Here is a 144,179-nt window from a genome sequence, read left to right as displayed (position 1 = left end):
GTCTCCATGTCCTGGTATTCTTCTGTCTCCTTCATCTCCCGCTGGTCTGTGGCTAGGCAAACATCTCTTAAGGGCACCCATATTGGAACAGTTGCAAGGGGGGGGGTGGGGCTTGTCAGAAGCAGAGCAGGTGGTTGCCATTGAGAGTTTATTGGTCCCTTCACCTAGCCAATGGGGAAGTGTTCCTTGGCAAAAATGCCCAATGTTTGTAAGCAGGGCTCAGCCCTTTTTCACATCAAAGGTGAGAAAGTTAACATGGAACAGACATCCACCGAGGCTAGGTGTGGATCTCTTTTGAATTCTGGGGGAGTGACCCCAGCAAGTTCTCCCTTCAAGGAGAAATTTGCTCCTTCTACGATTGCTTGGCATTGAAGATTATAGAGTATCCCAAAGGAGCGACTGATGGTGCTGAACTGCTGAGAAGAGTAAGCAGGTCCATTTTCAGTCTTGACTGCCCAAGGCACTCCCATTACCATCACTATTGATTTCATCGCCTTAATAGCAGGAAAGGCCTTTTCACTGCCATGACCACCACATAAAGGAAAGCTGAGCAAGTATCTACCACAACATGTATATAGCAAAGATTATCAAAGCCTGGGTAATGAATGGGTGACATCCATTTGCCAGATTGCATTGGGGAGTAGACCTCTAGGGTTAAGATCTGCCAATCGGCCCCAATGGTGCAAGAGGTGTGCTCACTGCAAGATGTTTACATTGCAACATAGGCAATTCAAGCCAGAACTTGTGTAAATTCTGAGGAAAAAAGGTAAAACTACTGGGTGTAACACTCTGGCTTGTTCTAGTAATTCCAGGTCTTCAGCCATAATCAGGGCATCAGTTCTCTCATTTCCTTCTGCTAATATGCCAGGCAATTTAGAATGATCTTATGTGTGAGATGAACCAAGGACATGCCCTATTTTTCATGGCCTTTTGGGTAGATTGCATGCAGACAGGTATAGGGCTGTTTCGATGTGTAATATAGGAGGACGACACGGACACCATGTACTGCATATTGGCTATCTGAGAAACTATTAACTGGCTCCTCTTGGCAACTCTCAAAAATTGTCAGGAGTCCAAATAATTCACAAAGCAAGTCCCAGCTCCTGGCATGGTGGTTCACACCTTTAATCTAGAACATACGTTCTGCTACAGATTTACATAGGACATTGGAAGAAGGAAGAGTCTCTTCTTTTCGCCTACCTGCCTGCCTTGTGGGACTGAGCCACTGCTAGATCCTTGGACTTTCATTCACAGCTGCTGCTGATCATTGTTGGGTAGTTGGACTACAGACTGCAAATCATCAATCAATTCTCTTACTCTATAGAGACCACCCATAAGCTCTGTGACTCTAGAGAACCCTGACTAAGACAGCAACAATTGAGAGGACACCCTTTCGAGCAGGCCTAAAGTATGCATGCATAATATCATATATGTAATGGACTACAAGGACAACACTGGGGACTCCCTGTATGGATTCAGCCACATGTAGATGACAAAATGTTGGGTTCTTTTTCATGTCCTGAGGAAGGACAGTCCATTGATATATTTCAACTGATTTATTCATATTAGGCTCCCATACTGTGAAGGCAAAATGGCATCTATCCCGGGTTGCCAAAGGGATCTGGAAAAGGCATTCCTTGGTATCTAGGATCATCACATGGTACTTGTGTAGGATAGCATAGTCCTACTTGAGTCCCCATTTTTCCCATATGTTCATTAATGGTTCTCAGATCCTATAGAAGATTATATTTCCCTGACTTCTTTTTAATGACAAAAAATGAGAGTATTATGTTTGCTAGTCGAGGGTTGTAAAATGACCCAAACCTAATTGTTCCAAGACCAGTTCCTTGAGAGCAGAAAGCTAAGGTTCTAAAATGGGCCACTGGTCCACCCAGATATTGGCTTGAGACAGCCAGGCCAATTGTATAGGCTAAGGTACCTTGATGTCATTGGCACTGAATTAGCAATGGCCACTAGAACTGGGGGTGATCCCCGACTTTGTGACTTGGGCAATCTAGTTGGTCATGTTGTATAATGCCATCAAAAAAGGCCTGATTGTCCATAGTAAAGATGGTACCCATGTCTTCCAGAATGTCTTATCCCCAAAGGTTGTGGGGAACATCAGCCACAACAGGTGTAAAAGATCCCCCAATGCCGTCTACACCCTACCAATGGACAGGTCAGGTAGTCATTTCTGTGGCCTGTTGGCCTCCAACTCCTGTAAAGGCGGGACCAGAGTGGAATCTCCAATGGGGGAACCTCAATGATTCATCTTTTGTTATTATAGTGACATCTGCTCCTGTTTCAACCAACCCTTTAACGGTATACCATCTAAATGTACATACAGTCATCATCGGGGAGTGAGGAAACACAGACAAGGTCCAAAAGGCCAAGCAGGGGTCCCTCTTACTGGCAGGGCTGAGGGGTGCCCCTTTTGGAGTTTAAATTGTCTTCCTGCTTTTGAGAATGACAGTCCTTAGCCCAGTGGAAACCTTTGTTATGCTGAGGACATCTGGTCTTGGGCCTAGCTGAGTGACAACCCTGTCTGAGGTGATCAGGCTCACCATAACCCCAACAGGTGCAATCAGGGAGCCCTTTAGGTTAAGGGTGCATCCTCTGTACATGCTCCATGACCAAGGTATCAATGGAGGCAGTCAGGGCTGCAGTGGGGCCCACACCAGGGTCCAAATCATGAGTGGCAACAACACATTAATGAACATTATCATTCCTACGGCTGCCACAGCACTGTGAGTGGGGGCGTTAAGACCTCTCATGCAAGCTGCTTGATGAGCATGTGTCTGGTTGGGCCAGCATTAACTCACCTTTCCACTATCTCAGTCAAACAGGACAGGAAGTCTGTAAAGGACTCCGCAGATTACTGAACACGATTGCAAAAGGAAACAGAAGGGTCCCTAGGGGTACAGGCCTTAAAGGCCTTAAAGACAAGATCAGCAACCTTGTTAAAGTAAGCATGCAATCCAATAGTGGCCTGAGTGACAGGGTTAATGTATGCCCCATGGCCAGTTAGCATATCAAAGGTAATGTTAAGGTTATATTCCAAATTAATCCTAGCCTGATTCTCAGCCAAGTCAAGATATGCAGGTCTCCAGTTATGAAACTCAGCAGGGTTGAACACCACCTTAAGGAAATTATACCAATCATTATAAGTCTGGAGGTGCATGGCCCATTGCTTCAGTACTTATTGAAAATAAGGGGAATCTGGGCCAGAATCGTTGTTACCTTTTCTGATTAGTGCCAAATCCGCCAGAGGAGTGGGAATCTAGGGCTTAGTCGCCATATCAGGGCAAAGATTGACAGGGAAAGCCTCATGACATACCTGAGGAGAATGAGGCCCCTGGGAGAGAGGCAGTCCAGCATGAGGAACAAGCATCTAAGGAGCAGAGCGATCACCACAGGTATGAATTCTGGAAGGCAAAGTCCCCCTAAATCAGGCCGGGGTAAGCTGGGGGTATCTCTGATAGGGCAGGAGTGGCTGGAGGACTGGAGCAGAGGCAACCTTATCCTCATTGCTAAAATCAACCTGTTTGCCCAGAGAAATTGGGAGGGGGTCAGTAATGGGAAAGCTAATATTAGCCTAATCCTGGCAGTGTTTGTCATGGGCAGCCACCACTTCCTCTGGAAAGGAATTCTAAATACTAGAGCTGGAGATGTAGTTCAGTGGTAAAGAGCACTGACTGTTATTTCAGGGGTACTGAGTTCAAATCTCAGCAACCACATGGTGTCTCACAACCATCTATAATGAGATCTGATGCCCTCTTCTGGTGTGTCTGAAGATAGCTATAGTGTCTTATATATAATAAATAAATCTTTAAAAAAAATTCTTAAGATTGGCAATGGCTACAAGGAAGATGGGGACAAAGAACAAGGGAGAGGTAATCCCAGACTGTGCCTCATACTTGCAGGAGAGAAAGAGAACATGGATCCAGAGGTCAGGCTTCCACATGCTCTCCAGTGACATCCAGGGGGCCAAAATAGCAACCTCCTCCAAAAATTGGTCCAGGTCATGAGTTTTAACCTTAAGACCATGACTAACCAAAAGGGTTTTCAAAACCCTAATCTTAGTGGTGGAGGAGAGGGAACCCATAACAATGAGAATAAAGGAATGATAAATATGACAGAGGGGGTGACAACAGTCATGTCCTAAGCAGGGGACTCCCTGCTCAAAGGTGCTATGACTACACAGTGTCCCTGTAATAGAAAAGTGTTTGGGAGCCAATCCCTGGTACCACCACCTGGGAGACCAACCCCTATATCAGGTACTGGGATGAATCCAAACCAAAAGTGAAAACAAGCAGTCAAAGACAATGAAGACAGAAAAGATGTCCACACTCACACCTTTGCACAGAGACCAAAAATGAAAGTACGACAGTCACCAGGGTTAAAAAAAAAAAAAAAAAAAAAAAAAAAAAAAGACAAGACAAGACAGAAATGAAGGCTCTCCTTCACCAGACCCACAACATAAAACACGAAGGGGCCAACTTACCATAGAAACAACCAAAGGGGACACAACAGCAGCACTGAGAGGTGGTTGCACAGGAAGACCCTGGTGTATTGGAGATGCCATATCATGGGATAATCACCAAGAACAGCAGCAGCAGTGGATTGGATCAACCTGAACTTAGAGTGCTACAGGGGCAGGACTGGAGAAGAGATGCTAGCCCTATGGAGGAGCCCAGAAGATCATGTGTGGGCCCCAGGCATTGAAGCAAGAAGCTGTAATACTGAAGTTGCCTTGGAGACCCCAAGATGTTCTAGATGCCACAGCCCTGGGCTATCTGCTCAGGAAAGCTGCTAACAGGGAGTAGAACCAGCCCAAGGGAAAGAAGTTTGTTATAGTCAACAAAGATGAAAAAGGAGTTGGAGACCTGAAGATTGTTTTGACCTCAGCCATGGAGATGAAGAGTTTGGAGTTTGCCCAGCCAGTTTCCAGTCTTGCTTTGGGGATTACAGTTAAGCAATTGGATGAATCTCAGAAGAGACTCTAAATTTTGAACTTTTAACATCGTTGAGACTGCTATAGACTATGGGGACCTTAAAGTTGGACTAAGTGTATTTATGCTATGTTTAGGTATGGCCCCCATAGACTCATATGTTTGAACAAGCCTAAGAGGGCCAGGGAGTGGAATGTAATGGCTTATATATGCTTGGGCCAGGAAGTGGCACTACTAGAAGTGTGGTCTTTTTAGAATAGGTATGTCACTGTGAGTGTGGGCTTTAATACCCTTGTCCTAGCTGCCTGAAAGTCAGCTATAAATACTAGAGCACCAATAGGAGTGGTTGGTCATTGGTGGTCATTCAGAGGAGTTGGTTGTAATTTGTTAGTAGTTGTGCTAAAAAAGAAGAAACAAAAGAAAGAAATTAGATTCAGGGATCTCTATCAAGTTGGACCCAAACTTGTACCGCTATCCCTGCCTCAACCCCTTCAATCACTGACATGTACTATAACATCTCTCCTTGAGATAGAACACTGAAAGGATAACATAAACCCCAAATGTCTCCAACTTAAGGACCAGGCCTCATTTCAAAAGGCACCAGCTCCAGGAAGAGACAATAAAATCCAAAAGGTCATAAAACCCCCTCCCAAAGAATAGCCTGAAGATAACCACAAGAACAGAAAAAGATCTTATCTCAGGATGGACCAGCTGCAGTAGGCGGCCCTAACTCATCCTGTGGTTAAACATTCATGACATAGGAATGCAGACCACTGACCACCTGGCACAAGCCAATCAGAAGCCAACTCTACCTACCAACGAAACTTTAGATTACCTAATCCTTCTAGAAAATTCCCTTTAAGAAGTCCTGCATACTTTTGTCTAGTGTCACCATTTCAAAGCATGGTTGACCCCCAAATGGTGGTTTTTTCTGCAGAATAAATGCCCTTTGTCTTTTCATACTATCTGAGTATGGGGGTCTTCCTTCAGCAGTTTTTGGACCCTTACTAACATCTCATGTGCAAAAATCCTGCCTTGAACTTGTTGAGCTAATAGGCTGACATTTTGTATAAATGCCCTGACCTTGTGATTTGATGTAGCTTTATAAGACTGAGATGTTACAAAGCACACAGCAGTGTAGGAAAAATATTGTCTACTTCTACTTGCAGTAAGAGAAATTTGAAATATGTTACATATGAAAAATCTTTGGTGAACCCAAACCAAGCATTGGATATTTCCAATACCAGCAGTCTGGGTAGGGGTGAGGTACTAAACTTGAAGGATCTCAAATTTCAGATTAGTGTGAAATGCATATCAAGACCCTGTCTCAAACTTACCAAATGCTAGAGATGCAGCTCAGTGGAGCAGTGCTTATATAAGCATATACAAGGACCTGAGTTTGATTCTCTAGCAGTAAATAAGAAGACAAAAAAGAGAAGTGTGATTGCGTTTTGGGATCCAGTTGTGGTTCTGTTGTAAGACCCTGTAGTGGCCTTACCTCAGGAGCACAACCTACAGAGCACAGACTGACAAAGTGGCCGTTGGAATAGCATGAGGGTATAAGGTTTGTAATCCAGGTACGTGGGGTTGCTCATCCACACAGGGAGAGGCAACAACAAACCCAAAAAGCACACAACTTTTATTGGTTACAGAGGGCAGACTTCAGCAACAGGGTTAGCTGGCCTATTCTCATTGGTGGTACACAGGACAAAGGATCTGGTCAGGTATTGGCTGGCCTGCTCAAGGAGCTGTTCTTGGCTCAATTAGTCACTTTCCTCATCCAGCCCTACACCTGGCCTTGGAGAATCACTGGGAAAGGGCTAAGTTGGCACATCCCTTAGAGGGGGGGTGGTGAATTAGGTAGTTGGGCAGGGTCAGGAAGATATGTGGTTGTTCTTGGAATTTACCACAGGGAGGGCTAGGGGGGGTCTTTCCAAGAACAGTTGTTATTGTTTTGTCTTAATTAGCTTAGTCAGAATCTTGATCACCAAAACTTATTTCATATCACTGGACATCCTGACCACTAGATGTATTTCTCAAAACCTTGTTTTTACAACTTTGTTTCTCATATCTATGAAACTTTGAAACTTTATTCCTTCAGTTCCATGTCCTTCTTCCCTCTCAGGGTCTCCAGACTCTACTGCACATCAAACTGGAAGGATGAAGCAGAGTCCAGAATGATCAAGTTCTGCAGGATCCTGGTCCTGCAGGGAGAGAGTACCAGGGGAAGGGGGATTTGGGGAGAATACCTTCCAAAAGGATCTTAGTGTTTTGAGGATCATAATGTTTACAACCCTTTTAGACAAAGGCCTTCTCCAACCTTCTTCAATGAAACAGCCCTACAAGATGATCTTAGCTTGTGCATGTTTTTATTGGGGAGGGCTTTTATGAATACACTTTATTCAGGGTGAATCCAGTATATATGGGCCTTGGAGAGTGGAGAGGAGTTTCCAGGGTAAATAAGTCATGGTCTAGAGTTTTAAAGTTTTGTGAATGCCTCATTTGCATAGAGAGGCATTTCAGGAATCTCAGATGCTTCCTGGACAAGTTCTTATCAGGAGAAAGGAAGCTGAACTTGTAATCTGACCAAGGCTACGTGACATTCTGCAGATAGAGAGTATAGGGGTTGTGTGAGACCTCCTCAGCCTATACAGGATAAGCAGACCTTGAATATTCACCAGGCAGGATAAGCAGACCTTGAACATTAGATACAGTAGGTTTTATTGGCCTGAACAGAAACATCTGCCTTGGCTGCAGCTTCAAGCTTTAATGTGCAAGCTTCGATTAATGAGCTGTGAAGAAATAGAAACTTATCAGATTGGCTACTGGGCTGTTGCTACCCTGAATTATTGTTTTGTGGATGGGTTTTGTGGTTTTTCCCTTTATATACACTGTGCTGAATATTGAAGTTTGAGCCTTGATCAGAGCACTGTCTTGGCTCCATGTTAGCTGTACCAGGAAGCCTAGCTCGATCCCTGTCACTGTCCCCTGAGTCCTTTTATACTCTCTCCAAACATCACAAGTCCTCCACGGGTCTGGAATTTGAGATCCCCTTGCTCTGATTTCTGAGTGTTGGGATTAATGGTAAGTACCACTGTGGCCAGCCTGCACCACCATTCCATTTTTGTATGTGTAATAGAACTTGAACCTAGGGCCTTGTGCACACTAAGCAAGTACTGTACCAACTGATGTACATCTCCAGCCTAGTGAATGAATTTTGTACAGCTTTGAGGAGGTCAACAGATACTTTCAGGATGGGAGTTATTAAGGAGGGACAAAAAGGAGGGAGTTATCAAATTATTTTAGGAGAGACAGGAAGGAAAGTTTGGGTTGGGTCAGAAAAGAGTCAGAACTTGCCCAATTGGGCCTCTAACTTCCTTAATAGGCAAAGTACTGTTATTTTGTTTTGTTTTGTTTTAAGCTTGTGGTTTTATCTTTCCTGAATACAAGGGTCTGATTAGAACTGTTGCTAAAAGACGTCCTGTTTTGGAAATTAATGTTTTCCATTTTTCAGAGCTGAGGGAAATAAAAGAAGAAATTGTGTTCATAAGAGAAGAAATTGTGTTCTTAAAAGAAGAATGGGAGTAATTTGAGTAAAAAGTATAAGCATCCAACATGAACAAAAAAACGAAAAAGATAACCAGAAATATTCATTTTTGCTTTATTTTGTTTTGTTTTGATTTCAAATGACTACTTCTATCTATCCCTGACTGGCTAGCCTCCCAATACACCCCTGCAATTCTACTCCTCTATAATCCTGCTGCCTCTGAGAACAGGGAGTTTGAACGTCTTTTTTATGTAGACCACTTAAGATTGGTTAGTTATAAAATGTCTTCCAGAGTGATGCTAGATATTCTAACTACACTATAATGAATCACTTGTACATGCTAAATGATGCACGGATGCCATTACAGTTGACAATAGTCATAATGGCAACTGGAAAGGAGCGAAAAGAAGGGGTATTTGAATTCCCATAAAATACCTTCTTATTCCCCTAGTCTCCACGAAAAAAATAAGATCCATGCACACTCTTTCCATTTATCAGCCACTTGTTTCATCACTTTTATTATATATCTATAATCTTTCAGGCTATAGGGGGTTAAGAAGCTGATTCAAGAGACCATTTCTCTCTTCTATTATTGGACAAAAATAAACTCTCCTTTACTACACAATTAGTACTCAGTTTTGTTACTTTTTCTACCAGTCAGAGAAAGTAAAGGACCCGGTTTGAGGTCAAAACATGACATAAAGTCCTAGAGAGCAGGACTTTATATATTGTTCAAATTCTGAACTCTAAAGGCTCCTGTAGTGATTTCTACACAATAAATATTTGGTGAACTTTGGATCAATGAGTAAAGAGTGAGACATCCTCATGAGCTGAAAACTACCTTCTGACCCTCTGGGTTTTTTGAGTCCAAGGTCTCGGCTAGGAATCAAGCTTTGGGGAGTAGACTCATGCAGAATACACTGTCAAAGTATTCCACAGTCCAGAATGCAATGTATTAAAGAATTATTTTAATTTTGTATTTGTATTAATTACCCTTCTATCCCTATGATAAAAGATAAAACAATATGACCAAGGCATAACATTAGGAGCAAGAGGTAGAGTACTCACATCTTTTCTTTCTTTCTTTCTTCCTTTCTTTCTTTCTTTCTTTCTTTCTTTCTTTCTTCATTCCTTTTTCTTCTTCTTTCCTTTTTCTTATTTCTATTAGAGTCAGGGTTTCATTATATTACCCTAACTAATCTAGAACTGACTATGTAGTGCAGGCTGGGCTCATACTCATAGAGATCCACCTGCCTCTGCCTCTGCCTCTGCCTCCTGAGTGCTGGGATTAAAGATGTATATAACCAGGTCCAATATGGCTCACATCTTGAACAATTCAAATGGCCAGTGGTAGTATTCTTTCTTGAAACTCCTCTTACATGAGGATATAGGTGAGCACACCAGTTATGCCATGCTATAGACAGAACCCAGGGCTTTGTACATAGTAGTCAAACATTCCACCATAAGCTACATTGTCACCTACAGAGGTCAGTTTCTCCTTCCACCATATGGTTCCTGAGGATGAAATTCAGATCATCCAGCTTGATGACATTTTAACCATCCTTTTCAACTATGTAAACAGTTCATTTCAGTTCATTTGCAGTCTGTGGTTCATACAAAAATAGGTATCAGATTGGTATGCTGATTCAGATCTAGACATTAAAAAGAAATAGGTTAGAAGATGTAGTTCGGTTAACAAAAAGTATATCAAAGATATTTTTCCCAAATTGTACCTCTAGGGAAATTCTTTGGTGATCCCAGGTTAATCTCATAGAGCCACTATAAATCTAGAGTATATAGATATCCTATAATTAATTAAAAGGCAAGGCAAAAGGTAGGCAAACAGTGATCCTAGCTGGGGGTTGAGATATGTACATCTAATCCCAACACTCTGGAGACGAAGAAAGGAGGATTATGTGTTCCAGATCAAGGATTTCATAGGGAAAACTTTGACTCAAAGGGAAAACAACAATAAAAACAGATGCCCAAGATCTTCAATCTCTCTTCCTCCTGCCATGTGACTTATTCTGCCTACCTAACATGATGCTATATACCATGCTCTTATCCAGTTGAGGGAGGTTCCCCTGAGGACAGCCAGGTAGACTGCCCAGTTGTGGATATCAGGCTTTAAAACTGAACTAGCAGGTGAAGGCTCTTGCTGTCAGCTTTAATTCAATCCCTGGGTCCCACATGACAGAAGGGAGAACCAATTTCTACTAATTGTCCTCTGTTCTTCACATGTATGACAGAGTTCTCATATGCTTATGTTCCATCTACAAATAGTACAAATAAATGTAAAACAAACGAAATCTAAACTTTTTTCTTTCCCAGTTTTAAATATTTTGTTAAAGGAAAAAACATTGTAACTAAGAAAAATATTGAGTCACTTTCTCCTTGGATTTTTTTTTCTTTTTTTGTCAGATATTCTTTCAAAATAACTCTTCATTTTAGTGTGGATTCATTTAGCTATTTTTCTGAGTTGTAATGTTAGGGTTTGGTGGTGGTGGTGGTGGTGGTGGTGGTGGTGTTCTTTGGAAATAGGGTCTCATGTATTCCAAACCTCAAACTCATTATATAACCGAGGATAACATTGAATACAAGGTGATCTTATTATTAGTGCTGGGATTACAGGCCTGTGCTCTCATGGTCTAGTTTGTCTTATTACATTTTGAATTTCCTTAGGTTCTTTATTGGATCATCCATTAGTTGCAGTGGGGTACCCACGGAAGAAGAGTACCAAGCCATGGGTTTAAGTCAATACCCAATGATTATACAGGGTATTTGGGATCCCAGTGTAGCGCTGGGTCATTCTCAGGGTGAGCTTTTTTTTTTTTTAAATATTTATTTATTATATATTATAATACACTGTAGCTGTCTTCTGACTCACCAGAAGAGGGCATCAGATCCCATTACAGATGGCTGTGAGCCACCATGTGGTTGCTGGGAATTGAACTCAGGGCCTCTGGAAGAGAGACAGTGCTCTTAACCACTGAGCCACCTCTCCAGCCCTCAGGGTGAGCTTTTAAGCATGACGCAGATCCTGTACTAACACACTTCAGTTAACAAGAACAGCTGGCCAGAATCAGAACTGCAGAAGCCAAAAATTAAGGTTAGCATATTCAAAGACTTTCCTAGAACTATGGACTTTGATGGATTGGGTCTTTGTTTTCATTTTGGAAGCTGGTGCTGAATTTTATGGCCTGAATGGTACTTCCATTACTGAGTCAGTTGTGCTAAAGTCTGGAGGTCTGTTACATATAATGTTCTTAATGAAACACACACACACACACACACACACACACACACACACAGAGCTAAGATATATCACAAGACCAGCTATCCATAATCTCATAGCCAAAACGTAAGTCTTGTGATTTCCTTGAAACACTCACCCAAATCATAGCACTTAAGCTGCTTCTCTTTGGCATGACTTGGTGTCAGACACCCATGCAAGAAAAGCTGCAGTGGGCAAGTGAGTTCCCTGGAGATGGCCTACCATCCTGCTCAGCTGTGATGAGTGAGCTTTGGTGCAGCACAACCCTAGAGACTTCATGCCAGAGTTGTTTCTCACTACTGATATGCTTTCTCGTGTTTGTCGTTGCCATACTCCTCATTCACTTGGCACAGTGTGAGTGGACACCGGAAGACCCGCACTCCCTATAGCCTGGTATGATTACTCCCTGGGCCGTCCTGTTCAGCAAGCTTTTTGAAGATAAATATGAAGATAAAAATTCTTGAGATAATGCTGCCTAGATGAATTGATAATGTTTTGGAATTTCTGACTTACTTTTTAAAAGGTTAGCTTGATTTAAATAATTTGGGGAAACTAGGGTAATTTATAAAAATATAGTTAGGAAATTAGGGCAGGTGATAGAAGTTTTAAGTTTGAATTAAGAGTAATGTGTACACTTTCCTGATAGAATGGGAAAAAACTGCTTGAGGTACAGAAAGGAGTACCATGAGCATTCAAGCATTACAAGCATGTAATTGTGGAGGTGAGAAGAATAGGCTTGGGACAAGCTAATGATCAAAGTAAGGCACTCTAGGTTGGGCCTGAGTTATTGGATCTTGTGATCTATGGATGAAGTAACAGGTTTTTGTGTACACCAGGAAACAATAATGATATAATAAAGAGCAAATAGTTCTATTATGAATATAAGAATAGAAAATAGGTGATTAGCCAGCTTAGGCAAACAAAACTTCAAAAATAAAATGTAAGAAAGATTATTTGCTCCTTGGTCAAATTGTTGTCAACCAAGCACAGGGAAAAACTTGTTCCTATAGACTTGACTTGTCTAAACTTCATTAATCAATGACTAAAAGTTACTGCTTTGAGGTAACTATGAACTTTCAGGAAAAAAAGATGAGAATTGTTTAGTTAGATATAAGTTTCATTTAAGAAATATGTAATCAACATCCTGTTATAATTTTCTTTTGTGTAATGATTTTGATCTGTTTTTAAAGAATGTTTTTATGGTGATTATCGTCTCTGGAAAATGTGTAACTTGTGACTATGATGTAATTTTCTTCCTAATAGAAAAACACTTTGTCTCCAGAGGTATAAAAAAGGGGTTAAGAGAAGAAATAAATCACTGGAGCTTGTCCTTGCTTCAACCATTCTCTCTCTCTCTCTCTCTCTCTCTCTCTCTCTCTCTCTCTCTCTCTCTCTTTCTCTCTCTCTCTCTCTCTGTGTGTGTGTGTGTGTGTGTGTGTGTGTGTGTGTGTGTGTGTGTGTGTGTGTCTGCAGCCCCTGTGGGTATCTGAATACACTTGCATCAGCTGTTTTCAACACTAACCCTTCATAGGCTGCCTGCCTTATTTTACTCTGTGGTGCCAAAGCTAGTCTTTGGCATCTTGGTAATATAAACAGAACATATGCCCTTAAAACAATAGATAACAGCCAGTCATAAAAAATGCCAAGTTCTCATTCTTTATAATCTTTGTGGCAATGCTACGAAAGTTGTTCTCAAACTCAAGATTCACTTGTCCTGAGTGTTATAGGTTTTTCCTACAACCTTGAGATTATAGGAAAGTGAAATCATACCCAGCTCCAGTTTTATTTGCTTTTTATTTTGTGGTACTACGGATTGAACCCAAGGCCTTCTGAATGCTAGACAAGTTCTCTACCACTGAGCTACTCCTGCCCTGATTTCATTTTTTTAACAGTTATTTATTTCAGTTATTTATTTCAGTTATTTATTTCATGTATACGAGTGTGTTACCTTCAAGTATATCCATGAACAACATGCATACCTGGTACTAAGGAAACAGAAAGGGCTTCAGATCCTCTAGGACTGGAGTAACCAACAGCTATGAGCTACCATATGATGCTATAAAATTGAATCTAGGTCCTCTGAAAGAACAGCCAGTGCTCTTAACCACTGAGTCTTCTCTCTAGGCCCCAATTTCATCTTTGACCCAGAAAAAAATTAAGTTTTCTTCTTCAAGTTTTGACCAAGCCAGCTCAGTCAGTCAGTGAGCTCTCCAGGGAGGGAGCAAGGATTGAAAAGAAAAAGACAATTAGACAACACTATGACATGATCCCAACCAATCCTGAAGCTGAAGACGAGTTTATTTTTTTCCAGTCTCTTTTATATCATTCTAGGTACATACAAAGAATATGGTCAGTCCTCAAGGCATAAACAAAGTAGTCAAGGAACAAACAGGACAAAAATCAAAGTAATCAAATAAAGTCCTGTGGTCACTATGTCTAGGGGTTTATCAGGATGACCATGATACAAGGAATACAATACATTCCTCCACTGTATTTACCTTGAGCCCACTTCATTGTCCAAGCCCGATATCAAATTCCTAGAAGTGGCCCCAAGAGCCCTTCACAAAATTTTCTCTCTTTTTCTCCATTTCCTTCTTCTATCTTTGGGAGAAAATAAAAAGAAAACTATGCAGAGATACTTAAAGGCTATGGATATATATCTGAATATTTGTGAAGCCTACATATCTTATTAGCAATATTAAATGTAAACTATACCTGATGTTAAAATACCAACTCTCAGTTTATTCTGGAATCAAACATGAGGGGCCATGAATAGGCGACCCCAAATTCCATGTTTGAACATGGAAATAGTTTCATGAAGTTTTTATAATAACAAAAAAAGAATCTTATAAACCAATAATCTTCTGTCTTTAGTTTTTTTCTTTTGTTGTTGTTTTTGTTGTTATTGTTTTGAGACAGGGTTTCTATGTAGCCCTGACTGTCCTGGAAGGAGCTCTCTATGTAGATCAGGCTGGCCTCAAACTCAAAGATGTGCCTGCCTTTGCATCCTGAGCTCTGGGATTAAAGGTGTGCACTACAACACCTGGATGCTTTTCTTAATTTTTTAAAAATTATCTTACATCTATGATGGTTTTGCCTGTACATATGTATATATACCACTAGCATGTCTGGTGAATGCAGAAACTAAAAGAGGGCATTGGATTCCCTAGAACTGGAGTTATGGATGGTTGTGAGCTACCATGTGAGTGTTAAAAATGGAACCCTGGTTCTTTGTAAGTGCAACAAATATTTTAAACCTCACCATTCCTCTAGTTCCAAGACAATTTTCAAATACATTATTGGAAACATTAGAAAGGTGGGTTACAATCAAACAGAGAAATCTCAGCTATAGGTAGGTCCTAAATACTATCTAATAGCATTTTTTTTTTGCACTTTGTTTGGAGAAAATAGAATTTGTTGGATTAATAAATTCCAAATGATTTTTTTTGTTAGTCATAGGATATTAAGTCTGACACAGAGGAAAATGGGCAAGAAAAGGCTATTTAAGAGATTAAAATACTTCAAGATTATGGGAATACCTGCAAAAATTAAAACTGATAATGCTCCAGAGCATGTATCCTATAAGATGAAGCAATTCTTTGCGTATTACAATATAAAGCAAGTTATTGATACCACATGATCCCACAGGACAAGAACTTATAGAAAGAGCCAATTGTACCTAAAAAGAGATGCTTATTAAACAAAAGAAAGAGTAAAAGCCCCTAGAGACAGACCAAACAATGCTTTGTTAACTCTAAATTTTCTTAATGTGTGAAAACAGCAACTGAGAGACAGTGGGTTATCGAAAAACTGAGGAACTAAGCCAACCAATATTCTATAAGGATGTGTTGACATTAGAATAGAAACCTGCAATAGTTTTAAGATGGGGTCATTTCTATGTTTATATATCTATAGGGAATGAAAAAATATGGTTACCAACAAAACTTATAAAGATTAGATCTAACCAGGGAAAACCTGTTGTCAGCTAAGACATGAATGTATCCACAAAGCAAATAGCGCAGGTGATTCACTCTCACAGACTCTCAGTTACTGATTTCTTCAAAATTATGCAAATCAACTTCAAAAGGGCTTTGTGTGATTGATCACACAAAGACTGGACAATACAGAAACTGGATAACACAAAGATGAATGTGTGGTACCTGAGCACAGGTAACCAGCCACGTGGAAGAATTAAGGTTAAAATAAATGGGATGTTTTAGGTACAATCTAGTCAGAGTAGAGCCTATCTATATGACCAAGGTATTTATAAATTTTGAATCTGAGTCTTATTTCTGTAAGCATGGGGCTAGCAGGAAGAACCAGGACCTAACTTCACAAGATAAAATGTAACTAGGCTCTAGACATGCAATGTTACAATCTATAGATATCATTGAAGTTCTAATCAGTCAATTAACCTTTGCAAACAGATCCTAAATAAAGCTTTGCAGTGTCAAGTCCTTCATGGCCTTGGAAGGGATGGTGTGACATGATTTCCCACCTCAGGAGTAGAACCAGCAAGATACTTCATGAATGTTGACAGGTGCTAGGCAGGAGGCTTGTTTATATAATAATATACATAATTTACTTTATGTTTCTCCTTCAGGAAATATTCTCCTTGCCAAGGTTAATGACTCCATGATAATCAGAGACAGCACAAGTCTGGAAAGCAAAGGTGTGACTATGTCCTTAGTGAAAATGATAAACACTGCGACCTTGAGAACAGCTTTTAAGACTGTGGGAAAGAACTCTAAAATCATGAGTTCAAAAATATATTAACAGGATTTCTCAACTATGCAAAATATAAGGATGAAATATGGGGGGGAGGGTTTCATGAACCTAAAAGAACAGAGGCAGCTTCACTATGAGTCAGCTTGTCAGAAAGATAATAAGGAGATAGAGATTTGTGTCGGCGCCTGCACCAACACGGTACCGAGAATCAGGCGAAAGCCTGCAGGATGAGAGAAACACACACACACACACACACACACACACACACACACACACACACACACACACAGGTTATTGTGTCAATCCAGGAGAGGAAGAGAGGAAGAGAGAGAGAGAGAGAGAGAGAGAGAGAGAGAGAGAGAGAGAGAGGAAGAGCGGAAGAGAGAGAGTCTCCTGTAGCTTTATTCACCACTTATATACCCAAGTCTCCAGGTAGAAAATATCTGGGAAGCACAGTGGGAAACCCTGGCTCATGACTACCCGACTTCGGTGACAAAAGACTGACCAAGAGACCTGAATTAATTAGGGAGAAATCCGAGAAGATCAGCCTAAATCTCAAGGATAAAGGCTGAGGAAGCAAAAGGCAGAAGTAAATTGACCACCACCCAGGTGTGGTCCAGGTATGTCAGTTCCACATGCATCACTCGGGCTCAGCAGAGGTCATGCAGTGGAGACACCAGGTGTTTACTACTTGGTCTTTTCTTCCTGTGCCATAAATACATGGGAGAGGCCTTTGTCCAACAATCCCATGACTTTTACAAAGTGTCCAGGCCCAAATCCAATATGGCTCACTACAGATTTGGAAAGTGGTGATCACAGGGCAAGATCCCACACAGTTGGCTTATTGTTTGGGCTTACAAAGGTGGGCAGATCTCTGAATTCATTTGCCATGTTTAAAAAAAAAAAAAAAAAGTACTTGCTGTACTTTTCGAAGAATTAAGCAGCTAAGGTCATAAAATGGTGATTTATGGGATAATCAAAAGGGAACTTTGGGTGAACAATTGAATTGATACGTAAATAAGACTGGGCTTTAGTCTGTGCAAGTGGGGTTATCTGGATGAGTTGTCTGGAGAGCTCCAAAGAGAATTGTCTCTAGCAGAACACAAGGCTGTCAGCTTGTACCCCACCTCATTGACTTCAGGTAGTTTCTTGCTGCTCCCAATCTCCCCTTCCACAGGACCCCAGCCAAGCCCAGGTTGGTCCTTGGCATTGCAGACAGTTTCTTTTTAGGAATTTTCATTTATACCTTTCAGACAATTAGTACTTCAAAACTTTTAGAAAAAAACAAAAATGGATGTCGATGTTTTGACTTGTATTTCTATGTGAAGGGCTCTAGTAGGCCCATGCATTACAAACACAGGTTAAGACAAGGTTTTACCCTTTCTCTTTCCTTCTCCCTTACTGAACTATTAGATTACATCCCTAAAGCTAGCTACCAAGGTCTGTTCCCTTATTTGGCCAGTTTGTTGTTCCTGACTCATTCCTGAGGGTAATCATCAAAGTCAAAGTAACAAAACATCAAGGTCTAACAGTCAGAATTCACTATTTCACTAATTAAAATACCCAATTAGAACTTACCAATACATCCTATCTCATTATAACACAGACTCCCTTATTCCCTCCTCAACACTTGGAAAGCTATTTGTTGCTGTTTCAGATTCAGCCACTTTGTCTCTTTGCCTTGCTTAATAAAGAATCTTTTTATGTTTGGTTTGTGCTTGAAAATTGGTGTTTGGGTGTGATCTGTGCCTAATCCAGAGTCCAGCAGGGAGCACCCTGCATTGCTTGGGTCCCTTTGCTATGATTATTTAAAAGGCTGGATATCTCTTTATTGCTTTGAACATTTGAGTTTCCTCCTGTGTGAATACTTTCTTGAAATGTCTCTGGAATTAGCACTCTGAAACCAGTGAGAATGGAAGAGAAGAGGTCTATTTACCAGTGGACCTAAGCCAGGATAGCTCTGAAAGACTTTTCAGTTCTGAGTCCCCTTTGCATTCACATATTATACTTTAAAGCCACAAGGTGGGGCCAGCCAGTAAGTTGGACTTTCCAGAAGCATAAGTATATGTAAGATAGTTTGGGGGCTTTTTTGCTTTTTGAAAGCAAACCTACAAATACAGAGTTGACAGGTGTAAGCTTTTGTAGTCAGGTTGAAAAGGAAAACCTATTGTTTCAGCTACTTCTGAAAGACCCCCGGAGAGGACCTTTCCCTCAGGAGGAGTCCCAAGCGCCCAATGACCGAGCCAAGTCCACTCGGATGCAATCAGCAAGAAGGTTTATTGGAAAACACAGGTGCCTGTGGGTACACAGTCTCTTCAGAGGACTTGCGCGCCCAGCAGCTCCAGCATGGGGCTTTTATAGGGATTGGGGAAGCAGAAGCGGGCATACAGAAGCAGATGCATAGTTACGGGGATTGGTGGATTCAAACGAGGCACATAGACATGTTCACATATGATTGGCTATTTCACATGATGAGGTAATAAGATATAGCTACACACAATGGCAGGTTTGGGGCGTCCTGAATGTCAGGGGCTGGGGGCTTATCTCTTCCTGCCAGGTGGCCTGTGAGTCAGATCCGGTACCCTGGTCTGTTCTGCATTCCTTTCCTTTTATGGTCTGTTAGTTCTAGCGGCAGGGCGGGGCTGCCTGAACTTGCTTTTCACAGTGTTTAGTCCTGAGGTTGTGAATTTTGAAACATACTATTTAGCTTCATATTTTTAAACCTTAAATCTGTATAATTTTCCTTTCACTTCTCCTTTCAATCTGTCTTGAACCCCTTTCCAGGTCACTCTGTTTCAGGTGGTAAGGTAAATTCATGTTTGGCACTAAGCTATATAAGCAATGCTTTAAGTAAATTATTAAATAAATTGATAAATTAATACATTATTCAGGATTCTGTAGAAAAACAGAATGAATATACAAATTTATGTAGGACTTACTAGAGTAGCTTACAAGTTGTGGCCCAATTATTCCAACAATGGTTTCCACCAATGAAAAGTTCAAGAATCCAGTAGATTCCTTCTTCAGTCCAGCTGTCTCAGCTGGTCTTCAGTATACACCAGAATCCCAAAAAAAACAGTAACCTCTAATACCAGTCAATGAACAAGAGAGTGAGGACAAGCAAGCAAAGAGCAAGTATTCTGTTTTCTGTCTTTTATATAGGCTGCCACTAGAAGATGTGGTCCAGGTTTAAAGTGGATCATTCTCCCTTAAAAAATGCATATTTAAGGTAGGTCTTCTCACTTCAAATAATCAATCAAGAAAAATACCCCACAGTTGTACTCAGTAGTAGCTTGGGTTTTAGTTAATTGCAGATGTAGACAAGTTGACAGCCGAGAACAGATGTCACAATCAGTATCTACTAATAGGTCTTTTCTACTTTATTCTACTGCAACACCTTTGTACATTCATCTAATGCCATTTTGCTTCTGTGTATCTGGCTTTGTCAAGGAGAGAACTACCTATCACTCAGTGTTTGAAACTTAAAGGATGAATTTGGGATTTGCTCAAACTCATCAGGCACAGTATTCTGGAAGAAATCAAACTACTGTTTTGCAAAGTTTCAGGATGTATTTGTTTAGCAGCCATGTTGATTGAGGAGGTCTAAGTAGACCCACATGAGCTTTCATAATGTGGTTTGTATTTCTGAAAAGATTGTTGCTAACTGTTGACTTCAGGTACTGAGGGATATGATCAGTTTGCTTTGGGGGCTCACTCTTTCTTTCTCTCTTTCTTTCTTTCTTTCTTTCCCTTTTCTTTCTTTATTTCTCATATGACATTTTGAAACAGGATCTCATAAGTCCAGATTGGTCTTGAATTTGTAAACAACCTGGCTCAGCCTCATGAATTTTGGGATTAGAGAAGTGTACTATTACATTTGTGTTAGACCTGAACTTTTAGGCAAAATTAATTCTCTTGGGCAACATATTTCTATATTTTTATTTGGATTATTCTTTAATTTTTTTAGTATGAATTCAATGAACTGGCAATAATGTTTTCTTGTGAGATCATAATAAGGTGAAATGGCTTAATTGCAAAGAATGGTCACATAAAGATACCCTAAAAACTGAACTTGAAAAATCCCAAGGGAAGGTCACAGTCCTGAGGACCCAGGTGGCAGCTTTATTTAAATGGCTGTTTGTGAGCTTAGCAGACAAAAGTAAGTGCAATTAGAATACTTATTCCATGGGAGTTGCTACAGGTGCATAAATCCCTAAGACATCTAGAACATCCTAAGGGTAATCAAAATCAAAGCTATGGAAATTTGAGGCATGAGCTTAAGCAGGAACCGAAGCAGAAACTATGGAGGGACACTATTTAATGGAATGGACTCTCCTACATCAATTAGCAATTAAGAAAATGGCTCATAGGCAAGTCAACAGGTCAATAAAATAGAGGCAACTCTACTTGAAGTTCTCTCTTCTCCTTTGTATCAAGTTGACTCCCAAGATTACACAGGGTACAATTTAAAATGAGACAAGTGGTAAGAAACATGTGCTCGGAAGAGTGTGTTAGTCAGTGTTCTATTGCTGTGAAGACATACATAACCATGGCAAGTCTTACATAGAAAATATTTAAATGGGGCTTGCTTACAGTTTCAAAGGTTCAGTCCATTATTGTCATGGCAGGAAGCAAGGAAGATATTTTGTTAGAGTTCTAGATCCAGGTCCACAGGCAGCAGGAAAAAGAGAGAGAGACACTGAGCCTGGCACGAACTTTAAAAACCCCAACCACTCCCAGAGACACGCTTCCTAAAACTCCAACAAAGCCATACCTGCCCCTGCGGGGTTCAGAGGAGACCTGAAAGGGGGTGAAAGAATTGGGGACAGGAGGCACAAAGAAGGAGAAAAAAAAAACTATGGTCTGATCAAGCCATCAAATTTTATTTAAAAACAGAGGCTTATAAAGACAAGCAGGCAGGAAGGTCACCCAGGACTGATTCATCACTGCCACCACACTCCCTATACCCCCTAAACCGTAAATTGCAGGTAGAAGAACAGTTGGCTGGAGAGAGGATGTAAAAGTGATAAGAACAGACAACTGGCTAGGTGTCCCAGAGCCAGAGGTTGTAACTGGCTTAATTTTCCTGGAAATAGGGGCCATATAATGAGAAGAGCATTCCCAAGAAAAATTCCTGAGACACAGTGTGTGTAGGTGGACTTGGCTCCCAGTACATCCCTCACAATCCCTTGAAAATAGTGCCACTTCCTGATAAACAAGCATTCAAATATAGGAGCCTATGAGAGCCATTCTTATTCAAGCCACCATAGAAGAATGTTTCTCCTTGAGACACCATCTGTTTGTTCTTTTCTCTGAAAAATTCCAGCTAGATCTGAGAACCAAAATTCTAAAACCTGAACCGCCTTCTTTTTTGCCCCAAACAAGTCAGTTTGCAACTGAAAGAGTCCATCGGAAGACTCCCCACTCAATAAGGCCACAGAGACCAGAATCGCTGCAATCCGCAAGAGGTTTATTGTTCCAATGTACATTGGGGTTCCCCAGCACACAGGCAAGAGGAGACCCCGAGCTCACAAAGCACACACTTTTTATAAACATTTTGGTGGGGAATTCAGAGGTTGCCTGAGTTGGATGACTGCGATTGGTAACCCTGAGCAACATTTAAAATTATTGGTCAACTCAAATGGGAAGGTTTTCTCCTTCATTTGGCCCTGTCCTGCCCATCTTGTGGAATTTGTGGTATTTCCTGGCATTGTCTTTTCTCTGAGACACTTCCCTCTCTGTCCTCACCCTAGGCAGGGTGGTTCCCTGTTTAGGCCATTTCCTTATCTGTTCTTACTCCAGGCAGTCATGGGCGGAATGGAAGGTTTCAGTCTGGCTGTGAGCCCTTGGGGAACTGGCCTGCTATTCTGACAGGGTTCTAACACAACTAGAATATGGAGTTACTGCTGTCTATATCCACAAACATCCGTAAGAAGAGAAGACTATTGAATGTTTAAAGCACACCCTTTTCAGAGGGCCATTGATCTGAGAAGGCAGAGTAATAGGCAATAAGGAAAAAGCCCAAATACCTCAACTCCATCTGACTGTTTTTACATGGAGGGGAAACAAAAACATCAAATCATCCTGATTTGTTGGAAATAAGATGATAACAAACAAAAGGCACTAGTAAATATGAAGCAATTTTTAATATACCATTCTTCAAAAAGTGTAGCTAGCATGGAGAAAGGGCAAATGTGGCCAGGATTCTGATTTAACACAAGAACCTTTCTTGTTTTTAAAATTCTTTCATCAGACTAGAGAAATGGCTCAATGGATAAGAGCATCAGCTGCTCTTCTAGAGGACCTGGCTTTGATTATATGATAGCTTATAACTACTTATAACTCCGTTTACAAGGGAATTGGTACTTTCTTTGGGCTTCCCTTGGCACCAGCCATACATGTAGAACACATTAATACAAAAAAAAATAATCATATACATAATTTCAGGGGGTGGTTGTTGTTGGCTGTTGTTGTTGTTGTTGTGGCTGTTGTTGTTGTTGTCATTGTTTGAGACAGGGTTTCTCTGTGTCCTGGCTGTCCTGAAACTCACTCTGTAGACCAGGCTGGTTTTGAATTTAAATATCTGCCTGTGCTCCCGCCTCTGCTTCCCAAGTGCTGGGATTAAAGGAGTCGGCCACCACTACACAACTACATTTTTAAAAACTTTAAATCCTCATATGACAAGAAATTCCTGTTTTCTTCCCCTAGTTAGGGTCCTTATTGCTACAATAAAGCACCATGACCAAACTTAACTCAGCATTTTCATGTAGAACTTTCTAATGCTCAGAATCCTGAGACAAGCAGATACTAGTTAGGGGAATGAGAGGGGGAACTAGTACCTCCTTTAACTCCAGTAAATTCTAAACCCATCTTGTGGTGGTTTAAATGCAAATGACTCCCATAGGTTCATATATCTGAACACTTGTTCCTCAAGTAGTCGAACTGTTTTGGGAAGGATTAGAAGATATGGCCTTATTGAGGGCTACTGGATTGGACTTTAAAGTTTTAAAAGCTCAAGACAGGCTCAGTGTAAGCTTAGATTTTTCAAAACCTATTTTAATAAGGGTTTTTAAATGTCTTAATCTCTGTTTCAACTCACCACCACCAGAGGTAGTAGAAAGGAAAGGTTAAAAGGACAAAGGGAGATGTGGTCCGGTTTAGAAATAGTTTTTTTTTGGAGTGATTCCAATCTTCCTTGTCAGGATATCAGCAGTTCAGTTCACAGGAATCAGCACCAGTAGCTCAATCCACTCACAAACACCATTTTCAAATCAGCAATGGCAGTTCAATGCAGAAGAAACTTTGAGCCTATGCCAATGACCCCAAGCCCATGGAAGCTGCAAGAAGCCACCTGATTATTACAAGAGGCTCTTTGGTACGCTTCTCTCTACAAAGTCATTACAAAAGATGACCAGCAAGGAAGGCATGGCAAACCAATGCCACAGCATCGTCAGGTGTAGTGCCATATTGGATTTGGGCCTGGCCGCTTTGTAACTGCATGGCCACAGTAAAAGTCATGGGATTGTTGGACAGAGGCCTCTCCCATGTATTTACAGCACAGGAAGAAAAGACCAAGTAGTAAACACCCGATATCTCCACTGCATGACCTCTGCTGAGCCCGGCTGATGCATGTGGAACTGACACACCTGGACCACACCTGGGTGGTGGTCAATTTACTTCTGCCTTTTACTTCCTCAGCCTTTATCCTTGAGATTTAGGCTGGTCTTCTGGGATTTCTCCCTAATTAATTCAGGTCTCCTAGTCGGTCTTTTGTTACCGAAGTCATGAGCCAGGTAGTCACGAGCCAGGGTTTCCCACTGTGCTTCCCAGTTATTTTCTACCTGGAGACTTGAGTATATAAGTGGTGAATAAAGCTACAGGAGTCTCTCACTCTTCTTCCTCACTCTCCCTCTTTCTTCCGCTCTTCCTCTCTCTCTCTCTCTCTCTCTCTCTCTCTCTCTCTCTCTCTCTCTCTTCCTCTCTTCCTCTCCTGGCTTGACACGATAACCTGTGTGTGTGTGTGTGTTTCTTTCATCCCGTAGGCTTTCGCCCAATTCTCGGTACCAGGTTGGTGCTGGCGCCGACAAATGGAGGTCCCACCGAGATAGGAGAAGAAAGGGGGTACCACCTACGGGATGTCCCTGGAGCCCGGCCGGCATAGGAGAAGGGATGGATTGGATGTAAGATGGGTCAGGAAAGGCCTGGATGATTTGGGCTAGCCTGAGTAAAACTTGTCATAAAAAAGGGACAAGGTAACGGTAAAGTGTTTTTGCATATGTGTTCTGTTAGAGTTATATTTTAGTCTTTGGACCCTGGCTAGAGATAGTTTACACCCTAGACATGAGAGAGAACGGGTTGGGGAAAAACAGTCCTCCCAGACTCTCCGCGGTTGCTTTGGAGAAAGAAAAACCTTTTCAGAGCTCTCCTAGGAACAGAGGGAAAGCAGGAGACGTCCTGCCTCTCTGCTGGCTCCTATTGGAGAAATGCTTATTTCTGGTTCTGGGTTCCATAGGTAGGATATGTGGGTCCCTTCGGTGGGACACCATCTAGTTTTTCCCTCTATGTCTATTGTTTGTCCTTGGTGCACCAAGCTGTCCATGTCTATCAGTTTATGTCTGTGGTTTTTGTTTCTCGTTGTTTAAATGTTTTGTGTTTCATGTTTAAAAGAAAAGGTTAAAATTTTAAATGCTGGTTGATTCACCCATTGATGTAGTTTTAACTCCTTTCAAAAAAGGTACAAATAAATAAAAAGTTTCAATTGGCTTTTGGAGCCTACATCTGTAGCTAGAAGCCTAAATCTGCTGGGCAAGCTCCCCAGGGGGCTGGCTAAATGTTTACACTAGCCAATCTTAAAGGAGCCAGCAGCTCCTCAGCTTCTATGTTAAGGGAGCGGATGGCTGTTTCTCTTAGAAAAATCCCTGACTTATTATTTGACTTAGCAGGTGACAAGGTGCTTCTCTTAATATTACAGCTAGAAAAAGTAAAAATGGTGCTTGGTCTAAATATTAAAGAAAGGTGTAGCTACTTCAATTTTGTTTCTGATTGGTTTTAAATGTATAAATATGCTCTACATGCCTTGGTTATGGACTATTGGCTTTTAAGTTATTTGATATGGTTAAAAAGATATAATATTGGTAACAGAAAGTTGACATAAAGCTGATAATTTAGACGGAGTCATTCTAGACAACATGTGGCATGAGCCAACCTAGGGAAACAGGTCTAAATTGAGATAATATTTTTATGGAACTCTTATTCTAGAAACCAGGCTTCTAAAAGAATTTAGGGCAATGTCTCTTTGTTGAGGTATTGGAGACCGCACCATCGTGCATTCATATGTAGGAATTGGCAGTCAAACTTTGTAGCATGAAGGATAGACTCGGTGTTTTGGAGACTGGATTTTGGAGACTAGATTGTTAGAGGTTAAGTTTTGCTTTCCAAAGTTGTGGTTTGCCCTGAAGTTATCTGTATTTTAATGCTAATTCCACTGCCCCAAGGACAGCTGCCTAGTCACTACTCAGAACTCAGGTCACCTTGTGGTTGTGCTCTGGTGTTACAAGGAGAACGTAAGGATTGTGATTAAGGATTGCCAGTGTTACATTGAGTAACTCAAACTTATTTATAATTGAGAAAAAATCAAACAGGTAGAGATTGTTACAAGATTTACGAAGGATTGATGAGATTTTAGAACTTGTGAGAGCATTATACCCTGTTTGCTTACTTCAACCGCCATTCAAGATAGAGTTAGAGGATTGCTAACAGCCTTGTATTATGTAATTTTGTTGCTTCTTCATTGTAAGAAGTTAGAACTTAAATCTTTCAATGTATATGGAAATTTTTACTACAAACCTTTGCTCTCAAAATGAGCTTTAATATTTGGGGAGTAGCTGTCCAGAAAAGAATATTTGAAACTAATTTTAAGCTTCTAAGGATATGTTAATTGCCAAAGTACCTCACCTTACCAGAGGACTTAATTTTGTGATCCTCATTGGAGATAAAGCTTTTGTCATTAGTACAAAATTGTAGGCTAGGGGGCTGGGGATTTAGCTCAGTGGTAGAGCGCTTACCTAGGAAGCACAAGGCCCTGGGTTCGGTCCCCAGCTCCGAAAAAAAGAACCAAAAAAAAACATTGTAGGCTAGAGTCATGGAAGTATTTTAAAAAGAAACCTGGTGAAACATACCTTATTCCAAACAGCAATCAAATTGGTTATTACAAAATACTGATATTTGGCCTATTACATATACAAATTTCAGGCAAAATTGATAATTTTACTCCTTGCATGCTTTTGTATTTACTGTAAATTTGTGCATGCAACCCATAGAAAATGCGCTTAGTGTATTTATAGGTGGTTCATCTAATGAAAAGGCTACATGTATGATTGGATCACTTGTTTATTCTCTTGAGTTTCCCCTGCTTCAACACAGACTATTAAATTACGTGTTGTAGCCACTGTTTTTAAATGTTAAAAATCAAGCTTTCAATTCATACACTGATAGCCAATGTGTGGCTTGTGGTTTTACAATTGATTAAAAGTTTTCGTTTTTTTTATTTTTTTAGATACTACTAGCCCTCAAAATTTACAATTACTTAATGCTTTATTAGAGGCAGGTTTTCTACATGAAATCAGTGAGTGATGATTTCAGTGTGAATTGTCTGACAACTCACTGTCCTTTCAGTGCTCTGGCTCAGACAACTAAACAAAACCATAGACCCAGCTCTTTGAAAATGGTAATGGAGTTGATAACACACCCTCACAAAAAGAGGAAGACTCCATTTGCTTACTTTCAACGCCCAGCCTCACCCTGCCAACTCAGGGATTTCTAAATAAGGCTAAATCTGGACCTTGTTTACAAGATTTGACAATTCTAATTAATGCTTATGTTTAGGTAAATAAAGCTGGTGAGGGGCTGGAGAGATGGCTTAGTGGTTAAGAGCACTAAGTACTGTTCCTTTATAAGCCATTTAAGAACTCAAACTGGATTGCCTGGACCCCTTAGCAAGGGAGAACAATAATACCGGGCAGATTATAGGCCTTACATAAGAACAATTAGTCAAAAAATCTCATTCTTTATATATCCAAAACAATAATGCTAGAGACAATAATTTGGTATACAAGTCAATTTATAAATACAAGAGCTCAGTGTCCTCAATTTAATCCTCGAGGACTTACCTTAATAAATAATATCTTTACTATATCTTTATAAATAAAAAGGGGGAGTTATCCCTGTACGCTAAACAATGCTCCTTTTATTTCAATTTTAAAATTTGGATGCCAAGGTTTATGGCACCCTACAACTAGGCATACTTCTGCCTAGGTGAAATAGAAAGACCCACATATTGGCATGGTCCTGTCCAGGTATTTTATATGGGGAAGAGGGAATGTTTGTGTTTTTTCTACAGGATGCTGCAGGAGTGTGCCAGCTGCCTGAGTGTCTGGTGAGACATGCTGATCCTGGGAGCATGAAGATTCAGCTCTCATGGTTCGGGTCCCTGGAGTCATTCCTCTGCCCTGAGAGGAAGACGGAGGATTCCCCCTCATCTTTTGTCATCACAGAAATTCTGGCGTTGCTGCAGTCAGTGTGTCCTGTCCCACCGAGGCCTGCCCTCTGACCCTCTGTGCACTGCTGCTTGCCGGAAGCTGCTGTGGACTGGGGAACTCTGCCCTGGTTCTGCAGATCTCAGACATGGTTCCATTGCCTGCTGGTTGTTCCAGAGAAGAATGACCGATCCTGAACTGTCCTGGGATAGACCTTGGCATTTTCGCTGCTATTGTAGCAGCCATTACTGCTGCAGCCATTGTGTCTGCAGTGTCTGGAGTTACCCTCCCCCAATCTATTGTTAGGCAAGCACAGTGGGTGAACTTTCTGGAGTAGTTACTAACAATTGGGAATTCTAAATTTTATTATAGGAGCGGCTTGACTACGGCCCTTGGTGGTAGCAGCTGAGGAGAACCAGATGAGGTGCCCACTACTTATCGGGAGAGGCTCAACTTCCACAATCTCTTTAATGCCATCTGGCCTCTGCTCCTTCGTCCCTGGGCTCAAGTAAGAGGAATGAGAAGATGACCTGATGTAGCTATTCTCAGCGACGGGCAACTTCCTCTGACCCTTGACCAATCTAGACATGGAGCCTTGAGGGCGACAAGGTGATCCTATGACAGAGAGGCTGGGGTCTGAGAGGTCGATCCTAAGACAGAGGTAGCTACACCCCGTTTAAACGTACGGGCCGGTCAAATGCTCCTCTGCCCAGTTTCTCCCCCAATAAACACACGTATAGCCCAGAACGGTGTGTTACAGCATAAGTTCATTTCTAGCCATTGGGGTGCAGTCCTAACTGCAAGAGTGGCTCACCATGGCCGAGCTGGGCACTCTGTGAGGCATGTCTGATCTCTCTCAGACCACTACTTCCACCTAATGGTTTTTTATAAAAGAATAACGGGGGAGATGTAGTGCCATATTGGATTTGGGCCTGGCCACTTTGTAACTGCATGGCCACAGTAAAAGTCATGGGATTGTTGGACAGAGGCCTCTCCCATGTATTTACGGCACAGGAAGAAAAGACCAAGTAGTAAACACCCGATATCTCCACTGCATGACCTCTGCTGAGCCCGGCTGATGCATGTGGAACTGACACACCTGGACCACACCTGGGTGGTGGTCAATTTACTTCTGCCTTTTACTTCCTCAGCCTTTATCCTTGAGATTTAGGCTGGTCTTCTGGGATTTCTCCCTAATTAATTCAGGTCTCCTAGTTGGTCTTTTGTTACCGAAGTCACAAGCCAGGTAGTCACGAGCCAGGGTTTCCCACTGTGCTTCCCAGTTATTTTCTACCTGGAGACTTGGGTATATAAGTGAATAAAGCTACAGGAGACTCTCACTCTTCTTCCTCACTCTCACTATTCCTCTCACTCTCACTCTTCCTTCCGCTCTCCATTCTCTCTCTCTCTCTCTCTCTCTCTCTCTCTCTCTCTCTCTCTCTCTCTCTTCCTCTCTTCCTCTCCTGGCTTGACACGATAACCTGTGTGTGTGTGTCCCGTAGGCTTTCGCCCGATTCTCGGTACCAGGTCGGTGCTGGCGCCGACAGTCAGGGAAGACCAGCATCAGCAAAGCCCAAGGAAAACCAGTAAAGAGTAGCAAGGCAAATCAAGGCCACAGCATCATCTGCTGTGTGTTGGGTTATACTTAAGACCTTGCAAACATCACAAGTCCTCTCAAGAGTCCACTTCAGCAAAACATCACATGACATAACTTAGGCTCCATAGAAACCAGAAATTTCCACTTCAACCCAGTCTCTTTCTCTGCCTTCAATTTGTAGATCAAAATATAAGTACTTAGTTACTACTCAGAGGTCAAATTTCCCTCCCTGCTGCTACACTTCTTGCCATGACAATTTTTGAGAGCGATACCCTTGAAGCCCTCCATTGTTGATGTTATTATTATGGTTAGAATTAAGTATGACTGGGTTCATGGAAAATCCCCAGCCAGCTGCAGAAGACTAATACAAATCTGGTGGTCAGGATGAATGATATGATAAAGCTAAAACCAACATCCTGCTGACTAATAGATATGACAAACTTGTGACCTTTCTGACAGCCTGTCAACACCAGCCTATTCCCTGACCACACAAATATTGTGTCCTTCGCTTGCGTAAATGTTTCTTACTTCCCCCCTCCCTCTGTTACCCATGTTATGGTATAAATTCAGCCTTGGGGAAAAATAAAGTTGTCGCCTTGATCAGACTCTTGTCTTGGCGTCCTTCTTCGTGTCTCTTGTCCCCCATTCTCTTCCAGGTACCCCAGACCCGTCGTGTACAGACGATCATGGGTTCTAACCTGGAACTATAATCAAACCACCAATTATATGCTTCCTTTATAAGTTGTGTTGATCATGGTGTCCCTTCACAGCAATAGAAAAGTAACTATGCCATATCTCATATTGAAAATATTCAAAAGGAAAATGTAGATATCCTAATTGCCAATCCCCTCAAAGCCCACCAGCTGTGCTAACCATACCTAACACATATGAAACACAAGTTTTGTTCCTCAACATGCTTGGCTGACCAAGTAGTCTAGAAATAAAAAGGCACACTGTCTTTGTCAGTATTCTGTTGCTATGAAGAAACACCATGACCGCAGCAACTCATAAAAGAAAACATTTATCTTGGACTTATTTACAGTTGCAGAGGTTTAGTCCATCATCATCATCATGGCAGGGAGCATGGCATGCAGGCAGAGATGGGACTGGAGAAGCAACTGAAAGTTTTACATCTGAATCCAGAGGCAGCAGGAAGAGAGAGATTGGGTCTGTCTTGGGCTTTTGAAACTTCAATATTGTAGTTTTGTTATTGAATTTGGGTGAGGAATCCTACCTGTCAGCAGGACAAACTCTGTCTTAGAGCAACCTCCATTTTAGATTTGAACCTGACCCTAGTCTGAACTCAGTTACTGGAAGAACCACAAAAGGTTCCAGGAACCACTCAACCCCCGCTTCCTGGGCATTTACTAGAAAAACCACAAACTGTTAGAGCCCAGCCTGAGCCAATCAACTTTTTGAAAGAAAGTACCTAGTGTTCCAGATGTTATAGATAGATTATTTAAGCGAGCTGAAATCATCACTAACCAGGTTATGACATGCTTGTGTTTGAATGCCAACCAATCATGTAACTGCCAAGTTGGAACGCCTCTTACCCTGCTGTAACCACAATAAAAAGGCTGAATCTTCAGTGCTGTAGGGCTTCTGTGCTATCCACAGCATTGGAGGAGCCTGGGGGATCCAAGCTCCAGTCTGAATAAGGATTATTTGCTATTGCATGCACATTTGACTCCTGGTGGTCTTTGGGGACCCTCAGATCTGGGCATAACACTAGGGACATAATCTGTACCCCAAGAAACCAGATTTGTCCTTTTTCTTTTCTTTTTTTTCTGGAAAGGTCAATTAAAATAGCCAAATTAATAGTAAAAAAAAATCAGAAAAAAGAGACAGCATGGACACTGTCAAGAGAGACAAAGAAATCTAATAATCTTTTCCTGTCCATCTTCAGGGTCCTGAAGTAAGAATAAAGTTAAATAAAAATATGTATATCTCAGTAGTCCTTGTCAATATGTGGTCCTGCCCATCACTGACCCATCAATGTCTTGGCTCTAGTCCCTCCAGCAAGGTGGTCTGACAAGTTTTCAGCCTTATGTGAAACCTCTTTCTGTTCTATCTCCGTTCTTCAGCATTTTCCTTCTCCAAGCATGAGATTTTTGGAAAAACTGATACTACCAGTGGCACATCCCCCACATCTTACATCATAATACATATTTTTATGAAAGATTCATTTATTTATTTTATGTATGTGAGTACACTGTTGATGTCTTCAGACACACCAGAAGAGGGCATCAGATTCCATTACAGATGGTTGTGAGCCACCATGTGGTTGCTGGGAATTGAACTCAGGACCTCTGGAAGAGCAGCCAGTGATCTTAACCACTGAGCCATCTCTCCAACCCTAATTAATGCATCTTAATTAAATGTATCCCTCCTTCCCACATCCTGTAACATAAGACCTCATGTTAGTTTTTTTCTTTTTTTCAGGCAGCTATTAAGAAAGAGAGAACAGAAAGAAACTTGGTCTGACCTTAGGTGAGACGGTGTTTATTCATGGCAAGGGGACATTTTGTCATTCACATGTGCAGATTGCTAAAATGCCTACAGTGTAAGATGGGATGCTCTTATTGTGGTGGAAAGCAATCTACAAGGTATGCTGGGAAATGTAGTCCTTCAGCAGGAATCTATCAAGAGCTACATAAACACAGGCTTTCCAAAGATGGGGGAAGGAGGAACAAGATGGGGAGGCAGAGAAGACAAATAATAATAATAATAATAATAATAATAATAATAATAATAATAATGAGGAAAAGAGGATTTTTCTCTCCCTGTCTCAATTTTAATTTTTTCTTCTTTTCCTAACTCCCTTCCAGAACCTAGATCTAGAGCCTTATACTTGCCAGAAGCAAGCATTACATGATAGCGCTCTGTCTCATATTTTTGTTATATTTTGTTCTGTTGTTTGTGAAAAATATCTCACTATGTAGTTTGTTGATACAAACCCCATAGCTCTCATCTTAAAGGAAAAAAGGATAGTTTATTCTGGAGCCATTTTAAATGACCATGATCTTGGTACCCAAAATTCCATGTTCCAACACAGAAGTAAAGGACCCTAGAGGCTTTGGCCAGACTTACACCCATCTCCCTCGGGCCAAGACTTGGCCAAGTCCCAGCTTCCTGTCTCAAGTCAAGGCTAGGCCAAGTACCATTTTCTACCCACAGTTCTCAGAAGTAACAGAAACATTCTTGAGTAAACGATTCTCAGAAAAACTGCAGAATGTACTGACTAATAGTCACCTGACCCTCTGGAAAGTCCCAGATAAAATTCAAATGCATGTCATGATCTGCCCATGCTTGCTAGCCAATAGATTTAAAGGACAATATGCTTAGCCAATAAGTTTGAAAGGTAGAAGTTTTAAGGTTGCCCCCTAGACAAAAGTTTAGAGCAGAAGAAAGAAACTGGTCGGGCCCTGGAACTGCGATTACACCAGTCAGTTCGACAACTCTCTCCCAGGAACTAGCCGACCATAAAGTTAGATTAAAATCTTAAAGAACAATCTTGAGAAGCAGGAAGCTTCTCCCAGGAACTGATGGACCATAAAGTTAAACAATCTTGAGAAACAGGAAGCTTCTCCTTGTGATTTTTCACTGGTATTCTCGACATTTTCCAATGACGCCTTCCCTACCCCCTTGGGTTGTGGTTCCTCCCTTTAAATTCCCCTTCTCGCCCTGCCCCACACTGCCCGGCCCCCTTCACAGAGTTCATTACTCCTAGAGGAAGCGCCGCCAGCATGTCTGATAAACTGCCCTACAAAGTCACGGACATTGGACTAGCTGCCTGGGGATGGAAGGCCCTGGACATAGCTGAGAATGAGATGCTGGGTTTGATGAGCATGCTGGAGACATACTCAGCCTCCAAGCCACTGAAGGGCGCTCGCATTGCTGGCTGCCTGCACATGACTGTGGAGACTGCTGTCCTCATTAAGACTCTCGTGGCTCTGGGTGCTGAGGTGCAGTGGTCCAGCTGCAACATCTTCTCCACTCAGGACCATGCAGCGGCTGCCATTGCCAAGGCTGTCATTCCAGTGTTTGCCTAGAAGGGAGAGATGGATAAGAGTATCTGTGGTGCATTGAGCAGACGTTGCACTTCAAGGATGGACCCCTCAACATGATTCTGAACAATGGCGGTGACCTTACTAACCTCTTCCACACCAAACACCCACAGCTTCTGTCAAGCATCCGAGGTATCTCTGAGAAAACCACGACTGGCATCCACAACCTCTACAAGATGATGGCCAATGGGATACTGAAGGTGCCTGCCATCAACATCAATGATTCTGTCACCAAGAGCAAGTTTGACAACCTCTATGGCTGCTGGGAGTCCCTCATAGATGGCATCAAACGGACCACAGATGTGATGATTACAGGCAAGGTGGCAGTGGTAGCAGACCATGGTGATGTGGGCAAGGGTTGTGCCCAGGCCCTGCAGGGTTTCGGGGCCCAAATCATCATCACTGAGATTGACCCCATCAATGCACTGCAAGCTGCCATGGAGGGCTATGAGGTAACCACCATGAATGAGGCCTGTAAAGCAGGCAACATCTTTGTGACCACCACGGGCTGTGTTGATATCGTCCTTGGCCAGCACTTTGAACAGATGAAGGATGATGCCATTGTCTGTAACATTGGACACTTCGACGTGGAGATTGATGTGAAGTGGCTCAATGAGAACGTCGTGGAGGTGAACATCAAACCCCAGGTGGACTACTACTTGCTAAAGAATGGGCACCTCATCATCTTGCTGGCTGGAGGCCAACCTGGGTTGTGCCATGGGCCACCCCAGCTTTGTGATGAGCAACTCCTTCACAAACCAGGTGATGGCACAGATTGAACTGTGGACCCACCCAGAAAAATACCCCGTGGGGGTTCACTTCCTGCCTAAGAAGCTGGATGAGGCAGTGGCTGAAGCCCACCTGGGCAAGCTGAATGGGAAGCTGACCAAGCTGACTGGGAATCAGGCTCAGTACCTGGGCATGCCCATTAACAGCCCCTTCAAGCCTGATCACTACTGATACTGAGAGCTGAGACTGCCCTTCACCTTACAGCTGCCATCCTTGTTCCAGGCCCTACCTCTCATTCCCAAGACCAAATGTCACCAACTTCGCAGTTGCTTCTCCAGTGTTCTGCCCCCTCGCCCAGCCCCCATCCCCACTATGTGACTGGTCTTTCTGTCTTTGGCTTCTGCTGTACCCCTCATACTGTTCCCTGTGTGGCAGGGGGAACAGAGAGGTACCTGAGAGTCATCCACAGGGGAAGTGAGCTCAGAAGTCTTGAAAGTCCAGAGGCTGGATATTGCACCTTACTATCCAAACTCTCGCTTGATCTTTAGATCCATGTGCTTGGTTTACACACCAATGGTTTCTCATCCCAGGACCCGAGAGGGAGCTCTACCATGGGGGAAGGAACCACTGGAGTTTGAAGGCTCCTGAGAGCTTGGCCTTTGTACTGTTGGGCCGTCTCTTAAACCTCCTAATACTGAGTTGGTATTTTTGGCCCCTATTTCACAAGGATTAGGACAGATTAACCAAGAAAGGACAGGTGACAGAGACTGAAAGGGGCTGGAAAAACAAATAGGGAAAGGCCTGTTACTATGGTATAATTGATTCCTATCACAAGCCTGGGTAACAAATAGATTAATTTGTTCTATGTTTATATACTGTTTAGAATGTTAACACAGGAAGGTGGATAAAATACAGTTTCTAGTGCCTAAAGAAAACAAAAATTCCCCTTCTTAGCTACTGGTGGTCGAACTCCTCTGCCCCTGTGTGGGATACGAGTCTCGACCCCAGTGCAATGGTTCCTATCAATAAACCTTGTGTAAATTACAGCAAGGATGGTCTTACGTGAGCCCTTGGGGGGGGGGGGTTGCATCATCCAGAGACTTGAGTGAGGGTCTCCCCACTCTGGGCGTCTTTCAGTTTGAACTTTAACCTTGCTGTGGTAACCTGTGTCCCTATTAAGTATGAAAACTACTTGTAATAGCCATTTGGGGTTGCCTTCTAATGACTCGCCTAAGGGAATAATTGCAGGTCGATCCCAATGCGCTGGATATTAAACCTCTTGCTTTTGCATCAATCTGCATCTCAGTGTCTTACTCAGGGGTGTCTCAAAGTAAGTACCACTGACAGAGGGTCAGGGTCTTACAGAAGCAGTTTTACAAAGATTTACAGTTTAACAAAACAAAGAAAGTCATAAATCAAGAGATGCATTGGAGGGTACACAGAAAAGCAGGAACAAATGTGAGGTCAGAATTGAACCTCTAACAAGGACCCCTTGAATGAGACCCATGGAGGTGGTGATCAATGCAAAAGCAAGAGGAGTTTAATCATTCCAACATATTGGGGTCACTAAGAGGGAGACAACCCTGAGCAAACATTAAGAGGGAGTTATATACCTTGCAAACAATTGGGGCAGAATTTAAACAGTGATAACTAGGCAGGGTACTATTGATGGGGTGAAGTAACCTTCAAACTGACTTGTGGTCAGCGGACCATCTGGGACTTTCCTTGGGAGTCACACAGGTGACGATGTCTGATAGTTGGCTTGCAGTTGTTCCAGGAACTAAGCTGGCTCTACTCCTAGAAGGAAGGAGTCTTTGTGCTTGGAGGTCTGTGGTGGAATTTTCCCCCTGGCCTCAGATTGACCACAACTCTGGCTCTTTCATTTTCCCCTTTTCTTTTAGCACAGCTTCAGTCCTGAAGCTTATAGTCCTCTAACTCTTACTCTTGCTTCCCTGCTTCAAGCTGCATATAGTGTTGCCTTAAGGTCATTAACTGGTCTGTATTCTCTTATAAAAGCTACTAAGAAATTTAAAACACAGGGGCCAAAATTCAGAAATAAAAGTAAAATTATCAAGGGTCTAGCTAGAATACCTTTATAACAGGGGGGATATAAGACACACAATATATATAGTTAACAGGGATAATAATAGACTCAGAACTGAGACTGAGTCAGCTTTAACTTGAGGGGGTTGGTATCCTTTTGAAACCTCTACTTTGGTACAGCTGTAGTCAGGTAGTCTTCCTTAGTTGAGCAGCAGGTCTGGCATGGTTGTAGTGTACCCAAGTGGTGATCGTGGTCAACAGGATAATGAAATGTCCTTTTCACCTGGGTTTAGGCACACCTTGGTGAAATCTCTTCATATAGACCCAGTCTCTTTTGACTTGTGTAGTTCTGGAACCAGGCCTGCTACATAGAGGGCTCCTAATTTAGGCCAAACATATTCATGAGCCTATTGGATAGCTCTGACCTTAAATATTAAATTATCATTTTTCAGTCTTGTAATAGATGCTGTAGGCTGGATACAATGGGGGCTAGAATATCATATATATCTAATATAGGGCAAAGGAAAGGAGCATCATCCAGTCCCCACCAGTCTCCAAGGATAATTTAGTTAAGGTCTTTTTTTTTTTTTTTTTTGAGTTTTATTCATCTTTTCTACCTGCCCTGAACTCTGGGAACTAAATGGAGTTTCCAATTAGTCCCCAAGATCTTAGTAAGTTGCTGACTTACCTGAGATACGAAGGCAGGCCCATTATCTGATCCTATTATCTTAGGTGCCCCAAACCTGGAAAAAAAATCTCTTCTAGTATCTTCTTGGCCAGTCTATCCAGAGAAAATGTCCAAAACTACCCACAGATATTTTGAGTCATATCTTTCTTGCTTGATCTCTGTAAAATCAATTTCCCCAGTAGGCCCCCAGTCTCTTACCTCACATTCAGGAATTTGGATGTTCGGGGTTCCTGGGAGTGTTGGTAAGCTGGCAAGCTTTAAAGTTTGTCATTATATCTTCAAGAATGTTCTGTATAACTTTGAAAATCATCTTAGATTGTTTCACTGTGTGTCATTCATTTTACTCCCAAGTAAAATGACTCTGGATCTTTCTGAGAACAGTTCTTGTTAAAGAGGTGAGTAATATTAGCTTACCTTCAGCCGATCGTCACCAGCCCATTTAATTTCTTCTTTTGCATATGTCAGTTGCTCTAAGTGGTTCAGGTAGGTCAGTGGCCAATCCAGAGATTGTTTCCTTTAAGGATACCTCCTTAGCAGCCTTGTCAGGCAGTTTGTTATCTCTAGCTATTGGTTCTTTTTGGATGCCCTGTATCTTTATTTTTGACAGTTCTCCTTTCTGCTGTTAGGAGCCCTTGTTCCTTGTAAATGTCTCCATGCACATGAGCAGTTGTAAATGCATATCTCACTGTCCCTGCAGATGCTAATGATGAGTTCTTTTCCCATGATGAGGGCCTGTGTTAACGTTATTAGCTTGGGCCTTTGAGTTGAAGTGCCTGGAGGAAGAGACTGAGTCCAGATTACTTCCATTTCTGTTTTCATCACTGCCCCTGTTCTCCTCTTACCCTCGTGGATGAAGCTGCTTCTCTCTGTAAACCAGGTCTGCTCTGTCTCTGACAGAGGAAAGTCTCTCAAGTCAGGTCGGGTACTGTGTACCTGGACCACAACCTTATCACATTGATGGAGGGGAAAGTCCAAGTCAGGGTCAGTGGGATAGTCTCAGGGTTCAGGGAAACAGGTGACTAGAAAATATCTCAGCCAGGGTTAATTAGTAAAGTCTGATAATGAAACATGTAGGCATTACTGAGCCATCAATCAGAACTGTAGGGAGGTGGGGGGACTAGTCATGATCAACTTCTATCCCAAAGTTAATTTATCTGCATCTTTATGCAACAGTGCTGTGGCAACAATAATATACAGGCAAGGTGGCCATCCTGCTGCCACTGAATCCAGTTTCTTCAATAAATAAGCCTTCGGGCATTTCTATGGTAGCCTTTTCTACTGGATCTGGGGCTTCATTGGCTAGAAGAACTCTAATTAATTTTTTCTTGCCTTAATCTGAACTCTTCTACACTCTCTCTGCAACTTTTATTAGCTTGAATCTGTAACTTTTCTCTAATATTTGGCACTAACTAGTCAATGAAAGCCAGGGCTACTATAAAAGAATTCTCAGTTTTCTTAGGGTCTATATATGTATAGACTTACATAGATAGTCTTTATGACCTAGTCAAGAAATGTCACTTTTATTCATTTCTTGTCTAATATTCTATCTAAACCTTGACCAAATTATTGTTGAGACCTGCTGAAAGAGCCTGGTGGTAAATCTGGAGATGTTCCCTACCTTTTACCATGTCGAAGCCCCAAACTGGGTGGGTTCCTGTGGGGACAGGAGCCAGTTTCTAGGCCTTTGTCTGTGGTGAAGAGAACATGTAAGAGCTTTTGGAGGGAGTAGGTGTTATGCCCTGAATAAACTTCATTCTACATTATGCCATAATGTGGCTGGTCCCTCAGGAAGGGATGCTTCGACTTGAGCCTACCAGAAGCATCCCCTTTCTTTATATTTATTATGTCTTTATTAAATAAATCTTTTTCTATTTCATTTTAACAACTCAGAAACCACATTTATTCAGACAGAGAGTGAGCATTTCTCTTGGCAAGAAGGATAGCCATTTACTGAACAAAATGAGTGACCAGGAGTCAATTGCAAGCTCTGTTGAGGGATATATATGCCCACCTGGGGCCTCTCCTGTCAGGGTCCCTGGATGCCAGTGTGTACTGTGCCTGCACTTGGCAGAAAGGGATAAGCCAGTGTGAGCTATAAAATCGGGAACCAGTCCTGAGAAAAACAGGAAGTCACGAAGTGACTGCTGGGAATTGAGCTTGGGACCTCTAGAAAAAGCAGTCAGTGCTCTTAAGTGCTGAGACATTTCTCCAGTCCTAAAGCCAGTGCTGTAACATGGATGGAGTTGGCTGCTAAGCTGGAGTTGGCTTTTATTATTCCTGTTGACAAAGAAGTGTTAGCAAGGGCGAGGAGGGAACATTTCTGAAACATTTTATCCTCTACTGATGATACCCTGAGGAGATAAAAGGTCTCCCTCTGGTGGCCATTTAACATTAAAAGCAGGCCACTCCAAGTTGCATTAAGTGATCTTTAGTCCTAAATTTGTTAAAATGAGTCAGAGTAAGATTAAAGTGAGAAAGAGTCTGTCCCATGTCCAAAATAACATCATTCCAAGTTCAAGAACACAAAGAAAAGCAAGAACGGGGGGGGGGGGGCGAGAACAACTAGCACACAGACCAAGTGCCCTTTCTGCAGGTGGAGTATGCAGACCAGCCTGTCCCTGCAACAGATGGAATGACTTAGACTATCTGCTCCTGCCACAAGCAAGATACACACATATTCTGCCTCTGCCACGGATGAGATACACACAGATTCTGGTGACTTTGCCAGCCCATGCCAGAACCAAAGTCTTGGTGACCTTGCCGGCTTCAACCAAAGTCCTGTTACCAGGGATCTCCAAGCCCTCTTGACACTTGCAAGCATGATCCAAACTGAAATCAGGACACAAACAAAGATGCTAGATAGAGGAAACACAGACAACCTTGGTACCTGCTCGAGCCATCTTTCCTCGGATCCACTGCCCTCCTGTGGGTCCCACACAAGAGGTATGTTTCCCAGCCAATGCACCAAATGTGAGGTGATGGTACTCATGCATCCATGGTACCAAGAACTGGGCGTAAGCCTGGGGGATTTAACAAAAGACAGAGACTTGGGTCATTCGTGCTACTAGAATACAAAAGCTTTACTGAGATTCATAGTATATATACACCAAATCTACCAGGTGGAAAAACCCAGGAAGCACAGTGAAAAAACAAGTTTACATTCTCAGGAAGAAAAGAGGAATGGAAAACAGGAACTGATTCAAAGGTGTTACTGCCCATTGGCTAAACGGCAAGGCCAGGATGTTCTTTTCTTAAGAACAAATCTTCCACATGCATCAGCAAAGCTCAACATGGGGCAAACACTGAGGGGGCTCAGGAGGGTCTGACAAGTCCCCCTTTTTTTATTTTTTAAAGCACCACATGTCTTAGGTCACTCTGGGAAAAACAACACCATTACCTGTCATTGAGACTATCTGCCAGTCTCAGAGCCCCTGTCTTAGGTGAGTGCTGGTCCCAAAGGGCTGCCCATCTTTGGCTAACTAATTCTCATAAAGGCTGAGCCAGATTTGGGCAGAGGGAGTGTCTCCTGTCAAGGAGAACAACACTTGCTTAGTCGCTGCCTAGGACTGGAAATGTTGTCTGAGCAAGTGATAAGAAGTAAAAGGCCAACTATTGTGGTGGCAAGGGCCATAAAACTGAGGCCACTGTAAGGTTTTGAACTCTAACTGGAGTCACACAAACATGCATGAACATAGGAAAACAGGAGGCCATAAGAAATCAAGCTGTTCCTGTAAAAGAACTGACTGTTGGTTTAAATTTAGAATTCCCAATTGTCAGCAACTTCTCTGAAAGTTTATCCACTCTGCTTGCCCTAACAACAGATTGAAAGAGGGCAATCCCAGACACTGCAGCCACAGAGGCCACAGAGGCAATGTCTGTTATAATAGCAGTGATGATGCCAAAGTCTCTCCCAAAATAGTTCAGGATCAGCTGATTTTCTCTCCCAGATGACTGACTGTCGGTGCTGGCACCTTGTCACCTGCTAAGTCTAATAATAAGTCAGGGATTTTTCTAAGAGAAACAGCCATCAGCTCCTGTACCAAAGAAGCTGAGGAGCTGCTGGCGCCTTTAAGATCAGCTCGTGGAGACGCTCAGCCCCCGGGGAAGCTTCTCCAGCTGACCTATGCTCCAAGCTACAGGTGCAGGGCTCCAAAGACCGACCGAAACTGCTTTTCACTCATTTGTTCCTTCTCGAAAGGAGTTAAAACCAAATCAAGATGTGAAAGATTGACAGATAAAGTTTTTACCATTTTTTTTCTTTTGAACATGAAACATAAAACATTTAAACAACGAGAAACAAAAACCACAGACATAAACTGACAGACATGGACAGCTTGGTGCACCAAGGACAGACAATAGACATAAAGGGAAAAAACTAGATGGTGTCCCACCGAAGGGACCCACATATCCTACCTATGGAACCCAGAACCAGAAATAAGCATTTCTCCAATAGGAGCCAGCAGAGAGGCAGGACGTCTCCGGCTTTCCCTCTGTTCCTAGGAGAGCTCTGAAAAGATTTTTCTCTTTCTCCAAAGCATCTGCAGAGAGTCCAGGAGGACTGTTTTTCCCAAACCCATTCTCTCTCATGTCTAGGGTGTAAACTATCTCTAGTCAGGGTCCAAAGACTAAAATATAACTCTAACAGAACGCATATGCAAAAACACTTTACCATTACCTTGTCCCTTTTTTATGACAAGTTTTACTCAGGCTAGCCCAAATCATCCAGGCCTTTTCTGGCCCATCTTACCTCCAATCCGTCCCTTCTCCTATGCTGGCCGGGCTCCAGGGATGTCCCGTAGGTGGTACCCCCTTTCTTCTCCGATCTCGGTGGGACCTCCATTTGTCGGCGCCAGCACCGACACACTACCGAGAATCGGGCAAAAGCCTACAGGATGAAAGAAACACACATACACACACACAGGTTGTCGTGTCAAGCCAGGAGAGGAAGAGAGGAAGAGAGAGAGAGGGGGGGGGGGAAGAGCAGAAGGAAGAGTGAGAGTGAGGAAAAAGAGTGAGAGACTCCTGTAGCTTTATTCACCACTTATATACCCAAGTTCTCCAGGTAGAATTATCTGGGAAGCACAGTGGGAAACCCTGGCTCGTGACTACCTGGCTCGTGACTTCGGTAACAAAAGACCGACTTCGAGATCTGAACTAATTAGGGAGAAATCCCAGAAGACCAGCCTAAATCTCAAGGATAAAGGCTGAGGAAGTAAAAGGCAGAAGTAAATTGACCACCACCCAGGTGTGGTCCAGGTGTGTCGGTCCCACATGCATCAGCCGGGCTCAGCAGAGGTCATGCAGTGGAGACACTGGGTGTTACTACTTGGTCTTTTCTTCCTGTGCCGTAAATACATGGGAGAGGCCTCTGTCCAACAATCCCATGACTTTTACTGTGGCCATGCAGTTACAAAGTGGCCAGGCCCAAATCCAAAATGGCACTACATCTCCCCCGTTATTCTTTTATAAAAGACCATTAGGTGGAAGTAGTGGTCTGAGAGAGATCAGACATGCCTCACAGAGTGCCCAGCTCGGCCATGGTGAGCCACTCTTGCAGTTAGGACTGCACCCCAATGGCTAGGAATGAACTTATGCTGTAACACACTGTTCTGGGCTATAAGTGTGTGTTTATTGGGGGAGAAACTGGGCAGAGGAGCATTTGACCGGCCCGTACGTTTAAACTGGGTGTAGCTACCTCTGTCTTAGGATCGACCTCTCAGACCCCAGCCTCTCTGTCATAGGACCACCTTGTCGCCCTCAAGGCTCCATGTCTAGATTGGTCAAGGGTCAGAGGAAGTTGCCCGTCGCTGAGAATAGCTACATCAGGTCATCTTCTCATTCCTCTTACTTGAACCCAGGGGCGAAGGAGCAGGGGCCAGATGGCATTAATTTAAGAGATTGTGGAAGTTGAGCCTCTCCCGATGATAAGTAGTGGGCACCTCATCTGGTTCTCCTCAGCTGCTACCACCAAGGGCCGTAGTCAAGCCGCTCCTATAATAAAATTTAGAATTCCCAATTGTTAGCAACTACTCCAGAAAGTTCACCCACTGTGCTTGCCTAACAATAGATTGGGGGAGGGTAACTCCAGACACTGCAGACACAATGGCTGCAGCAGTAATGGCTGCTACAATAGCAGCGAAAATGCCAAGGTCTTTCCCAGGACAGTTCAGGATCAATCATTCTTCTCTGGAACAACCAGCAGGCAATGGAACCATGTCTGAGATCTGCAGAACCAGGGCAGAGTTCCCCAGTCCACAGCAGCTTCCGGCAAGCAGCAGTGCACAGAGGGTCAGAGGGCAGGCCTCGGTGGGACAGGACACACTGACTGCAGCAACGCCAGAATTTCTGTGATGACAAAAGATGAGGGGGAATCCTCCGTCTTCCTCTCAGGGCAGAGGAATGACTCCAGGGACCCGAACCATGAGAGCTGAATCTTCATGCTCCCAGGATCAGCATGTCTCACCAGACACTCAGGCAGCTGGCACACTCCTGCAGCATCCTGTAGAAAAAACACAAACATTCCCTCTTCCCCATATAAAATACCTGGACAGGATCATGCCAATATGTGGGTCTTTCTATTTCACCTAGGCAGAAGTATGCCTAGTTGTAGGGTGCCATAAACCTTGGCATCCAAATTTTAAAATTGAAATAAAAGGAGCATTGTTTAGCGTACAGGGATAACTCCCCCTTTTTATTTATAAAGATATAGTAAAGATATTATTTATTAAGGTAAGTCCTCGAGGATTAAATTGAGGACACTGAGCTCTTGTATTTATAAATTGACTTGTATACCAAATTATTGTCTCTAGCATTATTGTTTTGGATATATAAAGAATGAGATTTTTTGACTAATTGTTCTTATGTAAGGCCTATAATCTGCCCGGTATTATTGTTCTCCCTTGCTAAGGGGTCCAGGCAATCCAGTTTGAGTTCTTAAATGGCTTATAAAGGAACAGTACTTAGTGCTCTTAACCACTAAGCCATCTCTCCAGCCCCTCACCAGCTTTATTTACCTAAACATAAGCATTAATTAGAATTGTCAAATCCTGTAAACAAGGTCCAGATTTAGCCTTATTTAGAAATCCCTGAGTTGGCAGGGTGAGGCTGGGCGTTGAAAGTAAGCAAATGGAGTCTTCCTCTTTTTGTGAGGGTGTGTTATCAACTCCATTACCATTTTCAAAGAGCTGGGTCTATGGTTTTGTTTAGTTGTCTGAGCCAGAGCACTGAAAGGACAGTGAGTTGTCAGACAATTCACACTGAAATCATCACTCACTGATTTCATGTAGAAAACCTGCCTCTAATAAAGCATTAAGTAATTGTAAATTTTGAGGGCTAGTAGTATCTAAAAAAATAAAAAAAACGAAAACTTTTAATCAATTGTAAAACCACAAGCCACACATTGGCTATCAGTGTATGAATTGAAAGCTTGATTTTTAACATTTAAAAACAGTGGCTACAACACGTAATTTAATAGTCTGTGTTGAAGCAGGGGAAACTCAAGAGAATAAACAAGTGATCCAATCATACATGTAGCCTTTTCATTAGATGAACCACCTATAAATACACTAAGCGCATTTTCTATGGGTTGCATGCACAAATTTACAGTAAATACAAAAGCATGCAAGGAGTAAAATTATCAATTTTGCCTGAAAAATTTGTATATGTAATAGGCCAAATATCAGTATTTTGTAATAACCAATTAAATGTTGTTTGGAATAAGATATGTTTCACCAGGTTTCTTTTTAAAATACTTCCATGACTCTAGCCTACAATTTTGTACTAATGACAAAAGCTTTATCTCCAATGAGGATAACAAAGTTAAGTCCTCTGGTAAGGTGAGGTACTTTGGCAATTAACAACTGACAGGCAAATGAACCATGCCTGAGATCCACACAACCAGGGCAGAGTTCTCTGGTCCCCAGCAGCTTCACATAGATGGCATTCCTGTGATGAATAGTCAAGACTATCTCCAGCATTAGCACCATTCAGGTAAAACAAAGATCATCAATCCATTGTTTCAAACACATAAATCTTCTTGAATACTGAAAACATTAACATTTTAGAGAAATGAATAACAAAAGTCACTATCTTAACTCCTTAGGTAAAAGCAATAGTGTTGTTAATTAAATAGCTATACTACTACACCAGAAGTAATCAAACCCACTATCCTATTCTTCTGCTTAAAGCCTGACTCACTTCTTCCAATATTTTAAGCCTTTTTCAGAATATCAAGGTCCTATAATACTGACAAGCAATAAAACAAAGGCTGGTATATGCCAGATTTCAATACAGTAACAAAATTTGAAAGTGTACAATCAATATAACTTACATCAAATACTGTAGAAGAAACAAAAATAATTTTAAAATGATCAATAAATGAAGATTAGGAGTTTTAACACATGCACTAACATTTGTTCAAAATCCAGATATGTATCAATTTTATCCACTGCAAATGTAACTTCATACAAGACAATTGTGAATTTTTAAATGTCTCTGAAAATGTCCAGAACCAATCTTCCAAATGAAAACTGTTGTTTCTAATATTGGACTGACCAGTCTATGATTGAGTCGGAATAACTTGTCACATTAAAGAGAAGAGTCATAACTTCTCTTTGATTTTCTGAAGGCATTTTCCAGTCTCCATGTTCTCTGTCTCACAAGGTCTAAAAGCTCGAAGCAAGGCAGCTTGTCCAATCTGGAATATAGGCAAGCAAAGGTGATTCAGGAACATACATCCAAAACAGTTTCCCAGTCACCATTGTCAGGGCTCTCAGCAAGCTCACAGGTCAACATCATTCTTTGTCCCAGCATCAGCATGTCTCACCAGACACTCGGGAAACTAGCACACTCCTGCAGCATCCTGCAGAAAAAAACACAAACATGCCCTATTCCCCATATTAAATACCTGAACAGGAGCATGCCATAGGTCAGTGAGTGAATCCTTTTATTTCACTTAGGTATAAGTATGCCTAGTTGTAGAGTGCCATAGACATTCAAAGAATTCTTTGGCATCCACGTTTTTAAAATTTAAAATAAAAGAGCATTATTTAAAAAATTGTATGGTATACAGGGATATAACTCTCCCTTTTTTATTTCTGAAGATAATGTTTTAAAGTTTGCAATACCTGTTTTACAATAGCTTGTCCTTGAGAATAATAATGAATCTAAATAATATGGGTAATATTAAATCATCGAAAAAACATCTCAAATGTTTGACTGTAATAGCCAGTTAGAACAACAATGTAGGCAATCGCTAATTAAATTTTTAATTGTTTTTCCTGTTAAAGCAGTTGCAACCAGAAGGCCTGAAAAGCTGTCAATAGTCGTAGGTATATATCTTAATTTTCTAAAATCGAGAATGTGAGTAATATCCACTTGACATATTTGATTAGGTATGAGTCCTCAAGGATTAATACCATTATGTGATACAGGAAGAAACTGAGGAATCTGAGGACTTGTACATTCTTTAGAAACATCAAATTATTGTCTCCACCTATTACTGTTTTGATTATATAAAGGATGAGATTGTCTAATTGTTCCTATGTAAGGCCTAAAATCTGCCTGGTATATATTGTGGCATTGCCCTCGCTAAGGGGTCCAGGCAATCTAGTCTGAGTTCTTAAATACCCTATAAAGGAACAGTACATTCTCTTAAATCGGTTGTATTAGCATTAATAATTGTAAATTTTGAGGGTTAGCAGTATCTAAAAGAGAAAAAAATTTAATCAATTGCAAACCATAGCTACACATTGGCTATCAGTACACAAATTTAGCTTGGTTTTAACATCTCAAAAACAGTGGCTACAGCATGTAATTCAATAATTTGTGCTGAAGCAGGCAGAAACTCAAGAGAATAAACATGTGATCCAATTACATATGCTGCCTTCTCATTAGATGAGCCATCTACAAATACAGTAAGTGCATTTCCTGTGGACCTCATGTGTAAATTTAGAGGAAATACAAAAGCATGTATAGAGGAAAATTACCAATTTTACCTGAAAAGTTTGCACATGTAATAAGCCAAATATCAGTATTCTATAATAGCCAATTTAATTGCTGTCTGGAATAAGGTATAAATATTTCACCAGGTTCTTTTTCAAAATATTCCATGACTCTATCTTACAATTTTGTAATAACACAATAACAGCTTCACAATAGGGCATTAAAACTTTCTTTAGAGATGAAGAAAGAAGAGTCCATATTAATGGTTCCTTTTGCCAAAGGACTGCTGTGGATACAAATAACCAACAATTGATCATAGTCTATATAATTAATGTATCTATTGTTGACACATAGCTTTCTCTACTTTCTGTAAAGCTATTCCTCCCTCATCAGTTAATTTTCTAGGGGAATTAGAATTTGTATCTCTCTTGAGGATATCAAACAAAGGCTTAAGTCCTCCCGTGGTGAACTTAAGGTGAGGTCTTAGCCAATTAACATGTCTTAGAAATTTTTAAAAATAATTTAAAGTAAACTCTCTTTTCTTATTTGAAATTTGTTTAAGATATAACCAATGTCCCAAATATTGAAAAGGATATTGTCTTTGAAACTTTTCTGGAGCAACAACTACTCCAAAACCTTTGCTAGTTCTATTAGGAGCAAAACTCCTTCTGAGGAATCAGCTAATAAAATACCGTCCATATAATGAATAATATACACTGAAAGATTGAAAGTCCTATCTTCTTGTATTAAAGCTGTGACAAAAAATTTTTACATAATGTAGGGTTATTAGCCATTCCTTTGTAAAACTTTCCAATGATATCACTTCATGGGCTCTCCAAAATTATAAGCAAGCTCACTACAATCACCAGGATGTAAAGAAAGAGCATAAAAACAATCCTCTATAATAATTCTATATGTATTTCTTGAAGTGACAGATTTACCCACAATCTTCAAGGTTTCCTTGCAACACCAGAGCACAATCACAACTCCAGAAAGCAAAACTCAACCTCTAACAAACAATTCAGTCTCTCTAAACACCAAGTCCCTCCCTTATGCTGCAAAGTTTGACTGCTGATTCCAATACATGAACGTGAGACAGTGCAGCCTCCAATACCTCAAAGAGATACTTCTCTAAATCCTATCTTTTATAAATCTGGTATCTAGGATAAGAACTACACAAAATATTACCCAAGTTAGAGGTATATTTAGAGACCTGTTTCCCAGGGTTGGCTCATGCCACATGTTGTCTAGAATGACTCCATCCAAATTACCAGTTTAAGCCGACTTTTTGTTACTGATGTTACAAAATTTTAACAATACCCAATAATTTAAAAGCCAATAATCTATAGCCAAGACATATACAGCATATTTATATATTTAAAACCAATCAGGAACAAAAATGAAGTGGCTACACAGATCTTTAATATTTAGACCAAATATAATTCTTACTTTTTCTCACTGTAATTTTAAGAGAAGCACCTTGTCACCTGCTAAATCCAATAATCACAGTCAGAGATTTTTTTTAAGAGAAACAACCATCAGCTCCCTTATCATAGAAGCTGAGAAGCTGCTGGACCCTTTAAGATCAGCTTGTGCAGACCCTCAGCCCCTGGGGACCTTCTCCAGCTGACCTAGACTCCTAGATACAAGTTCAGGTCTCCAAAGACCAATTGGAACTGCTTGTTTTTATTATTTATTCTTTTTTTGAGATGAATTAAAACTAAATCAAGGGGTGAACAACCGACAGATAAAGTTTTAACTATTTTTTTCTTTTAAACATGAAACACAGAACAACATTCAAGCAACGAAACAAAAAACACAGACATAAACTGACAGACATGGACAGTTTGGTGCACCAAAAACAGACAAATAGACATAGAGGGAGAGAACTAGACAGTGTCCCACCAAAGGGACCCAGATATCCTACCTAAGGGACTCAGAACCAGAAATAAACATTTCTTCAACAGGAGCCAGCAAGGAGGCAGGACATCTCCAAACCTCCTTTTGTCCCTAGGAGAGCCCCGAAAAACTTACATTCATTTTCCTTCTCTTTTGCCAAAGCATCCCCAGAGAATCGGAGAGGATTGCTTTTCTCAAACTCATTCTCTCTCATGTCTAGGGTGCAAACTATCTTTAGTCAGGGTCCAAAGACTAAAAGCATTTATGAGAATTGACTTCGCTTCTCTAGATTTTATCATAACTCTAAAAGAAAACATATACAAAAACACTTACCATTACCTTGTCCCTTTTTACAAGTTTTATTCACCACTGGCCCAAGTCTTTCTTACTTTCCTTTGCATGTGCTTTCAATTCTTGTGGTGCCCTTCACTGTATCCTGTTAATTGGGGCTCCAACATTGTGGTGCCATTCACCCAATACTTTCCTTTCACTTTTTTGCCACCACAGTACTGAGAACCTAGCATGGACTTGGGGGATTTAACAAAAGACAGAGACTTGGGTCATTTGTGCTATGAAAATGCCAAAGGTTTACTGAGGTTCACCCCAAATATAGACCCCAATTCCACCAGGTGGAAAAACCTAGGAAGCACAGTGAAAAATCAAGTTCACATGGAAAAACAAGTTTACGTTCTCAGGAAGAAAACAGGAATTGAAAACAGGAACTGACTCAAAAGTGTTACCATCCATCAGCTAAATAGCAAGGGCAGGATGTTCTTTTCTTAAGAACAAAAGGTTACACATGCATCAGCAAGGCTCAACAGTGAGGTCCGAATTCAACCTATTTCAGGACACCTTGAATGAGACCCACGGAGGTGGTGATCAGTGCAAAGGCAAGAAGAGTTTAATCATTCCAATTAATATCAAACATCCTTTCTGAGCTTCCTCAGTGTTGGAATCACTGGTGTGTTTTGTTATGTTACAAAGTCAGGAAACCTGCCACTACAAGGAGCAGGCTTCCTCCAGCCAGCAGAGGGTTACAGGCAAGACAAATATCCATTGTCCTACCGCATACTAACTAGGCCCCATGTGGACCACATAAAAACAGGTAGAATTGTTACAGCAGGATAATTGATTATATGGTTTACTAAACATTTTTATATGCTATAAGTTCATAGTAAGGTCAAAACAATAATTCATGTCATAGGTCAATAGGGTTTAAGGAGTTACAGCAGAAATGTTTAAATGTCCTTCCATTAAAACTCACACTGGGCAGAAGTGTGGGAAATTCTGAGACTGCAGGGCAAGAGAGACTAACACTTCTGCCCACCTTTGCAAATATCCCTGAACCAAGAGGAAACTGTATAGTGCATTTGGGCACAGGAAGATAGGGGCAGTCAAGCTGCAGGAGTCCTGCGGTCCAGACTGTGCCCAGATATGAACAGACCTGGTCAAACGGCTCCCTGCACACAAATCCCATGGGAGGGAGAGCTAGCCTTTCAGAGGGGCAGACACACCTGGGAAATCAGAGGAGACTACTTTCTGCCCACATTTCTGACTCTACAGGAAAATACCTAGCACAATCTGGGCTCCCTGTGCACAGGGACCCAGGAGAAGTAGGGGCAGGCCCTTCTGGTTCCTGCCCACAGGGACAGCTGAAAACCAGTGGACAGGAATGACTACACGCCTGATAGCAGAACACTCTGTTCCCATAACTGGCTAAAAGAAAACAGGAAAACAGGTCTATAGCACTCCTAACACACAGGCCTACAGGATGATCAAGCCACTGTCAGAAATAACAAAACAAAGTAACACCAGAGACAACCCGATGGCGAGAGGCAAGCACAGGAACCCAAGCAACAGAAACCAAGACTACATGGCATCATCAGACCCCAATTTTCCCACCAAAGCAAACACTGAATATCCAAACACACCAGAAGAGCAAGATCTAGATTCAAAATCACATTTTATCATGATGATGGAGGACGTAAAGAAGATCATAAATAACTCTGTTAAGGAAATACAGGGCAACACAAGTAAACAACTAGAAGCCCTTAAAGAGGAAACACAAAAACCACTTAAAGAACTACTGGGAAAAAAAACAACAAAACAGGAGAAGGAAATGAACAAAACCACCCAGCAGTTTAAAATGGAAATAGAAACAATAAAGAAAGCACAAAGGGAGACAACCCCAGAGATAGAAAACCAAGGGAACATATCAGGAGTCACAGATGTGAGCATCACCAAGAGAATACAAGAGATAGAAGAGAGAATCATGGGAGCAGAAGATTCCATAGAAATTATTGACACAACTGTCAAAGATAATGTAAAACAGAAATAGCTACTAGCCCAAAACATACAGGAAATCGAGGACGCAATGAGAAGATCAAACCAAGGATAATAGGTATAGAAGAGAGTGAAGACTCCCAGCTCAAAGGACCAGTAAATATCTTCAACAAAATCATAGAAGAAAACTTCCCTAACCTAAAGAAAGAGATGTCCATAAACATACAAGAAGCCTACAGAACTCCAAATACATTGGAACAGAAAAGAAACTACTCCTGTCACATAGTAGTCAAAGCAACAAATGTACAAAACAAAGAAAAAAATGTTAAAAGCATTAAGGGAAAAAGGTCAAGTAACATATGAAGGCAGACCTATCAGAATTACACCAGTCTTTTCACCAGAGACTATGAAAGCCAGAAGATCCTGGACAGATGTCATATAGACCATAAGAGAACACAAATGCCAGCCCAGGTTAGTGTATCCAGCAAAACTCTCAATTAACATAGATGGAGAAACCAAGATATTCCATGACAAAACCAAATTTACACAATATCTTTCTATAAATCCAGCCATACAAAGGATAATAAATGGGAAAGCCCAACACAAAGAAGCTAGCTACACCCTAGAAAAAGCAAGAAACTAATCATTTTGCAGCAAAACAAAGAGAAGACAAGCACACAAACATAATCTCACCTCCAAATATGAAGATAACAGGAAGCAACAATCTCTATTCATTAATATCTCTCAATATCAATGGACTCAATTCCCCAATAAAAAGACACAGATTAAAATACTGGATACATAATGAGGACCCAGCATTTTGCTGCCTACAGGAAACACACCTCAGAGACAAAGACAGACACTACCTCAGAGTAAAAGGCTGCAAAACAAATTTCCAAGCAAATGGTACAAAGAAGCAAGCTGCAGTAGCCAGTCTAATATTGAATACAATCAATTTTCAACCAAAAGTCATCAAAAAGGATAAGGAAGGACACTTCATATTCATCAAAGGAAAAATCCACCAAGATGAACTCTCAATCCTAAATATCTATGCTCCAAATACAAGGACACCTACATACATAAAAGAAACCTTACTAAAGCTCAAAGCATACATTGCACCTCACACTGTGGTGGGAGATTTCGATACCCCACTCTCATCAATGGACAGATCATGGAAACAGAAATTGAAAAGAGACATAGACTAAGAAAAGTCATGAACCAAATGGACTTAACAGATATTTATAGAACATTCTATCCTAAAACAAAAGGATATACCTTCTTCTCACCACCTCCTGGTACTTTCTCCAAAATTGACCACATACTCAGTCATAAAACAGGCCTCAACAGATACAGAAAGATAGAAATAATCGCATGCCTCCTATCAGACCACCACGAGCTAAAGCTGGTCTTCAATAACAAAAAGGAAAGAACACCCACATATATATGGAAGTTGAACAATGCTCTACTCAATGATAACCTGGTCAAGGAAGAAATAAAGATAGAAATTAAAGACTTTTTACAATTTAAAGAAAATGAAGGTACAACATACCCAAACTTATGGGACACAATGAAAGCTGGGCTAAGAGGAAAACTCATAGCTCTGAGTGCCTGCAGAAAGAAACAAGAGAGGGCATATATCAGCAGCTTCACAACATACCTTAAAGCTCTAGAACAAAAAGAAGCAAATACACCCAGGAGGATTAGAAGGCAGGAAATAATCAAACTCAGAACTGAAATCAACCAAGTAGAAACAAAAAGGACTATACAAAGAATCGACAGAACCAAAAGCTGGTTCTTTGAGAAAATGAACAAGATAGATAAACCCTTAGCCATACTAACCAGAGGACACAGAGAGTGTGTCTGAATTAACAAAATCAGAAACGAAAAGGGAGACATAACAAAAGAATCAGAGGAAATTCAAAAAATCATCAGATCCTACTACAAAAGCCTACATTCAACAAAACTTGAAAATCTGGAGGAAATGGACAATTTCCTAGACAGATATCAGATACCAAAGTTAAATCAGGAACAGATAAACCATTTAAACTAACCCATAACTCCTAAAGAAATAGAAGCTGTCATTGAAAATCTCCCAACCAAAAAGAGCCCAGGTCCAGATGGGTTCAGTACAGAATTCTATCAGACCTTCATAGAAGACCTCATACCAGTACTATCCAAACTATTCCACGAAATTGAAACAGATGGAGTGCTACCGAATTCCTTCTATGAAGCCACAAGTACTCTTATACCTAAACCACACAAAGACTCAAAAAAGAAAGAAAACTTCCGACCAATTTCCCTTATGAATAGTGATGCAAAAATAAAATTCTTGCAAACTGAATCCTTGAGCACATCAAAACAATCATCCCTCATGATCAAGTAGGTTTCAACCCAGGTATGCAGGGATGGTTTAATATATGGAAAGTCATCACTGTAATCTACAATATAAACAAACTGAAAGATAAAAACCACATGATCATTTCATTGGATGCTGAGAAAGCATTTGACAAAATTCAACACCCTTTCATGATAAAAGTCCTGGAAAGAACAGGACTTCAAGGTCCATACCTAAACATAGTAAAAACCATATACAGCAAACCAGTAGCTAATATTAAACTAAATGGAGAGAAACTTGAAGCAATTCCACTAAAATCAGGGACTAGACATGGCTGCCCATTGTCTCCCTACTTATTCAATATACTTGTTGAAGGCCTAGCCAGAGCAATCAGACAACAAAAGGAGATCAAAAGGATACAGATTGGAAAGGAAGAAGTCAAAATATCACTATTTGCAGATGATGTGATAGTATATTTAAGTGATCCCGAAAGGTCCACCAGAGAACTACTAAACCTGATAAACACCTTCAGCAAAGTGGCTGGGTATTAAATTAACTCAAATAAATCAGTAGCCTTCTTCCACACAAAACAGAAACAAGCTGAGAAAGAAATTAGGGAAACTACACCTTTCATAATAGTCCCAAATAATATAAAATACCTGGTGTGACTTTGACCAAGCAAGTGAAAGATCTGTAGGATAAGAACTTCAAGTCTCTGAAGAAAGAAATTGAAAAAGATCTCAGAAGTTGGAAAGATCTCCCATGCTCATGGATTGGCAGGATTAATATAGCAAAAATGGCCATTTTTCCAAAAGAGATCTATAGATTCAATGCAATACCTATCAAATTTCCAATGCAATTCTTCAAAGAGCTAGACAGAACAATTTGCAAATTCATCAGGAATAACAAAAAACCCAGAATAGCTAAAACTATCCTCAACAATAAAAGGACTTCAGCGGGAATCACTATCCCTGAACTCAAGCAGTATTACAGAGCAATAGTGATAAAAACTGCATGGTATTGGTACAGAGACAGACAGATAGACCAATGGAATAGAATCGAAGACCCAGAAATGAACCCACACACCTATGGTCACTTGATTTTTGACAAAGGAGCCAAAACCATCCAGTGGAAAAAAGATAGCATTTTCAGCAAATGGTGCTGGTTCAACTGGAGGTCAGCATGGAGAAGAATGCAGATGGATCCCTTCTTATCACTCTGTACAAAGCTTTATTCCAAGTGGATCAAGGACCTCCATATCAAACCAGATACACTCAAACTAATAGAAGAAAAAGTGGGGAAGCATCTCGAACACATGGGCACTGGAGAAAATTTCCTGAACAAAACACCAATGGCTTATGCTCTAAGATCAAGAAATGACAAACAACAATCAACAAATCAACAAATCAACAATCAACAAATGAGATCTCATAAAACTGCAAAAGTTCTGTAAGGCAAAGGACAATGTCATTAGGACAAAACAGCAACCAACAGATTGGCAAAAGATCTCTACCAATCCTACAACTGATAGAAGGCTTATATCCAAAATATACAAAGAACTCATGAAATTAGACTGCAGGGAGACAAATAACCCTATTTAAAAAATGCTCAACATCATTAGTCATAAGGGAAATGCAAATCAAAACAACCCTGAGATTCTACCTCATACCACTCAGAATGGATAAGATGCTGGCGAGGATGTGTAGAAAGAGGAATACTCCTTCATTGTTGGTGGTGGGATTGCAGTCTGGTACAACCATTCTGGAAATCAGTCTGGAGGTTCCTCAGAAAACTGGACAGTGAACTACCTGAGGACCCAGCTATACCTCTCTTGGGCATATACCCAAAAGATGCCCCAACATGTAACAAAGACACCTGCTCCACTGTGTTCATAGCAACCTTATTTATAATAGCCAGAAGCTGGAAAGAACCCAGATGCCCTTCAACAGAGGAATGGATACAGAAAATGTGGTACATCTACACAATGGAATACTACTCAGCTATCAATAGCAATGACTTTATGAAATTCATAGGCAAATGGATGGAACTGGAAAATATCATCCTGAGTGAGGTAACCCAATCACAGAAAAATCACACATGGTATGCACTCATTAATAAGTGGATATTAGCCCAAATGTTCAAATTACCCTAAATGCACAGAACACATGAAACTCAAAAAGGATGACCAAAATGTGAATGCTTCACTCTTTCTTTAAAAGGGGAACAAGAATACCCTTAGGAGGGTATAGGGAGGCAAAGTTTAGAACAGAGGTTGAAGGAACGCCCGTTCAGATCCTGCCCCACACGTAGCCCATACATATACAGCCACCAAACTAGATAAGATGGATGAAGCAAAGAAGTGTAAGCTGACAGGAACCGGATGTAGATCTTTCCTGAGAGACACAGCCAGAATATGGCAAATACATAGGCGAATGCCAGCAACAAACCATTGAACTGAGAAGGGAACCCTCATTGAAGGAATCAGAGAAAGGATTGAAGGAACTGAAGGGCCTTGAGACCCCATATGAACAACAATTCCAATAAAGCAGACCTTCCAGGGACTAAGTCACTACCCAAAGACTATAAATGGAGTCATCCTGGCCTCCAAATTCATAGATAGCAATGAATAGCCTACTAGGGGTACCAGTAGAAGGAGAAGCCCTTGGCCCTGCCAAGACTGGATCCCCAGTGAGTGGGATTGTTGGGGGGAGGGCGATAATGGGGGGAGAATGTGGATGGTAACACCCATATAGAAGGGGAGGGAGGAGGAAGGGTTAGGGAGATGTTGGCCTGGAAACTGGGAAAGGGAATACCATTTGAAATGTTAATAAGAAATACCCAATTTAAAAAAGATGGGGGGAAAAAGAACTAAATTTAATTAATTAATTGATGTTGGTGACTATGTGGGAAATAGGGCTGCTTGTGGGAGTGTAAATTATTATACACAGATGATATGTTAAGCAGCATGTGAATTTATGAGTGAACTAGAATCAGAACTCATTGCATGATCTAATGTTTCCACTAGTTATCACGTAAACAAAGAAAATAAAATCAATATATCAAAGAGATAAAAAAAACTTCACACCTGACTAAACATTCCTTATCTATTTTTAGTTCCACAAGTTCATTATAAATTTAAAGCAAGAATTTTTTATGTCATAAGTTAGTAAGGTTTTTGTCATTTGTCTTATGTCTTATTATTTTGAAGTCATATATACATAAACTAGTCAGTCATTTATTTCTATTCTTATATCTATTATAAATTGTCCCTCCTAGTTTATGACCTCCTAGTTTAGTTACTGAGATTAGTGGTCTCATTCCTTTTTTTTTTTTTTTTTTTTTTTTTGGTTCTTCGAACCCAGAGCCTTGCGCTTCCTAGGCAAGCGCTCTACCACTGAGCTAAATCCCCAACCCCAGTGGTCTCATTCCTAACCTAGAAGGAATCTTTCTCTTTTTTTTTTTTTTTTTTTTTTTTTTCTTTTTTTCCGGAGCTGGGGACCGAACCCAGAGCCTTGCGCTCGCTAGGCAAGCGCTCTACCGCTGAGCTAAATCCCCAACCCCGGAATCTTTCTCTTGATCATAATTTTGTCCCAAGGTTATTTCTCTTCCTAGTGTAATTTACATGTCTGTACACCTGAAGGTTCACAGAACTCTTTTTTTTTTTTTTTTTTTTGCAGCTTTCTTACTCTGCAGGGAAGCTCGAATTTGCTTGAATCAAATATATAATAACCCTCTGTGTGCCAGAGATAGTTTAAAATTTTTTGCACATATATCTGAGATAATAAACACCAGAATACGTATCTCAAAACATCAGCTCAAAAAAAATTTCCACCTTCTGCAAAGTGGTTTCAGTTGTTCTTATCAGTAAATAACCAAATGTGTAGTTGGACAAATAAAAACCTTTACTTCTTACTCGGTATTTTACATACCTCCTTTTCCTTTCCATTTCTCTTCATTTTGTTTTCACCACAGACTGTCTTTATACTGAGAACTTCTCTCAGAATAACAATGAGGATGATGATTGTTAAGGACTTGGTAGAATAATAAGGACCAAGTAACTGTTGCCTATCTAGCCATTTTATGCTCTTCCTAATAAGGAAATTTTCTTATATGTCTCTGCTATTACTAGGAAACTTTCTTTTTTTTTTCTTGCAGGAGTGTTTAAGATTCTTTTATTTACATAAATAATCTTTGCATTTTTGTTTTCCAGATGTGTGAGGTGATTAAAGCAGAGTTACAATTAGAGAGATTCCTCTAGTACTGTCCTTCCTGTGTTCTGAGTAACAGAAAATCATGGTATTAACGTTCCCCCTTCACCCAGTTCCTGTCGCTTATCACATACCATCCCTACACTCCCTTCCTGCTCTGCAAGGGAATATGAAGGCGCACACAGGAGAGAAGTCTGTTCTCTATGTTGTACTATGGCATTCAGCAGTGTCTCTAATTCTTTTATGAGTTTAACAAATTCTTCCTCTTTCTCACTTCAATACTTAGTACGCCTTACAGGGTGGTGTCAAAGTGCTTATCTGCTACAGACACCCTTCCAGGCCACTTTAACCCATACTCTTTTCACAGGAGGCCTGAAAACTTCAACTCCATTCTCTCTTTCCTTTGTATAACACTGTTTAGAGGTGTAAACATTAGATATGTAATTTTCAGAGTTTTCCCTCCCCTCCCCTGGTAGGTGTTATTATTACCTTTCTCCTACCAACTACTTGTTAATGGTCTGCCATCCTTTAGTTTTCTTTCTTTAACAGTAACCATTTATTAAACTTGTTAGGTTGTTTATATATGCGCATCCATTGACTACAGCCTGAGTGCTTCTTAAGCAGGCATTATTTTAGGCATTTTTACATTTGTCAACACATTCTGTGATGCTAACACACATACACAGAAGGAAGCAGATGTAAATGCAAGGTAACTGGAGACCGTGGAATCTGAATCTGCTTAGCTTCACTGTGACCTCTACAAAATAGGTTCTCACATCACGTATGACATTCGTTTCACTATCTCTAACCTCATCCTTAAATACTTTTGCTCTTTAATCTCCCACCTTTCCTCCTCATCCTATAGGCCACCCACATTCCTCTCAGCCGCTTCCAAACCTTCACATCTTGTCTCTTTTCTTTGACCTACTGGTGTCCTCTTCCTTCTGAAGATTTTCCTTGTAGCTGAAAGTATCCACCAGACTCTTAGGCTGCCTCTCACTGGGTGCACTAGGAAACTTTCTTATGCCCAAGTTAATTACAAGAATATGTTATTTTCTGGGCCCTTAGAAACCAAACATGATAAAAGTCAGTAGAACTGCTTTGTATACTTAACCCACAATAAGCTTGGACCTAAACCAACCCCTCAACAGCATTTCCTGCACCTATGCATGAGCCTTTATAGTATTTGCTTTTGTAAGCTGCTCCTGGGATGGACCCCAACATAGGAGAGACACCTGCACCAATATAAGAAACTATTTGAGGGCTGCTATGGTTCTGCAGTTAAGAGCACTGACTGTTCATCCAGAGGTCCTGAGTTAAATTCCCAGCAACCACATGGTGGCTCACAACAATCTGTAATGAGATCCAATGCCATCTTATGGTGTGTCTGAAGGCAGCTACAGTGTACTCACATGAAACAAATAAACAAACAAACAAATAAATAAATAAATGTTAAAAAATGAAACTATGGGGTTGGGGATTTAGCTCAGTGGTAGAGCGCTTGCCTAGGAAGCGCAAGGCCCTGGGTTCGGTCCCCAGCTCCGAAAAAAAAAGAAAAGAAAAAAGAAAAAAAATGAAACTATTTGAAATAAGTCTTCCATTTTGAGCAGGGGTTGAGTAAAATTTTGTTTCCAAGACCTCCATGGGAACTGACATCCTGCTTGGCAGAAAGAGAAATGGTTGTGGGGAATTGATATCCTGGTCGACAAGTTAAGACATTAATGTTAGACAAGGCAAGTCCCCTGCCACAGTAGAATAACCCAACCAATGAGAACAGAATAAGTATACAAAACAACCACATTCCTAAGAAAATCCCCTATCCCCAAATCCTGATTGGTGGAATAACTTGGCACAGATGTTTGTAGATTTTAAGCCTAAGAGGCCCTCTAGGATCTTAATATCACAGTTCAGTTCCTGAGCCTGATCAATCAGTCTTGGGTATGGCAGTCAATAAACCATATTTGTTTGACTGAGATCAGTGTCTGAGTACTTTGTATGGTAATTCCCAGACTCCAACAAGGGTTACATTTCTTATTTTCTGCTCTGTGTGTTGTAGCAATCTAAAGTAACTCCATTTTGACCAAAGCCACCATCTTAGAAACTTGAGGCTGACCTCTAACTTGAGTCTGTTAAGACAATTCTAAGAAGGGCTGGGGATTTAGCTCAGTGGTAGAGCACTTACCTAGGAAGCGCAAGGCCCTGGGTTCGGTCCCCAGCTCCGAAAAAAAGAACCAAAAAAAAAAAAAAAAAAAGACAATTCTAAGAAGTTAAGCCTGTTAAACTATTCCAGGAAATACTGACTACTTAAAGCCCCTTTGACCTTTTGCAGGAATGTATAAATGTTGAAAATGGTTAGCTAACTGCTTATTCTGGCTTCTGTAAACTTGCTTAATGCTATTTGCTTGTTATCTTACATCTGAAGAAGTGAAATAATTGTGTAATTGTGGGCTTTGCCGAAAAAAAACATACCTCCCAGCTTCAGTTAAGGTTTTAGTCCTGATTCTAATGAAAGTGCTGTGTGTCAATTCAGTAGTGTTCAGAGAGTCTTTCTGGTCTGAAACTCCATAGCAATACCTGCACCCCATTTTCAACCTATTCCTTGCAATTAAAGAAGGAAGGAAGGAAGGAAGGAAGGAAGGAAGGAAGGAAGCAACCAGGAACCAGTCAGATTCTTATGTTAGCTGGAAAGTGAGAATCTTACATTAGGTATTTATATTAGGAATATTATATAGGTATTACATCAAGATAGCAAAATTAAATAAATTTATTTACTTCATGGACAGAGATGGGCTGTGATCTAAGGACAATATCTGCTCTGTCTATGTAGGGGCTGGGGTTTATGTATGGTCATGTCGTTTGGGAAGAGGAAGGGTTGAGTGAAGCTAGCAACAAGGAATTGTCACAGAGCTGGAGAGATGGTTGAGCAGTTAAGAGCACCAACTATTCTTCCAGAGGACCAACACACATGGCAGCTAACAACCATTTGTAACTCTAACTTTCAGAAATCTAATGTTGTCTTTTGGGATCCCTGGGCACCAGGCATACATATGGTACAGAAGTACACATGAAAGCAAAACAAATAAATAAATACAGAAAAATTTTCATGTAAAGAGTTTTAATCAGCTGAGCAAGTGGTACACACCCTTAATCTCAGCCTAGGCAGAGGCAGAAGCAGATTGGATCTCTTGAGTTTGAGGCTAGCCTGGTCTACATAGTGAATTCCAGGATGGCCAGAGCTATATACTGAGACCCTGTCTCAAAAACAAAAACAAAACAAACAAAATCAAACAACTTTAATTCCTAAATAAATAAGATTTATTTATTCTTTTTCGGGGGGAGGGGGTGCAGTGAACTTTATTGATGGTATTAAAGAGAAGGGAGCACTCCCTAGGTCCCTCCTGTTATTATGGGGGTCTGGGATGGAATTGTGAGGGAGATGCTCAGTGTTGGGGGCTGAGTTGGGATGGGGACTCCTCAGCAACTGAGGGCCTGTCTCTTGCTCTCGGTATCCTTGCTGGGCTGGGGTGGGTGGTCCAGGGTTTCTTACTCCTTGGAGGTCATGTAGGCCATGAGGTCCACTACTGTTGCTGTAGCCATATTCATTGTCATACCAGGAAATGAGCTTTACAAAGTTGTCATTGAGAGCAATGCCAGCCCCCAGCATCAAAGGTGGAAAAGTGGAAGTTGCTATTGAAGTCGCAGGAGACATCCTGGTCCTCAGTGTTGCCCAGGATACACTTTAGTGGGCCCTCAGATGCCTGCTTCACCACCTTCTTGATGTCAACATACTTAGCAGGTTTCTCCAGGCGACATGTCAGATCCACAACAGATACACTGGGGGTAGGAACATGGAAGGCCATGCCAGTGAGCTTCCTGTTCAGCTCTGGGATAACCTTGCCCACAGCCTTGGCAGCACCAGTGGATGCAGGGATGATGTTCTGGGCAGCCCTACAGCCATTACACCACAGCTTTGCAAAGGGTCCATCCACAGTCTTCTGAGTGGCAGTGATGGCATGGACTGTGGTCATGAGCCCTTCCATGATGCCAAAGTTATCATGGATGACCTTGGCCAGGGGCTAAACAGTTGGTGGTGTAGGATGCATTGCTGACAATCTTGAGGGAGTTGTCATATTTCTTTTAGTTCACACCCATCACAAACATGGGGGCATCGCCAAAGGGGCAGAGATGATGACCCTTTTGGCCTCACCCTTCAAGTGAGCCCCAGCCTTCTTCATGGTGGTGAAGATGCCAGTAGACTCCATGACATTCTCAGCCCCAGCATCACCCCATTTGATGTTAATGGGATCTCGTTCCTGGAAGACGATGATGGGCGCATAGGTAGTCATACTGGAACTTGTAGACCATGTAGTTGAGGTTAAAGAAGGGGTCATTGATGGCAACATTGTCCACTTTGCCAGATGCAGAGGAGAAGGCAGCCCTGGTAACCAGGCACCCAATCGGGCCAAATCCTTTTACACTAACCTTCACCATCTTGTCTATGGGACAAGGCCGGCACTGCACAAGAAGATGCGGCTGTTTCTGGAACAGAGAGGAGTGGAGAGTGAGATTTATTTATTCTTATTATATATGCATGAATGTTTTGTCTGCTGGTATGCATGTGTACCTCAAGTCTGCTGCTCCTGGAGGAGGCCAGAAGATGTCAGATCGCATGAAATTGGAGCCATCATGAAGTTTCTGGAAACTGAACCAGAGTCCTATGGAAAAGAAACTATTGCTGTTGAGTCTAAGGCATTTTGAGTTAACACTCATTAAGTTTGACTTTTTCAATAAATACTTATAAACATAATATTTGGGAGACAGAGGCAATAGAATCCCTGCAAGTTTGAGGCTAGCCTAGTATTTCATATTGAAATACTGACTCAAAACAACAAAAAAAAAATATAATTTCATTTGTACCAAGTTTCAGGAATGAAATGAGGAAACCAATACACTGGTGGGAGGGGCTCAGTCAACTTTAGTTATAGATTGACTCCTTCAAACAATATTGCTCCAAAAGTCCTAAACTATGCACTTCATCATTAAAGTTTGTTCCAGCCTGTACCTGACTCTCGAGTGCATCTACTCATCCTTTCCCCTGATCAATAAAGTCACTGACTTGGCCTCATTTTTATTCCCTGCAAGTCTTTTCTGTGATATTATGTCAAAAATCCCACTGCAGGCAGCTAAGAAGAATTTCTCAGGGGTCTTCACAGGCTGTATCAACAGTATCACTAAGCTGTGTTTGGTGTTGCTGCCAAACACAGTTGTTTGGTGAATATATGTATTCATTGTGTGTGTGTGTGTGTGTGTGTGTGTGTGTGTGTGTGTGTGTGTGTGTGTGTGTGTGCTTCTGATACTGCTTCCTCTACCTCCTTAGATTATAGGTATGCTGGGATTACAGGTGGGCATTGCAAGAAATATTCTCAGAGTCACAGAGAAAGAGATCATCACTTGATTAAGTCACCTCAGAAAGGCAAACTACACTTCTGATGAGATTTTCAAGCCACAGAAGTGAAGTCACACACACACTAGGTAGAATCACCTTTGTTCTTCATGCAGGAGGAGCTTGGTTGGAGCTTGGTTGTTTCTCTTTGTCTAAGGTTCAACCTCATGCTCTATACCTGATCAACAAAATTACTTGAAAGAATGGGGGCTGGTAATCATTTCAGGATGGTCACATCTGGCTTAACATTCCTTTAGTAAAGGAAACTAGTCATGCTATTGTTTTATAGAATTGATTAAATCTCTTTAGAAGTCATTGAATTAAGTAAATAAGACTGGGAATCTAAGTGTTCAGCAGTAAGAGAGAAGGGGTAAGCACTTTTTTAAAAACCGTTTTACAAGATACATTGATTATCCAACATTTCTTACAATATTACCACACCTGGGGTGGAAAAAAATGTTAAACTGAAAGAATAAAGATTTTAAACTATCCCACTGACCCTGCTGTGAGGACAAGTGCACCTCCCAGCAAAGAATAACATAACATGTTTTGGGGAAATAGCCTGGCCGTAGAATAACCATCCTGAGAAAAACAAGAACTAGGGTCAGCTTGCCCCAGAAGCAGGGTGGCCTAGATTTGAACTGAGCCCAAGTTAGATCATGTGTGCCAATGTGAACAAACCAATGAAATTGCTTTGTGTGACTGTTGCCAACTGCCTATGTAATTTTCCCTATAAATACCTTCCCCTAATTAGGCTCGGGGTCGACTCCTCTGTCTCCTGTGTGAGATCCGTGTCGTCCCCAGAGCTCTGGTTCCTCAAATACACCTCTTGTTCATTACATCAAGACCGGTTCCTCATGAGTTCTTGGGGAGTTGCATTGTCTCGAGATTTGAGTGGGGGTCTTCCCCACCCCGCTGGTCTTTCAAAACTAGAGTAAAGTTGCTAGAAAAATAGAACATCCCCTGGTGTACTTTTTTCACTGGCTGAGCAATAGTAACACTTTACCACACTGTTTCTCTTTGTATTCCCTCCCAATCGAACTATATTATGTGTGCTGCTGAGGAGTTTTCATGAGAGCAAACTGCTTAAACATGGCTTTAAGCCAATAGGAAGTCCTTACTAGCCAGCCCACGACTACATTGGGTGCTTGGGATCCTGGTGTAACACTGACACTTGCTCAGCATGCGCTTTTAAGCACAAAACACATGTTCTGGGTTGACATACTTGGATTAACAAGAACAGTTAGCCAGAAGCAGAGCTACTGAGGCAAAAACTCTTTGATGGATTAGGTCTTTGTTTTCATTTTTGGCCAGTAGAATTGTCTATGTGCTGAGTTTTGCAGCCTGAATGGCACTTCCGCCATAGAATCAGTTGTGCCAAGATCTAGGGGCTTACCACTGTCTGAGACTGTGTTATAATATAATGATGCTAAATACAATAAAGCCTATCCTCAAAGAAAAATATATTCTCCTTTAGACTACTGTATGCCTGATGCCCAAGGTTGACAGAGGAAAGAATTGAATCTCCTGAAATTGGAGTTACAAATGGCTGTGTGTCATCATGTAGATGAATGTTGACTCATCAGATGTTCTTTAATTTCTTTCTTCTTTTCCCTCCTTCCTTTCATTTTTTAAATTATAGTGATGATGATGGTGGTGGTGGTGGTGGTGGTGGTGGTGGTGGTGGTGGTGGTGGTGGTGGTTGTGGTGGTACTAATGCTACTAATAATAATGATGATGATAGTGTTTTGAGGTCAGGGTCTTACTATAGAGTACTAGATGGCATGCATGGAACTTGCTATGTAGACCGAACTTTGCTTGAACTCACAGAGATCCACCTGCCTCTGCCTTCCACATACTGGAACTAAGCCAGCCCATGGATAAGCCAGAGGCATGTGTCATCACCTCTGCCCTTTCCTTTCCTTTCTCCTCCCTCCTTCCCTCTCTTCCTCCCTCCCTCCTTCTTCCCTCCCTTCCTTCCTTTGTTCCTTCCTCCCTTGCCACATCAAGCCTAGTAGAATCTATGTGACAAGTTCCATAGACTAAGGTGAAAACTTCAAAGGATGGAGGCCTCCTGGAATGGGTTGTAGAACTCTAGGGCAGAACAATATATTGAGCTGTAGTTCTCGTGGCAATTTATCTGTTTTTATCTTCTCCTGTTCCCTTTCCACGTTTACGAGATGTTCCTGATAGCCTAGGCTGAGATTTTAAGCCAGAAAAATCCCTTAAGATGGGGTCAGCAGCCATGACCTTATCTGCGCTTTACTTCATAAATCATTTTAAAAAATTACAAAGTAGTATTATAATAAAAACCTTACCCAACAATAAAATTTTATATGGCTATATGTGTGTCATCAGAAGTGGGCTTTGGTGTATGATAAAGAAAGCCTTAAATTAAAAAAAGAATTAAAATAGTTTACATTTATACCTTGGAGATTCATAAAAATTAGGTAGTAGATGTAAAACAATAACTGACCATAAAAATTTATTACCTTGTTCTTGGAGATATACCATTAGTCTTGGATGATTTTGCGCTTTACTGTGCCAAATGACAATGATGTTATCAATCCTATCCATGATTGCTACACTAAACACATCTTCTAAGATTTTTAATACCTGTTTCATTATGTCTAAAAATCCTTGCTTGAGAGCTGCAACATACACTTAGATCCAAATCTCCTCTGTGTTTGTGTCTGTTTGTCACCTCCGAATCCTTATCCACCTAGCCTTCAAGGACTCCTAGGGACCCCCATATCTGACTGGGGTGGTTCGTGGCACTCCCTCCCTTTTCTGTCTCTACTTTTCTCCTTCCTTCTACCTTCTTTATTTCTCCCTCTCTCTTTCTACTTTTAATTTTTTAATTATGTTTTTAAAGATTTATTTATTTTATCTTATGTGTATGTGTGTTTTGCCTATGTGTATCTATATGTGCACTATGTGTATACCTAGTGTCCTTAAAGGTCAGAAGTGAATGTTGGATTCCATGGAAACTGGAGTTATGGGTTGTTATTAACCACCATGTGGGTGTTAGGAAAAAAACCCAGTTTCTCTGTATGGAGGTCATGTATCATCACTTCTACAGTTTATTGGTCAAAGTAAGTCATAAGACTGGCCCAAGATTCAAGAAATGGTTGTTGGGTAACTAATACCTATATTCCCAGGACTCACGGGACTAAGCAGGAGGAATTCAAGTCTAGTTTCAAGATATGGTAAATTTTAGATCAGCCAGAGATACAGAGTAAGACTGTTTAAAGTACCCCTACACCCCAAAAGGGGACAAATATGAAAGAACAGATTCTATTTTTGAAAGATATAGAAATAGTTGGTAGTCCTATTTAATCCTCCCTAACTATAACACATATATACCACCTGACATCATTTCTAAAACAGCTGCACTGGGTTAGAATCCAATCTATTTAGATCTTGTATCATTTTAATTTCCCTTAATCTAGAATGGCTCCTTTTCTATTATTTATCTTGTGTGACATTGTTGTTGTTGTTGTTGTTGTTGTTGTTGTTGTTGTTTTTGTCATTAGCACTATTATTACTATATTGTAGCATGTCTTTCAACTTGTGTTTGTCTGATATTTCCTTAGAATCTATTCCATTAGATTCAGATTTTTCTGGCTTTTTATTTGCTTCTTAAATTTTTCTTATTTAATTTCAAGGCAGAGTTTCTCTTGGTATCCCTGGCTGTCTTTAAACTTGCTCTGTAGACCAGGCTGGCCTTGAACTCAGAGATCCACCTGCTTCTGGCTCTGGAATGATTGGATTAGAGGTGTGCACAACCAACACCACCAACTGTTTCTAATTTTTTATTGTTTTGAGTTTATATATTTTGTGTGAATATGTGTGCATATGCACACAACACAAGCATAGAAGTCAGAGGACAAGTTGTGGGACTTAGTTCTCTCCTTCTACAATGAAGATAGAATTTTTTAACTTATTGGCAAGCACCATTACTTGATGAACCATCTTGCCAGCTCATGATTTCATACTTCATATATTTAAGAAATGGTAACACTACACTTCCATATGATATCTCTTAGAATTATTTTCTCTATATGCTTTTCTAAGGATAATTAAAGAACAAAGTAATATATTTCTAGTCAGCATTTACATGAAGCAAATTTTTATCTACAAGAGCTGGCTGGGAAACCACTCTGTTTTGTGAGTGAGTGTGGGTATGTGTGTGTATGTGTGTGTGTGTGTGAGAGAGAGAGAGAGGGAGAGAGAGAGAGAGAGAGAGAGAGTCGTTCGTTCCACAGTGTATATGTAGAGATCAGAAAACAACTGGGTGGTTTCATTTCTCTTCTTTACAATTATTCCAAGGATCAAATTCAAGTCACCAGGCTTGCTTAGCACTTGTCTTTACCCACTGTTGTTGTAAAATATAAAAAAAATAAAGGAATATAGTTGTCTTTTATCCTGCTGGATCCAGCACCACAGTGCCCCAAGATATCTGCTAGATATCTTGACAGAAAGATATCCCAGTTCCTCGGCGGCCCAGAGTCTCCTGCCACCACACACTTTCCTACACTCAAACTGTCACATAAAAGAACACACAACACAATAATCTTAGATCCAATTGATAAAATATAATTGCCCACTTAAACATACAAAACCCAGTAACAACCATCCCTTAGGAACATTGATAACAACCTGTAAATACACAGAGCAGAATCTCAACGTCACCTGCCATATTGTCCTGCCACTACTTCTCCCCCTTTCTCTCTCCCTCCTGTCTCTTTTCTGTTCTGGTCTCCTCCTCTTCCTTCAGACTTCTCTCCCGCCCATCCTTCCTTCTCCTCCAATGACAGGCCTCCTTCAATCCTGTACCTGCCCCTCACCTGTACTTTACAAGTTCAATGGGGAGAATGTTCTGGTGAAGTCACCTGATTCCTGAGTATGTGACTAAGCAGCTGTCCTTGGGGCAGTGGAATTAGCAGCAAAATACAGATAACTTCAGGGCAAACCACAACAACCCACAGGCAGTGCCATCTTGCGAATCCCAAGATCTGTCTCTTAATTTTGAGTTACTATGTTGAGATCGTGTAAAATTGGTACATAAAGATTGAAGATAAGGGCTAGAGAGATGGCTCAGGGGTAGAGGAGTTCAACCTCGAATGGTTGGAAGAAGGGGTATTTAAAGGAAAAAAACATACTGAATCACAAGGAAGAACCTTCTGTTTCTCATGATTGTTCTTTAAGATTTTTAGTCTAACTTTATGGTTAACCAGTTCCTGCTATTATGGTCAGCTGCTGTTATGGTTAGCTAGTTTCTGGAACAAAGTGGCTGAACCAGCTGGTGCAATTATTCTTTCTGTGGTCAGCTAGTTCCTGGAATGGGCAGTTCCAGGGCCTGAATATTTTTCTTTCTTTTGGCTTCAACTTTTGTCTAGGGGGCAATTTTAAACTTTTTCCTTTCACATACACTGTAGCTATCTTCAGACACACCAGAAGAAAGCATTGGATCCCATTACAAATGGCTGTGAGCCACCATATGGTTGCTGGGAATTGAACTCATGACCTCCGGAAGAATAGTCAGTGCTCTTAACCTCTGAGCCATCTCTCCAGCCTAAAATAAATAAATCTTAAAAAAAAAGAGAGAGAGAGAGAGAGAGAGAGAGACAGAGACAGAGACAGAGACAGAGACAGAGACAGAGACAGAAAAGGTACTGGTATATGCATATGGTAGTTTTTACAGAGACAGGTTGCAGAAAGAAAAAGTTAGACACAGATGAAGACAGAACAAACCAGAAGATGAGAAGTAGCCAGAAGACTAGAACAAACTGCCAAAGTTAGTATGAGATCAAGCAAAGCAATTCAGGCAGAAGTGGAAAGAAGCCAGATCGAATCAGTCAGCTTGATGAAGCCTGCTAGCTTAATTGAAACTCTTTTGTTTCATGCCTGCCAGCCATCCCATATTGCTGACATAAAAACAGCTTGACTGTAAACACAGAAAAATAGTTTGGCTCAGGCCAAGGTCAAGTTGACTGTATACTCTAAGGCTTATTATTGTATTATTGAAAATTCCACAACTGTAGCCTTTACTCAGGACCCATAAGAATAGAGGTCAACCTGAACTGTTTTATGTCTTAATTATTAAAATTACTTGGAAAAGTGCTGACCACTCTGCAGCCTTCCCTGCACCCACTTATGAATTCATCATGGTTCTTTCCCTATGTAAACTAGTCCTGGAAAATGTTCAAGGCCTTAATTTTTCAGTTCCTGAGTCTGAGCTATGGCCCTGATCGATCAGTCTTGGGGTGTGCATTCAATAGACCAGCCCTATTTAACTGATATCACTGTCTGAGTGGATTGTGCAGCAGTTCCCAGATGTCAACAAGCTTAGAAGATTATATTGTATAAGAGGATAGAAGCTTCCAGGCCTAGGACTAGGGATATTTAGAACTGAGAAAGAAATGCTCTGGATTCAGCACAAACTGTGTATTCAAACAGTTTGGATAGAGTTCTCATCTCAACCCTACATCAGAGGAAGGAAAAGAGACATTTACAGCCTAGGATTTGTGACACCAGGAGTAACCTGCTCATGTTAATAATTTAATTCTCTCTGCCTGATACTAAAACCATAAATAGGCAATAAAATACTCAGATTAAGATTACTGGAGCCGGGGCTGGGGATTTAGCTCAGTGGTAGAGCGCTTACCTAGGAAGCGCAAGGCCCTGGGTTCGGTCCCCAGCTCCGAAAAAAAGAACAAAAAAAAAAAAAAAAAAAAAAAAAAAAGATTACTGGAGCCTAGGCTGGTAGCATCAAGTCAGCAGTTCCTATGAGGAAGGGTTCCAAGATTGCTATTTGTAGATTAAGGTAAGTACTGTTTACACAGCCAGTCACACTCAGGCACTAGTTGTCATGAGCCCTGAGTATATCTACCATGACTAAAAGATTATTGTAAAGAGTTCAGAATTGGCTGTAGGCATGGATGTAGATGGGTCATCTTTAGTTGTCATGGTCAAAATGGAGCCTTCTTTTGGAAAAAACATAAGTACGGCAGCCATGATAGTTGTTATGGTTCCCTAGACTGGAACACACAACTTGTGGAACACCACACTTTTAATCACCAAGGAAACAGCTATTCAAAAAGATACAACTATAGGCATTAAGATAAATAAAGCTGGCAAATAAAGAAACAGTCCATGAAAATGAAAGAACCAGAGTTGGGGTCAATCTAAGGCCAGTGGGAAAGTTCCACTGCAAACCTCCAAGCACAAAGACCCATCCCTTCCAGGGAGTAGTTAATTCCCCGAGCAACTGCAAACCAAACTGTCAAACAAAGCCACCTGTAACTTCCAACCATCCCCCCTGGAAAGTCCAGAACAGTCCACTGATCATGAATCAGCTGGAGGTCACTTTGCCCCATCAATAATACCCTGCCTAGTTACCAGTTGTTTGCAAGGTATATAACTCCCTATCAGAGTCTGCGCGGGGTCATCTCTCCTTGAAGTGGGAGGACCCTGACGTATTGGAATTAAACTCCTCTTGCTCTTGCATTCATCACTGTCTCCGTGAGTCTCATTCAAGAGGTTCAATTCAGATCTCACAAAATATACATACCATGGGGTTTTATATATGTAACTGGTGACTGGAGATGATAGTTCATCATTAAGAACACTGGTTGCGGGTGGATAGGTAGGGCAAAACCCTCTTAGTGAAAGAACCAAAGTTGGGGCCAATCTGGGGCCAGTGGGAAAATTCCCAACACAAACCTCTGAGCACAAGGACCCCTCCCTTCTAGGAAGAAAAAAGATGGTTTACTTCCTGGAAAAGCTCAAGCCAAACCATCACACAATACCTTTGGCTTCCAACCAACACCCCATTGGGAAAGTCTTGAACAGTATACTGAGTCTGATCTGAATGCTGTTTTGATCCAACAAATGCGCATAGTACCCTGCCTAATTACTATTATTCAAATAATATTAAAAATTATTATTCAAATATTACAAATTCTGCCCCAGTTGTTTGCAAGGTATATAACCCCCTGTTAAAATCTGCTCAGGGGTCATCTCCCCTTGAAATGGGTCAACCCCAACATGTCAGAATGATTAAACTCCTCTTGCTTTTGCACCAATCACTGCCTCTTTGAGTCTCATTCAAGAGGTTCAGATGGGACCTCACAAGAAAAGAAAGGGGGGTATGGGAGTTTGGGGATAACATTTGAAATGTAAATTTTAAAAATCCAATAAAAAAAGAACACTGGTTGCTCTCCCATTTAAATAACTATTAAGCAGTTTTTCAAGTATGTGATGGTTTATATATGTTTATCTCAGGGAGTGGCACCATTTGGAGGTGTGGCGTCATGGGAGTAGGTTTGTCACTGTGGGTGTGGGCTTTAAGAAACTATTCCTAGCTGCCTAAAGGTCAGTATTCTGCTAACAGCCTTCAAATGAAGATATAGAACTCTCAGCTCTGCCTGCACCATGAATGCCTGAATGATGCCATGTTCTTGCCTTTATGATACTGGACTGAACCTCTGAATCTGTAAGCCAGCCTCAACTAAATGTTGTCTTTTTAAAGAATTGCCTTGGTCATGGTATCTATTCACAGCAGTGAAACCCTAAATAAGACAAAGTATATGTGTTATCCTCAAATATGAGATTATTAGTGAAAGAATAAAGATTTTAAACTATCCCCCACTGACCCTGCTGTGAGGACAAGTGCACCTCACAGCAAAGAATAACATAACATGTTTTAGGGATGTAGCCTGGCTATAGCCACCACAAACCATCTGGCCTCAATAAGGCCGGACTCAACAGTCCTGAGAAAAATGAGAATTAGGGTCAGATTGCCCCAGAAACAGGGTGGCCTAGAGTAGAACTGAGCCCAAGTTACAAACCAAAGAAATTGCTTTGTGTGACTGTTGCCAACTACCTATGTAATTTTTGCTATAAATCCCTTCCCCTAATTGGGCTCGGGGTCGACTCCTCTGTCTCCTGTGTTGTAGGACCCCCTCTCAGGAGACCCCACTCTAGTCGCAGGATTGTACTCCCCCCAAGAAACTCGAGAGACCGGTTCTTGATGTAAAGCACACAAGGCAGTTTATTATCAGAGCTCTGGGACGGCTCGTATCTCACACAGGAGACAGAGGAGTTGACCCCAAGACTTGAAATTTAAGGATTTTTATAGGGGAAGGCAAGGGGATTTGGCGTGGTTATACTTGATTGGTTAATTCATACATCAGCAAGGGAAATGGGTACAAGGTCATATCAGCAAGCAGTACGTGCGGGCTGGAATGTTCATAATGTAGGAGAGCGTCTTATCTCTATTTGTAGAGCAGGGAGTTTGGTAGTGGCTAGCTAGTTCCTGGAACAATCCCATGACCTTGTTTTCAGGCTTGTCCGGGCATATCTCAGGCCCGGTTTGTCTTGTCTCTTTGTCTACTGTTCTTTTGTAGTTTTTATGAAGTTTTTATTTTAATTTCTTCAGTGTGAGATACGTGTCGTCCCCAGAGCTCTGGTTCCTCAAATACACCTCTTGTTTATTACATCAAGACTGGTTTCTCGTGAGTTCTTGGGGGTTGCGTCATCTCGAGATTTGAGTGGGGGTCTTCCCCACCCCGTGGTCTTTCAATTAGAAGGAACAGACTAGGACATCAAATTTCAATATGGTAGTACAATGCCAGGAATACTGATGGCTGGCAGTATTTACTAGACATAATAGGTACAATAAGACTAGAAGAAAATATGCTATAAAGCAAATCATTGAGTCACCAGGCAAGTTTTCAGAAGGATTCATGTGGAGAGCTTTTGGGGCCAGTTGGCAGAATTTTGACATTGAGCCAGGACAAGGAAGTAGGCTTCTCTAGGCAGGAATTTGACATTGGGCCAGGACAGGGAAGTAAGCTCACAGAGGAATCTGATTTTAGGGTAGAACGAAGAAGTAGGCTTCAGGCAAGATTGTGACTTTGGGCTAGGACAGGGAAGTAGGCTCAGATACCTCAGTCTTCCTGATAAGCCCCTAGAAACAGTGATCACAGGACTTTGTTTATTGCCTTGCTTTTTCCTTGACTATTTGTGTTTATTGTCTCACTTGTCCCCTTAAACTAGAACTGGCCTTATAATTTGCATGGTACAAAAGCAGATTGGGAACAAATAAATCTGCCTCAGCCTCAGAACTGTCTGGGGTCATGCTACAATGTGGCCTAATTTTTTTCTTTTTAATCCTCCCCCCTGTGCTGGAGAGCCTGTTGACTGACTGAGCTGGCTTGGTCAGATTCACACACATGAGGAAATAGGTTCTTTTTTACAACAGTGTGGAAAATTGTTTGTTTCTATTTTATGTGAAGTTTATGTTGGATCCTTATCTACATGGATAAGGAAGCATCTCATTCTCTTGTTGAGCAGTAAAGTTTTATAGCACCAGTTGTTTTTAAGATTGACCACTTGTGGCAGATCTCTAGAGTTCCAGGACAATCAGGGATACACGGAAAAATTCTTTCTCAAAACAAAGAAACCAAACCAAACCAAACTGGTATTGGCCATTTGTAGGTATAAGTAGGCACACCTAGAAACCACCAAATATAGTCAAACTCCATTGATAAGAAATAGCAGCTTTAATGAAAAACTGTCAAACTGCCTTGGAGAGTAGAGAATAGCAGCCTAGATGGGAAAGTTTTTTGGGCTGTACAGAGGCAAATAGGATTGTACATGGAATGGCCAGGTGGTTACCTTGGGGACTCTGGAGATGTACCTGTTGTGGTCAGAGCATTCGAATGCCAACTGTTGGGATTGAAGGAGTAAAATTTAAGTACCTGTAATTAAAAAGCACAAAATCTATAGTCAAGTAGAAAATGGAAAGAAACAGAAAGAGGTAGGCCTGAACATTCCTGGACAAGCCTGAAATAAGGCTGCCAAGTCATCAGAGAAAATAGCTGACCATAAAGGATAAACAATCTCCACAAGGCCGTGGACCATCTGGAATCGCCCACTCTCCCCTTCCTCCCAACCCCTCTGAGGTTAACTTGACCGCCTGCTGACCAAAATAAACTGCCCTACCACGTCGCTGGAATGTTAAATTACACGTACTACTTGCTGATGTAATCGAGCGCCAAAATTAGCCCACCACTGCTTGAATCAGCCAATTATGTGTAACCTCGCCAAACTCCCTAACTTTTCCTATATAAACCCCTGATTTCTGAGCTTCAGGGTCAACTCCTCTGTCTCTGCGTGAGACACGAGTTGGCCTGGAGCTTCGTCATTAAACTGCCTCTTGCTTTTACATCAAGCCGGTCTCTCGTGTTTCCTGGGGTGCGCTATCCTGAGACTCGAGTGAGGGTCTTTCAGGATCAGGAGACATTGCCCAAAAAATTGCCATCAGCATCACTCTGCCATTTGGGAAATCCTGTCTTGGAGTCCTAACCGTGGTAAGGTTCCATGGTTCATTAGGAGTTAGCCTTTAGGCACATCCAACCCGTGGCATGCATCCCAAGATAACTATTAATGTGGTTCAACACATTTGCAGTCACATTGCAAGGTCAAAAAAGTTAAACACCAGCTGGACAGATGGCTCAGTGGGTAAAAGTGTTTTTCACTGAGTCAAACAACATGAGTTTGATCCCTGAAATACATGGTGGAAGGAAAGATCCAAGTCCTGCAAGTTATCCTTTGACCTTTACAACAAGAGCACACACACACACACACACACACACACACACACACACACACACACACACATTGTAAATGTAAAAAACAAAATTTTAAATGAGTAAGGTTGGACATGCCTGTTTAAACAACATCACAAGTCACTGGGTCAGTCTCCAAATAGTCAATTTCTCTTGAGATTTCAATGTCTTTGTCTCTACTGATAGGTTAAAGTTGGTCCTTTATGTTTGTTGGCAATTTTTACTGTGGGTTGCAAAATCATCCAAAAATAGTGAGTAGAATACAGTTTCTTTTTTTCCCTATTTTTGGATTAATTTTTTTCTAATTTTTATTTTTGTATATGGTGTTTTGCCCGAATGCAAGTCTGTGCCCAAGAAGGTCAGAGGAGGGTGTCAAATCCCCTGGGACTGGAATTATGCGTTGTTGTGAGGCACTGTGAGGGAGCTAGAAACCACGCTTGAGACCTCAGTCAGTGCTCTTAACCACTGGGCCATCTCATCAGCCTCTTCTTCAGACTCTTGAGGTAGATTCTCACACTGTAGCCAAAGATGTTCCAGAACTCTCTTTGTTGCCTCAACTCATGGCGATCCCTCTGCCTCAGCCTCCTAAGCACTGAGATTACGGGCTAAGCCATTATGTCTGGATGTTTCTCCTTCTGTTCCTGTGAGTACATACACATAAAATGGACATAATTATTCTGTTTATTTATAATTCTTATATTTACATGTCCACATGCATCATGATTTATACTATGAATTGACAGAATACTTTAGAAAAAGTAATTTTGCTAATCTTATATAACCTACCTAGAATAATAAACTTTTTTATTTGGTTCTTTTTTATGTTTGTTTGTTTGTTTTAAGAGTTAAAAGTTTTGGGCTGGAGAGATGGCTCAGCGGTTAAGAGCACTGACTGCTCTCCAGAGGTCCTGAGTTCAATTCCCAGCAACCACATGGTGGCTCACAACCATCCGTAATGGGATCAGATGCCCTCTTCTGGTGTGTCTGAAGAAAGTGTCAGTGTGAATATAAATAAATAAATCTTTAAAAAAAAAGAGTTGAAAGTTTTGAGATGACCTAGCAGCTGACTCAGACAGATACAGACACCCACAGCCAAACAGTGGCTAGAGCTTGAGGACGCCTATGGAAGAATGGAGGAAGGATAACGGGCCCAGAAGAGAATAGTAACTCCACAGGAACAAACCTGGACTCTTGGGGGCTTTCAGAATCTGAAACACCAACCAAAGAACATACATGGGCTGTCCCTAGGCCTCCTCACACATATTAGCAGATGTGCAGCTTGGTCTTTATGTGGGTCTGAACAAGTGGAATGGGAGCTATCCCAAAGCTGTCGCATGTAAATGGGATACGATTTTCTACCTGGGCTGCCTTGTCTATCCTCAGTGGGAGACGCAGTTCCTAGCCTTGCAGAGATTAGAAGTGCCAGAGTTGGGGGATAGCCAATACCCCACAGCTAAGAGGAGAAGGGACGAAGGGGTGAGGAAGGATTGTGGGAGGGGGTGACCAGGAAGGGGGCAGTGAGCGGGATACAAAGCGAATAAGTAAAAAAAAATTTTTTTTGATTAAAAAAATAGTTCTGGGATGAGTGTGGTGATGTACACCTTTAATCCCAGCACCTGGGAGACAGGCAAATTGCTATCTGAGTTCGAGGCTAACCTGGTCTATAGAGCAATTTCCAGGACAACGAGGGTTACACAGAGAAACCCTGTCTTGAAAAAAAAAAAAAGTTTTGCTAAGCATGGTGGTTCACATCTTTAATCCTAACACTTGGGAGGCAGAAGCAGGCAGATCTCTGTGAGTTCAAGGCTAACTTGCTCTGGTTTGCAGAATTCACAGGCTATATACAGTGAGACCGTGTTTAAAATCAAATAAACAGAGTTTAAATATTTATATCAGCAAATATACTTATTATATATAATATTAGATTTCACTGAATGTATATATATATATTCATATTCATTTTCACTACCCCTACCTGCACCTGTCCCACTGCTTCTCAAGCAAAAGACCAGAAGGGACTCCTATTCTAACTTACAAGCAGATTTTATACATTTTTTAAAAAGAGGAAAGATTACACTAAGAGCAACTATGCACGTGGTGATGGGTAGCTAGGCTGACCTCTTGGCTGATTGGCTGGGCCAACATTGGATCATCCTGGGGGAGTGCCTTCATTCCCCAGAGGGTCCATATGGCCTTTGGCCAGTACATTTTAAAGTTTTTCTGAGAAGTGTTTTGTCAGAGTCGTTTCTGGGAAATCGTCCTGAGACTGGGAACATGAAACTCTCCCTTGGGTCCTAACGCCCTTTCCTGGAACCATCTCAGGGTTGGGTCAGAATTGCTTAATCTTATCATTGCACCCCACACTGCAATAAAGTTGTCTTCACATTGCTCCACTTGTAGGAAACAGAGGAGGGTCAAAGGTAGAAAAAAAACTATAACAATATGGGCCAAGCAGAGAAAAGAAAGGAAAATTGACTCTGTTTAAGGACCCTAGTCCTGACCACAAGTCACTTACTATACTCTAGAATATTACTAATAACTTTACATTCCAAGATAAACGATGAATACCATGGACTTCCTAACCCTTCCACTAATAGGAAATTAGAGATAAACCACAAGAAACAGGACCTCTTGTTTTTCATGCTGAAAGACGGGCAACCTGTTTTTATACGATCTAAATTGTCAATTGCCATCTAAACTATAAATGTGTTGTTCAATTTGATAACCACTTCTGAGATATTTTCTTGAAGTGCTATTGAAAATATTTCCTTGAAACCAGGTGGTGGCAACACATCTCAGTACTCGGCAGGCAGAGGCAAGTGGATCTCTGTGAGTTCAAGGACAGCCTGGTCTATAAAGTGAGTTCCAGGACAGCCAAGGTTACACAGAGAAACCCTGTCTCAAATGAAAAAAAAAAAAATCAGAAACTCCAATCTGCCTGCACTGCTTTCTGATGAGATATTAAAGGCAAGCATCAACCATGCCTGGATTCAATATCATTTTAAAAAACGAAACGAGCTTCCCAGATTATATTGCTGATCTTGCATATACTTAAGCATGTCTGATGTGTACACAATAGAATAGAAAAGTGTGGCCTGGAGATTCCACCAGATCTTCCCATTAGGAAAGTGTTTAGCGATCAGCTATAAAATAGCATTATATCCTAGAATCATTTAAGAATTCATGAGATCATGCAAAGATTTACTATGTTTAGCAGTAACATGCTTCAAAAATGATAGTTCCACTATTATTATCGACTACGATATTGGATATCTAGCTATGTCCTTGAGCACTGTTCACTTCTCAGTGAGAGACTAAATAGAAGTGCTTTCCCAAATAAAAAGGTCTGCCGGAGTCCAGGCTCCTTCTGCTTTGTTTGGGTACCCATTATAAGGGTGTATACATCCAGAATCAGGAAAACTAAATTCCAGCTTCAACAAATTTATAGAAGTTTCTTTCCCAGAAATCCCCATCAAAACTTACTCTACATGTAAATAGTTTCAAAATGAGTCCCTTGCCCATGTGCCAGTGAAAGGGCCCACAATTCGATGAAGTACCATACTCCAGTGTTGGACCCTCCTGGGCTTCCTCAGTGTTTGCTCCCTTGCTGAGTCTTGCTGATGCATGTGGAAACTTCTGTTCTTAACAAAGGAACATCTTGGCCTTTTCTGTTTGGCCCACGGGAGGTAACTCTGTTGAGTCAGTTCCTGTTTTTTTGTTCCGGTTTTTATCCTGAGGGCTTAAACTTGTTTTTCCCCTGTGCTTCCTGGGTTTTTCCACTTGGTGGATTGGGGTATATATTCTGTGAACCTCAGTAAAGCTTCGGCATTCTCATAGCACAAATAACCTGAGTCTGGTTTTTTTGTTGAATCCCCTAAGCCTATGTATGCCTGGTTCTCCGTACCATGGCAGCGCGGGTGCCATCACCCCAGTCTCAAAAGCAAAGAGCACTTATTCTGCAGAAAGCAAGCATGCGGGAGTCTACCATGTACCAGGATGGAAGACAAAAGATTTGAGCTTCACGGGCTCAATTTAAAGCTGATTAGGGGAATTCCAGGGAGGAGTAGGTGACCTTTACTCTGATTGGTTTGCTCTTTTTCTAGGGGTTTGGGTGTTTCTGGGATTGGCTAGGGCTCCAGGGACTTTCCCGGAGGAGCCTAGAAACTGTTGCTGACTCATCCTGACTGTTGTTTTTGCCTAAAGCCAGAAGATGAGGCAGCTGATGATTGGCTGCATGCAGGGCTGTGGCTCTTCCTGTGACTGACTTGCACAGGCTTTGTCCAGACTTGCCCAGTTCTGGGAAACAGAACTAGGTCTAGTCTCTCAAACTGCTAGTTTGGAGCCTGTCCCAGAGTCGCCTGGCTTAGTCTTCTCACCAATAAGGAACCAATCTTTGTGGCTGAAGGTATACCATGTGTACTCTTTGGTTGGTGGCTTAGTCTCTGGGAACTCCCAGGGTCCAGGTTAGTTGACACTGGCATTCCATTGAATTCGCTCCTCTGGGGACTAATTCTAATGATGCTTTTTCTTGTCTAATGAAAGTATGGATCACTGAACCCCCATTACCCAAACCAGTGCTGTGCCCTCACTATTAAATAAAGTTGTCGGTGTGTGGTTTTTCCCTGAATTCAAACCTCACTATCGCAAAAATAAATAAAGTGTGTACTGAGTAGAATTCTGAAGAGATGGCTGTAACTGGTCTCAAGATTCAAAGCATTACAAAGGAAGCTAAGATACAGAACCAATAAATTAGTGTACGGGGGGAAAAAAGAAAGAAAAACAGCATTTTTTTTCTCCATCTTTATTAAATTGGGTATTTCTTATTTACATTTCAATTGTTATTCCCTTTCCCAGTTTCCAGGCCAATATCCCCCTAAACCCTCCTCCTCCCCTTCTATATGGGTGTTCCCCATTGCCGCCCTCCCCCCAACAACCCCATTCACTGGGGGTTCAGTCATAGCAGGACCAAGGGCTTCCCCTTCCACTGGTGCCCTTACTAGGATATTCATTGCTACCTATGAGGTTGGAGCCCAGGGTCAGTCCATGTATAGTCTTTGGGTAGTGGCTTAGTCCCTGGAAGCTCTGGTTGGTTGGCATTGTTGTTCATATGGGGTCTCGAGCCCCTTCAAGCTCTTCCAGTCCTTTCTCTGAATCCTTCAACGGGGGTCCTGTTCTCAGTTCAGTGGTTTGCTGCTGGCATTCGCCTCTGTATTTGCTGTATTCTGGCTGTGTCTCTTGGGAGAGATCTACATCTGGCTCCTGTCGGCCTGCACTTCTTTGCTTCATCCATCTTACCTAGTTTGGTGGCTGTATATGTATGGGCCACATGTGGGGCAGGCTCTGAATGGGTGTTCCTTCAGTCTCTGTCCTAAACTTTGCCTTCCTATCCTCTCCCAAGGGTATTCTTGTTCCCCTTTTAAAGAAGGAGTGAAGCATCTGCATTTTGATCATCCGTCTTGAGTTTCATGTGTTCTATGCATCTAAGGTAATTCAAGCATTTGGGCTAATAGCCACTTATCAATGAGTGCATACCATGTGTGTTTTTCTGTGATTGGGTTACCTCACTCAGGATGATATTTTCCAGGTTCCATCCATTTGCCTATAAATTTCATAAAGGCATTGTTTTTGATAGCTGAGTAATTTTCCATTGTGTAGATGTACCACATTTTCTGTATCCATTCCTCTGTTGAAGGGCATCTGGGTTCTTTCCAGCTTCTGGCTATTATAAATAAGGCTGCTATGAACATGTCTCTTTGTTGTATGTTGGGGCATCTTTTGGGTATATGCCAAAGAGAGGTATAGCTGGGTCCTCAGGTAGTTCACTGTCCAATTTTCTGAGGAACCTCCAGACTGATTTCCAGAATGGTTGTACCACTCTGAAATCCCACCAACAATGGAAGAGTGTTCCTCTTTCTCCACATCCTCGCCAGCATTTGCTGTCACTGGAGTTTTTGATCTTAGCTGTTCTGACTGGTGTGAGGTGGAATCTCAGGGTTGTTTTGATTTGCATTTCCCTTATGACTAAAGATGTTGAACATTTCTTTAGGTGTTTCTCAGCCATTCGGCATTCCTCAGCTGTCAATTCTTTGTTTAGCTCTGAACCCTATTTTTTTTTTTTTTTTTTTTTTTTGGAGCTGAGGACTGAACCAGGGCCTTGCACTTGCTAGGCAAGTGCTCTACCACTGAGCTAAGTCCCCACCCCCTGAACCCCATTTTTAATAGGGTTATTTGTCTCCCTGCAGGCTAACTTCATGAGTTATTTGTGTATTTTGGATATGAGTCCTCTGTCAGTTGTAAGATTGGTAAAGATCTTTTCCCAATATGTTGGTTGTCATTTTGTCCCAACAACAGTGTCCTTTGCCTTACAGAAGCTTTGTAGTTTTATGAAATCCCATTTGTCAATTCTTGATCTTAGAGCATAAGCCATTGGTGTTTTGTTTAGGAAGTTTTCTCCAGTGCCCATGTGTTCGAGATTCTTCCTCACTTTTTCTTTTATTAGATTGAGTGTATCTGGTTTGATATGGAGGTCCTTGATCCACTTGGAATAAAGCTTTGTACAGGGTGATAAGCATGGATCGATCTGCATTCTTCTACATGCTGACCTCCAGTTGAACCAGCACCATTTGCTGAAAATCCTATCTTTTTTCCATTGGATGGTCTTGGCTCCTTTGTCAAAAATCAGGTGACCATAGGTATGTGGGTTCATTTCTGGGTCTTCAATTCTATTCCATTGGTCTATCTGTCTGTCTCTGTACCAATACCATGCAGTTTTTATCACTATTGCTCTGTAATACTGCTTGAGTTCAGGGATAGTGATTCCCCCGGAAGTCCTTTTATTGTTGAGGATACTTTTAGCTATCCTGGGTTTTTTGTTAATCCAGATGAATTTGCAAATTGTTCTGTCTAACTCTATGAAGAATTGGATTGGAATTTTGATGGGGATTGCATTGAATCTGTAGATTGCTTTTGGTAAAATGGCGATTTTTACCCTCCGTCCGTGGCTTAGTTGACTAAAGTCTTGAAAAACAGCATTTAAAAGTCACGAGTTTTCTATAGCAGAGCCATAAAGAGAGAATCCTACGTAGGGTTAGCCAGGCCCCTTCATGATCCTTTTTGAAGACCCAGTCTCCTCTACAATGACATTCTTACCGTCTTTATGTGTTGTACAGAATGTTCTTGCTGAAGGTCTCCTTAGCTACAGGGACTCCATCTTGTACATAGTCTCCATTTTGTATTAAACTAAATTCTAAGAAACAACTTGCTCTTTCCACCATCTTGGCACCTTTGGAGGCCTGCTGGGAAGAGGACTCCTAAAAAAAAACAAGAATGTCTGGAAGGCTGTGGTGCAAGGCCATTTTTGCTGGCTACAAGCAAGGCCTCCAGAACCAAAGAGAGTGCACAGCTCTTCTTAAAATTGAAGGTGTTTATGCCCGAGATGAAACTGAGTTCTACTTAGGCAAGAGGTGTGCCTATGTTCACAAAGCAAAAACAATACAGTGACTCCTGGAGGCAAACCAAACAAAACCAGAGTGATCTTGGGAAAAGTATCTCGGGCCCATGGAAACAGTGGCATGGTTCGTGCCAAATTCCGAAGCAACCTTCCTTCAAAGGCCATCGGACCCAGAATTGGTGTGATGCTATGATGCTGTACCCATCCCAGATTTAAACTAACAAAGAATAAATAAATAAAAGTAGATTTGTGCTCTTGAAAAAAGAAAAAGTAAAAGAGACAACTGAATTTCCAGAAATTGCTTCTGGCCCCAGGTTCCCCATATGAACTGAGGTAGAGATGTCTCTACCTACCCATCCTTTGTTGGTTAGAACGATACAGGACTGAAGCCCAGAAGCTGCTCAAGAAGTTCTGATTGGCTGGTCTTAATCCAGGCCAAGTTATCAGGAAAGCCATCTGAGTTACTGGATGGATACTAATGCACTTCTTAAGGTGCCAGGTGTGAAACCAGTTGGAAACATACGATGTACGTACCCAATTGGTTTCCTCTATTCTTGACTGTACCCCACCTAATTTGTGGGTGTTTTGTTTTGTTTTTGCTTTCAAAGGTTGCTCTGTCCTTCTCTGCCCTCCACTACTGACACTGTATGGATTCTGAACCCAGCTATCTTCCCTGATATATTAGTTTTATGAATAAAGAAACTTTTGTTGGCTTGAACTTGGTTTTCATAGCGGATTATTCCCAAATTCTCAGACCCTAGCATTCTTGTCTGAAAAACAGGCCACAGATTTTCAATTTAGCGGGATTATAGTGAGTATGTCCTGTTGTGGGTCTAGGAATAGCCACACACTGACCACTGAAACACTGATCTCAGATATGATGAAAACTTACTGAATGAAAGGACTCAGAAGCTAGACTGTGACGCTCAGGGCAGGCTTTTTATAGGAAAACCAAGTACAGATGATAAGGGAGGAGCGATATTCCCTTGTGGCTAACTAGACAAAATATTATCAGCTGACATTTAACCTTATTTGTACTAATTGAGGTAAGTAAGGTAGTGGTTAGGGGTTTTCCAGAATATTGAGATAACAGAGCATGAGCAATACAACCATAAAGTTATGGAGAATATCATGTCAGCTACGAATTATTACTTCTACAAAGCGCAATCTGAGAACCTGAACTTAATTTCACCTTATGCACAAAATGGAGACTAAATACAAAATGGCTACAGTCATGTTTAAAGGAGCAAGCCCTAACATGTCTCATTCCTGAAATCATGCAAAACTGCACAGTTTAGCTCTTGCTTCAGGTATACTCAGTGGAGATAACTACTGCCGTCCTGTAAACCGTGTGTTTGACGTCGGTGGTGCCTGTATCTGTCTAGACACTTGATTTTCCTCATGGGATTCCTCATTGCAATGAAAGATCCCCGTTTGACATCAGTGCAGCCATCTCTTAAGTGTGAAAAACTTTAAGTTGGCCTCTGCTTAGCTAGACGCTAGACTATAGACCAGAAAGTACAGAAAGTACATTCCCATCCACTTTCCAGGAAGTCTGCCGGCCATAAGAACAGATGGTATAGATTGTGTCGTTCTGGGAACTACGGGGGGGGGGGGTGGGGGGGACATCTGCCAAGTTAGATATCCTTGGTAACGAAATAGCTGTGCTGATATAGCTGTGACCTTGTAAGGTCTATATAAACTGTATATTTTTGCTGTCCGGGGCTCTTCACATCCCTCCTGCATGAGGACCGTGTCGAGCCCCAGTGCTATGGTATCCCGAGTTAACCTCTTGCTTTTGCATCAAGACATGAGTCCCGTGTGTTCGTGGGGTGGTGTCATTCTCAGGATTGGAGCAAGAGTCTCCTCCATTTGAGGGTCTTTCAGCAACAGCAAAAGCAAATGACCTGCCAGCAGCCTTTGCTTGGACAGCGACTTCAGGCAACGCTGGGGCAGGAGGAGCAGTAACTTGCAATGGCGGGCAGAAAGAACTACAAGTCCCAGGGGGCTTTGCCCCCGTTTTGGGTGCCCCTACATTTTGAGTGCCAGCTTGTTCTGCGCTGCCCTAAAAAGCTTCGCTGCGAGAGAGCTCCGGGCCTTCCTTTTCCGCTTTTAATGTGGTCACGCCTCGGGCCGACTCCCTGTGACGTCATTTGGATTTACCAGTCCTGCGCGACCGGAAGTTGTTTATGGAGGGCCGTAACTGCGGTCCAAGCTTAAGAGGGCTTCCGCGATGCCTTCGTCGCGAGTAGTCAGTCAACTTCTGGAACTGTGAGTCCTCCCCTGGCCAGCCCTCCTTCGTGTCCGCCCCAGCCCCCAGTCCTTTCCCTCACCTACTCATGTCCGGCTGGATCCTAGTCCTTGGCCCGGCCTTGCGCCTGGTCGCTGAGGACCGTGGTGCAGCGTGGGGCTGGTGGCTCCACCCGATGGATGGGCTCGGGTGTGCGCTGAGTATCTAGGCAGAACAAAAGAAACCTGGATCCGGGCTGGACAAACAAACCTCCGCTAATACCGGCGCGACTTGATAGCTTTGGAACCATGAACAGTAACTTATCTCTCCTGATACAGGAGAGCTTTCTAAAATTCGGGTAACAGCAGGGCATGGAGTTCACGCCTGTAGTCCCAGCCATCTGAAAACTGAAACAGGAAGATTGCCACAAATTCGAGGCTAACGGTGTAATGTTGTAAGACAAACACACCCAAGCCAATAAATAGAATCTTGAAAATTCGTGTATCAGTACCTATCTCAGGGATTCTTTGTGAGAATCAGCTTACTATATGTAAAACCCTTAGGACAAACTCTGAGCATGACAGCAAACACCGTTTGAGATGATCAAAAGTTCAAGGCCCTCTTCAGCTATATAGTGAGTTAGAGTCACGCCTCTGTGTTATTCGTTATTTCTATTTTTAAAAAAGAAAAACTCTAGGAACAAAAGCAGTAATGGTTTAAGATTGGAAGCCACAAAGACAGACTACTTGGGTTCCGTTGGTGAATCTAACAGTACATAAGCAAATGTTATTTCTTACCTAAGTTCCTGTGTTTTCTTCTGTATTGTTTTGTTGCTATTTATTTTTTTCCTTGAGACCATCTCATGTAGCCCATGCTGGCCTAGGACACACTGTGTAGCCAAGGATAAACTTCTGATCTTCCTGTTTCCATTTCCTGGATGTTGAGATTACAGACATACACTACTATTCCTAGTTTACCTAAACCTCCTGGGTACTAGGCATAATGCCAACTCACTTGCATCCTTTTTGTTTTGAGACAGAATCTTCTGGCACGGACTAACCTTGAACTTTTTTTTTTTTTTTTTTTAAGATTTATTATGTACACAGTGTTCTACCTGCATGTGTGCCTGAGGGTCAGAGGAGGGCACCAGACCTCATTACAGATGGTTGTGAGCCACTATGTGGTTGCTGGGAATTGAACTCAGGACCTCTGGAAGAGCAGTCAGTCCTCTTAACCTCTGAGCTGTCTCTCCAGCCTTACCTTGAACCCTTAGGCCTTCTGCCCCAGCCTTCCAAATGCTGAGATTACAGACTTGAGTTAGCACCAGCTTGTGTTTTGGCTTTGGTTTTCTGAGGACAGGGACTCAATGTAACTTAGCAGACCTCAGATTCATATGGCAGAGAATGACCCTGAACGTTACAATCCTTCTTGCCTATGACCACAGAGTGCTGGAACTCCAAGTATGTCTGTGTACTTGTCTGTGTAGATAGAACTTAAAACCGACTTTCTAGAAAGCAATCTGACAATATTGTTACCATACCACAGAACAATATGGGTGCTTTTCTAAAGTGAAGTAACTAAGTGAGATGACCACTATGAAACTTGGAGCTGTTACAAAGAATGAAAATACTGAAATGCTTTGAAGGATTCTCATAAGAGATTGTTTTTTTTTTTTTTTTTTTTTTTGGTTCTTTTTTTTCGGAGCTGGGGACCGAACCCAGGGCCTTGCACTTCCTAGGCAAGCGCTCTGCCACTGAGCCAAATCCCCAGCCCTCTCATAAGAGATTGTTGAATGAAAAAGACAGTGGGTACTAAGAAGTGACTATCCTGGGATGTTGTTTAAGGGAAACTGAGACCTCCCTTCCCAAAACACCTATTATATGTTTGTGTGGGGTTGTGTTTGCAAGCAAAGGGGAAGGAAGAATATATCCTAGATTAACATAAGACACTAACAGAGTGTGCATAAGGTCAGAAAGGAAGATTGAAATAAGCAAAAAGGGAAAAGGGATTGTACTAAAAATGATCACAAGTATATGATTATTGTCATTCGTGAGATGTGTGTGTGTGTGTGTGTGTGTGTGTGTGTGTGTGTGGTTTGTAAACAGAATTTTGGGTTGCTTGACAAGTATGAGTTTCTCAGATGGCCAGAATTTGAGGCCATAAGACATGCTGGTTATGTTGCTTTAAAAGAGGCTAAAGAACTACCTATTCTGGTATATTGGCTTGTTTTGTGTGTTGACACACGCTGGAGTTATCACAGAGAAAGGAGCCTCAATTGAGGAAATGCCTCCATGAGATCCAGCTGTAAGGCATTTTCTCAATTAGTGATCTGGGGAGAAGGCCCAGGCCATTATTTGTGGTACCATCTCTCTAGGCTAGTGGTCCTGAGTTCTATAAGAAAGCAAGATGAGCAAGCCAGGGGAAGCAATCTAGTAAAGTGGCACTCCTCTGTGGCCTTTGTATCAGCCCTTGTCTCCAGGTTCCTGTATGAGTTCCAGTCCTGACTTTTTTTGGTGAAGAACAGCAGTGAAAAAGTGTAAGCTGAATAAACCCTTTCCTCCCCACCGTGCTTCTTGGTCTTGGTGTTACATTGCAGCGATAGAAACCCTGACTAAGACACCTGGTTTGTTGGCTTTTTTGTTTTTGTGGTGCTAAAGATCAAGACCAGGGCCTTACTGATCCTAGTACCACTAAGCTACATCCCCAGCGACCACTTTGGTTAAGTGGCATCTTTGTGTCTAGGAACCAAACAAACACATTAACAAGAAAAACAAAGCAAAACCCAGGTTTTTATTAATTTCTGCCTATGTGTTGGAGCTTTTTTGTTTTTGTTTTTTGGGGTTTTTTTTTTTTTGGTTTTTGGTTGTTGTTGTTGTTTTTGTTTTTTTTTTTTTTTGAGTGTTGGCTTTTTTTTTTTTTTCAGAGAAATGGCCAAAGTGGAAGGCTTTGACATTTCTGACAAAGAACAATAATGTGTAAAGGAATGGCAGGACAGAGAGGTGAGGGCTGGTTAGTAAGTTCTAGAGCTGACAGTGGGAGCTATAAGGAGAGGTATGAAGTTTGTATGCCCCAAGGCAACTACACTGCCCAAGCCCTAGGATTAAGGTTATTTCTGAACATTATTCAGGGAAGGAAGGCATGCTGTTCAGAGGGATTTCTATGGTTTGCTAGAGTAGGAAAGAATAGGTCAGAGAGCCCTTCCTGCAAGCTGCATTTATCCTCATAGTCAGTGCTTCAGGATGAAATCCTGGTTAAATTGTCCTCAGGTGCTTCAGGGCCTTATAGTTGTCGAAGCATCTGCATCTGATACACATCTGGTTAGGCTTCAGCCCCGGACACAATGGCTGGAACATTATCTGTAGGGCACAGTGGGGGCTTGAACAAACATCACAGGGGCAGAACAGAACCCGTTACTCATTTACTCATGTCCGGTGACATCCGGAGGGTCAGTGAGTCTGCCCCAGTCCTCCTGCATTTTTAACCATCTGTTTTCCTGAGTCAGATCCCGTTGCTGAGTTTTGAGCTAGTTTAAAACTCTATCTCTCACATACCTGGGCTCCATGGTGGTCAGAAAAGGGCATAAGATCCCCTGGAACTAGAATTACAGATGGTTGTAAGCTGCTATGTGGATGCTGAGAATCAAACTCAGATCCTCTGGGAAAGCAGCCAGTGCTCGGAACCAGTGAGTTATCTTCCTAGTCCTGGTTTTCTGTTTTTGAGACAGTCTCATGTACCTCAGGTTAGTTTCTAACTCACTGAGAATAGCTGTGAACTCATAATTACCTATCATGCCCTTCTGAAAATATTTTTTAATAATGTTATCTTAGGATAACATGCCTGTTATCCTAGAATTGTAGAAGTAAAGCAGAAACACTAGGAATTCCAGGTCATTCTGGTCTGCAGTACAGTACGTTGGAAGCAAGCCCAGGCTGCCTGAGACTCTGTTTCAAAGCAAAATTTTAAAATATGTATTGGTAATGGGTTTACAGAGGGAAGTGGAAAAGGAAAATCCTATCATATGTAACTTTACAGAGGCAGTGACTATGAATCTCTTCAAGCTAACCTTGTAAATGTTAATAAAAATACTGTTTTATGAAAGACTAAGTGCTGACAAATAGTATTGATAAGTGTTAGCTACTAGTGCAGATACAGAGTAATTTTCTATATTCTCTTTGTATTCCAGATGTCTTCGGTGCCTAATAGTCAATATTTCCAGATATATATCAGATATTAAATATCTGCCTCCCAACATTAAAGATAGACTGATTAAAATAATGAGCATGCGGGGTCGGATAACAGATTCCAATATAAATGAGGTAAGAATGTATAACTATAAAAGTTTATTTCACTGTTTAGCTTTAGTTTCAGATTTTTTTTTAACAGAAAAGGGGATATAGTGCAAATTATTAGTCATTTTAAAATATGACTTTGGCTTGAAAAGCCAGTGCTCACCCTTGAATGGGTACTATCTTCTTCTACCCTTCCTTGCTTTTCTCCTTCCCTCCCTTCCTCTCTCTCTACACCTAAATATACATTAAAACCTCGTTATTGTTGTCGTTGCTTTTGAGGCAGGGTCTCACTGCCCTGGATGGCCTTGAACTCACAGAGATCTGCCTACTTACAAATTGGGCTGTTATTTATTGGCCTCAAGGAAACACTGAACAGTAGCTCCCCAAAACAACAAATATGTGCTATCTGCCCCCAACAATTGGACAGTTGGACATGGAAGATTTTGTGTGTGATTCCAATACTCAGGAGTCAGAGGCAGATTCTAGGCCCATGTGGGTCATAAGGTGAGACTTTGTCTCAAAAAAGGTGAAAGTGGAGAGATGGCTCATCAGTTAAAAGTTCTTGCTACTTTCCCAGAGATGAGAGTTCAGTTCCCAGCATTCACATAAGGAGCCTTACAACTGCCTTTAACTCTGGTCCTTACGGATCTAGTGCCAGACTTTCTTAGTTACCCTCCCATATATTTTAAAAGAAAAAAAGAAAAACTTAAAAAGTTCTGATGAGGCCAGGCAGTGGCTCACCTTCAATTCCAGTATTCAGGAGGTAGAGGAAAGCAGATCCCTGTGAGTTTGAGGCCTGTATGGTCCAGATAATGAGTTCCAGGACAGCCAGGGCTATATTGAGATACCCTGGTTACAAAGCAACAATAAAAAGGCTCAATGGTATTTACTATAATCCCAGCATTTGGGAAGCTGAAGCAAGAGAATCACAGAGTTCAAGGGCCAGCCTTGTCTAAATAGTGAGTTTGAGGATAGCCTGAGTTACGTGAGAGTATATCAGAAAACCAATAAAGAAAGGCTGGGGTTCAGTCGGGGGGAAATGCTTGCCAGGCAAGCCTGATGTCCTGAATTCAGTCCCAGAAACTCACAGTACCAGAAAAGAATTGACTCTCTGGAGTTACCATCTGACCTCTGCACATACACTGTACATGTGTACACACAAGGATAATACCAATAGTATTAATAGTAATAATAATAAATTATGTTTAAACAAAAGACTGAAGTACATGTTATAAAGAAGTAATGTTAGGGCTAGACTTGGTGGCACATGCCTTTAAATACAGCATTAAGAAAGCAGAGGCAAATGGGTCACTGTAAGTTGAGGGCAGTCCAGTCTACATAGAGAGAGCCAGACCGGCCTGGACTAGTATCCTGTAACTAAATATCTTGCCTATGATATCTAGTAGACAGGTATTGAAGACGCAAAAATTTACTCAGTGGCTAAAGAATGAGGAAGTGGTATTTTGCTCACAAACCAGCTTCTCCCGTGCAGGGATCTGAGTGTTAGATAGAGGACAGGAATCAGAGCAGGTAGAGGGGCTAATAAATATAATTTGGGGGAAATAAGCAAAGATCTTGAAGGGATTCAGGTACCACCTCTTTTTATCCCTTTTATGATCTGGAATTTCTGGTCATGGTAAGCATCTTTAGACTTAAGTGGATGTAAGGAAAGACTAGAGAACTCTCTAGGTCAGCATGTCAGCATGTAGAACTATGTAAGATTTAACCTAGAGATGAAGGCAACAAAGGAGACAGATGTAGTATGGAGACAAATGTCAAGTATTACGTTCCATTCCACTCACCCATCAGACATTTGTAAGATAGCAGTACTTGGCCAAATTCCTGCACCACACCTAGGTGACGCAATCCAGAGGCAGAGGTGTTATCTTTCTCATATTGCTCAGCTATGTGACCTCCAAAATTGGTGATATTTCATTCAACTAAGAGCTGGTGATGCTAGAATTGTTTAGGTTTTTCAGTAACAGCAAAGGAGAAATACATATCCTAAAGGGATTGGTTCCTCCTGTACAGACTGCCTAAGATCCGGTCATTTGACTGAGTGTCTCAGAGGATCAGGTTTTTTTTTCCTTTGGGAACAATACCTGCTGAACAGAAGTATTTAGGTCCAATTGAGTGAGTCAGAAGATGCCAATACTGTGGCTGGCCAGGCAGGGGTCATTTCTCTGCTCCAGCTATTTTAACATTGAAGACTTTAGGGACGGAGTGCTGCATTTCCAGCTGGAAGCTACATGTTTGTTCTGTTTGTTTGTTTGTTTGTTTGTTTGTTTGTTTTTCCTGCTTTGTCTTCTCCACGGGGATTAAATCCTACATTCTTGGCTGTGTTTTCACCAGCCCCTTACCTACTATAGTCACCAGATCACTAATTAAGGATGGGATACATGTTTACAAAAAACTTTTAATTTGGGAGCCAGAGAGACTGCTTAGAGTTGAAAACACTTTTTTTTTTAATTTAATTTTTTTTTTCAAAATCATTTATTTGTTACAGGTGTTACATCCTGAAGTCCAAAGACTAGATCTGAGGAGCTGTAATATCTCAGATGTGGCTCTCCAGCACCTGTGTAAGTGCAGAAAACTGAAGGCACTAAATCTAAAATCCTGCAGAGAACATAGAAATAGCATAACTTCAGAAGGTATGTTTACGATCACTGAGTACATGGGCAGGCCAATACTTAGCCCCTGATATTTTGTGGAACAAAGAAGGAAAAAAATACCTTAGGAGAATATGAGGGCACCAGCAAGGGAGGGAGAGGGGAGAAGACAATACGAACAAGGCGTGTCTGAAAATGTTAAAACAAAACATTGTTTTGTATGTTAACTAAGTATTAAATAGAGAAAGAGATGGGGAAATATGGGCCAGGCATGGTGACATGGAACTGTAATTCCAGTACTCAAGGAGGCAGAAGCAAGAAGATCATTGCAAATTTGAGGCCAGCCTGGTCTACATAGTGAGTTTTACACCGGCCTGAGCCTACAGAGCAAGAGAATATGAAGAGTTAAAAAACTGAAGAAAAAAAAAAAAGAATAAGAAAAGTGATCCAAGTTAGAATTCTTGTAGATAACCGTTTATGAAACGTGTTGTCACTGCCTTATATTTGAAATGGTACCGCTGTGTTAAAAACATTTTGCCTGTTATAGTAGATGACATGGCCAGTTGATATTTGGTTAAAGTTAAGGTTTTTGTTGCTAGCCAGGTATAATGACAAAAACCCATAATCCCTGTGTTTGGGAGGTAGAAGCAGGCAGATCAAGAGTTTAAGGTCAGCCTGAGCTACATGGCCAGTTTGAGGTCGGCCTGGAACAATGAAACCATCGCAAAAAGAAAACAAAAGTACTGCTTTGGTTTTTACAGTTGGTTTTAGAGTTTTGCCAGCTTGGTATTTACTGTGTAAACCAGTTTACCCTAGAACTCTTAGTAATCTTCTGTGTCAACTGCCAGTGTGGTTAAGCACTTTGCTATTTGTCTGTTTAAGCAGGATTTCACTATGTAGGCCTGGTTGGGCTCAAACTCACAGAGAAACGTTTGCCTTCTGCCTCCTGAGTGCTGGGAATAAAGGCTTATACCACCACTTTTCTGATGCAATATTATAACAGAAACAGTTGTCAGTTTACGAAGGGTGGGGTGGCTCCTATTGTAAACCCAACACTTGAAAGGTGAAGGCCTTGAGATGAAGAAGTAAAGTCATCCACAGCTCATATAGGATGTTATAGGATCTTATAGTCCAGGTGATCTACATGATTCCCTATCTCAAAACCAGAAAGAACAAGTTAGATAAACTAGTCAATCTCTACAAGACGTTCAATACCAAACCCAAAAATATTAAGGAGTGTGTGGCCAAAAAGATGGCTTAGCAGTTAAGAGCATTCACTAGTCTTGTAGAGGAACCAAGTTCTGTTCCAGCAAGCACATGGCTCCCATTCCAGAGAATCCAATACCCTCTTCTGGCCTCTTTGGGCACTACATACGTATGTTGTACAGGTGTACATGCAGGATAAACATCTATACACACAAATTTTTTTTAAATGTCTGTGGAGTGCCAGAGACCAGCTCCAACATTAATTTCAGTGATCCATGGAGGTGTGAGATTGGCAACTAACATGAAGCAGGCTCACACACGCACATACACACTCACACAGTAGGTGGACGTGACCATCAAGGCTGCAGCAACGCTTTTCTCTCTTAGTCCTTAGATACCTTTCAAATGCAATCCTTCAAGCAAGAAAAAAAATCACATTACAGTTACTTGTTTGTTTGTTTTTTTTTTTTCTTTTTTTCGGAGCTGGGGACCAAACCCAGGGCCTTGCGGTTGCTAGGCAAGCACTCTACCACTGAGCTAAATCCCCAACCCCCTACAGTTACTTGTTAATCATGAGTTTCAGTTACACATTATGATTACAAGTTTCATTTCTTTAAAAAACAGGTTATTCTAAATCCCACACCTGATTACTCAGCTTCCCATGTGGTCTCTTCCACAATACATATATATCCGCAAGCAATAGTTTTCCTGTTAAAAATTAACTGAATTTGGGGCTGGGGATTTAGCTCAGTGGTAGAGCGCTTACCTAGGAAGCGCAAGGCCCTGGGTTCAGTCCCCAGCTCCGAAAAAAAGAACCAAAAAAAAAAAAAAAAATTAACTGAATTTGAGCAAGCCAAGTATTTTTAACTGCCAGTTTCTCTTGTACTGGCAGATAGCACTTTTCAGTTACCAGAAAAGAGATAAACATCATGTTATTTTAACTTAACACAATTCTTATTTTTCTAACATAGTTAACCATCTACCTATTCTTATATTGTTTTCATAGGAAAATAAATGTATAGTTAACTAGAGAACTTTGAGTCACAGGGTTTTGTTGTTATTGTTGTTGTTGTTTTGTTTTGTTTTGTTTTTTGAGACAACAGAGAAAGAAGAATTTATTCAGTCTACATACTGCGCAGCACTAAAACCTGAAGGAACACACCAAAACTCATCAGCAAATTTATACTTATAAAACTAGGAAAATCAGATTTGACAGTGGACATGGGAGCCCAGTCTTAACAGTGGGCACTGGAGCTCAGTTACTCTCTTTGATCATTAGCCTGTGCCCTGTGCGTGGAACTCTGGAGCCCTTAGCAACTGGGCTCACTTTGTTCTTGTTCACTGACTTTAGCAGATCTTTCATTAGGTGACTAAGAATGTGCTTTTCAATTTTTCTTATACCCTAGGTTTTCTGTTAGAAAGTATCTGGCAAAGCACTCTAGCCTGACTTAACTAATTGTAAATAAATGCACCTTGACCTAACATTTTTAACTATACATATTTTTTAATTTTCTCAGAAGTCTTCAGCTAAATCATTAATCTGAGTGGCATTTGCTTTTTGAGAAATCACCACTATTGCTGTGCATTATGATTGCATTGCAGAGTGGGAAATTAGAAACCCTACCAAGGATATTCATTCAAAAACGACCTGGGTGGCCAAGGCAACAAGTGCCGTAAGGGCTAGCAGCTGCAAGGGGTCTTCAGGAAAGAGGACCCTCGGGCTTTGCCTCTCTGAGGTATACTCATGGTAGCTCTGCTAACTGGTGAGTTGTTTTCCTCAGGCTCCAATATTAACTGCAGCTCCTTCATGGCTGCTGTCAGTGCAGTACATGTTTTATATTCAAACTATTTTCTCAGAGTAATTACATAAAATGGTAGGTTTTTATATTTGATTACGTTCTTTTCTAGTATAGATTTCTTTTTAAAGATTTATTTGTTTATTTATTTAATACATGTGAGTAAACCGTTGCTGTCTTCAGACACAACAGAAGAGAGCACCCAATCCCATTACAGATGGTTGTGAGCCACCATGTGGTTGCTGGGAAGCGAACTCAGGACCTCTGAAAGAGCAGTCAATGCTCTTAACCACTGAGCCATCTCTCTAGCCCTAGATTATTTTCAATTTAGGATTTTAACTATTTTTTTCAGTTTAATAAAGAAGTACTTAGCTGGATATGGTAGCACACGCTTTAATCCCAACACTGAGATATCTGAGGCAGGAGGGCCTGAAGTTCCAGGCTGGTTTTGGCTGTGCAGTGAGACTATCCCAGAGAAGAGGAAGGCAGGAAGGAAGAAGAAGAACATAATTGCATAAGTAGGTTTCTGGATGACTGTTTGGCTAGTTGGCTTTATTTTCCAATCATTTTGGTTATCCATTTGGGATTTCACAATACTATAAACAAGTTTTGCATGTTTACATGAAGAATAACTCATTTAAAAAGAATTCTAAAACAGAAGCATAGCATTCTGATAGCAAATGAGTATATTTCTTTATACCAAGCAATTATCTTACTCTCCATATACTAGCTGGATTGTTTTTTTCACTTTTAATTTATTTCATTCAGTTTTTGGCTGTGTATATTCCTGTGGATGTCAGAGGACAGCTTGGGGAGATTGGTCCTCCTGGGGATTTGGCAATAAGAACCTTTGCATACTGAGCCATCTTGTCAGCCTCAGTTGGATTTCTTATCATTTAATTCAGTTCTGTCACTATCTACTTAGAGGTAATATCACATCCCATAGTTAAGTCTGCCTTGAAAGACTGTCTTCTGTTTGTAGGGCAAGCCCAAGTCCTGGCCTACAGTAGGTACTTGATTAACCAGCTATACAGAATTACTGTGTCTTAGTTAGGATTTCTCTTGCTGCAAAGGGACACCATGACCATGGCAATTCTTAAAAGAAAAAAGAAAAAAAATTAAAAAAATTTTAATTGGGGCTGGCTTACAGTTCAAAGGTTTAGCCTGTTGTCATCATGGTGGCATGTAGGCAGTCATGGTGCTGGAGCAGCTGCGAATTCTGTATCTCGATCCACAGACAGCAGGAGACAGTGAGCTAGTAAGCCTGGCTTGAGCTTCTGAGACCTCAAAGCCCACGCCCTAGTGACACACTTCCTTCAACAAAGCCACACCTATTCAAAAAGAAAAGCCCACCTCCTAATATGGCACTCCCTATAGACCTCTCAGGATCATTTTTATTCACATCACCACATCCCACAACTTGTTCCTTGTGTTATAGCAAAGATTCCTCCTCAGCTAGAGCCATCATTGTTTTAACTGACCCCACTCTCCTTTCCTACCCCTGCCATGAAAAGTCCCATGGGAAAATTCTGGAAACTTGGGGTCAAAATGCCCCGGCTAACTGCATGTTTTTGGCTTCTGTTAAACTGCTTGCTTGCTTCACTTCCCTTGCAACTGCCAACCAGGATATAGTTTTTCTCTGATTTTTGTTTTTCCTTTTAAAGCTCCCTGCAATATATTCAAGGCTGCTCAATGAGAACTGTTTCTCTCCAGCTAAATAAAGACTTTCAAATGTGGACTTTGGTGGTACTAAATGGTGTTTGGGTTTTAGCCCTGGAACACTCCTTAGGAATTAATAACTTGTCACAGTGGCTCACAGAACTCATGTACTTTGCTTTGTTCTAATCCACGTGAGAAAGTTACAGACCATCACTAGTATAAGGCCAAGTAATCATTCTTTATTTAAGCCAGAGTAGGCTCTTGTCGTGAAGGGTTCTCAGGCAAAGTTCAAGGACGCTGCATTTATAAGTACAAAGACCACAGTAACATCATTGGTAGGTATAGGTTAGGAGACCCTTCTAACATCTGTTTTGGCAGAGCACAGTAGTTATTGTGGTTTTACATTCAGAGGTTACTTTGGTTGTACATCTGGGTTATGGTTGGTCATAGAAAATGTGCTGCCAAGGTAGGTATAGTTGTTCAAGGAGGTGACTTTGCAGTGGGAGGAGCACCTCAACAGACACAAAGTAGAGTCAAGGTAAGATCAGGACAAGATACTTCAGCATATGTTTACTGGGTGATTGCAAATGGTATTTATAAAAGACACTGATGGTCAGACACACAAAAAGAACATAGGGGAGAACTCTAGATGGGTCCCCAGGGTAGGAGCTTTTGCCCCCGTAAAATGGTAGTGCTAGGTCAGTAGCCCACCCAGCTCTGGCCAGCCCCAGAAATCTAGAATTTGCCACCCACCCCAAATTACCAATTAAGGAAATGAGTAATGATGAAAACCAGAGAAAAGACACTAAATCAGTGTGCATTGGAAAGATGAGCAGGTGAAGAGGTCTAATAATCCTAAATTCATCATTCAGGAACTGACACAAGCTTTAGGCTTAAGTAGAGAAAGAATTAGGGCAGGATAGCAAGGCACGTGCCTAATTAAGCAGTTCTAGTCAAGGTGTGGTTCTACCTATCAGTGATCACTGACCAATTCTGCCCTGGTACCAAAGGGTAGTTGAATAGTTAATTCTGCTATATATAGCCTAAGGGAATCAAATTTCCTATAATGTGGTTATTTCTGCTACAGGGTGAAGCCTCACCTTTATGAGTAATTCTCCTATTTTCACATAGTTGGCCCTCTGAGGTTAGGTTTGTCCTTACAGATGCCTGTAAGTTTAGAGGAATTGCTTACTGTACTTTCAGCCAGTATTTCAAGTGAGTCAGAGTCAAGTGTTTACAGATTCTTGGCTTCTTAGCCACAGAATTAGGAGGGAAAAAGGGATTCACACAGATTTGCAAAAGAAGTAAGATAATTTTCTTTAGAATGAAATTAAAGTTCAGACTGTAGAGGGATATACTCTCAAGATTGACTGTCAACCACACAAGAGTATTTAAGGACCCTACACTACAGCCTTGCGTTTCTTTTTACAGAGTTGCAAAGGAAAGTTCCTAGAAAGAGTCACACTTACACTGAATCTTCTGTGACTTGACTGATTAGAACTTCAGGGATTGTGCAAAGGTTGGAATGTTGTATGTATGTCTAAAGACGTACATGTATGTCTCTCTTAGTAAGAGGGCATTTGTTGCCTCCTCTGTGTGTGATCTAAAGATAAATCCTTGGTTCCGACAATCAAAAGACTGCCCACAGATAGTATCTGAGACCTAGAGGGCTAATTTCCTTTCTCTTCTGTAACTTGCCTGCATAACGTACCCACCAATGTATTTGTAAAGTGTCCAGAGAAAAGCCTGGTCTACAAGCAAGTTTCAGGACAGCCAGCACTACACAGAAAAACCCTGTCTCAAAACACACATGCATGCACACACATGCGAGAAAAGAAAAGAAACCCCACTCTTTTTAAAATATTAAACTTTGGAGTTATTGGTTACATAGCCAAAGATAATTAACTGACACAGTTGGGTTTGTAGATGGTACAGTGTTGTATGACACTATTCCTGGAAAGATATAAGCATCTATTTATTCTAAATAGGGAACCAATGATAAACCAAAGTAAGGACACCACAAAAGCTCAACATGGTAAAGCAAAGAGCTTTACTAGGGTTACTTACAGGAGCAAAAATGATGCAAAGGCAGCTGCATCACGAAAGCCCAACCCAGCATATGAAACAGTTCACAAAAGCTGGGCACCTAGAACACACTTCACAGCCTACATTTAGCTCAAGTTGGAAAGTGTCCTTTCCAGGTAGCTCAGTTGGCCTGAGGTTGCCAGGACTCTTCCAAGCAACTCACTGGTCTCTGCTTCTTCCAGGAAATGAGGCTACTCTTGAAACCTAGTAGTCTAGATTGTCCAATTTCCGGGACCTCATGAGTTTAAGAAGCTTTTCTGCAAGGTGGAATGTTTTAGCCTCCTCTTATAATGAGCCAGTATGCCACCAGGTCCTCCCTTGTGAGAATAGCTGAGAAGAAATGGCTCCTAGGCCATTTCCTGAGGACACAAAGACAAATGACTCCAGGAAAAGGCACATCCTGACTACAGGAGGTTATGTAGGCCAGGAGGGCAGCCAGAGTAGGGTAAACAAGGTTGTTCCCATGGCAACATGGACCTGTCAGAGGGCTCCCCAGAACCAAATTCTTAATCCTGAATTCACCAGCTGCTTTGGAGCCCTTGAATGTCTTGCTTCTGGATAGAGATCACCCTGCATTCTGGGCTGGCCTTTCCTCACTGGCTTCTTGGGGCTTCCTTGTCAGTACTGTGACCTCCCACTCACAACCATCTCAAGCTTATTCCTCTGCCAGCTTTGTATCTATTGAAGAGACAAAAAGCAACCAGACCGATTCCATCTTGTTCTCTAACCTCTATTTTAAGTTGCTGTCCTTGGAGATAAGCTGATGTCCTTAGAGTGATGCGGCCCCCACCCTTGGGCTCTGGAAAGAGACTACCAAGTGTTCCCAGCTGTCAAAAATAGGCAGAACAGCTGGGGATTTAGCTCAGTGGTAGAGCGCTTACCTAGGAAGCGCAAGGCCCTGGGTTCGGTCCCCAGCTCCGAAAAAAAAGAACCAAAAAAAAAAAAAAAAATAGGCAGACCAGCTGTGGTCAACTTATAGAGGAAAGACTGATCACAATAACAAGATAAGTTAAGAAAACATAAATCATTCCCAGGACAAGATGCCCCCTTTTAGATGTATGGTCTCTCCCTGTGGTCTGAATAAATGGTATCATTTTAAAAGTTAACATTTCTTTACCCAATCATGTACCACCAAGGCTTGAAAGCCCCAGCTTACAATTTTTTCCTATATAAACCCTAAGCTCCTAGACCCGAGAGTCACTTTCCTAACCTGTTACACAGGGAGGGTTATGACCTAAGTCCAAACTCGGAATAAATACTCTCTTGAACTTTTATCAGAGTTGTGGTCCCTGGTGGTCTCTTAGGGGTCTGGTGAACTGGACATAACACTGAGTTTGGCAGAGCAGACCAATGTCATTGCCAGCCATGGAGAATGCAGTGGACTGCCCCTTCCTCCACAGTGCTGAACAATACCAGCTTCTCCCTCCTTTGACTAAAGACACAGCCCAGAGGACAGGAAACCCTGGCAGGGCAAGACTGTAGAAATGGCCCTTGGAAAACTGGTGGCAAGAGAAGATGCCATCTGGGGCATTTTGGCGATATCCTGCCACTTGGCCCCACTGCAGAGAGTGATCTTTCCCAGATGCTGGTTCTCCTTGCCACCCAGCTCCAGGTACCACGTAGATGTCCTGGCTGTGGGAGTTGAAGCATAGCAGCTGTCCATTCCTGGCTACAGGCTCCGTGCCAGAACACAGGAATCAGATGGGCCCCATAATGACACAGCCCAAGAACCTCAGATTCTAAGACTGAAGGAGTCAGGGGCAGATGGCAGAAAACCAAGCTTCGTCCTGACAGAAATGCCTTTGAGATCATCTGTTGCCAGAGTGGCCTATGCTGTGCCCACAAGGCCAGTGAACATATGGTTGCCCTGGCTGCCTAAGCCACGTGCCAACAACGAGCATTTCTAGCAGTGTCTAGCCCCACAAGGAAGCCATTTGTCCGGATGTTTGGACACAATATTGGGCAGTCCCAGAAGCTTGTCTGGCTTCCTGCCTAGGCATGTGAATACTAGCAGTGTGGCCTGGGCCAGGAATTTGTGTCCTTCTTTGTAAAAGGCTAGTCATTTAAACCAGAGGCCACTGAGAACCACGTGGTGAAAAGGAAGTGGTGGTTTGAATAAGAATGGCCTCCACAGGTTCATATATGTGAATATTTGGTTCCCAATTAGTAAACTGTTAGGATTAGGAGGAAGTGTGCCACTGGGGGTAGACTTTGAGGTTTCAAAAACCCCCGGTCTTAATCTCTTTGCCCATGTTTGTGGATCAAGATGCAGGCTCTCAGCCACTGCTCCTGTACTGTGCCTACTGCCCACTGCCTTGTTCCCTACCATGATGGTCATGGACTCACCCTCTGAAATTGTAAGCAAGCTCCCAATTAAATGCTTTTTTTTTTAATGTGTTCTGATTCATGATTTTCTTAGTTCTATTACTATAACAATATCATGTTAACTTGGGATATGGAATCAGGGATAACTTGAACCAGTGCTCCAGATCCATCATCATTCATAGAGTATAGTATCTCTTACCAATTGAGTTAAGAGTAGTGTTTTTGCATCAATAGGGTCTAAGGGAGGCCTGATTACTAAGGAGCATAGTTGAGGTGGTTCTCTGTTTTGATTGATAGATTAAGTGATGTATCTATTTTGCCTATTGTACATGTCTCTTCCCATAAGTCCCTTCTGTACCCAATTATGCATAGGCACAAAATGGTAAATAGAGGATTCTTTCTGAAATTTTACAAAAGGACACAATTTTGCCTTATAGTGGTGCACCCAAAACGAATTCATCCTGAATTCTACTCTTTGTACCTGGGTAATTGGAAATATGCTGTTACTGGAGTCTTGGAGAGGATCTATACTATTTTTCCGAGATGGGAGACAAAGTAGCCTGAAGAAGGTGGGAGGTTGATGGAGTTCTGAGGTTGCTAGATGTATATGTGCATAATATATGTAAATGAAGGAACCAGGCTGCCAAGTACATTATTATAAGAGGAAGATGTGTATATAATCAAATCCAAATAGAGTCCCAGGCTAAACTATATTTCCTATGTTGCCTGCCTCAAAAGTAAAAACTATAGGCATAAAACAAGGGTAACAATGTCAAGCTTATGTCCTGCCTTTGGCTGTCTTGTCAGACAAGTGAAGAGGCCATCCTTTTTAACAAAAGCTGTTTCTAAGTGTCTGTTACAGCTGACTAGAAAAACAAGTCTATCTTCATAGGTGTCTTAACAGGGCTGTTCCTTTGGATTTGTCCTCTGCTGCTTTCCCCCTTTGTTGTTCCATTCCTCTCATTCTTCTGCTGAAAATATGTAAATTGCCAAACTTCTCTTTAGAGCTGTAGAACCTAAAATATCTAGCCTTTATAACGTTCTTCCTTCGTTTTTAGCTAGCAGCTATGAAACTTAACATGATGATTGTTTTAAGACAAGAAGCCAATCATGGTGACTCACATTGGTAATTCTAGCACTCCAGAAGTTGAGGTGGGGTGATCATTGTGAGTTCAAGGCCAGCCTGGACTACATAGTGAGTCCCTCTCTGAAGAAAGAGGAAGAGATGGGAGATAAGTGAATATATAAATAAAAGAGGGGCTGGGGATTTAGCTCAGTGGTAGAGCGCTTACCTAGGAAGCACAAGGCCCTGGGTTCGGTCCCCAGCTCCGAAAAAAAGAACCAAAAAAAAAAAAAAAAAGAAAGAAATAGTTTACAAAAAGTCCAAGTCCATTCTGGCCAGAGAAAAGAAAAGGAGTCATGGGCTGTGCATGATGGCACACTCCCATCTACAGCACATGGCCTTCCAAGAAAAGCTGATGAATCCCACTCTCCCTGTACAGGAAAACTCCCTCTTGACTTCTTACTTCATCTCTGAATTCTTTGCCAATGACAGGAACTGGGAAATAGCTAGCAAAAGGCTTCATCTGGTCCTTTTACCTCTAAGATCTCCCTCCCTTACCCTCACAGCTAACAAAAATGCTGCCTCCATAAATCTACTTTTCTTTCCTCTACACCTTGTCCTGGTATACTTGGCCTGTTGTGGGATGGAACTCTGAAACTGACTAACTTACAATTGGTGATTGTTAGGATGAAAAACAGTCTATAGCTCCCTGGTAAAGCATCTGCCTATTTTATATGATGCAAAATAATAACCTCACTTGAAGGAGATAAGAAAATAGTTTATTCTGAACCATATATCGATAGCCTAGGATATAGATTCAAATTTCCCAGAAAAAAGTATTCCAAACTAAAAAGAACTGTAACAACTTTTTAAAATATAAAACAAAAGTAACCATAAAGCCTTGCACCCTGTAATTACATTGGTGGGGGCAAATCATAGCTAGTTTAAGGTAAAGCAAGGAAACTGACAATTAGACTTACTGTCTCACTGCATTTTTAGTGCAATAATTAGTACAGTGGAGTCTGGGTCTATTCTTTCAAGGTAGGTATGTCTAACATGTATCCACAGAGGTTACCTAACAGAATATCAGGTCAAGAACAAAAAGGGTTGCTTTCTAAAGGACTGAGGTAGCCTTTCTAAAGCAGCCTCTGGTATATGTTTCTACAGGCTTCCACTAAGCCTCCTATGATTATATCTCATAAAGAAAGTCCTTGTCCCTCTGAGGCGTGAAGAAATTCTTTCCTGATAATTCTTTGGGTATTTTTAATTTTGTAATGCACATTTATAACCACATAGTTCACTGATAGTATTGTGTTTCCTCCCAGGAATAAAAGCTGTGGCTTCATCCTGTTCAGACCTTCATGAAATTTCTTTGAAAGGATGTTGCAGTGTCACTGATGAAGGGGTCCTTGCTCTTGCACTCAATTGTCAGCTGCTGAAGATCATTGATTTGGGTGGCTGCTTAAGTATTACTGATGAGTCCTTACATGCATTAGGGAAAAACTGCCCATTTTTGCAGTGTGTTGACTTTTCAACTACTCAGGTAAATGAGATATAAACTTAACACAACTTATATGCTGTCTCAATTATTATCCTTGACTAATCAGAATATCATAATTAGTTCTTTTGCTATTGTTGAAATTGTTGATGATCTTGATGGTATGAGAATGATTTTTCAAGAATGCTTCTTAAAACTTGCCTTCACAGATAAAACATTTGCCCAATTTTTGCCAAGTTAATTATATGCTTTGAGATCATTTAAAACTTTTTACTGTGTATTCAGTTTGTTTAAATATAACTTACCTTTAAGAAAAACATGATCAATCTTACTATACTTTGAACTCTCCATATAATTTTTATGTGTGTGGATACACTGTTGCTGCTTCAGACACACCAGAAGAGGGCATCAGATCCCATTACAGATGGTTGTGAGCCACCATGTGGTTGTGGGAATTGAACTCGGGTCTTCTGGAAGAGCAGTCAGTGCTCTTTTTTTTTGGGGGGGGGGGGGTCTTTTTTTTCGGAGCTGGGGACCGAACCCAGGGCCTTGCGCTTCCTAGGTAAGCGCTCTACCACTGAGCTAAATCCCCAGCCCCCATATAATTTTTAAAAGCTAAGCTGAACACATAGCTTTGATCTCAAACCATATTCTTTATTTTTCATTCATATCCAACCAGTCCATGACCCTGACTCAGAATAATGTGTATGTCTCCCCCGTAACCTCTCCATGTCCCTAACTCAGAGCAGTGTGTTTGTGTGTAAGGTATAGTGTGATTTGTGGGTTTTGCTTGCTGTTCTGGGTGAATGGGTCAGATAAAGCATTTCTTCCCTTGTAAACTTCTGTAAAGGATTAATACAGCATTCATTCCTTTCCTACATCATTCTGCTTTTCAATAAACAGAAAGTATGGTCCTTTGTTAGGGGCATTGAGCTTACTCTTGGTTAATAGGAAGAATATATGACTAAAAGATATGCTTGCTGAATGGGAGGCAGTTACTGTTCATGATTAATGTACTTTAGAAAACTCTTTCATCTTCATCACAGGATATATTTCTTTTCCCTTTTGTTTAGGTCTCTGACAATGGTGTGGTTGCACTTGTTAGTGGACCGTGTGCCAAACAATTAGAGGTAATTTTGAAACATTTATGAATATATTAAATTTTATCCTCAGGAAAAAAGTATTATTATTGGTAGGCAAAGTGCCAGCAAACATCTTTGTATACTTGGTTCTCTCCTTCCACCTTTACTTGAGCTTTAAAGAATTTAAGTCTTCAGGTATGCATGGCAGGCCTCTGTACCTGCTGAGATGTCCTTTTCCTCTGGCCTTTGTATCTTCTGGGGGTGTTTGTTTAATTTTGCTTTGCTGTATATTTTGAACCTAAACTGGCCTTGAACTTGTAGCACTCTGCCTGCCTCAGTCTCCTCATTGTTAGAATTACAGTGAGTACACCACCATACCCAGCTTTTCATCTTTTATCTTTTTTTCCTTTTAAAAAAAAAAATGTGTGTGTGTGTTCCAGGTATGGTGGCTCATGTGCTTTAACCCCTGCACAGGCAGATCTCTGTGAGTCCAAGGCCAGCCTGGTTTATACAGTAAGTTCTAGACCAGCCAGCGTGATATGGTGAAATGCTGTCTAAAACAAACCAAAAAACTTATTTTTATTTTGTGTGAATGGATGTTTTGCCTACATATGTACCTGTGCACCACATGCATGACTGATGCGTGAGGGGTGCAGAAGAGGGCGCCAGATCCCCTAGAACTGGAGTTAGACAGTTGTGAGCCAGCACAGGTTGCTGTGACACACTCAAGTCCTCTGGAAGAGTAGCCAGATGTCACTGAGCTGTCTCTTCAGCCCCTTTCATTCTTCTTAAAATTTATGTATTGTTTGTATACATGCATATCACAGAACATGTGTGGAAGTCAGAGCACAGCTTTACATAGTTCTATCTTTCCACCTTTACATGGGAATGAAAGTCAGGTCAAGAACTTTTACCTACTGATCCATTTTCCCAGCCTCTATTTTTAACCAGTCCTGGTTTCCATGGTTTTGTTTGTTTTGTGGGTTGATAGGTTTTTTTAATTTTATTTTTATAAAAGAAAGATATTTATTTCTCAGTTATATAGATTGAGAAGTCCAATATCTATGTCTTAGCATCCGCTAAGAAATTAGGTCTCATGGTGCCCAGGCTGGCCTTGAACTTGCTTTGTAATGGAGGTTGGCATTGACCTTATTTCAAAACCCAAACATGTTTCTTCACTGAGCACTTTCTCTCTCACTCTTGTCCCCTATCCCCACACCCACCTTCTGCCATGAAATGGTATAGCAGATTTTTTAAAATAAGTAGATACTTCGTTCTGATGTAACCCACATGAGAAAGTTAAAATACATGCTTATTAGGCCAACTAAGTGCTGTAAAAAAGTCCTTTACTGGCCGACAACCAATATTAGGCTAGTGCTTCATAGAGACTCTGGGTCCTGAAACTCAGGGACACAGAGTTTTTAAAGACAAAAACCACAATGACATCAATGTCAGATGAAGGTCAGAATGACCCTACATTTGCTTTGGCAGAACATGACAATTATTTCAGTCATTATATAACAATTTATTTTTATTTATATCATTATCAGTTACTTTAATTTATATAAACTTTTGGTTAATACATTGAATCATGGTCAGAGTCTTGGAAAATCCCAAATATGTTGTCAAGGCAGACATAGCTGTTGGTGGGGCAGAGGGCTGAGAAATGTCTAAGCAGACACAAAGTGGAGTCAGTATCAGATGGTACCTTAGTCACATTAGTTCTTTTTAATATAAAATTTCTTTCCAAACTTTTTTGTGCTGTTATTATAGATCTATAGATTTTAAATTTTTTCTTTCATTTTCTTTTCTACATAGGAGATTAACATGGGCTACTGTATAAATCTAACTGATAAGGCTGTTGAAGCTGCCCTGACTGCCTGTCCTCAAATATGTATACTTCTTTTCCATGGCTGCCCCCTGATAACAGGTCAGTCTAACAGGTTGCTTATATTTAAGCTTGACTTCCTCTTTTACCAACTGTAGAACTTTAAGAAAATTCATTACTCCTTTAGTTCTATTATTCATTGTACTTGTCGGTAAAATGATACAGTGCCACACCTTCTTCATAGGCTTATTCATAGTGATTATCTGATCTACTTTGGATCTCAAAGCAGGTAGTAGTCATGGTAACAATGCTAGTAATGATGGTGGTAAGATTCAGTGTTAACCTACAAAAGGATGATGCCAACAATGATCGCAGTCATAGTGTTAACATGATCCTTTATACAGACAAGAAACATCAAGTTTGGCAGGACATGGTGGTGCACGCCTTAATTAATCTTAGCTCTCCGGAGGCAGAGGCAGGCAGATCTTTGAGTTCAAGGCTAGCCTAGTCTACAAAGTGAGTTCAGGACATCCAGGGTGATACAGAGAAACCCTGTCTTGGAAAACAAACAAAACAACAACCAAAAAAATGTCAAGTTTATTGTATTATATCTATTAAATAACACTAAATAACCAGTTGGCTGCCATTTACTCAAAAATGTAGAAATCGAGTCTAAAAAACTATTTAATTTATGCATCACGACTCATCCTTGTAATCCCAACCCTCATAAGGCACAGGTAGAGTGAATGGCTTCTTGTTCAAGGTTAGCTGCAGCCACATAGTAAATGCTAAGGTGATCTGGGCTACAAACACCATTTCAAATACCACCACAACACAGACTTTACCCACTGAGAGCTGAGGACATAGCTCAGCACGTAAAGCTCCTGCCGAACAAGAATTAGGCACAGAGTCTTCAGGGGGTCTCCCCTGTCATCTGATCCATACACTCTGGAAGAATTCCAAAGCCTCATCTCCTTTCCTCTTAACACAGATGCAGAGCCTCTCTCCCAAAATAGCATGCCCTTGGTCCAGTAACGAGTAATCATTAAAGGTATAGATTAGTTTAATTTAGTAGCTTGACCTCTCTCACAAAGGATTTATAATATCATAAATACTTCCAAACTTAATAATCTCCTTCATTTTGATAATTAAAACTATTTGAAGCAATCTAAACAATTATTATTATCCATTGAGACAGTGTTTCTTTACTACCTCCTGCCCTGATCTATATGAGATCAAGGCTAAAGTTTCTACTATCTGTCTGAGATAAGGACTTTCTCCTTATCTCCTGCTCCTGACCTACAGTTTGATCAAAAGCCTCTATTCATCTCTGTATTTAACTTGCATTAAATTCCCTTCTTCTTACTGTATAAGCCTATTTCCAGGCTCTAAATTTGTCATACCAGGCTAATTAACCCCAGAAATTCCTTGTAAACCATGTTCAAAAACCTGAGAATTTCCCTGGCAAGACTTTTTCAACTTTTTTTAATGTCTTTTTTTTTTTTTTCACTTATTTTATTCTGTCTCCATGCCTTCGGTTCCTACATTTGATCATTTGATATCAAAGGCCTGGATTTCTTTATTCCATGTATACTTAAAAAGCACTTAAACAATTATTATATTCCTTTCTATTCTTAAAAACAATTAAATCAAATTTCATTCATCTCTACTCTTTATCTGGTTGTGAGCAGCAATGCAGCTTGCATTGTCTGCCTCTGCCTTTTGAGTAGCTTGTCTCTTTGCACACCAGGGGCTCCCAGTGCCTCTGAGCCCAGTCTCTTTGTACCAGTTCCAAACCCCAGGGAACAAATCCCCATGTGCCTCAGGCAAAATCTGTAGCCTGCTAAGAAGCCAATTCTCCCAAACTCCTAATCTAAGTCATGGTGCATGTTTTCTATCTGAGAATCTCTAAATAATTTTTAATAGTGGATACAAGCCTACCAAGTTGCATGCCATCTATAGTGGTAATTTTTTAAACAGCTCTAACCTTCTAGCAGATGGTCATGTGCTTCACATGGACCACCCCACATGCTCTGGATCTCAGATGGAGAAGCACATATACACTGCCTTTACATTTGTATGTGCCTTAGCTAGCTCAATGGCTAGGCCACTCTTGCTACCCCGGACCCAATCAGGGAAGTGGGCCCTGGCTGCTTCACTGGCTCTTACAAGGCAGGATGCCTCTCCGGTTCCCCAAGTCCAGTCTCTGCTTCCCCATAATGGCGATTCTCCTTCCTGTCCTGCATTTTTTAATCCCCCTTCAGGAATGCTCAAAGTCCTCCCTTTGTCCCCCTGCCCAGCCCTTGGTCGCTGGCTCTTTATTGATCAATCAAAAAACCAACCGTTGGCAGTGCCCCACAGCAGACATGCGAATTCCCATGTGAGCACAAATCAAATCCTCATAGCGGATGATAACGGATTTAAGGGCAGCCAATAAAGTAATTCAACCAGTGAGTCCTTTACAGCCTAGACTTCCTTACCATCTTTGTTACCAAAACCATGGCTGTAATAATAATTGAAAGATTGTTTTTTCCTCAATACCCTTGCATGAGAAAGACAGGGAAAGGTTTGCTTTCTCAGTACCTACTTTGTTTCTGGAACAAGTTGGCATTTTTCCAGTAACTGAATCTAATCTAAAGGCAAGTTAAACATTAAATAAAGTCTAAAAGTAAAATGGGGTTTGTAATGTTAAACAGAGCCCTTCACAGATCCCACCTGTAATCCTAGCTTATAAACAGGAGGTAGAGATAGAAAAATCCCTGGAGCAAATTGATTAGACAAATGAGCTTTAAGGTCAGATACATAAGGTGGAGAGCAATTAGAAAGACACCCATGTCAACTGTAGGCTTCCATACACATCCGCCTACACACACATACACACACACCTCACCACGCACATACATACAACAACAAAAAAAATCAGACTAGCCATTGAGTTCTGTATGCACTTGACCTATATACTGAATAAGCAAAGGTGCTTATGAAGTAACTCTTATTTCCCTTTTACAGAACTACCATCATTATGGTTATGATTGAGTCTAGGCTAGTCCAGAACTCTAGGCCTGGAGTAAAGGAGTAGAGTGTGTTCCTGTAATCCTCTCAGTTTGAGGATCTGCTCTTTGGCCATCCTGTTTCCAGCAGAGTTAGGCTTTCTATGTGATGTGACGACAGTTCTACAGCAGTTCCCTTCTGTCTGTGAAAAATCTCTGCTTAGACAGTAAATGTCTCAACATCATGGTCCTCTCTGAGATTCCTGGACAGCACAATGTGCCTCTTGAGCTTCAAGGACACATCACATTCTCCAAGGGAACTCCAAGGGAGTCATTCTTTTGTTTGTTTTGGTTTTTTGAGATGGGGTTTCTCTGTATAGCCCTGGCTGTCCTGGACTCTCTTATAGACCATGCCAGCTTTGAATTCACAGAAATCCACCTGCCTCTGCCTATGCCTCTCAAATGCTGGGATTAAAGGTGTGAGCCACTATTGCTGGGCTACAGTCCTTTTTAATGGACTTGAGATGGAAAAAAAAATTTTTTTTTCAATATTCTTACTAATACTCCAATCACAGCATTCCCAAAAGAAATCCTTTCTTTGATTTCTAATTTTTTAAAGACTTATTTTGTTTATTTATACACATACACACACACACACACACACACACACACACACACACAGTAGCTGTCTTCAGACACACCAGAAGAGGGCATCTGATCTCATTACTGATGGTTGTGAACCACTGTGTGGTTGCTAGGATTTGAACTCAGGACCTCTGGAAGAGCAGCCAGTGTGCTCTTAATCACTGAGCCATCTCTCCATCCATTAGTATGCCAATGCCCTCAGAATCGAGAGAGGGTATTGGATCCCCTGGAATTGGAGTTACAGGCATTAGTAAACTACCCAGCAGGTAAACTCAAGTTCTAAAAAGAACATCAAATACTCATATCTATTCGGATATCTCTCCAGCTCCCTATTTGAATACTTTCATATTTTAAAACAGATGAAGTGCTATGGATTCTAATATGAACAGGTTGGCTGGCATCAAATTTTGAAGTGAAGTAGTTTGTGGACCAGACACTTCTTGTCCTGGAACTTTAGCTGAAATAGCTGAAATACTATGATCTTCTGTTTGTGTAGGGATAGCTTCCATACACCTTACAAAATTTACCTCTGCTAGTTTTACCTTACAAATCATTCTGACTACCTTCTGAAAATAATCACATATTTATTAATATTAATATTTATGAATCCCCCATTAATAAAAACCAACTCAGGAAAAAATTAGACAGTCAATGAGAAAATGAATCTTAAGCCAAAGCTTAATATTTATTTTATGTTCACGTGCTATGATAGGCATGTGAAGGTTAGAAGACAGCTTGCTGGAGTTGGTTCTCTCTTTGCACCATATGAGTTTAGGGATCAAACTCTGAGAGGCTTGGTGACACGCACATTTACTCATTGAGTCATCTCACTGGCCCAAACAGTTTGAAATAAATACCACACAAAGTAGAGAAATATCCAATTACATGACAACCTTTGTATAGTAAAATTTTGTTTAAAGTTAAAAAAAAAAACAAACAAATGAAATAAATACTGTAACACGTAAAGCTAATGAAAGTTTTTAAAGCACTACCCAAGAGGTGGAGGAAAGTGCAGACTTTCCAGAAAGACATTTTTTTCAAGGCTCAGTCTCAAACAATTTCGTAGCCTCTGCTGATTTAACCCAAACAAAGCAAAGGCTTTGCTACACTTCACTCAAAGCCAGACACGAGGGCTTTGGCTTACATCTCTGCCACCAGAGATATTTCATGTTGTTTTTGAGCCTTCCAATAACCCTGTAGTAGTTATCACCACACCAATTTTTGCAGGGTTTTTTTTTTTTTTTCCTTTGTGCTAAGACAGTATCTCATATAGCCCAGGCTAGTCTCTTATTTGCTATGAATTGGGTCTGTCTTAAATCCCTGACTCTCATTCCTAATATCTATACCTCCTAAGTATTGGTATTGCAGGCATACTCTGAGCTTACACCTAGTTTATATATGAAAAACACTAAATATATTTGATTATTGTAAATTAATATAGTGTCGTTGTTCTCTTTTATAGATCATTCACGAGAAGTCTTGGAGCAACTAATAGGATCAAGAAAACTAAAGCAAGTGACTTGGTCTGTTTACTGATCTTTACTAAGGCTGATCCCAGGACCTTGCCCAGGATGTACGCTATACATACTTGTTTTTTTACTTAATTTAACACCAATTTATTGTTTTATTGTCCTAGTTAAGCTGTGACTTTCAGAGAATCTCCTCAATCTTAATGTAAATGTTTGTGCTTTAAAGTTAACAGACTCAACATTTTAACACTTCTATTATCCCATATTTGTTTGAGCCATTTTTTTAAATGGTGATTCTGACATGAAATGTACTTGATGGAGAGGGGGCTGAGTTTCTTTCTTTAATAACAAGTTTCAAATTACGTATTGTAGGCTTAGATTTTTCAAAACCTACTTTAATAAGGGTTCTTAAATATTTCAGCCTCCCTTCTAGCCCATGAGAGGAAGTGGAAAAGAAAGGTTAATAAAAAGCTGTTTTGAAATAGTTCTTTGTGTCTATTCTAGTCTTTGTTGTCAGCAACAGTTCAGCATCCAGTCCTCTAGCAAAACACCAACAGGAATCAGCTGGTGCAATCCAGTCCACTGGGCAATCACCACTCACAAATCAGCAATGCAAAGAGAACCATCACCAGTGAAGACTAACAATGCCAAGCAAGGCAAACCAAGGCCAGAGCCTCCTCAGCAAAGACCAGTAAGGCAGAGCAAGGTGCCAGAGCCTCTACCCACTGTCTGTGGGAATATATTTATATTCTTTCTGAACATCACATGTTTGCTGCAGCAAAAACTCCTTCCACATGTCTGCTTTAACATTCTTTCTATGTCTGCTTTAGCAAAACATAAGACATAGCTTAGTTTCCAAAGAAATCAGAAATTTCCACTTCAACTTATTATACCTTTATACTCCTATCTCTGGTATAAGTATTTGAACTATTCTAGGAGATATGGGTAGAATTCTAAATAAAGATGCATTTAAAAAATGTTTAGCCAAGGGGGCTGGGGATTTAGCTCAGTGGTAGAGCGCTTACCTAGGAAGCGCAAGGCCCTGGGTTCGGTCCCCAGCTCCGAAAAAAAGAACCAAAAAAAAAAAAAAAAAAATGTTTAGCCAAAAGCAAAGTGGATCATAAGGCCTGTTACCTCTGATAGACTTGTTTCCCTGAAGTCAACGGTAATGATTCGTCAGTTAAAATGAGACGTTCAACTGCAAAGGTGGCTCAGTGACAGAGTACTTGCCTAGCTTGCATGACGCTAGGGTTGGATTCACACAGAGAAGGGGGTTGGGGGCAGCTATTCAACGTGTTCACGTTACTGAGGCTTCTGCTCAGACACTCGTTTCATTGACTTTATTCCCCTCAGTTCTATGGCTTGAACTCAGGGCTCATACATACTGGGCAGACAGGCTACCGCTGAGCTGTATCCCAAGGCAGTTTCATTGGGGTCTATGGCTGCTCTTTCCAAATATGTACTTCCTTGGCAAAATGGGTTCAAAATGTATAAATTCTGCCCCCCTGGGTCATGAATGATTAACCACAGATGGGCTGCCCAGCACAGATGACCTGTCCTGAGATCAGGTATCTCCCATTCCTGTGGCAATCTTCTGACCATTCCTTGGTGTCTTATTCCTGGACTTTTGGGGTCTGCTGCTGGAACAGATGACTTATGGCCTAGTTTCTGACTGGAGACAAATGGAATAAATGGGCCCCTTCATCCCTAGACCTAAAACAGACTAAAATGTCTGGATTCTATAGGGAAGAGCCTCTGGGGTAAGGGCAGCTCAGCCCTTGGTCCGGAAAATTCAGGGTTGGAGGCAGGGTATGGCAGGTAGGGACTGGGGGATGCTGGGAGAACATGGAGGCTAGGTCTGCTTTGATTCGTAAAATATACACCTCAGTTCCTTGTCCAAAATCAAATGCCTGGGCTATTCCCAAGGAATGCCTATTGATGTTGGGGCTGGGATACTGGAATAAAGCAATGAATGGGAGTTTGGAAATTTGTGTGACACTGGCGAAGGGGGTGGGGCTGCTGCAAATGGTCTGTTACCAAGCTGGGTATAAGACTAGGGAATTGGTACTGAAGCAGCTGAGAAGGCTGTGAATTTTGCCACTAATCTACCAGCATCCCTGACCTGAGTGGCCTGCGAGTTTCCAGGAAATGCCTGCTTGATTTAAAGCAGGGGCTGGGATAAAGCAATGAGAAGCAGGAGGGAAGTTAGGGGGATTGAGATCTGGGTGATCCCTTGTAGATGGAGGCAGGGAGGAAGGGAAGCTGCAGCAGGTGGTCTGCTACAAAGCTGGAAATGGGGCTGTGAGATTGGTTTTAGAGGAGCTTAGGGAGTGGTGAGGAGCTGAAGTTACTCCACCTGCTTCCCTAGCTGCATGCTTACATGTCTAAGTCCCAGTAGATACTAATGAAAATTTCATGTAGCAGGAGTTGATTCAGTGGGTGATCACAAATCCTCTGACTTCCAAAGGTCCAGAATCACAAGTACAAAACTTCTAAGATCGCAGTGCATTTCGCTCAGTTGATAGTTTGCCTAGTTTGTACAAAGACCCTCACTCAAGTCTCAGGATGACGCGACCCCCCCAAGAACTCACACAAGACCATCCTGGCTGTAATCACATGAGGTTTATCGATAGGAACCAGTGCACTGAGGTCGAGACTCATATCCCACACAGGGGCAGTGGAGTTCAACCCCGAGAGACTGGGAGAAAGGGTATTTAAAGGGAGAAAACCCGAGGGGGCAGGGATGGCGTCATTGGAAAGTGTGAAGAATACCAGTGAAAACTCACAAGGAGAAACTCTCTGTTTCCTAGGAGAAGCTGCTTCCTGCTTCTCAAGATTGTTTAACTTTATGGTCTGCTAGTTCCTGAGAGAACCTGCTTCCTGCTTCTCAGGATTGTTCTCTAAGATTTATGGTCAGCTAGTTTCTGGGAGAAAGCTGTTGAGCCAGCCAATGTAATTACCCATTCTATAGCCCTAGGAGAGGCTTCCTGGAACATACAGTTCTGAGGCCTAACCTGTTTCTTCTGCTATAAACTTTGTGTCTAGGGGGGGCAACTTTAAAACTTTTACCTTTCAGTTTCAATCCCTGGTACGGCATAAGTCAGGATCCAACACCTTAGGTAGTGGCTGGAAAGCCATGCTCAGACACACAGTTGGACACAAAACAACAAAAACCTTCCAAGACAATATTCTGCATCCCTAGCCCCCAAATTCCTATATAATTACTGTAGTTTTTGATTTTGTTCCCTCTCTGCCTTTTAAATCTAATCTTATCATCCCAGTGTCCTGGTGTTTATTGTTAGAAAGTATGTAATTCAAGTGTCCAAGACAATTCCAAAGCAATGTATAAGACTATGAGAGTACCTTGGAAGGACTAAATTTGGTATTTATAACATGCAAAGTGGCAGTGTTCAACTTTTAAATTAGATAATAGGAAGTATAGCATGTGTAAGTACAAATCCAAAATTTCAAAAATAAAAACCGTTTCTTAACCCAGTGAACAAACCATCTCACTCCCTCAGAAGGAATAGAGAGAACTTTGTTGTTTTTTGTTGTTGTTATTTTTTTGTTTTTTTTTAAGCCCATAAAAGTATGTTTTATTCAGCCAATAAAATTATCTCAGAGACTTACTGCTGAGTAAACTCACCGTCCTAGTTTTCTTCTGGTTCAACTCAGCTGACTTAATCATTTTGGCTTATTTCAGCTTCTCTGAAATTTTCAGAATTGCTCTGCTTAGCCTTAAACGAACTGGCATTTCGTTCTAATCTTCTGCCTCCTTCTTATCCTCCAGCTTGTTTTATCTTCCTACAACCTCTCCCCGTCTCTGTGCTGGCAGTCTTGAGAGCTGGGCATATCCTACTCTGACTCATTCTGTCAAATCTTTCTCTAAGTTACTTTCTCTGCCCCTCAACTAGGTAACACTTTCAAATATGGCTGCCTCCATCTATAAACCAACCTTACTTTCCATCGTTTGGGACTAAAGGTTTGTACTAAAGGCATGACTGCATTCCAGCTAGATCATTCTGTGATCCAAGGAGTATCTGTATTCCAGATCATTCTGTGATCCAAGGAGTATCTGTATTCCAGCTGGATCACATAAGCCTTTGGATGTGATCCCTTGCCAGAACTGCCATGTTGCTGGACTAAAATTCCTCTACAAAACCAATTAAAACTTTAATCTGTAATACCCCCTCACTCCCAAGACTTGTGTTGAAAGCCTAGTCCATCCCCAGTGAAGTAATGGTCATAAGTGGATCATAAGCATTGGGATTCAGACCTGGGACAAATGGCTGAGATACGTATTTTTCATAACAAAGTGGACCTGACCTCCAGGTTCTCCCAGCATCCCTCAGTCCCTAGTATACCCAGCCCTCTGCCATGAACTTTCCAGCTGACATGCTGGGCTTCCCGACCCATAGATCTTCCTTATATAACCTAGACATTTTGGTCTCCCTCTTCCTCTCTCCCTCCCTCCCTCTGCATTTTCTCTCTCCCTGCTTGCACACTTTTTCTTTCATTCTCTTCCCCATCCCCTCTGTCTCCTTCCCCATGACAACTTCCCTCGTCTGTTCCTTGGGACCAGTGAACCCACCCAAGAATGGCTACCCAATAAACCTGACTTTTTATACTTGAATTGGCTCATTTCATTAGCAGAGAATAACTTATAATAAGGTCTCTGACTTCACCAATGTATTATTAGTTCATTAATGGGTTCATAACTGAATGGACTATTGAGAAGACAGGGTTCTAGAGAGCAGCCCTGAGCCAATTTCTCATACCTTTTTTAAAGGGCAAAACTGCAGGGTAGGAGATTTTACAAGCAAGCATGGTTACAGAAGCAAGATCAGGTAGTTAAGGAAATCTTCTTGGAGCATGTTACAAAACTTTCTGTGGGCACACTGGTAGGTACAGCCTAGTTATAAGGATCAGAAGCTTCAGTTTTTACAGTAAACAGAAACCTGCCTAGAGTATCAAAATGGCTCCTGGTTACAAAATGAAGTTGGGGTGTTTCCTCAGTGATGGGAACTCTAGGAGGTAGGGCTTCATTGGAAGAAAAAATCAGTCTGGGTGCATCTTTCTGAGGGTGTATCTTATCCCTGGTCCCTTGCTCTCTGCTTCCTGGTCACCATGATGTGAGAAGCCACTTCTACTGCATACTGTGGTTGCCATAATATCCCACCTTGCCTCAGCACAAAGCAATGGAGCCAGCAGACCATGGATTGGAGCCTCTGAAACTGAGCCAGAACAAATCACTTCTCTTTTAAACTGATTTCCTCAGTTAATTTGTTACTGTATCAAAGATAACACTCCAGTTCCTTATTTATCTTTCCAGGGATATTTTATTAATCCTGAAGCAAACTATGCATATTACATCCATCATATATAAACATACCATCTGCACAATCAATTGTACGTGACACAGTGTTTTCTTATAAAATCCTGACACTCTGCTATGTGAAATGGGAACATAACCCTAACTAACTTTAGTAAACCATACAGAGTTATCCAAGGTGTCATAGCAAAGGAATGAAGAAATTTATTATCTAGCTATTCTATCAATTTTTGAAATATGGTCTTACTATATTACTCTCGCTGTCCTTGAACTCACTATAGACCAAGCTGGCCTCAGAGTCAAAGAGATGAGCCTACCTCAGCCTTCTAAGTGGTAGTAGTCAAGGCCCACGCCACCACGCCCCACTGAATTGCATTCTTTAAACTGTCGAGTAACTCCTACAGCGGAAATGTTTAGAACTTAATACAAACAGAACTATATTCATACTTGAAAGCCCTTTGACAAATCAGGGATGAAAATCCCATACTGCACTTGTGGTCAGTCCATTGTTATCTTGCTGGGTTGGCTCTGGAAGTGTGTATTCTGCTAGTTGGTACAGTTGATGCTGAATGCTGTGTCCACTGAACTGGGGCCTCCCAGGGTCACCAATCAGTACTCGAGTTCCATAGGCCCAAAAGCAGTTTTGCAGCCACAAGTGAAGACTGTCTGCAAGGTCTTCATCATAAAACATATCTCCAAGAACAATGAGATCAAACTTACCTTGTCGGGTATTCAAAATGTTTTTGGTTAAAATAGGAAAAGGATTCAGTCCATTTAGTTTGCAATTTAGTGTAATCGCCATTCCTGCAACTTTACAAAACATACGATGAATTGGTCTATAAGCATGTATCAGTGGGCTATTTTAATTCCTTATTACTTAAACACTTTTTTAAAATCTAACTAGGGGCCAGTGAGAAGATCTGCAGGTTACGATGGTTGCCGCTAACCTAACGAGTTCAACACCTGAAGGCCAGGAATGGTGATATACAAACTTAAATCCCAGCACTCAGATGATACTAGCAGATCGCTGTGATTTTAAGACCAGTCTGGTCGGTCTATATAGGGAGTCCAGGACAGCCAGGACTACACAGAAAGACCCTGGATCAACAAACCAAAAAACAAAAGGTCAATATATGAAACACACATGGTGGAAAGAGGGAACCAAACCCACAAGCTGTCCCTTCGCCCCCATGTGATGTGCCTTGTAGCACACTCACAAATGAACTAATAAATGTAAACATAATCTAATACTTACCTTTTGTTAAAAGGGACTTTTTTCTTGTTTTTGTTGTTTTCATTTTTATTTCATTTGTATTTTGTCTGGACTCATGTCTGTGAGTGTGCTGGATCCCCTGGAGCTGTAGCTACAGAGCGTTGTGAGCTGCCATGTGGATGCTGAGAACTGAATCTGGGTCTTATGGACAAGCAGCCAGTGCTCTTAACCTCTAAGCCATCTCTCCAGCTCCTGTTACTTTTTAGGCAAAGAAGTTTAAAATTTATGCCAGTGTAAGTTATATACTAATGGTGTATAAAAATATATGATGGTGAACACCTGTCACTCCAAGGCTTAGTACTATACAGCAGGAAGATCCCTACATATAGCCAACCTGAGATACAAAGGGAGGTACCAAGCCAGCCAGGTCTTCAGCACAAGACCCTTTTCTCAGACAAATAAAAAACAAAACAAAGAGGCTGGGCATGGTGGTGCACTCCTATAACCCCAAAGGTGGAAATAGGAAGATCATAAATTCAAGGTCATCCTTAGCTACAGAGCTAACTGAGGCCATCCTGGGCTAAATGAAACTGTCGAGAGAGAGAGAGAGAGAGAGAGAGACAGAGACAGAGACAGAGACAGAGAGACAGAGACAGAGACAGAGACGGGGGGGGGGGGGGGGGGAGAGGGGGAAGAAGGAAAGAAAAGGGAAATGGTGGAGGAGAGAGGAGAGATCAGGTTATCCTGACCCCATACCCACACCCAGCCCCGAATTATATCTGGCTTGATATGATGTTTGTAAAATGTTAACAGACCAGTGTTCCTCCTTCCTTCCTGGGAAATGATCCCTTGTCAAAAGTGTAAACTCTCCTAGCTTGCACCAATGTGATTTCATTGTGCTGTTTTTTTTGTATAAATTCTGTAGTGCTTAATATAGGGTCCAGCTATAGGGTCCCAGAATTCTTTATGACAAAAGCCTGCTCTCAGTTCTCTAGCGTAAAGAGCTCTTACTTGGTTTTATATTCATGGTAGTTTATTACTTTCTCATGTGGGCTATAGCCAATAAAGGAATGTTTTTAAAAGGCTATATGTTAAACATAGAAGAGCAGTGATGTGATCTTTTTTGTATGTGTATTTACATAGACAGAAAAACAAATGTTGGGCTTGATCACGTTATATCTGAAACCCCTTAATAAAACAAGACCCCCGGATGGCTCTACTCTAAATAAGGGTAGGTGAAGAAAAAAACCATATGAAATAAGAGTTTAACTAATACAACTTGAGCCTTTTTCTTGCTTGTTTTTGTTTTGTTTTGTTTCTTTGTCTGGTTGGTTGATTGTTTGGAACAGGGTCTCATTTTGTAGCTCTAGCTGTCCTGGAACTGTGTCTACCTCCTGAGTGCTAGAATTTAAGGCATGGGCCAACACACCCAACACAGCTTGGGTCTTAATGCAGTAAAAAAAATCCACTAAAGACACAAGCCTATCTATCTTTACTTGGATTTTGTGTCAAATAAACATTGCTTACATACTTCAGGGCATTCTCAACCCTGAGCTAACATGTGTGCCTCCACAGGTTTCCCTATGGAATGTCTGGCAAACAAATCAAATCCTCTTGGGGAAATGTACCACCAGTTCAGGCCCCACTGAACATACCTCACTGTATCAGATTACAAAACAAGGCAATAAACTATCATGATGAAAAGGGGGCAGTGGAATGAGCTTTAAATGTTTTAAAATATGCAGTCCTTACTGGGGTCTACGTCGTTGGCCAAGATGTTCGACGCTCCACTCATCTTAGCAGCGATGGCTGTAGCTCCACATCCACTCCCAAGATCTAAGACAGACTTTCCTCTAACAACATCAGGGTTATCCAAAAGATACCTAAATTAGAAAGAAAGGGGTAAACATCTGAGGTATGGAAAAGGAGAATAAGAAGCATTAAAACAAAAACAGGCAGGATGGTTTAGCACACAAAGGTGCTTGCATCGAAGTGACTGAGTTGCGTTGAAGTGACTGAGTTCAACATGATGTAGAGAGAACCATTTCATGCAAGTTACCCTCCGACCCTCACATACACACCATGGTATACCTGTGCTACCATACACAAAGCAATTAAATATATTTTTTTTTCTGATGGTAAAGAACCTACCTGGCCTGTAGCAGTAACAATACTATTGCTGGGAAACGGACCTTTTGTCTGACAGCTCTACATCCTTAAGACATAACCAGATGAAATCGAGATCAATGCTAAAGCAAAGAGTAGATAGACATGCTACAAGCATTTACTTTTGTTTCAGCTACTGTTTCCTAAAAGTATAGATGCAGCTATATTAAAAAAATGAGATGGACAGAAGGGAGCTTTTAAAATGCTAAATTGAGGTAGGGCTGGAGAGATGGCTCAGTGGTTAAGAGCACGGACTGCACTTCCAAAGGTCCTGAGTTCAAATCCCAGCAACTACATGGTGGCTCAAAACCATCTATAATGAGAGCTGATGTCCTCTTCTGGTGCCTCTGAAGAGAGCTACAGTGTACTTATATATAATTAAAAAAAAATCTTTAAAGAAATGCTAAATTGAATCAAATGCAAGGTCTACCGCAAGTGAGATGCCAAAGAAGAGAAAATCCCAAATGATCACTCATACCTTCTATGTGCTGAAGAGCCAATTCTAGACGTGGGTAGCATTTGTAGTATTAAAGCAGGGTCTTTGAAGGGATGGGTCTTTAGGATCCATCAAGAAACTCTGTACTAGGGGCTGGGGATTTAGCTCAGTGGTAGAGCGCTTACCTAGGAAGCACAAGGCCCTGGGTTCGGTCCCCAGCTCCGAAAAAAAGAACCAAAAAAAAAGAAACTCTGTACTAATTGTTGATACCCACATGCAACAAAGCAACATCAAAGCAATGACCAAGGGGCTATAAAAACAAGGCTTTGGGTTGAGGTATGTGTTACAAAAGTTAGTATGAAGGCTGGAGAGTTGGCTCAGTGGTGGAGAATTGACTCAGTGGTTAAGAACACTTGGTACTCTTGCAGAGGATTCAAGTTCCAAGGGATCTGATGCCTTCTTCTGACCTTAATGGGCAACAGGCACACATGAAGTGCTCAGACATAACACTCAGGCAAAACACTCATACACAAAATAGATAAGTCTTTAAAAAAAAAAAAAAAAAAAAAAAGGAAGTTGGAAGCTGGGCAGTGGTGGCATTCAGGAAGCAGAGGCAGGTGGATCACTGTGAGTTCCAGGACGGCATGGGCTACATAGTGAGGCCCTGAGGGAAGGGGGAATATGACTCATTGCTGTAACCAAATACCTGATGTACTGGCTGGTTTTGTGTGTCAACTTGACACAAGCTGAAGTTATCACACAGAAAGGAGCCTCAGTTGAGGAAATGCCTCCATGAGACCCAGATGTAAGGCATTTTCTCAACTTGTGATCTGTGGGGAGCCAACCTGCCTGAGACCCCAACATTGAGCTAATTAGGACAGAAAAAGTACATATGAAAGTTCACCTAAAACTTAAATGTTCTAGCTGATACCAATCTGGTGGTCAGTCAGAGTTGCTCTGACTTGCCAGAAGCACTGATACAAATCTGGTGTTCCAACAGGTTTGCCAAGTGGAGGCTCCTGACCTTTTGTTGGGAGCTAGCTCCATACAGACCTAGGGCTCGTGACCTTTGCAAAAGAGCCAGCTTCCTGCAGACCCCTACAGACCCCGAGCTTGTGACCTTTTGCTGAAAGCCAATTCCCTACGGACCCACGGATTGTGTGTGACCTTCTGCTAGGGCCCAACTTCCTACAAGACCTAGGCCAACATCCCACAGGAGTGAGCCAACTACCCTATTGGCTAGTACATCAAGGTCTCCCGGCTCCCTGAAGACTTCCTCCTCTCCCTTGCCTTGCTACTGTATATAATCAGAGCCTGCAAGCATTAAACTTGATCAGACTCTTGTCTTGGCATCCTTCTTTGTGTCTCTTGTCCCCCATTCTCTTCCAGGTACCCTCTGGACCCTCGTTGACTATCCTGCAGGACGGGACACTGATTAAGGGGGGAGGACCCAGCCCATTGTTCGTGGTGCATCCCTGGGCTGGTAGTCTTGGGTTCTATAAGAGAGTAAGCTGAGCAAGCCAGAGGAAGCAAGCCAGTAAGTAACATCTCTCCATGGCCTCTGCATCAGCTCCTGCTTCCTGCCCTGTTTGAGTTCCAGTCCTGACTTCCAGTGTGAGCTGAATAAACCCTTTCCTCCCCAACTTGCTTCTTGGTCATGATGTTTGTGCAGGAATAGAAACCCTGACTAAGACACCTGACAAGAAACTTAAGGGAAGAAGAGTTTATTTTGAAGGATCACGGTTTGAAGACACAATCATTGTAGGAAGGTATGGCAATAGGGACCTGTAGTTGTGGGAGTATGTGACTGATGCTCTTATCAGGATAAACTATGAAGAAAAGGAAAGAATTCTAGGATTCAACTAGCTTTCTTCCTTCTTTTTATATTCAGAGTGCAATCAAATCCTATGGGAAGTGTCACCCACATTCAAGGCGAGCTTTCCCTCCTCAGTTAAACCTCTTTGGAAATATCCTATCCTGGCTGGGGTTTTTTTGTCAACTTGACACTAGCTAAAGGCAAGTGGGAAAGGGTACCCTCAGTTGAGAAAATGACTCTACCAGAGTGGCCTGTGAGCAAGCCTAAGGGACTTTGTTTAATGATTGATGTGGGAGGGCAGCCTATTGGGAACGATGCCCAGACAGGTAATCTTGTATGGTGTTAAAAAAAAGCAGACTGAGCAAGCAGGGCTTCTCCACAGACTATGCTTTAGTTACTGCCTAGAGTTCCTGCCCTGACTTTCCTGATGATAGATTCCTGTGACCTAGAAGTATGAAATTAAATAAACACTTTCTTCTCCAAGTTGCTTTTGGTTATTTTTTTTTAATTACAGCAATAGAAAGCATAAGAAAAGCACACCCTCAGAGACATGCCAAGAGGTGTGTCTTATAGGTAACTCCAGATTCATTGGAGTTGAAAACAAAGGTTACCCAGGGCAGGTGTGAAGAGGTCTATTTTGTTAAGGTATCCACATCTATGACTGTCATGAGGCCAAGCTAAACTAACAGTGACCAGTTCTGGATGTAGTACAGCCGTCTCTGAATGTTTTGTTGACAATCCCTGTATTCTCACTTAGTCTCAGATGAAACCCCAGACTCAAGAGGCCTCAACGCCTGTCGTCCTCTCTGTGGCAGTGCAAAGGCAAGTATGTGAGAGACTAAATGTTTTAAGAAAGCACTGCTTCATTTCACAGGATAGCTTCAAACTCCTACTCCTCATGCCACAGCCTCTAAATGCTAGGATTACAGGGTGTCACTATCATGGGTAACTAACTATAGGACATCTTTTTGGAGAAGACTTGTCTTCCTACAGGACAAATCCTCTTCTACTTTACCAGAAGGATGGCAATCCAAACCATATACAAGTTGGGGCTTTGCATGGACCTCAATGACTTTCTGGTTCTGCTACTGGGGTCAGAGAGAATGAAGCCAATGAAATGGAGGTGGGGGGTGGATACATAAAGGAAGAAGGACTTTCAATATTTCAATGAAACATACCTAGACAGAGCCTGGCCTCCTGGCCAGTAGATAGCCCAGTAGGGATCACTGTAGGGCCACAGGTCAGCCCTTTCCCACCAAAACTTGCACCTGGGGGTTAAAAGCCGTAACTGGATTTCAGGGGTAAGGCTGCCACTGCTGGTGACTTCAGTGTTCTCCTCCAGGTAGGCTTTCATCTTAAGATCCAAACAGCTCCCCACTGTCCTCCAGGGAAAGAGAGGAAACCCACTGTTCAGAGCCTGCAGAAAACTCCATTGGCTCCTGGGAGCTTTCCAGCACAGGCTGAAAGCCATTCGCGCATCTCCAAACCTCAGGTTCTGTCCATGTGGCTATTAATAAGGACTGTTTGCCAAGCAGATAGAATGAGGGTCCGTCTTTCCACTTAATCGACACTGGAATTTCTGAATCTACAACAAAGAAACAATACTGAAAATTCTTAGTCCAGCCAACATGTCCACATCCTTCCACATAACAAAACAATAAGCTAGCCACATAACAATATGCACTAACAACTCAGAAGTGCAAATTCATGCTGGAGGACAGCTTTGGCTTACCAGTTTTGGCAAAGAAATTTAGTTGCTTTTTAACTATGAAATCTATTCAGTAATTCATAATGACAAATAAATAAGCATTTTATTTTTATAACAATGTTCACAAAAATGGAATAAGGTGTATCTTTTTGTTTGTTTTGTTTTTAGGATAGACTTGCAAGTTAAAGAAATAGTTCAGCAGTTAAAGAGCACCTGATGCTTTTTCTTTTTTCTTTTAAGTATTATTTAATGTACACAGTCACTGCCTTCAGAAACACCAGAAGAGGGCATCAGAGCTCATCACAGATGATTGTGAGCCACCATGTGGTTGCTGGGATTTGAACTCAGGACCCCTAGAAGAGCAGTCAGGTGCTCTTAACCACTGAGCCATCTGTCCACCCTGCACCTGATGCTCTTACAGGAGACTCAGGTTCAGTTCCTAGCACCCACGTGGCAGCTCACAATCATAACTTCAGTTCCAGAGGATCTGGTGCCCTCTTCTGACTTTTTTCAGGCACCAGGCATCTCTCACACACACACTCTCTCTCACTCACTCACTCTCTCACACACTCTCTCTCTCTCTCTCTCTCTCTCACACTCACACACACACACACACACACACACACACACACACACATTGCATTTATACACATGCAGGTAAAGCATAACCATCGAATAAGATATAGACTTGTACTGTACTGCACTATAGCCCAGGCTGCACTAGAATTCACTATGTAGACAAGTAGACATCAAATACAGTGACCCTCCTCCCTCTAGGTTTATTGTTGCTGGATCAGACCCAGGTTTACAGCAGAGCAATATGGTATTACTGTGCATCTGGATACCATGTCTTTCCAGCACAGACAGTTTGGTTTTTGAAGACGTTATAAAGCCAATGTAGGTAGGTACTCAAATTATGTTATAGGAAAGGCATCAGGCTGTGACACAGTAGTGAACACCTTGCCTTTAATCTCAACACTTGGGAGGCAGAGGCAGGCAGATCTCCATGGAAGAAGGAAGCGGTGATAAGAAGGGCTGAATTCAAGCCAGCCCTGTTTATGTACTCGGTAATACCTGACTGAACTAAGGGCTCTTGGTTGGGTTCAGTTTTCTCTGCCAGTTAAAGAGTTAGAAAGCAGGATGACTTCCAAGCTCAACAGGTAGCAGTGGAGAAATCTTAAGACCTGAAAACAGAAGCAAACAAAATCAGATTTTGAAGAAAGGCTTTTATCGGGGCAAGGAAACACACACGCAGTAAACACAGGAAAAAAAAATAAAAACTCTCCTCAACAAATCAGAGGGGAGCTGGAAATCCAGACTCTTCTTGAGGATTAGGAGTGGTGGTGTTTTGGTTTTGAAGTCTCTGAAGGGTTTTCTTCCCATAATGTAGTGTTTGGTCACTTTGAAGAAATAGACAATGGCCAAAAAAATAAATAAATAAATAAAAATAAAACCTGTCCTAATCTGGCCTTGAACTTGTTGAGCGAGGCCATCACCATGGAAAGGAGAAAAAGCTCATAAGGCTTTTGTTTTAAATTGCCAGGCTTTTGTCTCAGGTCAGGAGGGTGAAGAAAAGCCAGCCATCTTGAAAGTTTTCCACCTTTCTTACCCATCCATGGCCCCTCTTCCTATCTGCCTGCCTGCCAGGGAATCTGTCTGACTCTTTTTTTTTTCTTTTCTTTTCTTTTTTTCGGAGCTGGGGACCGAACCCAGGACCTTGCTCTACCACTGAGCTAAATCCCCAACCCTTCTGTCTGACTCTTAGTCCCTCAGTAGAACTGCCTCCCTGTACTACTATCTTACAAAAAGACAGTCAGACAGACAGACTGAGTGAGAGAGCGAGTTAGTGAGTGAGTGAGCGAGTGAATCAACCGCCTAAAAAGACGTCTAGGGCATTAAGAGAGCTGTTTTTCTTCTAAGGACCACAGTTTCCAGTGTCTTAGCTTCTGGGAACACATTCCGGCCTCCACTGGCACATGTGCACACACAGATAAGTACGTAAACAAGCAAAGGTGCAGGGCACAGTAGCGCATTTCTACAATCTCATCACTTGGGAGGCTAATAAGGCAGGGCTGCCTCTAATTCGAGACAGTCTAGGCTACATTGCTGGCCAGAGACTACAACGCGAGACCCTTTCCCAAGCAAACAAACGAAAAGGTTAAATTCCAAGCAATGCTGTGACACACGTCACTTTCCTCCAAAACAGAGGACAGGCGTTTACTTAAAAGGATAGTGCGGTCCTTGTGGCCTTACCTGACTTTGTTCGATCAAAACGTGGAACTTGCCCTTCTCACGCAGGAGAAGAAAAAAGTACAGTAGGTCTCCTTTGTCGGAAGAGGAAGCCTGAACTCGCGGCGGGACAGCGGTGAAACTTGGAACCAATGAAACGCGGAGCGCGCGGCCGCCGGAACCGGAGGGCTCCGCACCGGCTCCGCCCTTCTTCCGAGCTGTGTTTTGTTTTGCACCTCCCTCGGTTCCCAAGGCAACTGGGAAGCAGAAGCCCTCTGTAACCTTAAGACTCCTTAGGTCAGTCCCTGTAGACCTGAAGCGCAATTGCACAGCTTGTGTGAGCCTTGTCTGCGAATTCTGATTTCTAAAACCTCTTGCCCGACTTAGGCTGCTAGCACTATATGCCAAGCATACTGTCAAGAGTATGAATCTGGAGTGGCGAGTAAAGTTTTATGACATCCAGTTTCGGTGTATCATAATTATAAAGTCATATTGTAAGGCTATTTTCAGCCAGTAGATTCTGAATCTCTTATATCCACCTTTCTAATGACTTTTAAATTTTCCACTGGCCCCTCAACTCAAGACTTCAAAATTAACCCATCTCACCTTCATTACCGAAAATCTGCTATGATGTACAAGAAAAAAAAAATATCCCAAACCAAGAAAATGGCAAACCGTATTGCTGTATCTAAATTTACAAATTGAAAAATGTTCTTCAGATGCCTGGTCAAAATCTGAATTGGGACCTGGAGATGTAGCTCAGCTATTATGCGTGTTTAATATAGCACGAGACCCTGAGATCCATATCTGATCCTAGCATTAAAGAGTGGATGGAAGAGGTCCAAGGTCATACTCAGCAAATTAAAAGTCAGCCTAGGATAGATGAGATCAAGTCTCAAAAGAAAAAGGAAAAGGAAAAGGGAAAAGGGAAGGAAGGAGGGGAGGGGAGGGGAGAAGAGGGGAGGGGAACAGATGCTGGACCCTATCTAAGTGGCTCAGTGAGTAGAAGCCCACTGCCAAGCCTAACAACCTGAGTTTCTCAGGACTTTCATAGTAGAAGGAAAGAACGAGTGTCCTCTGACTTAAATACATGTAATAAAAACTTTAGAAATCTGTATTTAGAGCCCAGAGAAATGCTGAGTTGTTGAACGTGTGCAGTGTTTGCCTAAGATCTGAGTTCTATTCTCGGACCCATACAGGTGGTTCACAACTTCCTGTGATTCCAACTCCAGGGCCCTGTCCCTTCCTTTTAATGGTTTTCCAGCTGTTCATAACTAGAATCTCTAGGAGCTTCCAAGGAGAACACCACCATTACACCAAGTAACAGCCCCAAGTGCATCATCCTTTGCCTCTGATGAATGGTTTGCTTCTTCCTGACACAAGGGGTTAAACAAGGAGGTTGACACTGGTGACTGGGCCTTCTCCAGGTCACCTGGTTTCAGGGTCCTTGAGGCTCGGGCAAGCAGCACATAGTCAATTAAGTCAAGACAGGCAGCACATGTGTGACTTGTGTGCCTCAGTTTAGAGGACGGGATAACAGCATCTCCCTTCTTTACATTCTTTACTGGTTAACAGACAAACATGAAACATTGAAGAAGCAGGACAGGAGTTGGGACCCGGGACCTGGGAACAGAAACACAGGATTGATCCCGCCAGCAAGGTGGAACTTCTTCCTGAGATGGCTGAACTCAGAAAGCTACCTCCTAACCTGGGCACCTGGGGAGTGTGTACACATGTGAGAGAGGTAGAAGGAATACTGGAGTATGAGGTTAGCCTGAGCTACACAGTGATTATCATGCCAGTGAGGACAATGTACCAAGGCCCTATCTAAAACACCCCAACATGAGTGAGAACCTGGGTTACGTTCCCACCACCATTAAAAACAAACAAACAGGGATAGAGAGATGGCTGTGTGGTTAAGAGCACCGACTGCTCTTGCAGAGGTCCTGAGTTCATATCCCAGCAACCACATGGTGGTTCAAAACCCTCTATAATGGAATCCAATGCCCTCTTCTGGCATGTCTTTTTTTTTTTTTTTTTTTTTTTTTGGAGCTGGGGACCGAACCCAGGGCCTTGTGCTTGCTAGGCAAGCGCTCTACCACTGAGCTAAATCCCCAACCCCTTCTGGCATGTCTTAAGACAACTACAGTGTACTTACATAAAACAAATAAATCTTTAAAAAAACAAAAAACTACACTCCCCCACACAATGTCACTTCTCATTCTTGAGAATGCAACCATCCCCAACACACTTAAATCCTGGTATGTCCTTAACCTCCCCTGAATATATCAGTCACTCATCATGTCCATTGCATTTCTCCCCCACCAGCCCTCATAAGGCAAACCTCTCCTACCCTTTGACATAATTTAGATGTGTTATAAATTCTATTAAGTGAAGATAAGAGCAGACATGTTGGGCCCTATCTTGGGGTGTTTCCCTTCCCCCTCAATGAGCCTTTTAGCCTGCTATAGCAAGAAGTTGTTTACACCCTTGGCAGCTGCTCTCGGCCCTGATTTGGGCCCAAGACTTTCCAGGGCACCCTTCTCCCTTGCCGAGCCTTTCAGCTTGTTGCTATTAAGAAATTGTTTACGCCCCTGATTTGGGCCTGGGACTTTCCACAACACAGATATTTCCTGTTCTCCTGTTTTCCTGGTTGGGGATTTTCACCTGCCTTGTTGTTTACCACGGCTTTTGCCTCGGGTATATAAGGAGATCTCAGTAAAGCCTTGGTGGCACTCTCTGGAAACGGGTGACCCGTGAATGTGTTTTCTTTTAATCCGACAGACCTATGCCCAATAGTCACACACTGGCAGTGCAGGTGTCGTCACAGACATGTATAGGTTAGCCATTACCAAACTAATTACTTTCCTATTGCTATGACAAAACACGGTAACCAAAACCAAATTACAGAAGAAAGTTGTGTTTTGTTTTGTTTTGTTTTTTTAATATTTTATTTTCTGGCTTACAGTTCCTGAAGGAGAGTCCAGAATGGCAGGGGAGGAATGATAGGAGATGGCCAGAGCAGGAAGCTGAATGATCACATCTTCAACAGCAGAGAGAAAGCAGACAGAAATAACTTTAAGTGAAACTTAAACTTCTCATTCAAACCACATTCAAACCACAATCACCTTACCAGTGTTTCATTTTTTTAAAAAAAAATTAAAGATGGTTTCATATGGGCTGGAGAGATGGCTCAGAGGTTACGAGCACTGGCTGTTCTTTCAGAGGTCCTGAGTTCAATTCCCAGCAACCACGTGGTGGCTCACAACCATCTGTAATGGGATCTGATGCCCTCTTCTAATGTGTGTCTGAAGATAGCTGCAGTGTACTCATATATAATAAACCTTTAAAAGAAAAGATGGTTTCATGTAGCCCAGGCTGGCCTTGAACTTTCTATGTGGCCAAGGATCATCTTCTGCCTCTGATATTCTCGCCTCTACTTCCAGAACACTGGATTACAGATGTGTATCACTACACCCAGTTTTTTTTTCTATATTTTTTTTATTAACTTGAGTATTTCTTATATACATTTCAAGTGTTATTCCCTTTCCCGGTATCCGGGCAAACATCCCCCTCCCCCCTCCCCTTCCTTATGGGTGTTCCCCTCCCAACCCTCCCCCCATTGCCGCCCTCCCCCCACCAGTCTAGTTCACTGGGGGTTCAGTCTTAGCAGGACCTAGGGCTTCCCCTTCCACTGGTGCTCTTACTAGGATATGCATTGCTACCTATGAGGTCAGAGTCCAGGGTCAGTCCATGTATAGTCTTTGGGTAGTGGCTTAGTCCCTGGAAGCTCTGGTTGCTTGGCATTGTTGTACATATGGGGTCTCGAGCCCCTTCAAGCTCTTCCAGTTCTTTCTCTGATTCCTTCAACGGGGGTCCTATTCTCAGTTCAGTGGTTTGCTTCTGGCATTCGCCTCTGTATTTGCTGTATTCTGGCTGCGTCTCTTAGGAGCGATCTACATCCGGCTCCTGTCGGTCTGCACTTCTTTGCTTCATCCATCTTGTCTAATTGGGTGGCTATATATGTATGGGCCACATGTGGGGTAGACTCTGAATGGGTGTTCCTTCAGTCTCTGTTTTAATCTTTGCCTCTCTCTTCCCTGCCAAGGGTATTCTTGTTCCCCTTTTAAAGAAGGAGTGAAGCATTCACATTTTGATCATCCATCTTGAGTTTCATTTGCTCTAGGCATCTAGGGTAATTCAAGCATTTGGGCTAATAGCCACTTATCAATGAGTGCATACCATGTATGTCTTTCTGTGATTGGGTTAGCTCACTCAGGATGATGTTTTCCAGTTCCAACCATTTGCCTACGAATTTCATAAAGTCGTTGTTTTTGATAGCTGAGTAATATTCCATTGTGTAGATGTACCACATTTTCTGTATCCATTCCTCTGTTGAAGGGCATCTGGGTTCTTTGCAGCTTCTGGCTATTATAAATAAGGCTGCAATGAACATAGTGGAGCACGTGTCTTTTTTATATGTTGGGGCATCTTTTGGGTATATGCCCAAGAGAGGTATAGCTGGATCCTCAGGCAGTTCAATGTCCAATTTTCTGAGGATTCTCCAGACTGATTTCCAGAATGGTTGTACCAGTTTGCAATCCCACCAACAATGGAGGAGTGTTCCTCTTCCTCCACATCCTCGCCAGCATCTGTTGTCCCCTGAGTTTTTGATCTTAGCCATTCTCACTGGTGTGAGGTGAAATCTCAGGGTTGTTTTGATTTGCATTTCCCTTATGACTAAAGATGTTGAACATTTCTTTAGGTGTTTCTCAGCCATTCGGCATTCCTCAGCTGTGAATTCTTTGTTTAGCTCTGAACCCCATTTTTTAATAGGGTTATTTGTTTCCCTGCGGTCTAACTTCTTGAGTTCTTTGTATACTTTGGATATAAGGCCTCTATCTGTTGTAGGATTGGTAAAGATCTTTTCCCAATCTGTTGGTTGCCCTTTTGTCCTAACCACCGTGTCCTTTGCCTTACAGAAGCTTTGCAGTTTTATGAGATCCCATTTGTTGATTCTTGATCTTAGAGCGTAAGCCATTGGTGTTTTGTTTAGGAAATTTTTTCCAGTGCCCATGTGTTCCAGATGCTTCCCTAGTTTTTCTTCTATTAGTTTGAGTGTGTCTGGTTTGATGTGGAGGTCCTTGATCCACTTGGACTTAAGCTTTGTACAGGGTGATAAGCATGAATCGATCTGCATTCTTCTACATGTTGACCTCCAGTTGAACCAGCACCATTTGCTGAAAATGCTATCTTTTTTCCATTTGATGGTTTTGGCTCCTTTGTCAAAAATCAAGTGACCATAGGTGTGTGGGTTCATTTCTGGGTCTTCAATTCTATTCCATTAGTCTATCTGTCTGTCTCTGTACCAATACCATGCAGTTTTTATCACTATTGCTCTGTAATACTGCTTGAGTTCAGGGATAGTGATTCCCCCTGAAGTCCTTTTATTGTTGAGGATAGCTTTAGCTATCCTGGGTTTTTTGTTATTCCAGATGAATTTGCAAATTGTTCTGTCTAACTCTTTGAAGAATTGGATTGGTATTTTGATGGGGATTGCATTGAATCTGTAGATTGCTTTTGGTAAAATGGCCATTTTTACTATATTAATCCTGCCAATCCATGAGCATGGGAGATCTTTCCATCTTCTGAGGTCTTCTTCAATTTCCTTCTTCAGTGTCTTGTAGTTCTTATTGTACAGATCTTTTACTTGCTTGGTTAAAGTCACACCGAGGTACTTTATATTATTTGGGTCTATTATGAAGGGTGTCGTTTCCCTAATTTCTTTCTCGGCTTGTTTCTCTTTTGTGTAGAGGAAGGCTACTGATTTATTTGAGTTAATTTTATACCCAGCCACTTTGCTGAAGTTGTTTATCAGCTTTAGTAGTTCTCTGGTGGAACTTTTGGGATCACTTAAATACACTATCATATCATCTGCAGACAGTGATATTTTGACTTCTTCTTTTCCGATCTGTATCCCCTTGACCTCCTTTTGTTGTCTGATTGCTCTGGCTAGAACTTCAAGAACTATATTGAATAAGTAGGGAGAGAGTGGGCAGCCTTGTCTAGTCCCTGATTTTAGTGGGATTGCTTCGAGTTTCTCTCCATTTAGTTTAATGTTAGCAACTGGTTTGCTGTATATGGCTTTTACTATGTTCAGGTATGGGCCTTGAATTCCTATTCTCTCCAGGACTTTTATCATGAAGGGTTGTTGAATTTTGTCAAATGCTTTCTCAGCGTCTAATGAAATGATCATGTGGTTTTGTTCTTTCAGTTTGTTTATATAATGGATCACGTTGATGGTTTTCCGTATATTAAACCATCCCTGCATGCCTGGGATGAAGCCTACTTGGTCATGGTGGATGATTGTTTTGATGTGCTCTTGGATTCGGTTTGCCAGAATTTTGTTGAGTATTTTTGCATCGATATTCATAAGGGAAATTGGTCTGAAGTTCTCTTTCTTTGTTGTGTCTTTGTGTGGTTTAGGTATAAGAGTAATTGTGGCTTCGTAGAAGGTATTCGGTAGTGATCCATCTGTTTCAATTTTGTGGAATAGTTTGGATAATATTGGTATGAGGTCTTCTATGAAGGTTTGGTAGAATTCTGCACTAAACCCGTCTGGACCTGGGCTCTTTTTGGTTGGGAGACCTTTAATGACTGCTTCTATTTCCTTAGGAGTTATGGGGTTGTTTAACTGGTTTATCTGTTCCTGATTTAACTTCGGTACCTGGTACCTGTCTAGGAAATTATCCATTTCCTGAAGATTTTCAAGTTTTGTTGAATATAGGTTTTTATAGTAAGATCTGATGATTTTTTGAATTTCCTCTGAATCTGTTGTTATGTCTCCCTTTTCATTTCTGATTTTGTTAATTTGGACGCACTCTCTGTGTCCTCTCGTTAGTCTGGCTAAGGGTTTATCTATCTTGTTGATTTTCTCAAAGAACCAACTTTTGGTTCTGTTGATTCTTTCTATGGTCCTTTTTGTTTCTACTTGGTTGATTTCAGCTCTGAGTTTGATTATTTCCTGCCTTCTACTCCTCCTGGGTGTATGTGCTTCTTTTTGTTCTAGAGCTTTTAGGTGTGCTGTCAAGCTGCTGACATATGCTCTCTCCTGTTTCTTTCTGCAGGCACTCAGCGCTATGAGTTTTCCTCTTAGCACAGCTTTCATTGTGTCCCATAAGTTTGGGTATGTTGTACCTTCATTTTCATTAAATTCTAAAAAGTTTTTAATTTCTTTCTTTATTTCTTCCTTGACCAGGTTATCATTGAGTAGAGCATTGTTCAATTTCCAAGTATATGTGGGCATTCTTCCTTGATTGTTATTGAAGACCAGTTTTAGGCCGTGGTGGTCCGATAGCACGCATGGGATTATTTCTATCTTTCTGTACCTGTTGAGGCCCGTTTTTTGACCAATTATATGGTCAATTTTGGAGAAAGTACCATGAGGAGCTGAGAAGAAGGTATATCCTTTTGCTTTAGGATAGAATGTTCTATAAATATCCGTTAAGTCCATTTGTCTCATGACTTCTCTTAGTCTGTCTACATCTCTGTTCAATTTCTGTTTCCATGATCTGTCCATTGATGAGAGTGGGGTGTTGAAATCTCCCACTATTATTGTGTGAGGTGCAATGTGTGTTTTGAGCTTTAGTAAGGTTTCTTTTATGTATGTAGGTGCCCTTGTATTTGGGGCATAGATATTTAGGATTGAGAGTTCATCTTGGTGGATTTTTCCTTTGATGAATATGAAGTGTCCTTCCTTATCTTTTTTGATGACTTTTAATTGAAAATTGATTTTATTTGATATTAGAATGGCTACTCCAGCTTGCTTCTTCTGACCATTTGCTTGGAAAATTGTTTTCCAGCCTTTCACTCTGAGGTAATATCTGTCTTTGTCTCTGAGGTGTGTTTCCTGTAGGCAGCAGAATGCAGGGTCCTCGTTGCGTATCCAGTTTGTTAATCTATGTCTTTTTATTGGGGAATTGAGGCCATTGATGTTGAGAGATATTAAGGAATAGTGATTATTGCTTCCCGTTATATTCATATTTGGATGTGAGGTTATGTTTGTGTGCTTTCATTCTCTTTGTTTTGTTGCCAAGACGATTAGTTTCTTGCTTCTTCTAGGTTATAGCTTGCCTCCTTATGTTGGGCTTTACCATTTATTATCCTTTGTAGTGCTGGATTTGTAGAAAGATATTGTGTAAATTTGGTTTTGTCATGGAATATCTTGGTTTCTCCATCTATGTTAATTGAGAGTTTTGCAGGATACAGTAACCTGGGCTGGCATTTGTGTTCTCTTAGGGTCTGTATGACATCAGCCCAGGATCTTCTGGCCTTCATAGTTTCTGGCGAGAAGTCTGGTGTGATTCTGATAGGTCTGCCTTTATATGTTACTTGACCTTTTTCCCTTACTGCTTTTAATATTCTTTCTTTATTTTGTGCGTTTGGTGTTTTGACTATTATGTGACGGGAGGTGTTTCTTTTCTGGTCCAATCTATTTGGAGTTCTGTAGGCATCTTGTATGCCTATGGGTATCTCTTTTTTTAGATTAGGGAAGTTTTCTTCTATGATTTTGTTGAAGATATTTACTGGTCCTTTGAGCTGGGAGTCTTCACTCTCTTCTATACCTATTATCCTTAGGTTTGATCTTCTCATTGAGTCCTGGATTTCCTGTATGTTTTGGACCAGTAGCTTTTTCTGCTTTACATTATCTTTGACAGTTGAGTCAATGATTTCTATGGAATCTTCTGCTCCTGATATTCTCTCTTCCATCTCTTGTATTCTGTTGGTGAAGCTTGTATCTACAGCTCCTTGTCTCTTCTTTTGGTTTTCTATATCCAGGGTTGTTTCCATGTGTTCTTTCTTGATTGCTTCTATTTCCATTTTTAATTCCTTCAACTGTTTGATTGTGTTTTCCTGGAATTCTTTCAGGGATTTTTGCGATTCCTCTCTGTAGGCTTCTACTTGTTTATTAATGTTTTCCTGTGTTTCCCTAAGGGAGTTCTTTATGTCTTTCTTGAAGTCCTCCAGCATCATGATCAAATATGATTTTGAAACTAGATCTTGCTTTTCTGGTGTGTTTGGATATTCCATGTTTGTTTTGGTGGGAGAATTGGGCTCCGATGATGCCAAGTAGTCTTGGTTTCTGTTGCTTGGGTTCCTGCGCTTGCCTCTCGCCATCAGATTATCTCTAGTGTTACTTTGTTCTGCTATTTCTGACAGTGGCTAGACTGTCCTATAAGCCTGTGTGTCAGGAGTGCTGTAGACCTGTTTTCCTGTTTTCTTTCAGCCAGTTATGGGAACAGAGTGTTCTGCTTTCGGGCGTGTAGTTTTTCCTCTCTACAGGTCTTCAGCTGTTCCTGTGGGCCTGTGTCTTGAGTTCACCAGGCAGCTTTCTTGCAGCAGAAATGTTGGTCTTACCTGTGGTCCCGAGGCTCAAGTTCGCTCGTGGGGTGCTGCCCACGGGCTCTCTGCGGCGGCAGCAACCAGGAATACCTGTGCTGCCTCTTCCGGGAGCTTCAGTGCACCAGGGTTCCAGATGGCCTTTGGTGTTTTCCTCTGGCGTCCGAGATATATGTACAGAGATCAGTCTCTTCTGGTTTCCCAGGCTTGTCTGCCTCTCTGAAGGTTTAGCTCTCCCTCCCACGGGATTTGGGTACAGAGAACTGTTTATCCGGTCTGTTTCCTTCAGGGTCCGGCGGTGTCTCTGGGAGGGGTCCTGCCGCTCCTGGGCCCTCCCCCATGGGAGCCCAGAGGCCTTATACAGTTTCCTCTTGGGCCAGGGATGTGGGCAGGGGTGAGCAGTGTTGGTGGTCTCTTCCGCTCTGCAGCCTCAGGAGTGCCCACCTGACCAGGCGGTTGGGTCTCTCTCTCACAGGGTCTGGGAGCAGAGAGCTGCTGCGGGCCGGGATCCGAGGGTGTGGGACTTCCGGTAAACACAGAACGTGCCCGGTCCTAGAGGAATTCTGCTTCCATGTGTCCCAAGCTCACCAGGCAGCTTTCATGCAGCAGAAAAGTTGGTCTTACCTGTGGTCCCGAGGCTCAAGTTCGCTCGTGGGGTGCTGCCCACGGGCTCTCTGCAGCGGCAGCAACCAGGAAGACCTGTGCCGCCCCTTCCGGGAGCTTCAGTGCTACACCCAGTTTTATAGAGTGTTGGGGATTGAGTTTTTATGCATGCTAGGCATTCTACTGATAAGCTACATTCCTAGTCCTAGTTTTTAGATTCTTACAAAAATGCTTTTTAAAAAAAATATGGGATGATGGAAATGTTTTTTAATGTATTTATTTCCTTGCCTATTGATATGCAAAATATCACTGACATTCTAGAGAGAATAAGAACTTATTTATTCTGAGCCAGATGTAGAGGACCATGGGATGGGTTGTTCTTTGTGACACATTCCACTGTGAATAGTCACAGTCACAGAACAGGACAATCCTGAAGCAAAGCATTTTTCACATATGTTGGTGTTCATATCGGGCAGACAGGGCTATAGCAGAGTGGAAAGTCTATTCTGTAGGCACCAGTTGTGTAGCCCTGCCTGTCACAGAACTTGCTCTGTAGACCAGGCCAGACTTAAACTCAGAGATCCACCTGCCTCTGCCTTGCCTTGCAAGTGCTGGGATTAAAGGTGCCACCACAGCCAGCCATTGTACAACATTCTTACAGAGGCCCTGAGTTTGGCTAGCAAACAAGTTGAGTGGCTCAACTGCCTATAGCTCTTAGTTCCAGGGGATCTAACAGCTCTGAGAGCCCAGGCACACACACACACACACACACACACACACACACACACACACACACACACACATATATATATATACTATAAAAGGTTGGGGATTTAGCTCAGTAGTAGAGCCAGGGTTTCCCACTGTGCTTCCCAGATATTTTCTACCTGGAGACTTGGGTATATAAGTGGTGAATAAAGCTACAGGAGACTCTCACTCTTCTTCCTCACTCTCACTCTTCCTTCCTCTCTTCCTCCCTCTCTCTCTCTCTCTCTCTCTCTCTCTCTCTCTCTCTCTCTCTCTCTCTCTTCCTTCCTCTCTTCCTCTCCTGGCTTGACTCGATAGCCCGATTCTCGGTACCATGTCGGTGCTGGCGCCGACAGGGCTTGCTAATGTATATCAGGTGATAGAGCATATGCCTGGAGGTAAGGATGCTGGGAGGTCTTCAGGGATGGGGAGAAAGTTTTTCTTCACCTGTCATTCCCACTGCTTGTCAGTCAGGCCTCAGGGCCAATGTAGCTGTGCCTCTTTGGTCTCTGCTTTTCCTGCCTAAGATATCTACTCTAGAAGAGAGCATGGCTTGATTCATCTTAAAAGGACAGACTCCTGTGCTCACGGTGAAAGTCACTACATACACCTGCTACACCACCAAGGCACATCAGAAATAGGAACTTCCATTCAGTTTGGAGAAGAATAGTTCAATAGACTGGTTATGAAGGTCGCTGGCCTGAGTGACTCAAGCTTGTCCTTCTGGTTCTCTGTTGCTTCCTTTGTGTTTCCTCTGGAGTCACCCATACTCCACGAACAGCAGGACTAATTGATGATAAACATCTTTATAAGCTGGAACTCAAACTGTCCCAGAGCAGCATAAGCCTGTGGGGCCTGCTATATCCAGGTGGGGACAATTACCCATGATTGTGAGGCATTTCCCTACAGCAGAAGTAATCATCTCAGGAGAGTCAAATGGTTCCCTCAAGAGAAAGAGTTAACTTTTTCAGGACTCAACCTGAGACAGTGATCCACCAGAAACACATTATGCATGCTTAATTGTGCTTCTTGTCCCCTGATTCAATTATTTCTCTATCGAACTATGCCTCCTATTGGTATCTAACTTGAGGGATGTGGAGTCACAAGTACCCATCCTCAATAAGTCAATATACAAAGGCAAATTAAAAGTAGAAAGCAGTGTGGCTATAGTAAGACACCGAAGTGGCCCTACCTCAAGAACGCCACCCACAGAGCACAGATCGACAAAGTGACAGCTGCAATAGCATGAGGGTATAAGGTTTTAATCCACGTACGTGAGGTTGCTCATCCACGCAGGGAGAGGCAACCCGGAACCCAAAAAGCACACAACTTTTATTCCTTACAGAGGGCAGACTTCAGCAACAGGGTTAGCTGGCCTATTCTCATTGGTGGTACACAGGACAAAGGATCTGGTCAGGTATTGGTTGGCCTGCTCAAGGGGCTGTTCTTGGCTCAATTAGTCACTTTCCCCATCCAGCCCTACACTTGGCCTTGGAGAATCACTGGGAAAGGGCTAAGTTGACATGTCCCTTAGAGAGGGGAGGAACTGTCGGGCAGGGTCAGGATGACATCTCGTGGTTGTTCTCAGGATTTACCACAGGGAGGGGTAGGGAGAACAGTTATTATTGTTTTGTCTTAATTAGCTTAGTCAGAATTACCTCAATATCTTGATCACCAAAAACTTTGTCATATCACTGGGCTCCTGAGGTCAGCTGTATCTCTCAGAAAGGTCACAAGTTTGTCATAGGCATCCTGACCACCAGATGTATTTCTCAAAAGCTTGTTTTTACGGCTTCGTTCTTCACATCTATGAAATTTTATTTCTTCGTGGCTACATTAAGAAAAGAGACAAAGAGATCTAGCAAACCCCCTCCCACCCAGAGTCCTGAAGTAAGAGGGTTCAAAGTTTAGCGGGTCAGCAGTATCCCAACAGTTGCAGTCAAATAGGGCCACCATTTGAATTTCATTATCTGGGTTCTAGCCCCATCCTGTAAAGTGCTCTGGCAAGTTGCTAGAACTGTATGAAATCTCTTTCCAGGGGATAAGTTCCCTCTCTGGCTGGGAACTCTCCTTCTCCCAGCTTAAGAAATCCCCAGCTTAGAAATCCCCATGTCTTGGGGTTGGGGATTTAGCTCAGTGGTAGAGCGCTTGCCTAGCAAGCACAAGGCCCTGGGTTCGGTCCTCAGCTCCGGAAAAAAAAAAAAGTTTAAAAATAAAAAAAAAAGAAATCCCCATGTCTTTTGGGTCTATTGTTTCAATAGTCTGATAATTGAGAGACACACTGTCTAGAATATCTTCTCTCGGGCAGGTCAGTGGCTACTGAATGGAAAAAAGAGAGAAAGAAAAAGGAAGGATCAGCAGCTTTATTCAGAGCCCGTTTATGCCACATCCAGCACCATTTGTGGCTGATAAATAAGTGGATAACTAAGTAATGCACATATACATACATATACATACATATATACATACATATACATACATAAAAGGGAAGGATGTGACTGCTCCCAGGTATTGTGAGGAGAAAGTTTGTTGCATATAAAAGGAGAGCACAGCCAGAGGTAGGGACACCTGGGGGAGTCCAAAGCAAACATGACCAGACTGAGCTGAGCCATGCCAGGAGAAGGGAGAGGGAAAGCCAGGAGACTAAAGGAAAGGGGAAGGGCAGCTCAGCCTCTGGACAGTGTGTCCCAGCCATACCCTATAAGGAAAGACCCTCAGACAGAGGAGACTCTCGCTCCAATCCTGAGGACACCCACCACCCCACAAACATGCGGGACTCAGTCTTAATGTAAAAACAAGAGGTTTACTTTGGGATACCAATGCATTGGGGCTCGACACGGTCCTCACCCAGGAGGGATGTGAAGAGCCCAGACCAGCAGAAATGTACAGCTTATTTAATCATTTAAGGTTACACAGTTTCATTAGCTCAGCTATTTAGGTGCCAAGGATATCTGACTAGGCAGATGTTTCTCATCCTGGAGTTCCTAGGACAAGGCTGCAACCATATCAATGCAGCCATTTCAGTACCAAGGACATCTGACTTGATATATGTTTTCCCATCCTGGGATTCCCAGGACAAGGACCAAGGATATCTGACATGGCAGATGTTTCTCTCCTGGAGTCCCCAGGACAAGGCTATAGCGATGTGAGCACAGCTATGTCAGTACCAAGGACATCTAACTTTATATATGTTTTTCGTCCTGCAACATAATCTATAGTGGTCAGTCAGCTTCCGGGAGATGTTTCCTGCCTTGTAATTGCCCTGCAGTAAATACGATCTATACCATCTGTTCTTATGGTCGGGCAGCTTCCTAGAGCGTAGGTAGGAATGTGCTTTCTGTACTTTCTGGTCTATTGTCTAACGTCTAGGGGCTAAGCAAGGGTCAGCTTAAAAGATTCTCATTCTTAAGAAATGGCTGTACTAATATCAAATGGGGATCTTTCAATAACAGGTAGGGACTGAGGAATGCTGGGAAACCTAGTACATGTCTGTTTTGATATGTTAAATAGGCACTCCAGCCATTTGTCCTGGGTTTGAGACCTAATGATCATCTGTTCCTGAAATGGCAGATTAATTTATCATCACAGCAAGAAGTTGCTCAAAGCACCCAGAGATAAAAGAAAAAACTTTATTGAGCTCCTAACTATTGCTCAAGGAGGCTTGGCTGGAGCAGACATCCTCCATAGCTTATACTGGTTTATTTGCCTGTATGTTCTCACACCAAGCTACAGTTTGAGCAACTAAACACACCAGGAAAGGCCAAATACTTAGACTCAATTCAGATTCAGATGAAATGAATTTATTCTTACTTCTAGCAGAAGGAGTGAGAGATAGAGTTTTAAACTAGCTCAAAACTCAGCAACAGGATCTGACTCAGGAAGACAGATGGTTAAAAATGCAGGAGGACTGGTGCAGACTCACTGACCCTCCGGATGTCACCGGACGTGAGTAAATGAGTAACGGGTTCTGTTCTGCCCCTGTGATGTTTGTTCAAGCCCCCATTGTGCCCTACAGATAATGTTCCAGCCATTGTGTCCTGCAAATAGTATTCCAGGAAACCGGGGCCGAAGCCTAACCAGATGTGTATCAGATGCAGATGCTTCGTCAACTCTGACAAACATTTACCCTAAAGGACAGGAATCAAGATCTGTTCTCAGGAGAATGAGGGCTTGACCTTTCCCCTGATTTAAACCCTAGAGTCTTAAGAACAATCCTGTGACTTTGAGAGTTTCCCCTTGTGACATTTTTGGTATTTCCTTTTGACGTCCCCTCATCTCCTGGGGCTTGTGGCTTCTTCCTTTAAATAGCCCTTCTCCCAGCCACTCAGGGTCGATTCCTCTGTCTCCCGAGTGGGATACATGTCGACCCGGAGCTCTCTGTATTAAACCTTGCCTCTGCTTATTGCATCAAGATTGGTCTGTGCATGCTGTGCAGAAGGTGGGTTAAAGTGAGGTTTAAGAGTGGACATGAGAGGGTTGGAGGGATGGCTCAGTGGTTAAGAGCACTCACTGCTCTTCCAGAGGTCCTGAGTTCAATTCCCAGCAACCACATGGTGGCTCACAACCATCTGTAATGAGATCCGGTGCCCTCTTCTGGCCTGCAGTCACATATGCAGGCAGAATGCTGTACATAAAATAAATACATAAATCTTAAAAAAAAAAAAAAAAAAAGAGTGGACATGAGAAAGGTGTGCATTGCAACAATCCAAGGAACTCACAGTGAAAGATCCCCATTTGATATTAGTGCAGCCATTTCTTAAGAATGAGAATCTTTTAAGCTGGCCTTTGCTTAGCCCCTAGATGTTAGACAATAGACCAGAAAAAAAAAGAAAGCACATTCCCACCCACTCTCTAGGAAGCTGCCAGACCATAAGAACAGAGGGTATAGAACATATTTACTGCAGGGCAATTACAAGACAGGAAACATCTCTGGGAAGCTAACTGATCACTATAGAAGTGAGATGGCCTTGGTACCGAATGCAGCTGTGCTGACATAGCTATAGCCTTGTCCTAGGAACTGCAGAAGAGAAACACCTGCCAAGACAGATATCCTTGGTCCTTGTCCTGGGAACCCCAGGATAAGAAAACATATATCAAGTCAGACGTCCTTGGTACTGAAATAGCTGCACTGATGTGGTTACGGCCTTATCCCAGGAATTCCAGGATGAGAAACATCTGCCTAGTCAGATATCCTTGGCACCGAAATAGCTGAGCTAATGAAACTGTGTGATCTTAAATGACTATTTAAGCTGTACACTTCTGTTGTTCGAGGCTCTTCACATCCCTCCTGCGTGAGGACCGTGTTGAGCCCCAATGCATTGGTATCCCAAAGTAAACCTCTTGTTTTTACATCAAGACTGAGTCCCGTGTGTTCATGGGGTGGTGAGTGTCCTCAGGACTGGTGCGAGAGTCTCCTCTGTCTTAGGGTCTTTCATTTGGGGGCTCGTCTGGGATTTACGACCACCCCTCAACACCGAGACTGCTCTTGGAGGTAAGGTGGCGCCTTTAACTGTTCTTTTTGTTTATGTGTCCTAGTTCTCTAATTACCAGTCACTAGTGGGAGTGTTTGGCCTGGTTCTGTGAGCTGCATTCTGTAGTAGCTGTTTGAGCACTTGTGAGAGCTCTCAGGCTACATTCTGTAGCAGCCATTTGAGCACTCATGAGAGGGCTCTGGCTGCATTCTGTAACAGCAGCTGTTCTGTTTTTCTGTCTGTGAGTCCAGACTCAGTAAGGAAGTTCTGTAGCAGCTGTTCAGGCGCTCGTAAGAGCATTTGGACTGAGATCGGTAGACGTACTAGGGGATCTCAGGCTGCCGACCTGGGGGAAGCCCCAGGGTCTGGGGAGGACCAGGGACGCCTGGTACCCTTCAGAGTAAGGTTTGTTGGGTGCAAACCTGATCAGTTGTTTCTGTTGCCCGCCGCTTCCTTCAGGCATCTGCCTTCTAGGACTTTTTCTCTGTCTTGTTTGTTAAGAAGTAGGAACGGCCAGTGTCTTATGGATCTTTGTGTCTCTTATCTGTTTGTCTTTGTCCCGTCCTTGTGTATTTTGGAACAATGGGTCAGAAGATTACTCCCCCCACCCAGTCTCACCCTAGACCACTGGGGAGAGGTGAGGGCGAGAGTACACAAACTGTCGGTGGAGGAAAAAAAAAGGGACCAAGGCAGACCATCTGCGCCTCTGAGTGGCCAACTTTTCAAGTCGATTGGCCCCCTCAGGGATCGTCTAATATGAAATTATAAAGAGTGTTAAGAAAGTTGTTTTTCGGGCTGGAGAGATGGCTCAGTGGTTAAGAGCACTGACTGTTCTTCCCGAGGTCCTGAGTTCAAATCCCAGCAACCACATGGTGGCTCACAACCATCTGTAATGAGATCTGATGCCCTCTTCTGGTGTGTCTGAAGACAGCTACAATGTACTCATATAAATAAATAAATAAATAAAGTATTAAAAAAAAAAAAAAAAGAAAGTTGTTTTTCAGTCGGGGCTGCATGGACATCCTGATCGGCAGCCCTACATCCTAGTCTGGGAGGATTTAACTCAAGAACTGCCTCCTTAGGGAAAATTGTGGGCTAGTTGACCCCAGCGACTGCCAGACCCACAGATTCTGGTGGTCCAAACTTCCAAGGGGAAGCCCTCTGGACCGGCTCCTCCAAAAGTCTATCCTGATGCTCAGGAGGATTTGCTCCTCCTGGATTCTCCTCCTTATTCCCCTACCCTCTCGCCTACCCAACCTCCTGTATCCTCTGCTCCTCCTGGCTGCAGATGCTTCTGGTCCTGCCCGGGGACATGCAGCCAGTGAACACTCACCCCTGACTCCTCTACTGGTCCAAGTCTTGTTTTTTCCCTTGCGGCCTCATGGACCTCCCCCGGGTCTGGGTGAGGGGATGCAGCCCCTCCAGTACTGGCCTTTTTCTTCCTCTGATCCTTATAACTGGAAACTTGATCACCCCCCTTTTTAAAGGAAGGGGGACAGGCGCGCAGGCCTGCTAGCAAGGAAGCTGCAGGCTGTGTATGGGCAGTGGCCTGAGCCAGCAGGAGAGGAGTTTCAAGGCGAAGGGGCCACTGGCTGGGGTAGATGCTTTCACAGCAAAAAGATAGTGTAGAGTTGCACGGAGCCATATTGGATTTGGGCCTAGCCGCTTTTTGACTGCATGGTTCAAAGTGACTCTGGGCTGTTTGGCCACAGAGACTCACCCCGAAGATGACTGCCATAAATCTTAAGATTGTTGGATAAAGCCTCTCCCATGAATTTACGGCACAGGAGTATAACATTCAAGGGATGCCTCAGCTCGAGCAGATACCAGTTATCTCCTCAGTCAACACCCAGTGTCTCCACCACCTGACCTCATCGCCTGACTTCTTTGCCTCCAGCTATCACTGCCTATACCCTCATCTCCCCCT

The 144,179-nt window shown here is 41.8% G+C and overlaps 2 protein-coding genes, 1 long non-coding RNA gene and 2 pseudogenes across 15 annotated transcripts; 2 read left to right on the top strand and 3 right to left on the bottom strand.

The window, feature by feature from the left end:
- The first annotated feature begins 33,378 nt into the window (after positions 1–33,378).
- On the top strand, positions 33,379–34,768 carry LOC147995165 (adenosylhomocysteinase pseudogene; annotated as a pseudogene).
- A 7,406-nt stretch (positions 34,769–42,174) lies between these two features.
- LOC147995164 (uncharacterized) lies at positions 42,175–49,511 on the bottom strand. Its single transcript, XR_015687174.1, has 2 exons — positions 49,334–49,511; positions 42,175–45,854 (listed from the first exon to the last, which is right to left on the bottom strand). It is a non-coding gene; the product is annotated as an uncharacterized LOC147995164 (long non-coding RNA).
- Positions 49,512–61,118: 11,607 nt separating this feature from the next.
- On the bottom strand, positions 61,119–126,215 carry Etfbkmt (electron transfer flavoprotein subunit beta lysine methyltransferase). 12 transcript variants are annotated; one of them, XM_087657869.1, is made up of 7 exons: positions 126,057–126,215; positions 124,768–124,987; positions 123,274–123,680; positions 119,430–119,560; positions 117,185–117,274; positions 62,451–62,541; positions 61,119–62,365 (listed from the first exon to the last, which is right to left on the bottom strand). In XM_087657869.1, the coding sequence occupies exons 3-7, from the start codon at positions 123,564–123,566 to the stop codon at positions 62,323–62,325; spliced, it is 648 nt and encodes a 215-aa protein (XP_087513995.1). In that variant the 5' UTR covers positions 123,567–123,680; positions 124,768–124,987; positions 126,057–126,215; the 3' UTR covers positions 61,119–62,322.
- LOC147995163 (glyceraldehyde-3-phosphate dehydrogenase pseudogene) lies at positions 61,146–62,229 on the bottom strand (annotated as a pseudogene).
- Positions 84,523–111,616, top strand: Amn1 (antagonist of mitotic exit network 1 homolog). 2 transcript variants are annotated; one of them, XM_087657090.1, is made up of 7 exons: positions 84,523–85,222; positions 88,772–88,904; positions 91,384–91,528; positions 102,946–103,163; positions 104,192–104,248; positions 106,019–106,130; positions 111,126–111,616. In XM_087657090.1, exons 2-7 carry the CDS (start codon positions 88,863–88,865, stop codon positions 111,197–111,199), a joined length of 648 nt encoding a protein of 215 aa, XP_087513216.1. In that variant the 5' UTR covers positions 84,523–85,222; positions 88,772–88,862; the 3' UTR covers positions 111,200–111,616.
- Positions 126,216–144,179: the final 17,964 nt, after the last annotated feature.

This window comes from Rattus norvegicus, chromosome 4 (assembly GCF_021556685.1).
Source record: "Rattus norvegicus strain SHRSP/BbbUtx chromosome 4, alternate assembly SHRSP_T2T, whole genome shotgun sequence".
Lineage (NCBI taxonomy): Eukaryota > Metazoa > Chordata > Mammalia > Rodentia > Muridae > Rattus > Rattus norvegicus.
The sequence above is the reverse complement of the archived record's forward strand: the minus strand, read 5'-3'. Positions and strand labels throughout refer to the sequence as shown.

Coding starts and splice junctions, on each gene's coding strand:
- Amn1 (XM_087657090.1), top strand. CDS start 88,863: ATGAGCATGCGGGGTCGGATAACAGATTCCAATATAAATGAG. Junction 103,164..104,191: donor TTGACTTTTCAACTACTCAG/GTAAATGAGATA, acceptor CCTTTTGTTTAG/GTCTCTGACAATGGTGTGGT. Junction 106,131..111,125: donor TGGCTGCCCCCTGATAACAG/GTCAGTCTAACA, acceptor TCTCTTTTATAG/ATCATTCACGAGAAGTCTTG.
- Etfbkmt (XM_087657863.1), bottom strand. CDS start 123,566: ATGGCTTTCAGCCTGTGCTGGAAAGCTCCCAGGAGCCAATGGAGTTTT. Junction 119,561..123,273: donor GGAGGCCAGGCTCTGTCTAG/GTATGTTTCATT, acceptor TTTCTAATTTAG/GTATCTTTTGGATAACCCTG. Junction 117,275..119,429: donor GGCCAACGACGTAGACCCCA/GTAAGGACTGCA, acceptor TGTTTTGTAAAG/TTGCAGGAATGGCGATTACA.